This window comes from Acipenser ruthenus, chromosome 25 (assembly GCF_902713425.1).
Source record: "Acipenser ruthenus chromosome 25, fAciRut3.2 maternal haplotype, whole genome shotgun sequence".
NCBI classification, from domain to species: domain Eukaryota; kingdom Metazoa; phylum Chordata; class Actinopteri; order Acipenseriformes; family Acipenseridae; genus Acipenser; species Acipenser ruthenus.
The window spans coordinates 5,882,641-6,004,536 of record NC_081213.1 but is presented as its reverse complement, the minus strand read 5'-3'; the positions used below and the strand labels follow the sequence as shown (position 1 = coordinate 6,004,536).

At 39.7% G+C, this 121,896-nt stretch overlaps 8 protein-coding genes and 2 long non-coding RNA genes across 21 annotated transcripts; 7 read left to right on the top strand and 3 right to left on the bottom strand.

Moving 5' to 3' along the window:
• Positions 1-7,965: 7,965 nt before the first annotated feature.
• LOC117413918 (uncharacterized) lies at positions 7,966-18,368 on the top strand. Of its 4 annotated transcripts, XR_009308895.1 has the most exons (5): positions 7,976-8,666; positions 10,525-10,555; positions 11,523-11,642; positions 16,988-17,199; positions 18,182-18,368. It is a non-coding gene; the product is annotated as an uncharacterized LOC117413918 (long non-coding RNA). The 4 variants fall into 4 exon arrangements; XR_009308893.1 differs by lacking the exon at positions 10,525-10,555 and having other exon boundaries at positions 7,966-8,666; positions 11,523-13,076; positions 17,038-17,199; XR_009308894.1 differs by lacking the exon at positions 10,525-10,555 and having other exon boundaries at positions 7,981-8,666; positions 17,038-17,199.
• A 7-nt stretch (positions 18,369-18,375) lies between these two features.
• LOC131701582 (uncharacterized) lies at positions 18,376-20,789 on the top strand. Its single transcript, XR_009308896.1, has 2 exons — positions 18,376-19,085; positions 20,311-20,789. It is a non-coding gene; the product is annotated as an uncharacterized LOC131701582 (long non-coding RNA).
• Positions 20,790-21,382: 593 nt separating this feature from the next.
• LOC117413751 (serine/threonine-protein kinase Sgk1-like) lies at positions 21,383-34,434 on the top strand. 2 transcript variants are annotated; one of them, XM_034023058.3, is made up of 13 exons: positions 21,383-21,665; positions 25,999-26,074; positions 26,762-26,834; positions 26,974-27,017; positions 27,127-27,184; positions 28,836-28,919; positions 29,236-29,367; positions 29,760-29,872; positions 30,071-30,194; positions 30,623-30,718; positions 31,331-31,486; positions 32,381-32,470; positions 32,755-34,434. In XM_034023058.3, exons 1-13 carry the CDS (start codon positions 21,602-21,604, stop codon positions 32,920-32,922), a joined length of 1,278 nt encoding a protein of 425 aa, XP_033878949.3. In that variant the 5' UTR covers positions 21,383-21,601; the 3' UTR covers positions 32,923-34,434. The 2 variants fall into 2 exon arrangements, with proteins under 2 accessions (XP_033878949.3, XP_033878948.2); XM_034023057.3 differs by lacking the exon at positions 21,383-21,665 and adding an exon at positions 24,866-25,079.
• A 3,168-nt stretch (positions 34,435-37,602) lies between these two features.
• On the top strand, positions 37,603-60,878 carry LOC117414094 (eyes absent homolog 3-like). 3 transcript variants are annotated; one of them, XM_059000125.1, is made up of 19 exons: positions 37,603-37,723; positions 44,663-44,760; positions 46,093-46,142; positions 46,639-46,748; positions 47,267-47,335; positions 48,071-48,125; positions 48,651-48,796; positions 49,104-49,241; positions 49,803-49,870; positions 50,561-50,744; positions 51,017-51,150; positions 51,404-51,487; positions 52,131-52,220; positions 52,927-52,985; positions 53,783-53,943; positions 54,364-54,478; positions 54,646-54,767; positions 55,573-55,673; positions 55,981-60,878. In XM_059000125.1, the coding sequence occupies exons 2-19, from the start codon at positions 44,728-44,730 to the stop codon at positions 56,059-56,061; spliced, it is 1,800 nt and encodes a 599-aa protein (XP_058856108.1). In that variant the 5' UTR covers positions 37,603-37,723; positions 44,663-44,727; the 3' UTR covers positions 56,062-60,878. The 3 variants fall into 3 exon arrangements, with proteins under 3 accessions (XP_058856108.1, XP_058856107.1, XP_058856109.1); XM_059000124.1 differs by having other exon boundaries at positions 51,014-51,150; XM_059000126.1 differs by lacking the exon at positions 37,603-37,723 and adding an exon at positions 45,345-45,387 and having other exon boundaries at positions 51,014-51,150.
• Positions 60,879-61,724: 846 nt separating this feature from the next.
• On the bottom strand, positions 61,725-66,327 carry LOC117413664 (XK-related protein 8-like). The gene is made up of 3 exons (XM_059000491.1): positions 65,979-66,327; positions 63,440-63,621; positions 61,725-62,741 (listed from the first exon to the last, which is right to left on the bottom strand). Exons 1-3 carry the CDS (start codon positions 66,284-66,286, stop codon positions 61,963-61,965), a joined length of 1,269 nt encoding a protein of 422 aa, XP_058856474.1. The 5' UTR covers positions 66,287-66,327; the 3' UTR covers positions 61,725-61,962.
• Positions 66,328-68,159: 1,832 nt separating this feature from the next.
• On the bottom strand, positions 68,160-73,145 carry LOC117413861 (XK-related protein 8-like). 3 transcript variants are annotated; one of them, XM_034023247.3, is made up of 3 exons: positions 72,459-73,145; positions 70,225-70,412; positions 68,160-70,144 (listed from the first exon to the last, which is right to left on the bottom strand). In XM_034023247.3, exons 1-3 carry the CDS (start codon positions 72,788-72,790, stop codon positions 69,411-69,413), a joined length of 1,254 nt encoding a protein of 417 aa, XP_033879138.3. In that variant the 5' UTR covers positions 72,791-73,145; the 3' UTR covers positions 68,160-69,410. The 3 variants fall into 3 exon arrangements, with proteins under 3 accessions (XP_033879138.3, XP_033879139.3, XP_033879140.3); XM_034023248.3 differs by lacking the exon at positions 72,459-73,145 and adding an exon at positions 72,102-72,362; XM_034023249.3 differs by lacking the exon at positions 72,459-73,145 and adding an exon at positions 71,480-71,872.
• A 951-nt stretch (positions 73,146-74,096) lies between these two features.
• Positions 74,097-79,598, bottom strand: LOC117414231 (transmembrane protein 244-like). The gene is made up of 6 exons (XM_034024044.3): positions 79,449-79,598; positions 78,944-79,029; positions 77,185-77,258; positions 76,726-76,851; positions 76,437-76,481; positions 74,097-76,051 (listed from the first exon to the last, which is right to left on the bottom strand). Exons 1-6 carry the CDS (start codon positions 79,479-79,481, stop codon positions 75,957-75,959), a joined length of 459 nt encoding a protein of 152 aa, XP_033879935.1. The 5' UTR covers positions 79,482-79,598; the 3' UTR covers positions 74,097-75,956.
• A 499-nt stretch (positions 79,599-80,097) lies between these two features.
• Positions 80,098-84,944, top strand: LOC117413858 (serine/arginine-rich splicing factor 4-like). 2 transcript variants are annotated; one of them, XM_034023237.3, is made up of 6 exons: positions 80,098-80,258; positions 81,604-81,746; positions 82,778-82,890; positions 82,971-83,185; positions 83,613-83,699; positions 84,046-84,944. In XM_034023237.3, the coding sequence occupies exons 1-6, from the start codon at positions 80,152-80,154 to the stop codon at positions 84,581-84,583; spliced, it is 1,203 nt and encodes a 400-aa protein (XP_033879128.3). In that variant the 5' UTR covers positions 80,098-80,151; the 3' UTR covers positions 84,584-84,944. The 2 variants fall into 2 exon arrangements, with proteins under 2 accessions (XP_033879128.3, XP_033879127.3); XM_034023236.3 differs by having other exon boundaries at positions 80,099-80,258; positions 83,610-83,699.
• A 4,714-nt stretch (positions 84,945-89,658) lies between these two features.
• On the top strand, positions 89,659-108,538 carry LOC117413811 (lethal(3)malignant brain tumor-like protein 4). 2 transcript variants are annotated; one of them, XM_059000000.1, is made up of 22 exons: positions 89,659-89,732; positions 92,357-92,481; positions 95,192-95,357; positions 95,923-96,076; positions 96,577-96,736; positions 96,941-96,992; positions 97,178-97,272; positions 98,017-98,121; positions 98,223-98,358; positions 98,802-98,893; positions 99,185-99,336; positions 99,718-99,794; positions 99,910-99,995; positions 100,238-100,348; positions 101,038-101,152; positions 101,465-101,564; positions 101,883-102,068; positions 102,591-102,722; positions 103,093-103,157; positions 103,544-103,710; positions 104,152-104,214; positions 104,497-108,538. In XM_059000000.1, the coding sequence occupies exons 2-22, from the start codon at positions 92,371-92,373 to the stop codon at positions 104,623-104,625; spliced, it is 2,454 nt and encodes an 817-aa protein (XP_058855983.1). In that variant the 5' UTR covers positions 89,659-89,732; positions 92,357-92,370; the 3' UTR covers positions 104,626-108,538. The 2 variants fall into 2 exon arrangements, with proteins under 2 accessions (XP_058855983.1, XP_058855982.1); XM_058999999.1 differs by lacking the exon at positions 89,659-89,732 and adding an exon at positions 89,934-90,429.
• Positions 108,539-111,963: 3,425 nt separating this feature from the next.
• LOC131701584 (transmembrane protein 200A-like) lies at positions 111,964-119,157 on the top strand. Of its 2 annotated transcripts, none has more exons than XM_059000352.1 (2): positions 111,964-112,754; positions 116,827-119,157. In XM_059000352.1, the coding sequence occupies exon 2, from the start codon at positions 116,840-116,842 to the stop codon at positions 118,148-118,150; it is 1,311 nt and encodes a 436-aa protein (XP_058856335.1). In that variant the 5' UTR covers positions 111,964-112,754; positions 116,827-116,839; the 3' UTR covers positions 118,151-119,157. The 2 variants fall into 2 exon arrangements, with proteins under 2 accessions (XP_058856335.1, XP_058856336.1); XM_059000353.1 differs by having other exon boundaries at positions 116,824-119,157.
• The last annotated feature ends 2,739 nt before the right edge of the window (positions 119,158-121,896 follow it).

The window sequence follows — 121,896 nt, the reverse complement described above, 5'->3', positions numbered from 1 at the left end:
AAATATGCCGATCTCAAGAACCAACTTTTTTTTTTACTCTTTCTGTTTCTAGAAAATATTTTTCTCTGCCAAAGTATCCTTCTCCCGCAGTTTGATAGGCATGCATCAGAAAAGCCAGAGGTAGGATTCTCTCGCTGTCACAAACCCTTATAAACGTTGCCGAATCCAGGCTATGGATGCCTTCAAGATCCTGGAAAGCGCCCATTTGTATACTCTTGCGTACAAGTTTATTATATAGGAATCCTGAAGGATTTCACAAAGGAGCTACAATTTGTGTATCTGTGATGAACCGCTGCGAGTTCCAGTTTGAATCCCTCAATCTCACTCCCCTTTCTCTACAGTATTCCAGCTCATTAATGATCATTAGTAATGAGCAGTGAGCTGTTGTTTCTATGTAGCAATCCTGTGCACTCAGCAGGAAGACTGAAGCATTCATCTGGAGGAGAAGCAGCAGGAGACCTGCCACAGGCACCTCCAGCACACAGAGGTGTCTCACGAGGAGCAGCACGCTCTGAAGAGGAAAGACAAGTGCAGGAACATTATACACTGGATACAAGGCTGGGCTGTGTGTCTGCTGATACCAATGCCTCCTGCCATGGTTTTGAGAAACGTGGGACACAAGATAGAAACACTGTGACTTTAAACAGCCAGGATTAGGCAATAGTCTGCAAGGTGTTATAATGCGCAGTCAAAGAATAGGTAAGCAATGTAAAGTCCAGATTATAGTAAAGCATATTTAAAAACATGGCAAACCATGGTCAAACCATGGGAAAACTGCAAACATACCATGCCAATTTACTTTGGTATACTTTTATAAGGGATGGCACATATTTCTTAATGAAAACTGCCATCAAATGACGCATTACCATTACTGCTGAGACTGTACCTCCTGCAATATCAATATTTTGTGCAGGGAGGCACCTGCTAACTGAGAGACGAGCTCTGTCCATTTTTGTGTCTTGCAACAGAGAGACACATCTTTTATGTATAACACATGCAACACATAAGAAATGAATCACGTAAGGGGCCGTTGTGAACATGTCTCTTGTCTCAAATACAAAGATAGAATATTTTTTACACTTCAATCATGGGACCGCCACATTAAACAGTCCCTTTCAATACGGAAATCCCTCTATTACTGCTGCCAAAGCTCTGCATCCAAAACACTGCACAGCTGGTTCTGCAGCACTTTCTTAATTGTACTGTAAATCCATTCCTATGTGATTTCATTTGGCCAAGCTTACTGCTGTAAACAAGCATGCACAGTAAACTGCTCCCCTAGGATCAGGGTGCAGCTAGCTCTATCTCATACTCCGGAGTCTGTGCATCTGTGCAGAGCTCCCTGGCTGTCTCTCTGCAGCCCCACTCACTTTATATTTACTAATTAAATGGAACATGTAACAGGAACAGGCAATCTGCAGCGCAGGATTTACGATGGACTCCGGATATTGGACACCAGCCCACCTGACAATACATCATTTTATTTATTAATGAGTGATGGCACAAGGATTACCCAACATTGAATCCCACAGGGTTTCATTCTGCAACCTCAAAGAAATGAACTCCTCATGCTCACACAAAACCAATACAGTTGCGTCCATACAGCAGTAGAACTCAGTTTAGTAATGTGTATTGTTTACTCATACTGCTTTAGCAACATGCAATATAGATATACACCACATCTGTGATATTCATGGCTGACGGTACACACTCTAGCAGAAGAAAGGTGCACAATGTCGTGTGATGCAATCAAACTAGTAGTACAGCATTTACTCTCACAAGTCCAGCTCCAAATATTCTTATTAGTTCCCTCTGGCTTTGGTCCTGTATGCGCTTGATCTGTAAAGCCCGTGATCTCCATTTTAATGTCACTACACCGGGGTTATAAAGCTCATATAATGTGCTTTGAGGTTCTTTGAGTTTACAAACGATTGAAACGTCCCTTTTTCATTTCACGGAATAACGACCTCACAGCATTTTGAATCATGCCATGATCAGAGGGATCCTAACATTGATTGCAGATTGATTTTCATCCCTTCCGCTGGTGTTGTTTACAGTGATGTTGGCACTAACGTGACTGGCAGTAAGTGGGCACACGTGACAGATGCTACCTGACTTTTGCATCGCGAAGCTGCACTTCTTTCAATTAGGTTCGTCTCAAGGGCTGAATAGAACTCGTCAAATAAATGCACATCAGGGTCTCAGCTGAGCTAGTTATAATCCTGCTTCAAGGCAATGCATGCACGACTCCATTCGTGATGAAAACAGAAATTGTTGAGAAAGAGAGCTTAAACTCTGTAGTGCAAGTGCCTACAATGTATTCCAATAGGGGTCATGCTTAAGACACAATAGAACTCATTAACCTTCCACCTTTAGCTTAAGCCAACTGGTTCTAGCACTTGGTTATAAAGAGTTTAACTAAATATTTAGCAGCTGAAATCCTATCTACAAACAAGAAATCAACAGAAATGAAGTCCTGGGACCGATCCGGTTCTTACCCGGGATGACATCTCAACACAAGATGGGATACGACAAGTCTACAACAGTAATTGGTTTATGTCTCTTATCCGTGGCCTAAGAACAATGATCAGAAGACGTTTCAACTCAACGTTAAGAAAACCTCTTAGAAATGGAAAGTTGAACAAACAGTTACAAGCCATGGAAAGGATAGGGAAGGACATAGATTTTTGAACCTTACTTATAGACTCTTGAAGTGGTGCTATCCAATGCTTGAAAATGTATTTATGATCTCTTAGCAGCTTTATTAACATTATTACTGGTCTCCCTTTTTATTGTGCAGAGAATCTTTTGTGTTTTAATGCTAATTCAGGATATGCAATGAACTACTACAGAGGAGGTGATAGGTACCAGGACACAGCATCAACTTTTCATATAGAGCCGTGCTTCTGAATTTTTCTGTGTATTCCAAATCAAAGTACTGTATAAAAGCAAAGAACTGAACGATCTTCAGCAGAAGGGCAGAGGGACCAGTGATAATATTGTAAGCACGACTAGGAGGTAAGAAAATGGGTTTGGAATCATTTGTAAGCAGTTCAAAGGTACCTTTGTACTTTATAATTGGCTGGGAAATTGCTTTGGCTGGCATCCAGTTTGATTTTTTTAATTGAAAAACTTAATCCTTTCCTCCCACTTCCCCTCTCTCTTTCTCCAAAAAAAAAACAAACAAAAAACACATCTCTAGCTGAAAAGTTGAACTGAGGACAGCCACAAATGAATCTGAAATTAATTTAATGGAATGTATCCAGTTTAATAAAGATCAGCTTAACATGCTGACTTAGAGCACTGACAAAGGGACCCTGATCCTAAGGAAGACTCAGCACTCAGTGAAGCCATGTGACCCTTCAGCTGAGCACCAGCCTGTTCATTACAGACTCCATAGCTCTCCAAACCCAGAGATGCTACCTTGCAGCTTCACATGATCCCATACAGGACAAAAATATATTTTTAATATATAATAAGAAATGTATGATACTGATATTTTCCCAACATCATTTTAATTAATTAAATAGAAAAAATATATGCGATATATGGTAAATATATATATTGTATTTAAAATATATAAATATGTATATATGTTAAATATATCGTAACGCTTTTAAAATGTAAAGTTAATATATTGAGAAATATAAAATTCATATGAGAAAAATGCATTATCTATACATTTAATACACAGTATGATGTTGTGTATGGCACATAATACAAAACAAACAATATTATAGACAAGCACGGTACTTAAAATCGCTATAGAATAATACTGAGCTCTTTTTATAACACCGGAGTGTTGTTTGACAGAGACTGCCAACAGCAATAACTCACCTCTCACCGCTCACAAACACATGCGCAGGGGCACCTCCCCCACTCTTGAGGACGCACACACCTGTCAAGGTGATTTTCACCGATTAAGAACAAATCACAGAAATACTCACAAATTAACCATGAACATGTAAAACAATAACTTCAACAATTATCACAAAAACAGTAATGACATATTTACATATGTATATAGTTAATGTTTAATCAATGTCTAAGGTCAACATCACATATTAGCATCATTATACATTTCAGGGAAACTTATGAACACATTCGTAATGTATTTCTATTCAGTTACAAAATATTTATACCAATTTGTTGCTAAATATATATTTTTAATAAATAATGTTTTTAAAATGTATGACAAATTTAAGGCAAAAACATAATATATTTTAAATGTATGATAAGTCTTTTGCAAATATATATTGATAACAATATATTGTAAAAGAGATCTTTTATTCAGTTAAATAAAATGAATTAGTAATGTATAAAACATATCTGGTGCATTTGGAATATATTTTAAATATAATTTGATCTGTGAGCCATATTTTTATATGTTGAAAATATATGGTAAAGTTATAAATATATTATTCATATATTTAACAAGTTTCCCATTTATAAAAAAATATATTTAAAATATATTTTCTTTCCGTATGGGATTGCAGTGTTACACAAGATCTCACCGTATATCTAGTGAGTAACATTCCATCAAATACACATTCCAAACTGCAACATTAAACTAGTTATTTATATACAGTGGGAAAAGGAAGTTCTGATATTTATAAAGCTCTTATCTGATGACCTAGATTATCGATCTGTAATCTTTCCCTGGGGTTTAGTTTATGGCTTGTTTATGGCTCATACAATAGGAGTTGTGTAAGCACTGGATAACATTCCGATCCGAGAGTGTGCAATGTTTTGTTTTAATATAACAAAAGGTTATTTATATACAGTATATATATATGTATTGGGTTTATGACTTTAGCATTGAACATGTTGCTCAGTATGTTTTACAATGTGTTGTATATTTTCAGCAGAATGTTTTAGTCAATAAAACCATCTATCTCCAAACATTTGTCCCACTTTTGAATATTCACCACTGTTTTTATCTTAGATGCATTTAACTTTTCAATATTATTTGCTTGCGTAACCCTTACAAAAATATTCCATAGTAAAACCATAGCAAAATGTAATAAAGCTTAGTGAAAGCATGATAAAACACTAAAAGTAAATACAATAAAATTCAACATTCCCACTTTGAGGGACTGAAAAAATGTCAACAGGAATAAAATGGTGTGTATCATATTTAGGTAACCCAGCACTTACAGAAACATATTGTAACACTGTTCTGTAGTACTGATATATATATATATATACAGTGTATATCATATTGAAAAAAAACAGTATTTCTTTGCATTGATTCATTTATTAAACCCTCTATAAGATTAAATAAAATCTCCCGCTTTATTACCACAGGATGTAAGCTTATTCTGAAAAAGTAAAAGGCACTAGCATGGAAAAAAAGTAGCTGGCTATGGGGGATCCCTGTGCAGTAAGACACGCTATTTAAAACCTCGCCACCCCCTGACTTTCTGTACAATAAAACAGGTGTGCAGAGGTATCTCCACAGCAGGCTGGGAGGAAAACTGCAGTGTGGAGTAGTGGTTAGGGCTCTGGACTCTTGACCGGAGGGTCGTGGATTCAATCCCAGATGGGGGACACTGCTGCTGTACCCTTGAGCAAGGTACTTTACCTAGATTGCTCCAGTAAAAACCCAACTGTATAAATGGGTAATTGTATTAGCATCGCTGCCAGCAATGGCGATGCAATGGTTCTGATGGCACACTGGTACTCACGTGGCACCATAGTACTGGAATAGAGAACCACTCCCGTACCATTGGTATGTCAAAATATACAGCATTTACCATTCTACCACTGGAATTGTGCTAGCATTGCCTTTTAGTAGAGAACCGTTGTATTATCACCGTATTGCCATTGGCAATCATCTGATAAGGAAATGGCTGTGCAATATCCCCATAATGTCATGTGGTTGAATGCACACAATCACACATCTGTGGCATTCTTGACTTGCACTCAAATGTGAACATACTGAGTCTCTACATTCCCAGTACTTCACTAGGCCATGTGACCTTGCTGGACGCAGACTTTCCAATGCATGAGTGAGCATTTCACGCCCACATGACTAGTAAGAGCTCTTTATTCAAGAGTTTGTGTTTTACAAATACAGGAAGGATTTTATGCAGGGCGTCTTGATTGCAAAGCCTATTATACAGGATCGTGCAATCTTAGAATTACCTGAACTGAATCTGTAGTATCTATAGCGCAACAATTCAGTAGTTGTTTTCTTTTTTTCTTTACATGTACAGTTCAATTTAGAATAGTAATCTGTGGTGTACTGAGATAGTTTTTCATTAACATTTTGCACGTACAGTACAATTTGTTTGAACTTGTTTTTATAGGGAACTAATTATACATGTAGGTGATTTAAAACAATATCACACATCCCGACTTTCTATGGGACATGGGCAGCAGCGTGGAGTAGGGGTTAGGGCTCTGGACTCTTGACTGGAGGGTTGTGGGTTCAATCCCTGGTGGGGGACACTGCTACTGTGCCCTTGAGCAAGGTACTTTACCTAGACTGCTCCAGTAAAACAAACAAAAAAAAAACTGTGTAAATGGGTAATTGTATGTAAAAATAATGTGTAAAAAAAATAATGTAATTGTATGTAGAAATAATGTAATATATTGTAAGTTGCCCTGGATAAGGGTATCTGCTAAGAAATAAATAATAATAATACTAATATGAACTAATTAGAAGCTTACCGATGAGAGATGCCATTTTTTAAAGTCATATGAGTGAGCACCAGAAAAACGACATCAGGTCCCAGTCATAACCTCGTTCCACTACAACTGCACACAGTTTGTCTCGATTGGATGAAACCGGATTTCTTAATACTGCATGCAAGGGAACTCATGATACAATCGTACACAGGGGACTGTATTAGAAATGGAAGGATATTTTTTTGGTACTGCAATCGTGTGTTTTTTTTTAAAATCTATACTAATTCTCTAATTCTGTGACATCCAAGGAAGCAACACAGGGAGGGAATTAATGAGCTGTCAACCTGCATCAAAATACGCTTCAGAAAACTAGATGCGATTTGTCAATACATTTAAATGAAACGTGAGGCCTATCGACAAGATGGAAATAATAGCTCTGGTGGACATGAAATATGGATGAGTTTGTTTCTGGAAAATGCTAGGACATGTGTATCTCAACAGAGCACTGCAAGGCACTGTAAATATTTTACACTGACTGGATGGTTTTTAAAATGTGCTAGTTCATTTAATTGAAATATAATTTTGATTCATTCTATCGATATAATATGGCAATGCAATCTTTTGAAATAATATCTCAAATTCAGATGGTAGTCAGTCCTGGTTTGGGGTGCTGAATTATACTTATATTAAGAGTGAACTTTTGTCTGATTCAGTTAAGCATACAGTATACAGATACTACATTGTATTAAATATTATTTTATCAACCTGCCAGACTGTCTGCCAGCCCCCAACCCTGCACCTTCCTGCTTCCCACCAGCAACCACAGCCCTTCTGTCTGTTATGCAATTAACTCAGTAGCTATATAAAGTGGACCACTTATATATAACTCCTACTACAGTATACATCAAATATCGAAAAATCTGATTGTTTTCAGTCATAACTATATTTTTCTGTTTCTCCATGTCATTTGGTTTTCTTTCATTATTAAAGCTCTCTTCCCCTCCTTCAAAAGTGACCTTTATTTCTGTTCTGGGCTAAATCCTCTGCTGTGACCTTACTGTCCTCCCCCTCCCTCCCTCCGAACCCCTGTTTCTGTTTGCCCAGTACATGCCCTCCCTTCCCACTGCACCCCCACTGTCCTCTCTCCCTTCCCACTGCACTCCCCCTCCTCCTCTCTCCCTAACGACCAAGCTCTGTGTCCTCCGTCCTTCCTCCCCTCTCTCTCAGTGTGTCCCGGCTCCCCAGACGCTCTCTTAAGCCCTCTGATACTCTCTGATTTATCAGCAGACGATGTTCTCATTCACAAGTCACTTAACAGAGATGCTGAGAGGATTACTGGGGAGCGGATGACGCACACAGGCAGCCCACGAGTGTTCCCTGTGAAAGGGATTTATCCAGCGGCCGCTGCTCTCCAACAACATTGGTACTGTACAGTAACAATCTGCAACAAAACAATCAGATTGTTCAGTATCTGACACGCTCTTGTCAAAGCATGCTTTTCCTTTAGACCCTTCCCCGATTTGGGGCTATTTTGATGATCTTTAGCAGAGCAGAGGTGATTCATTGACACGTTTATTTAATACAGTACAAATATAAATTCACAAAAAATGTGGTTTATACATTTTTTGGGTGGCGGTACCAAGATCCACCACTGTTTAGATCATTACAATAGACCTCTGTGCGTCTGATGGGATTTCAGGAATATCTGAGAACTGAAAACTACAGCTCTGCGGATGTGGTCCAAGCTGCTCCAGTGTTGTTCCAATGAAGCGTGTAGCAGGTCTGCTCTGTGGTAAAGCTCTTTCAGTTCCACACAGCTACTCTGACAGACTGCAGTTCGTTAAGCTAATGATCCTGGAGGAGGCTCTATCACATTGATCGATTGGGGTAATGGAATGAAATCGTCATCACTGCTGACGTCCCTCCTGCTCAATGAACAAGTCCAGCTGGCACTCCGTGTGTAATTCAGGATCCCTGTAGATCTGTGGATCAAGACAAGAGGTGGGGCAGATCTCCAGCATTTACTCTCTCATGTATGAGATTCCCACTCACCACCGCTTCTGAGGTTGTATTATGTGCAGCATACAGCTATGGCCAAAAGTTTTGCATCACCCCACAGAATGAACTAATTTTGCTTCATAAAGTCGAATGAAACCTGCTGAATAATGTTACGTTACCATATTGAATTACAAAACCGCTTTGTAGTTTTCCATATACTTAATGAATAACTGATTTTGTTTTAAATGTGGCATTTCTAACCCTAACCCATACTGTACAATTGTGGCTTCTGGTAGACTTGCAATATAATTTTATAGTTTCTTTGATTACATGATGTTAAATAAAATATCTTAATTATGTTCATATAGTTTTTTTTTTTTTTTTTTAATTATGTCTCAATCCTACAATTCTAGGTGATGCAAAACTGTTGGCCATAGCTATAGACCTCTCCCAATGTACTCTTGCAAAATAATATCTTATAGGAAATTACTTCAGGACAGTCTGGATGGGTCCTCAATATATTAAACACACCAACGTAGTTGATCTTTTCTGTTTCCATGGACATGTCTTTATTAATCAGATGTATCATTCTCATATTTCATGTGTACCATGCCTTGATATGTTGTTACTATGCTTTACTTGGATTGCCTGTATCCTGGTGAAAAGTCCTACACAGTTTTATCCTGGTCACAGCTGGTAGTTTGCTGATTCTCAGTCGTTCTTGCTTGTTCAAGAGACTTATTGGTTGAAGAGCCTGTTAAGCTAGATTTAAGAAAACCATGGATTCGTTTGTCAGTCATCAATTCCACAATATTTAATTGCTTGGATTCCCCTGCCGACCGAAGCCCTCCCTACCCGGGCGGCTCTCGGACAATTGTGCACCGCCCCCTAGGAACCCCCGGTCACGGTCGGCAGTGACATAGACTAGATTCGAGGGCGCATCCTGTGGCATTTTGAATGAATAGCTGTTGAATTAGGAATGTTTAATGCACAAACAAACAAGTATTTGCTATTGCTTCATTTACAAACACATGATGACCACATGCAGGATGAAATATAGAGGGAAATCACGCTAAGATCAATTTTACCTGCTTTAAAAATAAAAATAAATAACTAATTTAAACTTCAAGCACTGAGGAGCTTGTCAGATGGATCAAATCAAGTTTTTTTCATCGTTTAATAGACACTAAAGTGGCTAAAGTTTCAGAGACTTCTCTCCTGTATGTCATCAATGGTTTAATTCACAAGTTATTCTGTTCTTTGATCAGTGTCCTTAGTTTGTGGACATGCTATAATGACTAGAAGCACAATAATTAGAGGATTTCAGTGTTTCTGTCACTGGTCCAGCTCCAATCTCTGTGGTTAGTCATGGGTAACCATGGGCAGAAAGGAAGACTGGCGAAGCATTGTCCAAAGACTAAGTATGACAATGGTTCATCTGTACTGTAAGATCAAAGTTTGTTGGAAAACTACTCAAACAGTGGACCGAAGGGTTTGGGAACTGCAATAAAGACGACCCATATTCACAAACTGTGCCAAGCAAATAGAACGATTGTGCTCCCGCTGTGCACCGTTATGTCTTGGAATACTGGAGCATCCAACTTTGTAAAGGGAAACTTCTTTGGTTGGTTTCACAGACCCTGATAAGCACTAATCTTGGCCCTACCTAATGTATCACTGGGTCAGGTAGTCCATGATGAGTACTAATAGGGGTCTGTGAAGCAAGCACCTATATTTTTCTTAATATTGAATTACTTTCCTGTTATAATCATGCGACTCGCAGGAGACACAGCGGTTGGAATGGCGCTGCAATGGCTTATGGGTACCCATGCGTTGAAAACAGTTAAAGTATGGTTTTACTATAGTAGTATAGCAACTGTTTGTCTGTTCTAGATGGACAAGAGCCAAGTCAACCTTGAATCAGGTATGTGTCATTTAGTGCATGCATATTAACGTTGAATGGATTATTTCTAAAATGTGCAATGCATGTAAATCATCTTACTGGAAAGTCAAGGTTAAATCTGAGATCGCAGTGTTTAGGTGGAGTACAGTACATCTGTGAGAGTGAAGTTTCTGTTTACGCTGAGCTAAAGCTAATGCGCTGACAGTCCACATTAATTCAGTTTCGTGATTGCATCACAATCATTCATGTTTAATGCAAAAATAGGTCCCTCCCTAGTTATGTTTGTGTGTGTGTAAAGTTCATACTAGAAGCGAACTAGCAATGACAGTATTCAGATTGTATTCAGCTAAATTGAAAAGGAAAGAAACTGTGAAACTGTTTCAAATGGACGAAAGAAAGTCCAGTTGTGGGAGCAACTCATTAACATATGAATGACATTTCAGATCATTAATAAAAAATCCAAACTAGTTGTACCTTTCGACTCTGTGATATTAACAGTCGTTCTACCCTTAGCATCCTGCATTTATTATTATCTATGTACTTATTTTATTCTAGATTGTAGTTAAGAAACAGTCTAGAATAATAATAACACCTAGGCATGCAACCCTTTGTATGAAAAACTGCCAAATGCCTGTGTGAGTGTGTTTGTGTCTGGAGCTTTTTCTCACGTTAGTGTGTCAAATTTCTTCTTAGTGTTGTTTATAGCAGCACTTATAAAAGATAAATGCAGCCCGTGGTTTGTACTTTCATCCCAAGTAAAACTTGCTGCCAGTCAGCCTGATCTTGTTGCAGATTTGCCAGAGCAGGGCAAGGCTGTGAAAACCATTGCTTCCCTTATATGTGCACGACAGCATTCTCTTTAGTCCCTTGTTGATTTTCATAGATTTCATTGATACTGCCATCTATTGCAGTGCCAGAGTGTTAGCGTATCAGAACCACTGTACAATAATTGTGTAAAAATCTGTTTTAATTTCCTTTTTATTCACAGAAGCCCTGCTACCTGAGAACAATTTTTGAGATTTTCTGGAGGGGCAATGCTTTTAGACCAAATGAAGGGCTGACCAGATAAGAAAAGGATCAGTAAACAGCTCTCCTGGAAATGCGTCAGGTGACTCAGTCTGAAGTACAGAAGGTCTTTGTAATTTTCAATGGGAGTATTGTGTTAACCCACATTCCCTGTCGCTCTTTGTGTGTGGTTATCAAATATGCTTATGCAACTATGGGGAGGCCATTTTACCTGGGGACCTGGGATAGTAAATTAAAACCATTTTCTTTATTTTCTTTGTGCGTATCTGTGTTCAATCTAGATTGAAAGAGATTCATAGATTTTAAATGCTGTACGCTACGTCCAGCTTTATATAAGACATGAGTAATCAGGAAAAAAAATGATGTCAATGAATTTGAGGGATTACTGCACAAAACGTGAATACTGGGCTTATGAGTCTAGTCTTAATCAAGACTATAATAATGCAGTCAGGACAGAAAAGCTTAGAGAACTAGCTGTATGTGCCTGACATCCATCCATATATACAGTGTTGAGAGTTTTAGTGTTCAACGCAAAAAAAAAAACATTTATCCACCTTGCATTGATTGAAATTCAAGGACAGCATTACTTGTCAAATCACAGTGTTAAAAATGACCCCACAGTGTTAAGCTGATGCACAGCTTGAACTGAGGAAAGTGTAAATCTCATAATTCTGCTTACTTTGGGGTTAAACATATATAAAGCTACCTTATGATCTGAATTATTTGATGAAGCCATTCACTCAAACCAGACCTAGGAGGACATGCTTTGAATATGCTATTTAAATAGCAAAAAAGTAATCTTTATCACACGCTGTTTGTATCGCATTAGTATATTTTTGGGGTCTATTCAAAATTCAAAACAGTTCTCAATACTAGGACCCTCTCTGGAGTTTTACATATTCTTACAGAGAGAAATGCTTTAAAGAGACATGGATGCACTGATATATGTTGGATTTTCATGATGTTACACACATTTAAATTTGACAGTGGCTGTATTGAGATCCCCCTGCTGTTTCGATCAATTGAATAGACCTCATGAATCAACCCCTAAAAAAAAAAAAACAATAACCTACTTTTACACAGTAGCATTTTCCAGGAGAATTTCTCTTATAAACACCATGGTGTATCATTCATGCTTCCTCCTGAAGCGTTGGTGCTATGACGGAAATTAATGGCGTATTGTGGGAACAGAAAACAAGCAACGTGGCAGGAGGGAGCATGATCTGGATACACTTGGATGCTTAAGAGAAATTCTAAATCTCCAGGCGAATTCTCTTGAGTAAAAGTTGAGACATGTGTTCCTGTCACAAAGACGGCCAGAGTGGGTGGCGTCAGACCAGAAAAGGAATACACAGGACGGTGATGGTGATGAGAAATGCTGAGTGCAATGGCTGCACTCAGCGTTTAATGACAAAATAAAAGGTTTAAACAGAAAACACGGGACACGGCACTTGCGCCAAAATAAATAGACAAACGAAACGAACTAAACAGTGCACAGACAGACGAACAAAACACGGTGAGCAGATACAACTAATTTACGTTCTTACTTTGTTTTATTTTCTCCTTCTCGCTCTCCCGTTCTCCACTCACCGAACACCAACCCCGACTGAATGAAAATGTGCATCTATATATACTGTTGTGCTGGGATTCAATTACTAATTAATTATTCACTTGAATCCCAGCACGTGAATTAATTACGTGAAACCCCGTGTTCACATATTATATTTTAAATGCACGTGCGTGATGTGCAATCCTCGTGCCTAAATATAATTATACACTTTAAACACACGTGAAACACAGACCCGTTTATATCCCGTGTACCAATCTATACACCAACATTAACATACGCACCCATACATACATACACAAGACACACAAATGCACACAGGGGCGGGGCACTTTGCCACAGTTCCCTACGGGGATTTATGACTCATGAGATGGAGGAATAAAAAAATCATTGATGCAATATGGGCAACACAGGATACAGGTCAGAACGTGTTAATGTAGGGTCATATTTGTTCAAATGTACTGGGGGTTCAATGTACTGTGGGTTCTATGAACCATACAGCCCCACGCTAACATGTCCTTGCCAGAAGACTGCTTTCATTACTTGTCAGCTAATCCCATTCTCAATCATTCAAACCGCTATGTATCATAGGACAGTGTTCTTCTATGTTGCATTTACCATATAACATTTCCAGGATAAAAGCTATGCAAGAAAGCCAGATCCACAAAAAATCGCACAAAAAACTCTAAATGTTTAATGTATATTGTTGGTCTTGTCTTACATCACACCAGTGAGAAATGTTTCCAGAATTTTGTAATGTCCCTGGAAATCTCTGTGGACCCAGGGTTGAGAACCACTGGTCTGCATGACTAATTTGTTATTTTATTGTTGAACTAATGAATGTTTCCACCACAGCTTGCTGATCTGCCATTTTCACTCACTTTTAAAATCCATGCCACATTTTTGAAGTTCCATGCGGCTATGTCAGTGCTGTGTATTGCTGGCTCCTCTGGTATCTGATACTGGCACAGTGGATCTTAATATGAAATAAATTCTTCTTTGCTCATATTTTGTAGTCAGTCTAAGCTTTTCATGTTACATAAATTGACAAAAGATCACATCATTCTTCTCAAGTCATGAGGGACACGTAGTTACATTAAAAAGAAATATCCTTTATATAATATCATATCCTTAGTATTATATTGGCTTATGACTGCATAAATACACTTTAAAGATGAAAGATTGGTGTTGAAGGATTATTATTTTGAGGGTTGAGAATGTAGGCGTCTTCCACTAACCACATTTGTTCTGGGGTTATATTAGTTTAGTAAACTAAGTGCATTTGAACACTGACTCATCATGACTCACTAAGGCCCTTATGATAGGATGTAAGTTATTTGTGAATCAGTTGACCTCACTTAAGAATGCCACAGAGCAGGGCCATTCTAGAATCAGAACGAACCTATCAGCAAGAGAATCTCTGCAGGGGGAACACGGGGGGCAGTGGCACTGGCTACAGTGAGACACGGTGGAGGTAGGACCCTTAGAGCTTCCACTACTACCAGCCCAGTCCTGACCTGAGCCTTTAATCCATAAGGCTGCCAATTGTTCTGCTTGGTTGATTCAGAACCAACCCTGTGACATACGAACATGCATACGGACACAGGTCACAAATATTTTAATATTTTAAGTATCTGGAGAACTTATCTACTTATCATGAAACTTGGTATTAACATTATTTAACTTACATTATTGAGAATATATGGGGGTGTCTGTCTGTCCATCCATCCGTCCATCTGCATGTCACACTTTGATTTTTGCATATAAACGCTTATTAAAGCATTAGATTGTAGAGGTGTCTGATTCTACATCCGTCCACCTGTATGTCACACTATGATATCAAGGTCTTAAATACCACATATGTTCATTAAACCATTCTTTCACAGTTCTTATTCTTTACTGTCCTGTATATACTGTTGATATATGGTTATCAACGTTTGTTCCTCACACTAAAACAGTTGCACACATGTTTTATTTACAGCCATGTTTGTGATTGACAGACATGTTTGATTGAATACTGCAAGAGTGGATGCCATGCTCGTCAACCTCTAATAAAAGTCTGATGATAAAGTTACCTTTAAAAAAATAGTAATTCACTGACAAGTGGTGCTTGGTTGCCATTTTGCACGATTTCGATGTACCTAAGCAAAATAGCAGCTCTGTCAGAACTAAGGGCCTTTTTTTGTGTGCATCTCAGCAACCCACAGTCCAGCACCTGGAAATCCAAGAAAGCCTTTAGAATAATGATAATGTTGCTGCTCGTGCAGGCTATCTAATGTCATGCAATGTTCTGCTCCAAATCCACACCAGATGGCTGCTTCGTTTTCAAAGAAAGTTGTATTTGTCTTTGTATACTTTTACTTTCGACTGCCCTGGAGAATAATCCCAAATCTGACCTCACTGCCAGTCTCCCATTACGGGAGTGAAGCTGACCTGCAGAACAGGAAGTGGTACAGCACCCGTGAGCAGCAGTTTACTCTCTCAATCTTTAGTGTTGTATTTGAAAAAGCTGCATGTTTCAAATTGCTGAATCACAGAAATGGGATCATGAGCTGTAGTTTAAAGATCAATTTATAAAACATCAAAAAATGACTTTAAGTTATAAACAATCATACTGTATAGGGTGTCTTCTAAATGCCATAATTACATATTTTATAACACTGTATGCTATTATTATATTCAGTAATAGTAGTACTAGTATTAGTAGTTGTGTTGTTGTTTATAATAATATCAGTCTACGGATAATAATGGGTTAACGTTTGTATATGAGAGAGAATCAGGACGAGTAGATGTAAATGAGAGATGATATTTAAATCCATATATATATATATATATTAATCATTACGACCTTTATTTAGTCCATTGTCACTTTCATTGAAAAGAGGGAAACGGTTGATGAAGAGAATACCGTTACTGGCTGAGGTATACGCGGCTGATTGTGATGTCATCGTTTTGAATTGACTTTGCAGTTGAATGGAATTCTGAGAGGTGCTTCAGGTATGGTTTTTTAAAGCAGGTGAAGCTACTCAATATGGTCTGGTAGAAGTCAAGAATTACTGCATTAATGATCGTTTATCACAGATCCGTAAACAGAATTATTACCTGTAGATCCAGGCTGCAGTTATTTCTAAAAAGCATGTATTTGCACTTGTGTTTATTCATTGATGCAGGTATGTCAATATGATGCATGCAATGCAGACCTTATCTGTGACACCTGCGTCCAGAGCAGATGCTCAGGGTGCGTCCTGAACCACACGCCTGTGCTGCTCTACTGAACCTTTAAGAATCAAACAGCAGCTTTCCAACCATCCCCCTGCAGGAACAGGACTTCACCGGAGTGCTCCCATGTGTTTGGAATACACAGGAAGATGCACTATATTGAAGCTCTGTTTACAGAAGTCATGTTCAAGGCCCTTTGCTTTCTGGGTATCTGGGCTCATTCCGAAAATTCAAAATCATGTGGAAATTGATGGAATTAATTCACGGTTTTCTTAGTAAATGTTGTGGTAATACTTGGGGACAGGGAAGAAAAGTACAAAACAGAGTAAGATAAGAGTAAAAGAGGCAGCTCAATGCTGTGGTGTATTGTGTGGCTGTGTGTGTTCTTCCAATACATTTTATTACCCAAAATATGGATGAATGAAATTAACACAATAGCCACAGTTCTAGGTACTGTCTACCTGAATAATTTAGCATTATCCTGAATAAACACAATTGACCTTCTAGTGACAGCTGTTAATGAGTTGGTAAAGTTTGGGTTTCAGTCTAAAAGATTAAAAATGACTGCTACTTTTATAATGTCTTATGCATAACAAAACGAATTACGCTGAATTACTAATTTATTTACTGCACTGTTTCAGTGTAATCGTTTGGACAACGCATGCAGTTGCAAGCTGTATTCTGTTACCAGGTGACAGGAGGGGCAGCCAGCTCAGAGAAGTCATGTCTGGGTTCGGGAGAGGAAGCAGGCAGCCGTGACTGGCCGCACCTCCAGGTGACAGTGACACATGGCAGCTGGTACAGGCCCTGTCTGTTTGAGACGTACCGCCTGTGTGACAGCAAGCTGTTCACGGTGAGTATAAACACCACTTTCTTCTGGACTGCTATTGTGCCAAGTTATTTCTGTCTCATACTCCTGAGAATAGGTTTTCAGAAACACTTTATAAAAACGGCTGCAAATTCATTATGAATTCCGATTGAATCCCACAGGAGTAATACATGAACATCTTCTGCACTTCCTCTGTGTTCTGAAGTAATCCATTTTGAATTCAGCCCTGTTCATTCATGTGGATTTAATTACCCGTATTCATTCTTTGTTTCTTTGTAACAAATGATGTTGATGACATGTATAAGACATGCATTCGTGTATGAATTAAAACTGCTCACAATCCCCTGGTGAGTAAGAGGGCATGAATGCATGCCTTAATACATGCGATCAACATCATCTGTCGAGCCACTTGATCCTGTGTTACCTCACAGCATGAAAAGCGTAGATACGCCACAACTGGGAATAGGCTGCATACAGTTTAACAGGATAAAGGATAAAAGATGCATCATTCAATTAAGGGATCAGGATGGATTATATAAATGAAGCATTTAAAAGCCACCGCCTAAACTATCTATTGATGCAAATGTGTGGGGCATTATACTGTGTGTTCAATTTCAATCAAAGTGCATGGACCTACAAAATAACCTCAGTAAATCTTCTCTGATGCATTGCCATCACACGCTGGAAGGCACTATGCAGTGTCCAGAGCTATTGTGTTAGGCACTTGAAGAGTTGAGTCTCATTATTTATTACTGGGACTTTGGTTCCGTTTAACAACGAATCAAAAAAATAAAACGTAATTAGTCCCTATCTTTAACATTGACAGTGACGTTAAAAAGAACGCCTTTTTTAATTCTGCCTTGATAGAAAATCATGACAGGGTGTCCTGCATATCCAAGCAGGGCTTTGATGGTACTGTACTTACAACATCCCAAAAAGAAATCTGTTTTTATACTTTCTTTCTCTCTTAACATCATTTTTAAACATTTGCAGTTTTTTTTACTAGATACTGTACAGGTTTCTCGTGTGTTTTTGGTCATTACACCTGGAGAGTGTCCCCTCTCATTCAACGCCTTCATTCCTGGCATTAACCAACCGGCTGCTTCTCCCACTGACTGACATGCTTTGCAGCCAGTAAACACGACTCACGTGAAAGGATCAAGGAAGTGGAACGGGGAACAGGCTTCCTGTAAGGCAAGCAAACTGAGAACTTTCTTCAACTAATTGCAGTACCAGAAACTAGGTTTTAAAATGGAAATACATGTTTGATATAATAGGTTTATCTTTCAAAACTACACATTTGACACATGATGTAAAGCAACAGGAAGTACACAACAGGGACCAAATACTGAGTTCTTTCTTACAGACAAAGCTAATAAAACTCTTTCGATTCAGCATACCTCTGCAAACCCCTCACCTCAGCTGTGTTTTAGCATACTGAAGATGTCTCAGTGCAGTAACTTTCCACCAGTTGTAATATTTCAGTGTAAATTCAAACAAATATAGTATATGCTGTACAAGGACATAATAGGGGAAGCTAAATTTATTGTAAATCATATCGTGTGACGGGCCTGTAAATTCACTGAAGAGTGATTTACAATAGCTTGAGTGCATGCGGCTAAACACAGGGACAGCAAGCCTGCGAGCCAGCCTCGATCCTGGGGAACGGTTTGTTTTCCTCTCTCCCCATGCACTTTGTGTTTCCCATATAGGGCTGCTGCTGCAGGCTGTTGTTTCCATTCTTTGCCGAGCCGAGCTGTCACATGCTCGCTATGTTTTTTGACCATAAATTCCGCTGTCTCGTTGTGTGAAGTCAGCATATTCCAAAGGAGATGTATTAAACGGATTCCTGTTGCCATTATTTTTAAGTCTGACAAAAAGGCAGTTGCTGACTAAGGTACCACCTGCGGGTATGCACAGGCTTTAAATCATTTTAACAGCAAAGTTTCAAAAAATAAGCAAATGGTTTGGTAATGCTGTATTTGAATTGGACCCTGTATAGCACTGATAATCCTTTATGAAGTCTACATTAGACTGTGTAGCTACGTGCATAATGCTTCATAATCACTTTGAAAACCAAGAAAGCATGCATAGAAATATTCATCTCAATGGTTGCTGAATATGGTCTTTTAAACTCTGTTGAAAATAAATTCTCTCCCTTCTTTCCTCTCCTCTGTCAAAATAAATTATTCAAAACATACTTAGTCCAAAAGAACATCCCTAATCTGCGGTATGTTTTAATTCACAATCTCTAAACTATATATCTCTTCTATCCTTCGTATTTTCCCAGCTTGTGTAACTATCCTTCATTCAACCAGTGATTTCACATTTTTCAGAACGACGTTTTAAATATGTCATATTTCAAAAGATGGCAGAAGGAAAGCATAAAGGTATAAATCCATCACAAAAAAATGATAATGTGATAGAGGACAACAATGTGCAGATAATATCTGATCAATGATGGGTTAGCTGAATGAAAATAAAACATTCTTCGCATTTTTTAGCATGGTAAATGTGCAGTTTTCTCATGCTTTTACTATGGTTGTGCTCTGTATTAATCATCATTTTTTATAGTTTGCCATATATTTAATATGCTTTACCAAAACCTCTCTGAGCTTTATAATGCTTACCTTTGCTGTGCCATGCTTTCACTGTACTGCGTTACACTTTGCTTTTACTGTGGGAAACTTTTTAAAGGGATGTTGACACTACTATTAGAAAAGAGGAGATTGTTAAAAAAAACCAAACATACGTTTTCATGTTGTCTTTTTGAACCCACACTTGCTGAGACCTATGAAACCTGTTTTTGAACCCTAACCTAAATTCATGTAAATCCAATTCAGCCTTACTATGGTGTGGCGTTCTTCCCATTCCTCTGCTCTGAAAGTCTGTCTGTCTCTGCAGACTGCAATGCAGGGCAAACAGATGTCATATAGGCTGCTTGTGTCAGGATGTCAGCTCAGCTCAGTGGAAAGTCGTGGATAAGGTGGGACTGTGCTCCTGTGTACAGCTCAGTCCACATCTTTCAATCAGTCTGCATTCAGCAGAGATGCTATGGGCAGTGTGCTGTGACCGTTATTTACCAGATATATATACATCCTTCAGGTTAACCCTGTGCACATGTTCTTTTATTAGGTAAAGCAACAGCATGAAGCCTCGGACGAAGCTCTTTGGACAAAGCTACACATCCGGTACAAAACCTGGATTAATGAAAAAGACAGGGGGAGGTTAGGACAGTGCCTGGCGAGTCACTGAAGAGGATAGCCCTTGACAAATGATCTGCAATTGCACTGCTGTGGGACTACAATGCAATAGCAACGGGTCTCTATATGTTCATTCCATGGTACAAAATAGCCATGGACTTGCACTGAATGGAATACCAGTGTGTATTAATTGATAGCACAGACTGTCACTGTAGTGCTGCAATCACCCCTCCATTGAGAGTCACTGCATTGCATGCAATATGAAACCCCACACAAACTGTATAACCCTATCTGAAACTTATCTTTGAAACTAGTCAGAATAATTGTACTACCATAGTACACATGTCACTGTAATCCTTATTTCTTTGTGTGAGTATGTATTTATTTCATTAATAAACTAATATTCTTTAACCACTCCCTCTGCTCAGTGGTATTTTTCCAAATTCGGGTTTCGTTGCAAGTTAAAAAGAAATAGACCTGTGTTCAGATATCACGAACCCCGAGGGGAGGGATCTCAGAATGGGACATTTGCAAAATGTACTGGACTTCTTGTGCCCTGTCTAATACACGACTGCAGTTGTAATGCAGAGTAAATAAGAATACATTTAGTCATATTGCTTCTGCTATAGCGGCAAGCCTTGACTTTAACTGCTAGTGGAATATTCCATCTTCAAGCAAATTCTTGTTCCCTTATCTCCCTTCTGACACATTAAAACTGAACACAGAATGCAATGAAACATCATCTAACTGCAAAGGTGAAAAAACGAGTAAAATGAAAACTAATTGCTCATTAAATATTTAGGCATCCAGCATTGAAGCACAAAGTTTTAGGGCGACGGTATTAGGTTCTGCCACTGCTTAGATCATTAAAATAGTTGTCTCCTGTTTGTTTTTATTCCAAGCAGTACGTGTTTTGAAAACTTTATAATAATTACCCAATCATCATCACCATAAAATCTTCCATTACCTGTGCAGTATGGGTTAAGAAATGTGCTGCGGTTTGCAGATTAATCATTTTCTAACTTTCGGAAGAAGTTTCTCAAACAGAACATTTTGCTTTGTGTTCCTTTGTAGGTATGTACCTCAGGGGAAGGGGATGAGCCTCCCACAGTGGCTGTGAATAAGTGAATAAGGAAGTGTTTGGGAAATCATTAACCAAGCTAGCAGTTAAAGGGCAAGGAGGGGGGGTTTAAAAGGCAAGGACTGGCAGAGAGTCGAATCAAATGACACGAGCAGCTCAGAGAGACGATGAAATGAAATCAAACACTGGGAGAAACTCTTTTAGAGGTAAGAGCTTTGAAAAACAGAATTGAAACTTCTTTTTGGTTGATAAGACTAGTCATTAATAGCTGTTTGAAGCTTGTCTCTGTGGAAGGGAGAGCAGCTAACTGACTGTGCTGTATGCAGGTTTGTTAATATTGACTGCAGCAAGCAACTAATCAGCTCTGGGTGTTATTTAATTGGATCGTATTTCACGTCAGGTTATGATTCCTGGGGGTTTTGAATGTGTATATAAATCTGTGTATGAAATGAAAAATGCTTTTCAGGTGCCAGCATGGTCTTGATAAAGATGGTTCCTTTTATTTTCCCTCATTCCTTCTTTTTATATTTAATTCTGACTGGTTTTCTCAGCCTCTGTAACCCTGCAGCTGTAATCTGAAGCGTTATATTTAGCCAGGGATACTTTGGGGCATTAAGGTGTACTGTGCAGTCGTCTCACTGAGAATAAATGATATTTTTATTCCTTGGCTTGTCGTGTGTGTATAATGTTACATTCCTCGGTTCTTCATGGGGGTTTTGTGTTCTGAGGAATTTGTATACTTCCTTGCAGGACAGGTTACTGAATCCTGAGCTTAGGTGTTTTATTACAGCTGCTGAACTGAAGTATCTATTGCAAACTGTTTGTAATAAAAGAGATCTGTTATGGTTTTAGAAGAATATTCAATTCTAACAAGATCTAGTGTTATGTTAGGTAGCTTTTTCTTATTCATCACTACAAAGCTGTTGTTTTTTTTAGAAACCTGCTTGCATTCAGTGAAATCCAACAGGCAGAATGACTAAGACGAATCATCCTGTTCCAAATTACAGCACGTTGCTAAGCAGCTGTTTTGGTTTAAACATTCATCCTTTTCCATGTATCATAACTGTTTCATCAACAGAGTACTGTAAGTGCTCCTGTGTTATCATTGTCCTGCCTGCTAAACGTTTTGGCTGGTTCTGCCGTGGATCATGACAAAAATAGCTTTGCATTGTGAAGCTATTACTGGCTGTGGCAAAAAGATCTGTTTTAGATATGAGGATACGATATAACAGTGACTCAGTATTCTTTTTCAACAAAGATTACCAGTGAATTCTAAATATGGACACCATTTCCTTTTGGCTAAATGAAGACTCCTGAGAAGATGATTTGGGGAAGTCACAATTAAATAGCAGAAAAAGTTGCACGTATGTCAGTAACATACTCCCTATACAACAGCTGTACATTCAAAATCAAAGCAACTGTATGACGAATAAATTAACACTATGTACAGAATAAGAATTAGGAGTGAAATGTTTATTCACAGTTAGACAGACGGATATATCCCTATAACCTCATATAACGTCTGCTAAATAATGTTAATGCCAGTGACTACTGGATACCTCCATTACAGCCCCTTTGCAGGGGATTATCCTGGTATCTGAATATTCAGCTGCACTTTTTGATTAGCTGTAAAACAGGATGGCAAGGTGAGTGCATGGGGCTCCAGACCAGGTAGAAAGGACTGTGAAATCCAGGTACACAGAGCAGGCTTCCTAGCGGTGGAGGAGTGACGCTGTTGTGTAGTTGAGAGTGAAAGAAGGATACATAGCAAATCAGACAGGTTCATTGCCCATGTGGCATTCGGGGAGTCATGAATTCCAATATCTGACCTTTCTGACAGCTTTTCCATAGAACACACTAAATAAAGACCATGCATTCTGCATTGCTATATAAAGTATGACTACTGTATGTACTGCAGCCTGTAAAGGGTTAATTGAAAGAACGATGTGAAATAAAGAAGTCATCACCTTTGCAGAAACTTAAAACTTAATAACAGGGCCGATACCGCAAACAGAAAAAACATATCTCATCGAGACATCTGCAGGGGCCGACAATAAAAGATGTCAACCACGACTATAAATGAGGTAACTTGAACATTTTCAATTTCCCCGAAGAGGTCCAGTTAAACTGAACGCAGGAAATGGGTACGAAACATCTTGAGTGACGGTAATGGAAAGCTAAGACACGCAACCTCACAGTAGGGACTAAGTAAACAAGACTGAAAACAGCAGAACGCTATATAAACAAACACAAAAAAAACAACTTTGTTGCTTTTGTCCTATCAAGTTTTTATGCGGTTATGCTTCGATGTACGTCTTTGACTTTCAGCTTCCGATCACAGGAAACTCTGATACCTTAACAGCTCTGACTTAAACACAAGGCCCAGTCCACACTACATAACCAATCTGTAGAAACGATTTAATGAATCCAGCGCAAAAGCGTCCCCCCTAAAGTACCGTTTCATGTTGGGCTTAATGCGTACACTATTAAATGATAATGTCTTGGTCACATAGAGTTTATAGTCTTAAATATTTGTAGCATCCTTTATATTCATTACATAACAAACGAGACGCTATGCCATCCTATCTGCATACATTATATCACTATCAGCATGTATTTATAATACAGTACATGTGTTGTAGTATATATAACACATATTTATTTTTCAAATGGTCTATTATTATTATTATTATTATTATTATTATTATTATTATTATTATTATTATTATTTCCTGGTAAATAGATTTTAGGAAATTCAAAACAATTTAAGACAGGATAGGTAATTCAAAAATACCCTACCGGTATGCGAAACAATTAAGTCGCATGTACGTATAAGCAACATCTTTGCTTTATGAACATATGCACCATGTAATGTATTCACGTTGCACGTGAGAAATAAAACTGCCCGTTTTTGTAAGGGTTCATGTAAGGTTTGTGGAAAATAATTACATTATTCACTTAACTAGCACTCGACTACAGCTATGGCCAAAGGTTTTACAGCACCTTGAATTTTAGGATTGAGGCATCATAAAATGTATATTAACATAATTTAGATACTGTCATGTATCATCATGTAATCAAGCAACTACACAAATATATTGCAAAAGCCTACCAGAAGCCACAGTAGTACAGTATTTCATGTTACAATTCCGAAATGCTACATTCATTCTAGGGAGATACAAAACTTTTTAGTTGTAGTGGTTCAAACTGCAGCCGTACAGATTACTAAGAGCGCTTTCCATTGATAAAAAATAAAAAAAAGAAAAGAAAGCAGACCTGAAAGTCAAGCCAGGAAGAGGCTGGTTTGAACGGAGTCCCGTGACATCACAGCACAGTTACATCTGTGATGTAACTGAGAACGCCTTCCCCATGTGACTCGTATATAAGTACTGTAATGAGATACTGGTGGCGTGTGTTGCATCAACTCTTTCTGAGTTACGCACGACAGAGCAGTTTGCAACAGGACTGAAGAAAACCAAACCTTGCGAATCTTCATTTAGAGAGGTCTGGCTCGTCGTCAACACCACTAGTTCGTTGGATTTAACAGTTCATGGCAGTTACAGACTCTACCTGCGATTTAACACAGTCCAAAATGAGGGGACTCGTAGCATTTCTCACGGGTATGCATTTATTTGCGTGTGTGCAAATTCTAGCTGGTACAAATTGCGCAATGTAAATGCAATAGCTGTTTTGTGACCTGTTTAATAATTATTCACATAGCTGAAATCGTTTCAGAAATAATTTGCATAGCCTAATTTATGATAACGGTGAAAGGAACTAACCATTGCGTGTTTGTATATATATATTATAGATGTATTTTTTATCTGTACATTAATAGAATGTCGATTGATGTTGTTTCATATCGATTTGTAGCCTGGTGCTGTAGTTTCTAGTGCTCCGGTCTAACGATTCGCGTTTTGAAGCGTGTACACCGTTTTACTGTATAAGGCTAATGATGTGTTAACCCCGCTTAACTGTATTTTGACAGGCTAACACTTAACTTACGTGTCAGTATTTGTGGTTTTAAAAACACAGCGGGTGTATAAACTATCTATGAAGTGTCATACATACAGCAAGCAATTTAAATATATTGCAGTATATGATTGAATGAAACATACGCCGCCAGTGTAGCGAGGTGCCGTAGATGTGACTGATAAACCGGCAGGCCGGCTGCTTGTGACCAAAAACGCAGCGTTCGCCTGACTGTTTATCACACCAGAGAGCCGCGTTATCCGTTCCTGTTACTAATCCTCAAGTCGTGACTTGCCTTTGACATTCGTCATTCGGGCATACCGAGTTTAACGATTAACTTAGTTAAATTTGTGTACCACTCGACATGGTAAAGGAATTACAGTATAGATGTTGCATTGTGACACTTATTTTTAAATGTATGCACTGTCATATCATGTACAGATTCCCCGGTGTATTGATACCGGCATGTATTATATTGCTGTTTCAATTGAACACTGTGAGACTGCATGCTGTACTGACGGTGTGTGCGCTGCTCGCTGACTCGGGTTCCCCCGCTTTGTGTTGCAGCATTCATCAAAGAAAGGAAAATGGGCTTGAACGACTTTATTCAGAGACTGGTATCGAGCCCGCACATGTGTCAACAGTGAGTACCTGTCTGCACCGGGATTATCTGACTGGAGCAGCGTGCTGCCGCACTGGCGAGTTTCCCACTTCTGAGCGCTGCAGCTCCGGTCTCGTACTGGTCCCGTTTTAGCATTAATGAGGGGTCAGCAGGCAGGGATCTGTGCTGCAAAAGGCTTGGCTGCAGAAATTAGCCCTCTAGTGATACATTTTTGTTAATTTACCTGTAAAAATCCTATGCTTCAGATGCTCCACAGCGGCTTTGGTCATGCGCTGTGAGTGAGAGAACAGGGCTTAGGTTCTTAAAGAATGTGTCCAGTACACAACCGGGTCTGGTCATGTAATCTGTTAATACCTGGGGACACCATAAATAGCACTGAGGTTTTAATGTGACGCTAAATCCGCATAGAAATAGTGCATTGACTGCCAGTGAGATGTAACGTCCTGAGCATCGAGGCAGGTATGATATGCTCTTAATACACATGAACAAATACAGGTTTGTTCATGTGTATTAACTATTAATAGCATATCATAAGCCGGTGCTGTGATAGAATACAGTGGTGCTGCACAAAAAGCATTCAAAGGGCGCCATCTAGTGTCGGCTGCTTTGCAATTACAAGTTGTTTTAAATAATAATTTGCTGTACAAATACTGTAAAGAATGTACATAGCTTTTAGATAATATGAAGTTTTTTTTTTATTCCTAATAGTTCTGATGTTCGAGTATTTTTGAAAATCGATGAAAACCAGAATGAGGAAGCAGAAGACCAGAGAAGTTCTCCTGTGAGTAATAATAATAATAATATTAATAATAATAATATTAATAATAATAATAATAATAATAATAATAATAATAATATCATATCATGTATGCTTATGCAGTGAGATTTAAGTCACTAATCTCTTTTCTCTCTTGTTTTAGGTATGTCTTGGTTCCCAGAGAAGCTCACTAGCTGAGGAGACCCAGTAAGTATTATTAAGCCTTTCTATTCTGTCCTCCTTTTTCATATAAACTGTTTTAATTCACTGAGCCTAATAAAGTGAAACTAACCAGCGTGCATCGCTTGGTTTTCAGAGTTAAGCCATCTGACTTTGACTACCTTAAAGTAATTGGAAAAGGCAGCTTTGGAAAGGTCAGTATTAATCCTTTATCTTTTTATTATCACGTACAGGGATTGGACTTTTCAAACTTCATTCATTTAACTAATCTGGCAATTTAGATAGCGATGGGCAAAGTCGTTGTATTTTCTTCCTGCTGACATTTCCGTTGACCTACAGTAACTATCGAATGTAAACACTCACAGAAGATCTCACGTTTTGCATATAAACAAAGTATCTCAGGTTTAAATATAGGCAAATGCAACCTGTCCACCTTGACAATGCAAAGGTAAGTGACTGATACCAAAGCTGAGTGTTACCTTTAATACTGAGAATATTTTGTCAGTGTTTCAGTATAAAAAAACACCAGTTATGCGCTATATCATGATTTCATTAATAACATTCTACTGCTGCAAGCAATAGCATCATCATGTCTATTTTGAATCAAGGTGTGGCATAGGGGTTAACAGGTTTGGGAGGAAGCCTGTGTCCCTACAGCTGAAACTAACTGAGAATGTAAAGTAGATGGGCTGTCGGCATTCTTTCCTCTAAATACTATAGTAAACACACACCAATGAGGTGGTATTACTGATCTGATATAAAGTTACATTTCAGTGTAAGATTAAACATTATTGTGGGAAGCTGCAACTTTACAACCTCCTCACTGCACAGATGATGAATCACGTCATACGTTTTCCAGAGCGTTGGGCTCGCATGAAAAGGGTTCCTATTGTTGCTGTTTGGAGTGCAGTGCGGTCCAGCGTTCTCAGTGCTCAGTCTGATCTCCAGTGTTCTCAGTGCTCAGTCTCATCCCCAGTGTCCTCAGTGCTCAGTGCTCAGTCTGCTCCCCTGTGTTCTCAGTGCTCAGTCTCATCCCCAGTGTTCTCAGTGCTCAGTCTGATCCCCAGCGTTCTCAGTGCTCAGTCTGATCCCCAGCGTTCTCAGTGCTCAGTCTGATCTCCAGTGTTCTCAGTGCTCAGTGCTCAGTCTGATCCCCAGTGTTCTCAGTGCTCAGTCTCATCCCCAGTGTTCTCAGTGCTCAGTCTCATCCCCAGTGTTCTCAGTGCTCAGTGCTCAGTGCTCAGTCTGCTCCCCAGTGTTCTCAGTGCTCAGTCTGCTCCCCAGTGTTCTCAGTGCTCAGTCTGCTCCCCAGTGTTCTCAGTGCTCAGTCTCATTCTCAGTGCTCAGTCTGCTCCCCAGTGTTCTCAGTGCTCAGTCTCATTCTCAGTGCTCAGTCTGCTCCCCAGTGTGCTCAGTGCTCAGTCTCATCCCCAGTGTTCTCAGTGCTCAGTGCTCAGTCTCATCCCCAGTGTTCTCAGTGCTCAGTGCTCAGTCTCATCCCCAGTGTTCTCAGTGCTCAGTCTCATCCCCAGTGTTCTCAGTGCTCAGTGCTCAGTCTCTTCCCCAGTGTTCTCAGTGCTCAGTCTCATCCCCAGTGTTCTCAGTGCTCAGTCTGATCCCCAGTGTTCTCAGTGCTCAGTGCTCAATCTCTTCCCCAGTGTTCTCAGTGCTCAGTCTCATCCCCAATGTTCTCAGTGCTCAGTCTCATCCCCAGTGTTCTCAGTGCTCAGTCTCATCCCCAGTGTTCTCAGTGCTCAGTCTCATCCCCAGTGTTCTCAGTGCTCAGTCTCATCCCCAGTGTTCTCAGTGCTCAGTCTGATTTGCCCTGTTGGTTCTGCTTCGCAGGTTCTGCTGGTCAGGCACAAGGAGAACTCAAAGTACTACGCGGTGAAGGTCCTGCAGAAGACAATGATCCTGAAAAAGAAAGAGGTGAGTGTGCTAGGCAGAGGCAGAGCCAAACCCCTCCGAGGTCTTAGAGTGCCATGTTGCAGGGCACATGTGTATATTTGCAATACATTGTGCCTTATAAGAACAGATACAAAAGAGCTGTCTTTCTTACTGCCGTGTAAGACCCATTTTAAATAAAAAATAACAGTTTGAAAAAACGTTATTTTAATAGAGTTTTAAACAGTTCCCCTATGTGAGCATTGCTGTGAATAGACGGGACACCCTTTTGTATGTGGCTTTATCACATATGCTTTTTCAGGGGCACTGCTAATGTGCGGGTTTGTGTTTCTCTGTCCAGCAAAAGCACATCATGGCCGAGCGGAGCGTCCTGCTCAAGAACCTGAAGCACCCCTTCCTGGTGGGGCTGCATTTCTCCTTCCAGACCACAGACAAGCTGTACTTCGTGCTGGACTACGTGAACGGAGGAGAGGTAGGTGCAGCACCACTCTGCATTGCAACCTGCCACACTTCCACATGCCCGGTGATCGTAGCCAACAAGCAAGACGCATTAACTGGACTTAATGATGGGTTCAGCTACCGTTAGCATTTGAATGAACACTGAAGGGCTAAGTGATATATTGGAAGTGTTTCAGACTGTTGGAAGGTTGTTTTAAGATTCAGGAATGCAAGCTTTTGGTGAAAAAAGAAAGCCATGTGCTCTATAATATACATTTTTTTTCAAACTACTGTACGTTATAGAAACGTACCTTGACAGCATGAAGAAACCAGGAATGCAGGTGGCAGCCTCTTTTAGTTGCTACTGTGCTGGTGTTGCGAGGCCTGTGGTTTTAAAATGTGCTCTTCCTCCCTGCCCGCTCCCAGCTCTTCTACCACCTGCAGCGGGATAGAGTGTTCCTGGAGCCCCGGGCCCGATTCTACGCAGCCGAGATCGCCAGCGCCTTGGGCTACCTGCATTCCCTGCACATCGTCTACAGGTAAACCTGCACAAAATCCACCCTGCCAGCGTCATAATAATAATGTGATCGTGAAACTGTTCTAGACTCTAAATAGAAAGCTGAGTAAATAGTTGCAAACAAATTAGATCCAACTGAGATAGATACTAGCCGATTGATTCTCTGTTCTCTCTATTGCGGTAGCAGTGAATGACAGTGGTGGGGCATTCTCTTTTTCAGAGATCTCAAGCCAGAAAACATCCTGCTGGACTCTCAAGGCCACATCGTGCTGACCGACTTTGGGCTGTGCAAAGAGGGGGTCGACCCCAACAGCACCACGTCCACGTTCTGTGGGACCCCCGAGGTGAGACAACCAGGCAGGGGAGTCTAATAATGGGGTTCACTGTTTAAAATAATAGCTGCAAAGCCATACGAATTCCAATGGTTTCGCTGTTTTTGTGTTCATTGTCAATCTGTGGAAGTTTTGTAAAGTTGTCTTCATAACTAGAAAATGAATTACATACCATATTATGTTAGAAGTTTTATTTATTTATTACACTGAGCAAATATCTTTTCCAGGTTCTGTTTCTTGACCTTTGTAATTGGTGAATGTGGTTCTAGAAGCTCAGTGTATAGAGTCTTGACTGTGGTTCTAGAAGCTCTGTGTATAGAATCTTTCCTGTGGTTCTAGAAGCTCTGTATATAGAGTCTGGGTTTGTCCTGTAGAAGGTTGGGTACTCAAGCATGAACACTAATAGCAGTTTTCTTTTGCTTCCTCCTCCTCCTCCACAGTATCTAGCCCCTGAAGTACTGCAGAAGCAAGCCTACGACCGGACAGTGGACTGGTGGTGCTTGGGCTCAGTGCTTTACGAGATGATGTATGGACTAGTAAGTGGCTTTTTATGAAGCTATATATTAGACCCTTGTTAAAGTTCTATAGCTCCAACCCTCCCCTATCAGTCACCAGCCACCCTATTACGCTTATTCATGAAATTATATGAACAACTTATAGCTAAGTGCTCTAGGGTGTATATAATACCCAATTGATCTTGTGTTTCTTCCCCTTTGTTACATTACTTTCTGATTACACTACTTTATTTCCCTATAAGTGGCCACATCCTGTATACAGTGAATTCAAAAACAGCAAACGGCTCATTATCCAAGGAAAATCGGGATCCAACAGGATACTAGAAATACTTCATGAAGGAGAAAAGTAATTGATAAACTGAAAACTCACTATGTTAATAATTCGCTACGACTTTTCGGCTTCCCCTTTCTTCAGATAGCATGGCAGGAATGCCTACAGTAGGTAGACTGATGTTCCTAGCTGTTTATGCCATGCAATCTGAAGAAGGCAGAAGCTGAAACATTGTAGCTAGTTATTAAAACGGTGAGTTTTCAGTTTCTCAATGGAACTGGTGTTAATGTAGCGAGCGCGTGTACTGTGTAGGTATATCTATGTGTGTGTGTAACTGACCGGCCTCTGTGTTCTCCCTCCAGCCTCCCTTCTACAGCCGGAACACAGCGGAGATGTACAATAACATCCTGCACAAGGCTCTGGTGCTCAAACCCAACGTGTCCAACGCCGGGTGCCAGCTGCTCCAGGGGCTGCTGCAGAAGGACCGCAAACACAGGCTGGGGGCCAAGGACGACTTCGTAAGTACTGCTTCCACCGAAGAAGAGCGCGCTGGCAGATACTAAGAGAAACGTTGTCATTTCAATAGCAAGCATTCAGTGACCGCTAGTCAGTGTTTTATAGTTCTGGAGGAAGTACAACACACGTCCAAGCTGCCCCAGATAGACTCTCCAAGCTTCAATATGAGCCGTAAGATTTGGGGGCTAGGATCTGGTCAACTCAAGCCCTAGAAGGTGGTATTCCATTGTATTGAGTTGGCTCTTGTTTTTGGGTATACTGTTTTGTGAGCTGAGACACAGCTAGATATGTACGGCGTCTTTGTAAAAGTTTACTGTGGCAAATCTTCTCATCCATAACCATTAAAACACCAAATATTGCTACATTTAGAAAGACTAGAAGAAAGTCAAATTCAGCGACAACTAGTCTTCCAATGTCCCGAAGTAACGCACAATAAAAGCATTGTAAATCGCAGCTTGGTATAGCATTGGAAAATAAAACTTTTAACTATGGGGCAGCAGTGTGGAGTAGTGGTTAGGGCTCTGGACTCTTGACCGGAGGGTCGTGGGTTCAATCCCCAATGGGGGGACACTGCTGCTGTACCCTTGAACAAGGTACTTTACCTAGATTGCTCCAGTAAAAACCCAACTGTATAAATGGGTAATTGTATGTAAAAAAAATAATGTGATATCTTGTAACAATTGTAAGTCGCCCTGGATAAGGGCATCTGCTAAGAAATATATAATAATAATAATAACTATAATACTGCAGCATTATGTGAGAGATTCCTATAGAGTGAGGAATGTAAGGTTGGGACAGGCCTGTTACAGTTGACGTAACTAAACTGAATCCAGGTCTTGCTGAAATGTGCATGCTTGACGGATTCATTCAAATGTTCCATTTTCTTTTCTTTGCAGCTGGAACTCAAGTCTCACGCCTTCTTTTCCCCGATAAACTGGGATGACCTCACAGCAAAGAAAATCATCCCTCCTTTTGTCCCCTCCTTGGTGAGTTCTGCCCTCTATGTCAATTGAAATTAAATTCATTAGGAACTGCAGGGCCAACAGCAGAGAGCAAATGCTGACACTGGAAGTTGTTCAAACTATTTTCTAATTCAAGCAGTGATTAATACACTGATTCTGTTTTAGCTGCCCAGAGCTAATGCATTTAAAGTTATGGATATTTACAAAGCAGAAGTAGTGCAATAATATGATACTGTAATTATACATATCTGTACATTGGAAGTAGTGGGAGGGGCTGTCTGATGTTCTGGTTTGCTGTTGGTTTGCAGGCAGGCCCCGTTGATCTCCAGTACTTTGACACCGAGTTCACCCAGCTACCCATCACCAACTCCCTGCAGAACTCGGACAGCGTCCTGGTGACCAGCAGTGTCAGAGAGGCGGCCGGAGCCTTCCCCGGCTTCTCCTACGGGCCACCCGCTGACAACGCCTTCCTGTAGGCTCGAAGTGAGCCTCTCTCTCGCCAGCCGACCTCCCTCCCTCACCGCACAAGAGCACTGACCACTGAACCCTAAGGGATGGTCGCGTGCATCCCAAACCAAAAGCACCGCTCCCGATCTGTGCAAGACGAAGGGTGAAACCTGCTGTCGGGACAACGTGGAGGGGCACGCTGCAAACAAGATCAGCTGAGAATCTACTAAAATAGGTTAGCAGGCGTTGTTTAGCCTGTATACCCTTCGGATATGTGAGTGTGCAGCGTGGTTACTGGTGCTGCCAGCGTCTCGTTAAAAAAAGCAGACATTTAAACCACCCAGCATCTTAGCTGCTTTTGGCCCCTGGAGGACAAATGATAGGAATGCCATCTCCCCCTGTCTTAGGGGTCGAAAGATGAGGGCATTAGCTATTGGGAGTAGTGGGGGTTATTTATGTAGATTTATATCTGTTAGAGCAATCATTTATATATAAAGATATATTTTTATACAATGTACTGTATCTCACATTTTGACTGACCGAAGTATTTCTGTATGGTGCACTGATCCCTTAGTGTCTAGAGGGGGTTGTGAACTATGATCCTAGCTCTATAGTATAGTACCCCTCCTTTTCTTCATAGGAACTTGTGTAACCAATACACTACATGTTTTAAAGGTATAGTCTGCATTGCTTGCATTTTACTGTAGGCTATGGGACACACCAGTTGTTTGGGACATATCGTAAACTAATTGCACAGAAACGGTACATGCTGGTTTGCTTTGTAGAGGCAAGATACATTATAATCACAAGGTTGATAACTAGGCTGTCACCTATCATTAATAGATATTGTGACCAGCTTTATCAATCGAGTGGTTTTAACTTTGGAGGAGGTCATTGATACAGGGGTCAGATCTGAGGGTCTTCATCATTCTCAGTAAAGCACAGTGGAGAAAATAACCTGAGCAGAGAGCTCGAAAAAATATCACATTTCTGAATAGGAAAGTTGTGGTATCTGTCCAGCAAGTGGCGACATAGGCCTTTTTAAAAAAATACAATACAACCAGGCTATGGCACTCTGCAAGTCCTGAATGGAATATTACATTCTGCATGGGCTGTATTGTTTACAGCTCAGCATTTATGACAAATGGTGGTCTTGACTAAAGAAGCTTGGAAGACAGTGATATAAATAGCAGGATTCAGTGATCATACTGTCCATCCATGTACCTTCCACCAGCACTTAGTTACAGACACAGTCCACTGCCTGATACTGTATAACACTATTTATTTATTGACTTGGATTTTCAAGCAGATGGGATTGACTCCAATCTGATTTTACATGAAGATCGCTTACTCTTGCTGTGGGGAATTCATGTAGAATTTATCAGGATACCCAACTGCAAGTGTTTTGAGATGGGTTGATTGAGTCATTGTATTTATATAGTTATGCATCATGTAAATATGAAAGATATATAATGTATGACGACGATCTCTTTTGTAAAAGATGTTAAAATCATGTGAAATGAAAAAGGTTCAGACCTGTTGATTGGTTTGATTTTCTTACTGTATGTTTTTTTTTTTTTTTTCTGGGGTCTGCATCACCGTTGGTTTTCGTTTTCCCTGCCACCTCCATGCATTCTTATCTTCTATAAAGAATGCTGCTTGACATTGCAGTCGCTGTCTATAGTTCATTGCAGACTAAGGGCCTGATTCAATTAACTTGACGACCTAAACAGAAAAATGATTGACACATACGATTTTAATCTTGGTGCATTATTCCACAACATTGCCAGCAATGGCAACCCTATGGATTTGGAACAATGCACAGTAGTCCTGATACATAAGCACATTACCTGCTGGTGATATGGTACCATGGTAGTGCAATACATTACCCCAAATCCAGATATTACAGTGATTTTAACGTGGACTATTCTACCTAGCCTCTTCCAGCCTCTATCTTGGGCTGTACATTTTAATTGAATAGTTCCTTCTGAAGAACTGCAGCCATAAACCCAGGCACTCTGGAACAAAATCCACAATAAACCCAGGCATTCTAGAACAAAATCCACACCAGCACTGAAGACCAGAATAGAACCACTGAGTTCCCAAATAAACCCCCTGTATACTTCCTATTTGTTTACTCTCTGCCTGTTTACCCAAATTATACATTATATTAACCAGGCAGTAGTCATTTTTTTATTGTAGATATAACCAACGCTTATTTCATTTCATTAACCTAAACTGGCCCCAACCCTGAATATAATCAATACTAATCACTCACTAAATCGTATTAATTACTGCCTGGTTAATATATACCGAATGTAACTGTTTTACTATAGAATCGGAAGATATATTTCCCCATTTTTAGGGGCATACATACATTCCATCTTAAACCCATAGATGTAGGGCTAGTATTTAGCCTCAGTAATTCATGGCTTTTGAATTCTGGCAATTGGTTAAAATGTATAAATATTTAAGACCTGAGCCTAGCCTTCAGGGTGGGTAAAGTCCAGCATACAAGTGGGAAGACGTGAAACGGAACGGTTCTGTAAACCCAGAAGGATGGAAATGTGCTTGTTATTGAAGCGTGCCCACTGTACCTGCTGAGACCGTTGCACAGCAATGCTGTCGTGCTGCGATCCCTCTGTGGGTACACGCTGACAAGAAGAAGAGCTTCACTGTTTTTACCTGAACTGAAACAACACGGTGCAGATCTCTTAAACTCTCCACAAGAGCAGCAGTGACCAGCATTCGTCATTTTCCACGGCAAAGCTTCCACTAGATATTGCAACAAGCGATACAGCTCAGGTGTGCTGTCATTTCTTCCATATGTGGAAGACCTTAACTGTTCATGTATATTTATTTACATTTGTTGTAAGCATAAGGTATTGTACTTTGAAACTCGTGGTTAGAGAAAGCCACAACTAGCAAAAAAATAAATAAATATTAAATCAGGATTAAAATGTTCTGTATCAAAACTAATAATAATAAATAATTACGACGGATTTCTGTGTGCGGGGTCATTTTTATCAACTCCTCTGGTTTTGTGTGCCAGTGGATGGACAAGACTTCACGTTTTGTTTGTGTACTTGTTTTTTTCAATACTTGTAAGGACCTGAAGTTGCCATTAGTATACAATAGTGTGACAAGACCAACTAGTTAACAAGTCCATTATTTTGTGACTTTTAATAAGTGTAACAAATCCCTTGCAGCACAAGTCAACTTTCAGGCATTTTTTTATTCTGAAAACGGTTTAAGCAACTTAGTTCAACTTGACATATTGAAGAAATAGTCCTGCTGTAGTTGCCTAAAAAGTTGCCTTAAAAAGTTTCTAGACTTTCCTGGTGCTTCCAGCCTGTGTTGTAATATAATACATGTATATTAGTATCATCGCAGGCTAGTTATTTTTAAGTAAAGGAATGTGAGCCCCAAAGGTAAGTATCCTTTCCCGGTTTTTATCTTTGCACATGTGCAGTTCCATGCCATCTAGTAGATAAATACAGCCACAGTACTACAGCCAGTAAGAAGGGCTCATGAGGTCAACTTTTGCAGCCTGATAAAATAAACCAAGATACAAAAAGTTGCTAACCAATACTTTAAAAATCAATTACCTTGCCTAGTATTAGCAAGAGCAATACATCCCTGGTCCCCAGTTTCTAATATTGAAGATCTTTTGGTTCTTTGTTTGTTATCTTATGCTTCAGTTTGGAACATTCAGATTTCTAAGAGGAGTCTAAAGTTTTGTTTTAATCCAACGTTCCAGCTCCAAGCAGATCATTTCACTTGCCACTCAATGTGTAGAGACATGGAGGTGACAAAAAGAAACTGGTCTGCATTTGAAAAACCAGTGTATTCTAATTTAAAGTATAAGAAAGAAAGCAAAGTACGAAAGGATCATAATGCATTCATTAAACCCCTGGTAAGCGCGCCTTCAAATTAGTCATATCTGTAAAAAAAAAAAAAAAAAAAAGATTATTAGGTTTTTCATAGATGTCGCTGTTTGAATGCAAAGTAAAACCAGCAAGAAACTACTCAAAAACAAAACATTGTTTTATTATTTTCTGAAAATGTACCATTGTGAAACCGGGCCCAGTTTACTTCTAGTCTACCTTGCTGAACAAAATACTTACCAATAGTTGTTTCAGGTAAAGCATCAGTCAAAGCAAACTTTACAGCACGTATGCCACACAGAGTACTGGGTGTAATCACATCATTTTTTTTAGGAATAATTGCTATTTTGTCAATGTTATAAATTGCCTGGACAACACGAGTGCTGTGATTGGCTGAAAAGGATTCCAACTATTTTCTCTTCTAGGTTCAGGTGAGAGGGGGTTGAACTACTTCTAAAATATTATAAATGGGAGAAAGGCATAATGTCCTCATTGGTAGAACAACAGGAAATCGACACGCTAGACAGACACACAATACACACAAGGAAATCTGTTTTTTTGGCACCCTTCCCACAATCCACTTTGTCACTGATTTTTTCTAAACATCATTTAAGTATCTTATTCAAGGTACATTGTTATTTTCCTATTAACACAACCTTCAACCCACTACAATTAAAAGCCACCTACAAAAAAAAGATAAAACCGCGAAGGCATACAGATCCTCTCGAAACTAGATTGCCCTCCACCAGCAGCGCCGTCTTCTGCCAAATAGTGATCTTTCGTTTCACTTGTATGAGCCAGGTGAGGGTGACGCGTGCGCACTAAGGCTTGGTGGCACTTCCTGCTAAATAGTGTTACTTGGCAACCAGTGGGGAAGAGCGACCAGGCTGCATTTTGGGGTATGCGTTGTTGGGACTCGGAAGAAAATTAGTAAATCGTAATGGTAAGGTTATTTTGAAACTATTGCCATGCATTCTGCTTTAGCAGTCTTAAACGAGGATTTTGGTGTTGCAGCTTCACTTTCAATAAGAGAGATCAACTTTGAAGTGTGTTTTATTTTCTTTTCTCTTTTTACGTTTTCTTTTGTTGTAACGTGCACCAGTGTGAAAAAAAATACAGTATTGTGGCGTTTTTGCTGAACCAGGAAAAAGCGCAAAAAACCCCCAAACTAATACCGACCCGTAACGTAAGCACGTTGTAGTTGTTTGTTATTGTTATCGGAGATGGGGGGGGGAAGTGGGTGTAGGGCTTAGTCACGTCTGCTTGTTGATCGGATTTACCTTCTCAATCCAAGGTCCTTGCAAGTTTTTTGTTTGGTTTTACTAACCACTGTACTAGTACCAATACAAAGCATTGCACTGGGGCCCTTGTAAGCGTGCATCTTATCCCCGCTCATTTTGGTATTTTGCACATATCTCTAGCTAGACGAACTGCATGCCCATTTGTTACAAATGACATCCTTTTTGCACCGGTTATTGAGCGCAGTGTAATGTGGGTATAGTAAGACAGAAGGTCTATCCAACCACGTCTCTGGGTGCCATCTAGAGAACTGATTGTCCGATTAGGATGAACCCCTTAGCACAGGTTGTAAAGTATCCGAATCTGGGAGGCACTTTGTTCGTCTCTGTCTGTCCGATTTCAGATAGCAAAAGAAGAATTGATTTCATTGTGATGAAAATGGTTCTGGACATACTCTAGGAGCACAAGCTGCTGAGTTCATAATTTAGAGATTTATATGAAGAAATCTGTCTAGGTCAAACTTAGATTTTTTCATGTGCACAAAGTGTATATCGGCCATCTAGAGCCTACCCTTCATGTTACTGTGATAGCTCTAATTTTGAATTTACTGCCCTGGATTGGGGTGTGTGTCACTGGCATGCTTGTGTGTTCACCATACAGGGTGATCAACGCCCCATATCATTGATGTGGTTAAACTTACTTTTTAATCACACTCTACTTAAACAGTACATTACTATAAGTAAGATGCATGCATCCTCCTAAGGTAAAATATACAGTATCATTTGTCAAAGGTCACAATACAGTACGGTGACAGTAGAATTATTCTGACACTTCTGCCAACAATGTGTGGTCAAAGCTGCTCTTTCTCACAGATTTCCCCCCCCCCAAAAAAAATCTTTTACACATTTTAAAGTGACATTGGCTGTTTTTTGAGATTACTAGAAGAAAAATTGTCAATTCTTTGTATTTTATGAGGTCATGAAAATCTTTTTAGGCTGCAAGCCAAGTAAAAAGGATGGCGATGATAAGGCTTTGCTTTGGCCCACGGCAAGCTTGGAAAATGAAATTTCTGGAACACTCTAAATATCAATATTGATAGTTGACAGTATGCCCTTGGTTGAAGATAATCATTAGATTTATGTCTGCAGCTGTTTTCTGTATCCTTGTACTTAAAACTGGGCTTAGAAATGGATAGACAAACCGTTGGAGCAAACGCTGCTCAGCTTTAAAGTGCATTTGAAGCTGTGTGACTTGCAAACACTGCAGTTTGGAACACATTAGGAATCCACACTTTAAAGATATCAATTAGTTCAGTACACACACCTGTTTGCTGTCCTTGGCACTAGAAACATTGGGATAGAGTTCATCTAGCATCTGCATACTGTATTTTCAGGAGCAGTCTTTTAAATAGCTGTCGACTCACTGCATTTGTGTTTTGGCATGCAAGTCAAGATTCTAGTTCTGTGTTTGATTGGGCGATCGCTGAAAACAGATCCATAGATTTGGAATATTCTAAACCATAAACTATAGTTTTAGGGCGTAATTACATTTAATGTTTTACACATAGCTTCTATAGGCCTCTGTAAGGTATAAATATGCCATTTCAGATGCATCCTCTTTGTCTGAATTGGCTTTTAACATCAAGACTTAAATTTCACAATACGTAATTTGACCAAAGTGGTTATAAATAACGTACAGCAGAGCTGGCCAATCTTTTTGTCTATAAGATCGATTTACTGTGAATTTTTAAAAGAGCTGTACAGAAACATGTATGTACTAATATCACTGAAACAAAAAAGCTTGTAACCTAAAATAAGTTTAGTTACAGCTGGTAGTAGCAAAGCAATTGGAACTACACTTCACCTGGACATACTGTTTGTGAGCTCGTTAGCATGCTCAACAGTTGTGTTGCATTTTGACTGTACTTACCTGTACTTGCTACCAAAGGTGTGCATTCCTTTCCAACCCATGTGCCCTATTTGAACCATATCGTGGAGCTCAACAAGCCTATACTGTGTGGCTGAAGAGCCATGTGTAGGATAGCTGTGACCCATACTATCATACTGACAATGAAGTCATTGTACAGTAAGTGACTGGCAGGGCACAGCTGCCATTTGACCTCCAGAGGGTGGTTGCTTGCTGACCTCCACTGTAGAGATCCTGGGTATAAAGAGGCGGTTGGTTACTGATCAGAGGATGCTTCCTGACCTACAGTTCTACAGCTACAATATGGCCAGATGTTTTGCAGCAAGTCGAATGAAACCTGCTGAATAATGTTACGTTAACATATTGAATTGCATACCTCTTTGTAGTTTTCCCATATACTTAACGAAAAACTGACCAAAATTTTTAAATGTGACATTTTGAAATCTAACATGAAATACTGTACTACTATTATGGCTTCTGATAGACATTTTGCGATAACATTTTGTAGTTTCTTTGATTATATTGTTACATAAAATATCTAAATTATGTTCGTATAGTTTTAAATATTTTTTATTGTCTCAATCCTAAAATTGTAGGTGATGCTAAACTTTTGGCCAGAGCTGTAAGCTGTAGTGGGGATTACTGCGGTGAGGGAACCATTTGACATTCTAAATGGGGAGAAAAACAGGGATAATGTAAATCAGCACTAATAAACACAACTTTGAATCTAGCTTACTGTGCCTGCAATTACATTTATTTCTGCTGTGGCTGTGGTTTATTGTAATATTCAATTACTGTATATACTACAAGCAGTTTTCACAATTCCTGCAAGCTTTCTATGCATTATACTGTATGCCCGACATGCCAAAGTGAACAAACCAAGAAATAATTAATGTGAAACTTTTAGTTAAAAAAAAAAAAATCTAATTATAGAATGAATCCTCCAAACATCAATCACTTAAGTTTGTTGACAGGTGTGCTTACCTGAACTCAGTTTATTTTAGTATTTTCATAAGTAATTATGAAGTGTGTGTGGGGTATCTAAATAAAAATCTCATAAAGCTACCATGAAACTAGCGTTGTAGTAAACCTTTCAATTATCAGGCAGAAAATATGTTATTGTTTCAAAATTAAAACAGATGTTTATTTTAAAAAGACGTGTTTTTAAAATGTGATTTAATAGAAGCCACCAGTCTTCAGTACAGAATTGGCAAAGTCTTGTGAGTCTCTGTTGGTTGAAAAAATTGAGTTGAATTTGTCAAGATTAGTACGGTACCTAATCCAAGCCTGTTCTTTTTTTTTTAATTACGATTACCCACTGTCAGAAACTTCACAGAGCATGTCAAGCACTGTACTCTCACTGATCTGATGGTTTCAGTTAATACCGAGTTAGTGAGTGAGAGAGAGAGAAAGAACATATTTACCTACTTCATTGCTCTTTCTGCATGACTGGAGGGAGACCGGAGGTTACAGCTACGCCAGCGCCTTTCACGGAGTTACTCTGTCTGGCACATTTCTGATAAACACATTTGCTTAATTCTTCAGTGTTGTACAGCATGTCCCAGAATTACTTTTGTCCAGTCGAACTGCTAGAAACTCAGTGACGTGCCACGCTTTCCATTTCAGTAGAACTGGATTAGAGTTTGTCTTCTCTGCAGCAACAGCACAATCCACCAGCCGTCTCACACGGAAACGCCGGCTTAGCTCCAGGGAGCTTGGGTTACCTGCAAGTCTCGGACCAAACACCTTTGTTTTATTAGTTCACACAAACAAACATTGGATTTAAAAAGTCAGAAATCTATTAATTGCACTGTTCTGATGGTGTATGTGTAAGAACATTCAATACTGTATGTCCTGAAACATCAACTTATCCCAACACTTCAACTGCCCATATCTCAAAGTGTTTGAGATGGCAAAATGTAGCAGTCCCCTTCATTAACCTGTGCCCTAATAATATAGTTGCCATATTGTGGTCATGTGACTTTTTGGACAACAAATATTGCCTTCTTATTAGTGCTGGGACGAACATGGGATTTTCATATAATAATTGACTATTAGCATTATATTTGCAAAACATTATCAAAGCTATTATATCGAACACTGCATTAGAGTTGAAAAATATCCCATAAGTTAATAGGTAATGAAGGCCTTTTTTTCCCCCAAGTGAATTAACTGCAAAGAGGATGTCATACAGTAGTAAAAACAGTACATAAAGTAGACAAGACATTTGAATAATTTCACTCAGTCGTGTCTTTGCAAAAAACAAAGTGGGCATAGACACAGTTTCCATAAAATATTAACTTTTAACTTGGATTAACACTTCAAATAAAATAAATGTTTTATTGCATTCCACATAACAAAAACTAGGATCGCAGCATAAAAGAAAAACAAAACGTTGATCACTATGAGAGACATTTATTTTGCAAGTTTGGCCAGTGTTGGGAAACGTGAGGCGTTTTTGCGAGTGATGTATCTGATCTGTATCATGTGGGAGACAGACGCGGACTCTGCTTGACCTGATTCCCAAATCTGAGGAAGCCCTGGCACTTGCGTTGTGAAACGCGTTTCTCTTTTCTATCAATTGTGCCATTTCTGGCGGACATGGTTTTTCAGATATTTGTCCCTGCTTTGTCATGATTCACATGGTCAGGTTTGATCGTGGGTATTGCATTGCTCATTTTCTGGAGGCAATTTGAAGTAGTCATTTCATACTTGCAGGGTTATATAAACTGTGTCCTAAAATATGTTGATCATGTGACTTTCTAGTTTCATGTGACTTATTTAGTTCATATTAATGAATGTACTCTATCCATCTCTGTTCCTCTTGTTAAGAATATATCTTGTTGTGACGAGTACCTTCGTAGATTTCTCTTTCCCTGTCTCCCTCGTGGTCTGTGTGTTTACCAGTGTGGGCGTTTTCAGATATTCAAGAACAGCCTTGTGGAGAACCTCTGATATCGTGTGATAGCCAAAAAAATAAACCAGTGCTGTGACTGGAAACTGGTCAGCAAAACAGGGAAACTTTAAATTAATAATATTAATTATTCATTTAAAGTGTCCCTGTTTTGCTGACCAGTTTATTTTTCACAGTGACTGCTGGAAGCACAGCAAAATAATCATACTCTGTAACAATTCACACTGCATCAAATAACTTGAGGAACATCGAAAAGAAGTGTCAAGCATGAAACGGAAATATTACTAGCATGGGGTCTCTGTAACCTGAACAGAGATGTCTGTTACCTGGTCCTTATGTTATTTAAGTGCAGTTTCCAATTGATCTCAATTTCCAATCAAAATGAAGTATATCTGAAATGGATGATTAAAAAAAACAAAAAAAAAAAAAACAGGTAGTTTGTACATCACTAAAATGCAGAATTAGAGGTCATTAGTGTTTGTTTTATTTTTGTAAGACCTCAAATGTAACGAAAACCATTTGCCATTGCCCCTATTTGTTTAAAGCACAAACACATCCTGTTCAGAACTCACATTTCTGTAAGTAAACTTGACTTTGTGTTTTGTTTATTTTTTAAACGGCCCTAATAAATGTTATTGCAGATTTGTATTAGTTTTACTATAAAGGTGCAGAAAAGAGACTATACTTGTTTTAAAGGTCAATCCAAAATGAGCTTTTGGATGACAGTGCAACTATGGGAGACTGGGTCAGTACTTTAGTACTAATGTGAAGTGAAATTAGGTGCAATGCTCGTCACATTTAGCAGGAAACAGAGAAATGTAAATACATATAAGCAACCGGATAAACAAATTCTAGCATGATAATATTTGTTTATCCGGTTGCTTCGGTGTACGGTCTCTGTTCTGCGCCTTTATTTCCAATTTGTTTAATTGGGACAGCCACTTATTCAGGATATTTTTACTTCTCGTGATAAAGCAGCGGTGACTGTAATGAGTGGAATATGTAACAGTAAGACCCGACAGCGAGGACGGTATTGGGCAATAGCGGACAGCCTGAGGGTGTAATAAGGTTCGACATCGCAGGCAGAGGGCCTTATAGCCCTTGGAAGGTCCAGTATTTCCCAGTACCACTCACCCTGGAGGGTCTTATTGCACTTAGAAAATGGGGAATTGTTACGATAAAAAGACAAAAACAAGTTTTGTTGTTTTAAATTAGGTCGCTCAAGGATATCTGTCCACGTGAAAAAGCACTTATGCTAGTACTTTTTATTTCCTGGTCGTCTATTGAAAGTTTAATGTACCCCCCACCCCCTTCCAAGGATACTAGCCAATGAGATGCCAGGAAATAAAGAGCCAATTTTCTAAGGGTTGTTAGAATTCCAGTCTGGCTTACCTGTATATGACCCTTCCTAATTTTATGCCACTTGCATAAGTGCTCTATATTAAAAATTAAAAAAAAAACAGGTTAGATCCTATCACCTTGTCATATTGACAAGACAGCTTGAACTTGATCACTTGAATGCAGCTCTAGTAATCCTTCAGTAGGTACAGATAGTATTCATAAAATCTCAGTTAACAGTGATGGCCTCATTAACTACATTTGGTTATATAAGGGGCATATTGATGCACAGGTCATACACGTGTGCATGTGTTGGGTCTATTTCAGCTGAATACTTTGTGTGAAAAACGTGTCATGTGTAAACCCTGTGCATGTGCCTTGTGTGGTTCATTGTTCAACTTGTACCTCCCCCACTTTAACCAATAGTATAAAAAGGACTGCAAAGTGTTTGCTTTCTTTAAACAGGGTTTTGGAGAGTAGAAATCCCCTGTAGAATCAGCTGAAAAGACTCCTGATATTCCCAGACCGTGATGGACGAAGCCCTAGAATTGACAGAGCTTCCGGTAAGTGCAGGAAAAAATGTAATCCATCAGAAACATTTATAATCGGGGGGGGGGGGGGAAGTCTGCTTTAGAAAAGAATGTTCATTTTACACAAATTCATTCATTTTAACAAAAAGGCAGCATTCCATGTGAAAGCAATAGTTTTAATGTAATTGTCTCAGCCTATGCAAACACTAGGTGCAATTGTTTAGATCATCATTTGTGAAACCTGAACGGTTCTTCAGTGGTTTATTCAGATTAAAACAGCAGTTTTAATTTGCTTTTGATTTGAAGTCTAGCCCTTCCTGGCTGTACCCAAACGACACTCTTTTACTCTTCATTATAGTTACACAAAGGCACCTATTCTTTGAATGCATGATATGAGCCTTTGATCAATTTTGCACCCTTTGTGTGTTGTTAATAATGTTTCATCATTATTTTATAACCTGCAGTAAATCAGGAAGTGCATTTCATGTGTCATAAGTGCATCTGCAGCATTAGCAAGTTTCACAATTATTGCTATAGCACTTAATTGCAAGTTCCAAAAGCAGAAATCTGTATTGATGAGTTAATGAGCATATATCATTGTTGGTTTTCTTTTGAAGCTTGTTATGAACAAAAGTACGTCCTATTAATAGCTACCAAGAAGTAAGTATGTTATAAAGGATACCTGTCATTTTACTGTTTGACATATCTGCTTTAATAAACCGACATTTAAAAAAAAAAAAAAAAAAAAAAAAAAAAAGGGGAAGCCATGCACTTTTATCCAAATAATCAATTATTCGATTTATAAATTTCTAGAATATTCAATTACAAAAATAATCATTTGGCACAGCCATACATATTTTAAAATGCAAAAGTCTGGTAATCTGGTTTGCTTTTCTAACAGCTGGATAGGTATATACTTTAATGGAGACAACAAAATCACCAATGTTTCACTCAAGTCTTTCTCATTGTCTTCCAGTTTTTTAATCATTGGGGGGTGTATTTACTGTATATTTCAGCCGGGTCACCCAGAGCATCTTTGACTGGGTTTTTCACTTCACGTAGACCTAAATTACTTTTAAAAATGTATATTGCAAAACAGTGGAACTTTTAGTTGTATAAAGACTTATTTTGTATAAATTGTAACATTTATTTTATTAAGCTTTTTCTGCTCAAATGTAAAAACCCAATTGAAAATAATTATGACATCTAAAAAATATTATAAAGGGGACTTATTTCTGTTCAAACGAGCCAGTAATGGATTGGTAATGCATTTAGTCTTAGAATACTAGTTTTACCTTACTTGTTACTCCTTTAAACTAAACAGACACAAGATTGTTTTTCACAACCAATGTTTTTATTTTACAGGCAAAGAAAGCTCGACACGAGTTGCTGGATTCTGAAGAGCTTTCACCAAGGTTTCTCATTTGAATATCCTAGTGACTTAATACCTATTAAAAAATAGGACTAGTTTGTAATGGCATAGACTAGTAAAATGCATGTGCAGCTAAAGACCACCTTGAGGGTGTTTAAGCAGCACCTTGTTTTGTCATTATTTCTATCAGAAATGATCTGATTTCAGATTTTCATTTTTTGTTTTTTCAAGTTTGTTTTTGGTGTAAAATTTTAGTTTTCTTCCTGATTTTTCTGTCCTGCTTTCAATAGATTCCCTTATAAAAGTTCACCATATTAAAAGTGTAATAAAGCATAGGTAAACATTATAAAGAATAAGCAAGGTGTGATAAAGCCTAGTAATAAACATGGTAAACCAGGGTGAGTTAATGAAGATGCAATGTAAATCAATGTCATGGTAAAACTGTGGTAAACCAAATTAATTCTGTCTTCTTTCTTTCTTGCTTGCTTTGCCATCTCTCATTATTATTTATCTGTGAATCGCAACTCTTCCTCTCGTAGGACAGAGGGGATGCCAGATACTCGCAGCCAGGTGGGTGGCGTGGAATCTGCTGCTCACAAACCTGAACCTGCTAGCTTCCTGGACTCCAGCATGACCCTTCTCAATGAAGGCAAGTCAGGGCGATAATCTGGGTATAATTAGCAGCATGCAGCAATGCAGCATCACGTCAGCTTGGTTAATGCAGATTTTTCTTGTAGTGCTGAAACAAGTGTTTAAGCAAATACTTTTAAGCAATTGTTTAATATGTTTAAGCAATTTTTTTTAGCAAGTACTGTGTGGTAATTTGATTAGATGCGTATCTTAAATTATCCTCATCCAATGACTGGCCAAAGAAGTATTGCATTGTTTGAGTGGAAGCAGATGTGTCTTGTCACATGTGGAAGCTTTCTGTGATGAGAGCCACTGTAGGAAGTCGATTTCCTTCTTGCTGTGCCTTTAGTTGTCATAAAAGTAATAACCATCTGATTTCATACTTTATTTCTGTTTACCTCCAGCACTCAGCTGCTTTTTTCCTGACCTAAAACACATCAGCTGCAACCTGCAGTAGATGAATATTTTGCATAGGTTGTTTCATGATGTTTGGAGCCTTGCATATCCAAAACTATCAGGCTGTTGTTTTGTTTGCAGTTAAAAGAGAAGAGCCTGATCCAGTGAGTCAATCTGGGAGAGACTCGGCAGACCCATACACAGAGGCGGGTATGTTTTCAATGCTTTTGTTTCATTCATTTTTTCAAGAAAGCAATGTTCTTTCTGCACCCATTATTAAAAACAATAAATAAGCTGGTCATTCTCAATATTAATTTATACAAAAAGCTTACTGTTTAGTTTGTTGGAAAGGTGTGGTAACTATTCATCTTCCAATGGTTGAATGACATTGACCAGAGCTTGTCATTTTTTTCTTTAACCCATTAAGTGCCATTGTTCTGATTTGAGGAGAGGTTACTTAGGAATTTTTTGAACATTTTTAACTGGCATCTACCTGTTTTTTTTTAATTCTCTTCATACTGTATTGATAACTTAATTTTGTTAACTGCAAAGTTAAATCGAAATGTATCTTAATTCTGCAAATATAGCCCTTCAGATGCTTACGACACCTCAATCTGAAATAAGAAACTGAAGCCTGAAAATTATCCATTTTTGGTGTTTTCCTCCCCACAGTGATGATAAAGCTCCAGTCAGTATGTGTTGAGCTTCATAGCTAATGTGAAATTTCACTGGTCTGATTACAAGTGAGACATGCCGGACCTCGGAATAGGAAGCCAAAACGGAGGATTTAATTTTTTTTCTTTTAAAGAAATACTGATTTAGAATGTATCGCATGACATAAATGCAGCTTGTGTTCTAATTGTTTTCAGTGAAAAATGTATTTGGTACTTAATGGGTTAAACCATTCTGTGACGCATAACTGTGTTTGTCTTTAAACCTGCACAGGCTTTAACACAAAGACATCGCATGAATATACCTCACAACTGTACCAGACAAGCAAGTACGTTTTCTATTATGTTTACAAAGGGGTTGTTTATGTAGGGCAGTGCTTACCACGTATGTATATTTTTGAATAGGAATGAACTCCCAGAGCACGATAGTGTCCTAAGTCAGCACATTCTTTTCAAGCGTACTGTATACTGTACTTCTTGGTAGCTAAATGCTTCTTGTCCACAAGGACAAACACTTTTTAGTGCACACGTTCTAACCGCAGAAGGGTGTGATCAGATGCCTGGAGTAGCTATCTCCTCTATAACTGCAAAGCACTCAGTTGTAGAATATGTACTAAAACTAAAGTTTTTCAAGTCTTTCTGAATGTTTTCAATGGAGAAATGAGTTTTCGTTCACATTCTTATAACACAGGGTTTGATGTACATATCTATAACTACACTTAACTTCTGCAGCCCCTGAGTCCCCACTTCTATATTGCACCCCCCCCCCCCCCAGGACCTGACTGTATACTACGTGTAGCCGCAGCCTCTCTCCGGCAAGGGGATGATTGTTTTTATTGACTGTTCATTTTCAGGTCATACACGCACATCCTTTCCCCATCTGTAGCAGCACCGGCCATCACAACGTACTCTGGACAGCCGCAGTACCCCGTCTCATCTCAATCTACCACTTACAATGCCTACCCACAAGCCAGCCAGAACTACGGCCTACCTCCGTTCGGTAAGAGCTGTTTACAGAGTCAGGGCCATCTCCGATCTGACCTTCAGAAACAACACTGGCGTGCTAATTGAGGTGTACTTTCTCAGTACCATCCATTAACTTACCGCAGCTAAGTGAACACTAACAAAGTGTCATTTCTAAACATGGCTCTTAATGTGGTTTTTTGTTTTTTATATATGTGAAATCGGAAGACGAGTATATTTCAGGGTCTTTTAAAATATGTTGAGAAGACAGTGTTGCATATTTATTTCTGTTCATATAACGCCAGCTGGGTTTGTTTGTTTATGTTTGAATGTTGCTGTTCTAGGTGCCATGTGGCCAGGTATCAAGTCTGAGAGCGGCTTGTCTGAGGCTCCGTCTGTTGCACAGCCTGGTTTCCTCAGTTTCAGCACAGCGTTTACCTCAACCCAGCCTGCTCAAGCACAGTATTCATATCCTGCCCAAGGTAATCATTAAGAATCCCAGCTTCGTATTTTCAACTCTTCCTAGTCAACTTAACTACATAGGAGGCCGTGTGGTCCAGTGGTTAAAGAAAAGTGCTTCTAACCAGGAGGTTCCCCGGTTCAAATCCCGGCTCACTCACTGACTCACTGTGTGACATTGAGCAAGTCACTTAACCTCCTTGTGTTCCGTCTTTCGGGTGAGACGTTGTTGTAAGTGACTCCGCAACTGATGCATAGTTCACACACCCTAGTCTCTGTAAGTCGGCTTGGTTAAAGGCATCTGCTAAAAAAATAATCAAATAATGCGTCATGTTGACCTGTGACCTTAGATGTCTGACATGTTGTGGTCATGTGACTTTGTTGTAATGTGTGATATACAATTGTATTCAATTAATTTTTGTATTAAGTTTGGTGTTGTCCACTTAAAATAGAAATTCTGTGTTAATTTCACCTTCTTTCAATCAACCAGCTGCTTGCCCCAATAACTTATTTAACCTAGTATGGTACCAGATGCCCTAAAAAGCTAAGTTAGTTTTAAAAGACCATGTATTTTTTGTTTGCAGGTACCAGTTTCACAAGCGTTTATTCCAGTATCCCTGCTGGTACAGCAACGGCGACTGTGGGACAACAGGTTCGGTTTTCTAGATTTTATTATCATATGGCATCTTGCTGTGTAGATTTTCAGTTTGCTCATTTCTAAAGAAGGCTATACATTTAAGTAACTATATTGCTGCTGTTTCTGATGTGCTTATGCATTGTCCCTGTTCTGTGAACTGTAATGTATACTCTTCTGAGCAAGAAAACCCTTTGATGTATACACCTTTACAGGTAGCGTTCATTTAGCTCCAGTCCAAACTTTGTAGTTAGAGCTACTCTTAAATGCAAATGAATCAACAACTCCTGGAAGTAAAGTAAAACCAGTCGAGTACAGCCTCTGATGAGCCCATGTTGGAGAGTATGCCAGTGTCAATCTCTTTGTGTTTAGCATTGCACTCATTTTATTGCCACATTGAGCAGATTAATTATAATAAGTTAACGTATACCGTTGACCCTGTCTTGTCTGTTCTGTGTACTTCTGGTTGCATATTGTAAGCTGAGCTCTGCTGTCATCTAATGTACATTTACAGATTAAGTTTTCCTGTTACTGTAAGGAGAGGAGTCATAACAAAAATATGTTGCAAGGGTTGAAATAAACCATTAGGAATTGATTGATTGTGTGTTTTTTCTTTCTTTTTTTTTGTACAATACTGTTTTCTTTTGAGATTATTTTCCATGTGATGATTTTCATATGGTTTTCCTTATATACCTCATTCTTTTTTAGGAATACCCTAATTACACCACCCTGGGCACAAACCAGTTCCCCCAGTATTACGCAGCTCCAAGCTTTGTGCCAGGGGGTGTTGCAGACAGCAGTGCTGTCAGCGGTCTTGTCAATACTGTAGCCTACCAGAGTGTGAAGGCAGAGATTCCTGCTCCTGCTCCTGCTGGGCAGCCTCCAGCAACAGGTATTGGGTTCATCATTGTCTTTGTTTTCTGTTTTTCAGATGGTTAACTTTGCCTCAATGGCTCTTTTGAATGTAGTTTTTCAGACTGGTTGAAATTTAAACAGGTTATTGTTGTCATGGCAGTCAAAGGTGTTTACATTCAGGCAAATATTTTCCTTCTCTATTTCAAACTATATATATTTAAATGCTAAATCCTTCTTGAGAACTTTTATAATCAATATATATATATAACAAACAGAGGGGGAGAGGTAATTGTTTTGGTTTTCCAGCAGACTCCTCAGCAGGGTCGCCTCTGTCTGCGGCTGGCAGAGACCCAGAGGAGACGGGCCACCGGAACAGCAGCGGGAAATCAAAAGGGAAAGGGAAGAGATCAGATGCATCCCAAACAGCCGAGAGTGACCTGGAGGTAAGCACTGAGGGAACTCCTGTTCAATTGCTCAGCTTCAGGGGGAAATGCCGTTAGCTGTCTCTTTTCTCAGATCTTTAACAGCATAAGGAAGTTGCATTTCCCCATCTGGACAGAGCGTTTGAGTTCACTGTTTGATTGGCTTGGCTGTCCTATATGTTTGTACAGTAAAAAAAAAAAAAAATCTTTTTTGGTTTCTCTTGTGCTGTTTCAACTAAACCGAGTCTATAAGCAGGCTTGTTTTATTTTCCAGAGAGTGTTTCTGTGGGATCTGGATGAAACTATTATTGTTTTCCATTCACTGCTCACCGGTTCCTTTGCACAAAAGTTTGGAAAGGTGGGTACTGCAAATCCGCGTTAAACATTTGAGTGTTGTAGAGTCCCCAAACTTTACGCTTCGCTGCTTGTGTTTCTGCTACTGCGCAGCAATACAGTTAAATAGTTAAATTGATGCCGTGGCATTTTCATCCTTAACCCTGAATCACAAACCCAAGAAAAACAAAGAAAATATATCTACTTTAAGTAGAAGTAGCTTCATGCTACATTTGTTTTACCTATCCTATTACCTTTACATGAGGCTTGTAATCCTTCAGAGTGGTTCTAATTACAATTACTTACATTTTGTTTGATTTCTCTGTTGAGGTACTTTGAGTTCAGGCCATGCACTTCAGCTCTAGTTGCCTGCCATAGACAAATGCAATGTAGGCTAGATCCGCCATCTTGTACACAGCAGTGCATTGCCAGTAATACAAATATAAACGTAATCTAAAGTGGCAGATTCTTCGGCTGATTGTGTCTGTTACATATATCCATGACAAGCAACTAGAACTGAAGAAAAAAAAAATTAGAAACACTCAGAGTGGTTGAAATGTCATCAAGGTAAGGGAGCAGTAAAAGCACAAAACAGTTAGAAAATGAAATGAGACGCTAATACTCTTCAGCTGCCTCTGGGTAAGTGTGTTGTTTCTGTTTTTGACCAGGACCCAGCCACAGCTCTTACACTCGGTCTGCAGATGGAGGAGCTGATCTTTGAGGTGGCAGACACACATTTATTCTTCAATGACCTGGAGGTATCCATTCCTGGTAGACAGACGATGCTTTAAAACAGATGCTCTAACACCGTTCTCCTTCCATGTACAGTAAAAGATAACTACAGTGCGGGGTCCCAGAGTGGTAAAAGCACAGCCCTGTGGTGTGCAAGGCGAGTCCTGTAGCGCAGGTTCACAGCCTGGCTGGTATCTCAGAGGGAGTTGTTATACTGCATTGTAGTGGCTTTATTAATGTTGGGTATTATACATTGGCAATGTCAGTACAGTACTGCAGTACTATACAAAGAAAATCTGCAACTGACTTCCTGTCCTGCTAAGCGCTGAATTCACTATTCTAGACCCATAATCAAATGTGCATTGATTGGTTACCATCGGTACCTTTCAGTTGGTAGCAGCATGTGTAAATGATACATGCTAGAGGTCCATCGGTTAAGAGAGGGGATCGTATCTTACAGCATCAGATATGGCAGGTCCTACTGTATATTTAAAGTATGTTTATTAATTGGATAGCCCTTAACAATAAGTGCCACTTTATGTGAATAAGGGTTGAAATTAGGCGTTTTTATAAGAGGTCATATTTAAGATAGTATGCAATTGCATTTGGATTCCTGGCATTTATTGTTTTTTTGAATGCCGTAACTTCCTGATACAGAAAGAGAAGGAAGGAATTGTCAATCAGTCATGAGGGGTCTGCATCTTCATTTTGTTTCTCTTGTTATACCTTTAGGAGTGTGATCAGGTTCATGTGGAGGATGTTGCCTCTGATGACAATGGTCAGGATCTAAGGTAGTATAATTTGTCAGTTTTTCATGACACCATAGATTCATTTTTCACTACTCAAAATCTAGTTCTGGAAACAGTTCTCAGTTTATGCACTGTTCTGATATTCAGTTTATATTGTTTTCTGTTTCACTCCTCACATCCCAACCTTTTTTAAAACTCAGAAGTTTAAAGCACCCTGCTGTGGCCTAAATATGAGGTCTCAGTATTTCATGCACACCAGAGAACCATTAACGTGTCCCCTGTAACACAAGACAGATCAGTTATCTTAGTTAATATGTCATAGCTATACTAAATTGCTTTTTCAGTACTTTAGTCTCTCGCTAATCCCAACCCTGCTAGTCTGAACTGAACTACAATCCAAACCGTGCTATTATAATGAAATGAATGCCGATATCGACTGTACAGCTGTGGCCAAAAGTTTTGCATCACCTAGAAGTTTAGGATTGAGATGTCACGTAATCAAAGAAACTACTAAAACGATATTGTAAAAGTCTTGCCGAAAGCCGTAATAGTAGTACAGTATTTCATGTTGGATTTTGAAATGTCACATTTTTCAATTTGTCAGTTTTTCATTAAGTATATGGAAAACTACAAAGCGGTATGTAATGCAATATGTTAACGTAACATTATTCAGCAGATTTTAGTTCATTCTATAGGTTGATGCAAAATGTGTGTCCATACCTATAGACACAACACTTCAATATTATAATTCTGTGAGCGTGTTAAAGTGCTTTGAAACTGTATAATCGTTAAGATCTTGACAATGGGACTAACTGTGGTCTGTTCTGCTTTCTTTAAAGCAACTATAATTTCACTACGGATGGCTTTAGCAGTTCTGGCAGTGGCGCGGGCCCCTGCTCGGGAGCGGGCGTGCAGGGAGGGGCGGAGTGGATGAGGAAGCTGGCTTTCCGATACCGCCGCCTGAAGCAGATCTACAACACCTACAAAGGCAACATTGGGGGTAAGCCCCTCATTATGTACCCTCCATAGACTTGCATGTGCTCAGCTGCAATAGTGGGGTTTTTCTCAACAACTATTGCATGATTTGAATGTTTGCAAACTTGAGTTGATTTAAAAAAAAAAAAAAGAAAAAGATATACCTCTTTAGTGTCGATTTCTGTCAATTAAAACGTGAGGGGATTCAGACTGTTCCTCATTATGTGTCACACTTCTATATATTTGTACATGTGCACAGGTCAGGGGATCTGCTTTTTCATGATACTTTATAGCCTTTGTGAGGGCTGACTGTTACATAAATACCTATTGTATAACCAACTGTTAAATAAGCCGTGCATGTGGCAGGGTTTACAAATCTATACAGGTGTGCCTTTTATTACACAATACTCCCGAGTTTAATTATATATTTTTCTTATTTTCACAGGACTCCTCAGTCCGATGAAAGGGGATTTACTGGGTCGGCTTCAAGGGGATGTTGAAGCTGTGACCGACTCTTGGTTAGGGACTGCATTAAAATCTTTGCTACTGATTCAATCCAGGTATCCATTCTGTGTTTGGTAACTCACAAGCTGCGATTGTAACACTTAATCTCCGAGTTCATGGTTCCTTTTCATCTTGCATGGATGCTCGGTTCCTCGGTTTTAATATTACATTTTATTATGAATTATACCAGAAACCTGGTGAAATGTTTTTTTCCCCCTTTTAGAGGGAAGTGTGTAAATGTTTTGGTCACAACAACTCAGCTGGTGCCTGCCTTGGCCAAGGTGCTCCTGTACGGACTTGGAGAAGTGTTCCCCATCGAAAACATTTACAGCGCCACAAAAATAGGTAACAGACTTTACATCTACAACACTGCTGCAATGTCCTTGGCCCTTAGTGAAGCTAGTAATAACGAACATTCTGTTAAAAAAATGTATCTTTATTTAAATGTGTGTGTATAGGTGTCACATTTTTTGCTAACCAGTATATAGTTATCTCCACACACTGCTATCTTGTGACAGGCTTGAAATAAATTGTTATGCCACTTATTATCTGTGCTTTTTTTAAGTGCCGTAGCCTTCATTTGATGTATCCGGTACCCCTTTCTTTTTTATTTATTTATTTATTTTTTAAAATTTTAGTCGTTGCCAATTATTTTTTATTATTTTCTCCCCAATTTGAAATGCCCAATTATTTTTTGGCTCAGCTCACCGCTACCACCTCTGCGCTGACTCGGGAGGGGAGAAGATGAACACACGCTATCCTCCGAAGCGTGTGCCGTCAGCCGCCCGCTTCTTTACACTCTGCAGACTCACCGTGCAGCTGCCTCAGAGCTACAGGGTCGGAGGACAACGCAGCTCTGGGCAGCTTACAGGCAAGCCCGCAAGCGCCCGGCCAGACTACAGGGGTCGCTGGTGCGCGGTGAGCAGAGGACACCCTGGCCGACCTAACCCTCCCCCCCCCCCCGGGCGACGCGCAGCCAATTTAGCACCGCCCCCTGGACTCCCGTCCACGGTCGGCTGTGGAATAGCCTGGATTCGAACTCGCGACATCCAGGCTATAGAGCGCATCCTGCACTCTAGCGAGTGCTTTTACTGGATCCGCCACTCGGGAGCCCCACACTCCTTTATTTTTAACTGGCGTTTCATTGCAGGGAAGGAGAGCTGCTTTGAGCGAATTGTGTCTCGCTTTGGGAAGAAGGTGACCTATGTGGTGATCGGAGACGGCCGTGATGAGGAGTTTGCAGCTAAACAGGTATTTCCTCCTCTGTTTTCAACAAAACTTTATTTTAAACTCAATTGTCTATTTCGATGCCTTACAAGGGAAATGGGGACAGAATTCTTCTGCAAACTGCACATTGTACAGTTTTGTGAAAATAATCCATTAAACTGTATTCTCAATAAATGGGAATTTGTTTTTAAATAATTTTCAAACATCAACTTTAGCAGTTTTACTGGACATCGCAATAATCCTTTGAAAAAGTAACATACATTTAAAAATACCATTTATTTATTTAAATATAAGAAACCTATGCATCACTCTTTTTTGTTTTTTGTTTTAGCACAACATGCCCTTTTGGAGGATAACGAATCACAGTGATCTCCTATCACTATACCAGGCCCTGGAGCTGGACTTTTTATAAGGAGAGAAAGGCGGGGTCCAGAACCGAGGTATAACTAGAGGACTGTAGGTCTGGACTCGTATAGAGGACTGTAAGTCTGGACTCCTAGACTGTAAAAGGACTGTCAAACCTGATCCACAGAACAAGGACTATTGGCCAGGATTCACACACTGTCTCTAAGGAAAGCTAATCCTGTGCTGATCTGGTTGAATAGACTGAATCCTGAGGTATGCAATTGTCACGCCTACAGAGTGCTGGCTGTGAGAATTACAGCTGTGAGTGTGCAGTCTGGTCCTAACACGGGACACAGCTGTATGAGTTACAAGCTGGGTCCAGGGACCAGTGATCCTGGTGGCGCACATACATTCATTTGTACAAAAGGGAATGCAGATTCACACTCCTAGCTGGTCCAACCTATGGACCCAATCCAATACTTGACAGACTCACCCAAAGCATTGCCATCATGTCATAGATGGTGACTCATGAAGCATTGTTTCTCATGTCATAGATGGTGACTCTCTAACTGTGTGTTCTACACATGCAAACAATACTATACATGCTCTTTGGAGTGGACAGTTCGGACATCAGGCTTGTAGGGTTTTAGTATAGACTAACATTCAGATCTCCAAAGGGAATGTTCTGGTCCATCTTAATTACCTTATTTTTTTTTTTTTGTTTAATTACAGTATAGTTGTATCTAATCATGTAAGATAGGAGTGGCCTCATTTAACTGTTACATTTATAAAACAGACATGCTGATTTTTATTTCAAAGTTAGATGCAGGTGTTGAAATATTTCTTTTGCATATGGATTTTGAGTCATTGGGGGTTTAATCACATTAAACTATCATCAATTAGTTTCAGTTCAGTTTTGTCAAAATGAAGCTTGTAGTATTTCTTGGAATGACTCAAACTGCTATGCGACGGGAGTCTTATTTCCATCCCCAATGAGCGATACAGGCAGGACATCCTGCTGGGTACCTCACTGTTTCTGGTCTTTATTGCATTTACTTTTTTTTTTTTTTTTTTTTTTACTTTTCAACATCTGTTACTAAAAAAGATGAAAGTGATCATTGGCAATAGACCTTTTTTTGTATGGATTTTCTAATTCAACTTAAGCACAGGTCCAAGCCTTGTTCCTCAATTTCCAGTCTGTGTTTTAGACCAGGTGTTATACAGTTTCAGTAATTTGCAGTGAGCACAGTCCAGGTACTTTTTCCTGTGTCTGGTTTATATGAAAATGTAGAGTTCAGTTTGCAGGTGAATTTGAGGAATACTGTTAATCAACAGTTCCTTACCACAGCTGGTCATTTTGAGCAGTTTTCATCTTGCTCAGATCACCAGCTTTTTAAATGAAGGTTGTTATACTTGGTAAAATCTTAAGACATTTAGCAAAAAACAAAAAAACTTTCTGTGTTAACATAGCAACGTTGTGGCTGCCACCGAGTAAGTAGACCAGCTATAACAATACCCCCATGACTCAAGCTGCCAACCAGAACGTCCTTATCCACATGGTCAACTGTTACCACTGAGTTTCAGTCGTTTACTCCCAGCAAATTCAGCTCTGGCCTGACTTTTAAACAGTGTACATATTGTCCATGTCTTTTGAATACATCTATTTTGAAATAAGAAATATTATAAAAAACTATAGGGTTGAAGCATAAACTTGTACTAGGCCTGAAATGTGTTACTCCTGTCCTAACCGGGACAAACAGGAACAAGGTCTGCAGCCTCCCACACTTCCTGGCTAGATTATTTACCACTACAGTATGTTTTGATGCAAACCTCTCTTCCAGGAAATGGGCTGAGATCTCCCAAACTCATTTTAATCAAGTCAGGGATCCATTTTTTGAGGCCATTATAACCCACAATACTGCGCTATCTTTGCAAACTCGGAATGCCTTGGAATGGTATGTAAGATCACAGTGAGCTCAGACACAGTCCTGAATGTGTGTTTGAGGATATGACGGCTACGTATAAAAGCTTCTCATTAACACTTTATGAGAATCCCGTCTATAGGATCGGCACATTTTATTTTGTTAGGGTTTTTCTTTTGTTTTTTTTTACTTGTAAAGTCAGTAATGGGTCAGTATCTCGGACCTTGCCGTGGTCACTATAGGATTGTTGACCTTTTGAGTAGTTGTGTATTAGTTGTCAAATGTGAAAAAATTGAGCCTGAGCAAATTGCATTTTCTTACAGCAGCTTGACATAAAGAATGTGTATACAACATGTTTTGTTTGTGTGTGTGTATATATATTTATATAGTGCCTTTTAACCTATGGTAACAATAAATCCTGTACATGGAAACTAAAACTGGGACAGGTTCTTTAGTTTGGTTGCGTTATTTAGTTTAGTTCAGTTCAAGTTGACTTTCGGTAAACCACACAGACTTTAAAGCTGTAGTAACATCAGTTTAATAGTGAGACTGAAAGAATACAGAGCACTGAAATGACGCCAGGTTTTTTAGTTTATTGTCAGAAAAGCCCTGGTATCAAAAGTTTTCATTTAAAGTAAAAAAAAACAAAAAAATGGAATAAGTTGAATGCCTGCTGTATGCATGCAGTTTGGACGTTAACTGGAGAACTTTCCAAAATCCATGCCAGGCAAAATTGCATCATGTTACTATGGTACTTTTTTAATGTATATTTTACTATGTTTGTTTTTTTCTACTTTTGTTACAATACCTTTTAAATTCAGAGACACAATATACATTAGTCTCTTAATGCTGGCAAAGACAATCAGGTGTTTTCCTGTAGGTAGGTAAATACCATAGAGTTTGAGCATGTGGGCGATTAACAGGGGAAATTCTTCTTTGTTGCTTGTGTCCAGTACATGCATAGCATCACAATACAAGGTATAAGGCTATTAAGTGAATGTTGTTAAGTAATTATTTGTAACATTTTGTTATCACTGTCTAGCTAAAAAGTGAATTAAACTGTGTCCATCTAAGTTCTCTGATTTGCTTGTTTCTCTGTCAAAATACTAGTGTCTCAATGATCTGCATGCTATAGACAATCATATAGAAAAGGATTAGTGTCTCAGTGGTCTGCATGCTATAGACGAATCATATAGAAAAGGATTAGTGTCTCAGTGATCTGCATGCTATAGACAATCATATAGAAAAGGATGTTCCCCTTATTTAGGGACATGCACATTTAAAGATGAACAATAACAGTAAAGCATTGCATAGCCGTCACAGCGCCCCTTTTTAGATGTACTGTCCTCTGTCAAAAGGGAATGGCCAAAATTTTTACAGGCAAAAATAGTTTTGTGACAAATTCTTAAAAATAATTGAAATGATGTTGTGTACCAAGGCATTCAAACCACCTTGAGGAAAATGGATGTGTGTATTGTTTGACACCTGTCTTTTTAAACTTTAACTTGTTTAAAGTACATCTTGGGGCTATACTGGCAAGGTTGTATTGTGTAGAGACAGATATCAAGACAAAAGTATATATATATATTTTTTATTGTTCCTGTTGTCAATCGCCTACCCTGTATCAATGTGTGTATCTTGTGTGTGTTTTTTTTATATAGTTTTCTCAAGCAAATAAAATAACATTAGGTCTTGATCAATGCACACTGAAAGGAAATGATAACTTCCATTGCAGTGTTTGTATTCCTTAGATACAGTACTTTGTGTTGCTAAGTGTCCTGTCTTTCCAGATTCTAACTGTGCTAGAACTTGAGTGCATATGCTCCATCTAGTGTCCTACATGTTTAAAGACTTGAACATCAAGCAATTGTAAATGGAGTAATAGAAAGGTTGACTAATATTCCAGCTGTCTGCCATCTTTAATGTATGCTGAATGTTAAGCCAATTTCCCTCCAGTGTGCAACCTGTATTTGAACCTCGTTTAGTTTGAGAGGGCTTTAACACTTCACTCTGGATACCAGCATGAATACCTTATTGACACTAAAGATTTATTTTTGGAAACCTCACTGCTGCACAGTGCTGTACATTCTCTAATATACATTGTGTCTTCTCGACAATGAATATGGCCTTAATATATTAAGAATATAACACTGCACACATTTGCAGCAGTTCATTCTCAGAATTGAGAATTAACACATCAATGGAAGGCAGGTAGCATTGATTCAAAAGACAACGCACCATTCTGCTGCACACAATTATAAAAATACACAGTTTCTCCTGTGCATCAATCCTGTGACTTTGTGTCTTACATTTTTAGCACATGTGTTTATTTCCCTCCCATGGTCTACCAATATACAACTAAATCAAACAAAACATAATGGTAAGCTGTAATACATTTTGATGAATAGGATTCACCTTGAACCGATAAATAATGACACACTCAATGGCCTCCAAGTGGATCATTATTATTGGTTATAAAAGTAGAATGTATTGCATTTAATGTGTGTGTGTTTTTTAGCTGTTGCTACACATATAGGAAGACTGTGTTGATGCTTCATCTCATTTCTTTTAGCAAGGACTGAAATTAACAGAAGCCTTATAGCCAGTGTACTGATCTTGCTATGGGAAGTCCACTCTGTCTAAGTATGCTTTTAAAAGACAATGTGCTGATTTCATTATTTTATACGAATGCACACATGGCTATAATGTCCCCAGTTTAAGGAAACTCTGATGCAACCCCAGGCTGTTAAACACATTTCCCCTAAATAATAAAACCTGACATTCAAATGGTGTGTAAGATTTCAGCAGTCTAATCTGGGCTAGTAATCAAACCTTTGTTTCTTTCTACCCTTACTTCAGAAAACTCCTGTATTGTACAGTTTTTATTTATTTTTACTACTTTTTAAAAATGTGTTTTGTCTCTTCATTTTTGTAACGTTTACAGTAAAATCTAAATATGATATCTTGCTCTTCATTTTATTTTTTGGTATGTGTAAAATATAAATATATATATATATATATATATATATATATATATATATATATATATATATATATATAATCTATCTATCTTTCCTCCCTGTCTGCCATCCTGGTTTAAGCAGTTCGATTCCTTCAGCGTAACCTCTAGTGCTCTACAATGTAAATGAGCCGTTCAGTCTTCACATGGGACCCTGGGAAGAACTGCAAGCAAAAACTGCAGTTTTTTTTGCTTCCCTTTTAATCCAGTTAACTGTCAGCAAAAAGACACACTGCCCTTCTGTACATTTAAAACAGTAATTTAAAAAAAAAATACAGGAAACTCCTTCAGTGCGGTTATCTTCAATGTGAATGCTTAACTTGAATAACAATGTGATAGATATGGGGCACTACATTAGATCAGCATGAGGCCAGGTTGTGAAGTTTATTGGATGGGTTAATGCACTAGCCTTTCAGTTTTGAGAGACTGGACTAGAATCTGTTTGGAGGTCTCAACTTGTTCCTCGGTTGCAGCAGGAAATGGAGACCAAACTCTTCCCTGGCACCCTATGACAGTGGTTTTCAAGCCGGTCCTCAGGAACCTCTGTGTCTTCTGGTTTTCATTCCAACTGAGCGCTCAATTACTTAACTAAACCTTTAATTGAACTAATAATTAGCTTAATTGGGCCTTTTTAATTGTTCTCAGATCCTAAAAAGTTGCAGATTTCAAGTTATTTATAACATTTTATAGTTAAGTTGAAATCTCAAATTGTTTAGGAGTGGAGAACAATTAAAAAAGGCCTAATTAACCTATTATTTCAATTAAGGGTTTAGTTAAGTAATTGAGAGCTCAGTTGGAATGCAAACCAGAAGACATGGGTCCCCCGGGGACCGGGGTTGAAAACCACTGCCCTATGAGGGCGGGGGAACCTACTGTTTACGTATCTCTGCTTTGTGGATAAGTAGAGAGGACTTCAAACTCCACTGCTGCCAATACACATAATACACTTTTCATGAGCACTAAAATTCGTCACATAGGATAACCCTTGATGCGATCAAAACCAGATCATAAAGTACCTGGCATAGTGTTAAACAAGGCTGTCCATTTCAATCCCATTCATGGTTAAATTACAGGGTGTAGATGCAGAAGAGTAAAAGTTATTGGCGAGGGTCCTCATCCGCTTGTTGACCACAACTGTAGAGGGATAAACAGTCGGTCCGGACCGAAAATTGACAGCTATATTAAGACTATTGCTCGATTCTGAGATGGAAAGACAACGCATCTGTAAGTTACTTTCCTCTGATTCTGGCAGTGGCTGCCAGATTTTAGGATGGAAGAGCTTGTAGTATATGGTTTTGAGCAGTAACCCCAACAGGTAGGAGGCGAGCAGAGCTAGCAGCAGAGGCAGCACGTAGTGGTCTGTCACAAGGGGATCCCTGTACCAATACCACGTCCCCAGGAGAATGCTGCTGTCTACTGCCATGAAGGTGTGGTAGATGAGGCTCCTCCCCATTGTCCCACCCTCTGCCACGTTGAACCAGCTGAAGTACCAGATGAGGGCCACCATGGCACGATAGAGCCACTCTCCCGGCCCGCTATCCATGAAGTCAGTGTGCTGGGCCCAGGCCCAGAGGAGCAGGGCTGTCCACAGCAGCAGGAAGTGCAGTGCGATGTAAGGGGGGAAGACGGAGGTGAAGAGGGCCACAGCGCCCACACGCGGAGCGATCAGCAGCAGGTTCCACAGGAAGTAGACTATGGAGGAGCTGCAGCGCAGTTTGCTTTTCTCTGGCAGGAAGGAGCGCAGCGAGCGGTGGTAGTCGACAACCGATCCAGTGATGGCAAAGAGACAGAGAGCGATCTTGACACCTGAAACAGAAAATGGTCTCGTGGGTCTCAAGCTGAAAAGTGATCACTGGGCGCACAAGTTCATTAGGTGGGCCACGTTCATTGTGACATACAAACAGTTGAAATAAAACACAGTACTGTTTTTTTTTTTTTTTAACTATTAAAAGCTTATATCTATTGTTAAATGTTTTGTGACACTTGTAATCAGTGGGTCTGACTGTGAACATGTTACTGTCAAGCAAGTTTCGTTGAGCAGTCGTACGGTCACTGGTACTGTTTGAAAAACCCTGCATATTTTTCCAATAAATTGGTATTTTTAAACTAAACTTTTACAAATGTATAGTACATGAAAGAAGAAATCTGAATCTCATCCCTCCATTATCTGTAACTGCTTAATCTTATAGAGGGTTGCGGTGAGCCAGACCCTAACCCGGCAGACTAGGGTTGCAAGGCGGGACTACACCCTGGACGGGACGCCAGTGCATCGCAAGGCAACTAAGGGGCAATTTAGAGAGGCCAATCCACCTAGCCAGCAGACAGACCCCTGAGGCCGGAATCGAACCCAGGACCCTGGAGCTGTGAAGCAGCAGCACTAACCACCACGCCACTGTGCCGCCCTTCTGAAACTTACGAATAGTATATTACCCAATGTTTCTATGTAGTTTTAGCTGCTACTGACGTGAGATGTCTACAGTCTGTTTCTGAGTACAAGTACTTACAAAGGAAGATTTCTGCCTTGTTGTTCTGGATGACGATATAGACCATGAGGGTGAGCTGAGGAGTGCTTTCAGAGAAAGTCTCAAACAGTCGCAGCATGCTCAGGTCACATGTCCGGTAAATGGCGTGTCCTGATTGGCCACCCTTGAGAGCCATGCGCCCCAGCTCTATGGCAACCATGTACCTGTACAAGCACAAGCAATATTAAAGATTGATATTAAGTTATTGATGTTTGCAGTCCCACTGAGTGCACTTGGCCAGGACATTCTTTATCTATAACTTTAAACACGCAATCATATTTTCTATGGGGTGGGCAGTTTGCCTCCGGTTTTCATTCAGTCTGAAAATAGGCCCTTATGTATTTTACTGTGTATAATCCATGTTAAAAAATTGCTAACTTGCAACATAGGCAGCTGCCTGTAACGCCAGACCTGAATTCCAGTAATTTGAAACCTTAGTCATTAGTGATGGCTTCTGCAAAATGACTCAATAAATTAGTTGCATGAGAGGCAAGATCAATCTATTTACAGAAGGCAGAAGTATCCATTTATTTGAATACAATTCAAGGAGAACCTGAACACAGAGCAATCCAGAAATCCACCTGAAAGTTCCTCTGCCTGTCCTGCGCATGTAATTAAATACAGTGAACCAGGCTCAGTCTGTGTGTTTACTGTATTTAATTGCAGGCTTCATCACGTACATATTGTCTCTCATACAACTCATTTATTTATTCTCAGGCTGCAGCAGCCTGTTTGGAAGTCAGCAGCTCTCTAAAGCGTGAAGTCATTGTGAAAGGACTTGCGGTGTATTCCCCCTCCAGAACAGCTTGTCATGTAGAAACAGTCGCTTCCTGAACAGGTCATTAACACAGCCATCTAATATTTACTATGATACTTTAGCATTTCCTTGACTCGTATATTTTCAAATGAACTAATCTCACAATTAATCCTGGATGTGACTTTATAGCATCTGAAATACAGGACTATTTGGGCTCCCACGGCAGGGTTGTAAGCTACGTTAAAGATACAACATATTTTCTGAAAAGGATTAATAATATATATTATTGCATGGATGTAAAATCCCTGTACCCCAGTGTTCCTAGACATGACACTTTAGAAGCATGTAAAGAGACACTGGAACATAGAGCAGATAAGATCATGATACCTACGAAAGAAATATTAAATATGATCAAGATAGTTTTAGAAAATAGTTATTTTACATTTGAAAATGGAAGTTACTAACAGAATGATGGCACAGCAATAGGCTCAAAACTATGTATATGGACAAATGGGAGGAAATGTTATTGAGTAAACTAGAAACCATTTGAATACATATTTGGAATATGGACACATGGAGAAGGATCACTTGTACAGTTTCATAAATTATTATTTATTTCTTAGCTGACGCCCTTATCCAGGGTGACTTACAATTGTTACAAGATAACATGTTATTTTTACATACAATTTCCCATTTATACAGTTGGGTTTTTACTGGAGCAATCTAGGTAAAGTACCTTGCTCAAGGGTACAGCAGCAGTGTCCCCCACCAGGGACTGAACCTACAACCCTCCGGTCAGGAGTCCAGAGCCCTAACCACTACTCCACACTATAAATTAGCAAATTATATCCACCTTAACATTTCCATGGATTTAAGGAAGAGAAAATCTGAAATTGAATTCTTAGACACCTTGGTTAAACTTGATCAAGGATCTATTAAAACAAATCTTTACTTGAAACCTACTGATATGCATCAGTACCTACATATGTCATCTGCACATCCTATCTATACTAAAGAGAGTAATTCCTAAAGGACTGGGTATAAGGATAAAAAGAATCTGTTCTGATGAAAGTGACTACAACAAACAGAAAGGAATTAAAAATAAATTTAGATAATGTACAGTATAGAAGAATACAAGAAAATAAATGGATAAATAGACTAGATACCACGATGCCTGAAGATTTACATAGAAAGGAACAATAGTTTTTTTGTTTTTTTTTAAGCAGACGCCTTTATCCAAGGTGACTTACAGAGACTAGGGTGTGTGAACTATGCATCAGCTGCAGAGTCACTTACAATTACGTCTCACCCGAAAGACGGAGCACAAGGAGGTTAAGTGACTTGCTCAGGGGCACACAGTGAGTCAGTGGCTAAGGTGGGATTTGAACCGGGGACCTCCTGGTTATAAGCCCTTTTCTTTAACCACTGGACCACACAGCCTCCCATAGATTGTTATATGTTAGCTATATAGTGAATGACATCACAAAGACATTAGATTGAAAGGGAAATTAATGTGTGGTTACCATGGCATCAAAAGCCTACCTCCAATGTTTGTTTTCAAACACACTTCCCCTTGATAAAGGCACTTAAACATACTGAAACGTTGGGAAGTTGGCTCTTTGAGCGACCGTGTTCGGCAGTGTTATGGCAGGGGTTTATTAATTCTTAAATTAAGATAATAATAAATATAATTTATTACATTATAAATTAATAAAACCTCAGGGTTAGTCATTACAGTTGAGAACTCAAATGAATCATACACACCTCAGTGGAAGACCCAGCTGGAATATGTGAAAAACTAATCCGTATTTTACCATCCACCCTTCAGTCCTTGTCTCAGATTTGAAGCCTGGCTCCAGCGTGTCGTTGCTAAACCAGATCCAGCTGAAAATATGCACCAAAACAGAGGAGAGAAAAAACAGGAATAGCTGCACCCCGAGCCAGTGATAGTCTCCTTCCAAATAAAACTCGACTGCAGTCCAGATATCTGCTCCCAGGTCGAAGAAGAAACTGACGACTCCAAAAAGAGTCATGAACAAATCCAGACAGGAATATTTAAAATGGTCTTCCATGGTGCCGGTATCCTTTTGTCTCCTAATTCCGGTCTCTTCTGACCCGGGTTATCAAACAGTGTTAAAAGCACCAGTTGTTAAAACGTCCTCGGCTTGTAACTCCCTTTATATACTGGCCCCGCTTGTTCATAATCATTTTGTACTTTGTACTTCTGAAATTAAAAGTGAAAGTGCAATGGCTATATACAGTATGTATTTGTCTTAAAGTGTTGGACTTTCCAGTGCTTTTTCAGATAACAAGAGGGTTAAAAGACTCTTTTAATTTATCAACAGTGGTCAGACAGACAGAAATCACATAGTTTTACATATCTCAAAAACTTGTCCTGTTGCGACTAGATAAATGATATAATGCATCGTAATCATACGAGTATATGTAGGCTGTTTGATACATTTTTGCTGTACTTAGTAATGAGTTTCAGGTTTTTTTTTTTGTATTTTTGGTATAATTGAATGTGTTTAGTGTATTTAATTTTACATGCTGTCCTTTTTGCCAGGTATTTCTGTATGTGGTGTTTATGCTAACTACTTCCAGGCACATGCCATGAGAGCATCTCAATCCTGACCTCCTGGGTCACTCTCAAACTGAGACTGACAAAATGTGTGGTGGTTTTCAGATCACTTACTAGGCACTGACCAGCCTAAACAGGCAATATCTACATCAAGCTATGCTGTTTGGTTCAGTGGCTGACAGTTTCAAGAGCTGCGGTCTGCTGCGGAGAATAGACTTAACTTAATATACCCTTAACAAGCTCTCAAAAAGAATCTACATATTTAATGTTGCTGTGTCTAGTAATCTTTGCAAAGAATATTATATTATTGAATTATTTTAATGCCACAACCTGCTTTTTTAGAAATACTAAAAGAAACCTTATAAACTACCTGACAAAGGTCAGGTAAAGTACACTTGCATGAGGAAGTGTTTTTTTTTAATTCCGCAATAATATGCTTTTTGTGGTGTGGTAAAATGAAGAAATACTGGTATATCATTCTGTATTTCGGTACTGCATTTTGTTTAAGGCCTGTGTTGTTAGCACTCTTGAAATCCTTCATCTTTTCCTTGCTGATCCCCTTCGGTCACTGCAGGTATGACTGTACCATGTAAGGATTCCTACCCATGCTATAATTTTACAATGTGTTTGATTTTTTGGGAAGGGTTTTAACATTTTCTAAAAATGTAAATGATGTATAAGCTATTGGATAAAGAACAACTTATTATTTTTTTTATTTATTTATTTATTTTATTTATTTATTTCTTAGCAGAAGCCCTTATCCAGGGCGACTTCTCTGAATACGGCCAGCGGGCCACCTGCAATCTTCAAGCAGCTCCCACCCCAGTCCTCCCTAGGGCACTGAATAATATTTGTGTATAAAGCAGTTGACACAAACTCACCTGCACAGGTGAGCATGTTAGAGCAGTGACTCGGGTACAAACTCACCTGCACAGGTGAGCATGTTAGAGCAGTGACTTCGGTACAAACTCACCTGCACAGGTGAGCATGTTAGAGCAGTGACTCAGGTACAAACTCACCTGCACAGGTGAGCATGTTAGAGCAGTGACTCGGGTACAAACTCACCTGCACAGCTGAGCATGTTAGAGCAGTGACTCGGGTACAAACTCACCTGCACAGGTGAGCATGTTAGAGCAGTGACTCAGGTACAAACTCACCTGCACAGGTGAGCATGTTAGAGCAGTGACTCAGGTACAAACTCACCTGCACAGGTGAGCATGTTAGAGCAGTGATCCAGGTGCACTATCAGCATACTTTATAATTCAGAAAGGGAGATGCAGTAAAATACCTCAGCATTACATGAGTCTCATCCAATGAAGAAATAAAAAAGATGCATTTATTTTCCCAAAGAAATAGCAAGGAAATGCAAAGTAAAAAGTGCTTGTTTTATTAACACTGCATTGTGGCGCATCAAGTACAAAAGCTACATAGGCCATTTACGTTACATTCAAGAAAAGGTCCATAAAAAATAATACTGCGTGTGTGTGTATTACACTGTGTGTGTTACAACATTAAACTTTTTGAAAAGTTGAGATTTTGATAATTTTTATCAGGAAGCTTCACAGAACTCCAATTATTAATTTGTTGACATTTTTCAGTAAGACACTATGTGAATATTGTCTTCTTCCTTCCTGTTAAATATGTGAATGTAAAGAAACATATTTCTAACCGTGTAACAAGTACAAACAAGCATTTCTTTTAACTGTTCAATTCATTTATGTATTCATGAAACCTTCAAGTATTTGTCATAACACACTCTAGTGTTTGATAACCATGAAAGATCTTCGTTCAAAATGCTTTCACAACTGTTCTAGCGAAACAAGCTTAGCAGGCAACTTCAAATCCGAAACATCTGTTCAACTATACAGCAAAACACACGCTGTTTAAGGCATGGCCACCGTTCTGAAGGGCACTGAGGCAATCTTTCCTTTGTTTAAACTTTCTGGTTCCCTAACCCTTATTTCCCAGCATGCACCTCCTGCTTCCTGTACTTCCTGTTGTGATTTATCCACCAGCACTCCCTTCCCCTATATCGATTTTTCCTGTTGTTTTTTTTTGCCAGGAGACTAGTAATGGATCAGGACCGAATTTTTTTCTTCTTCTTTTTTTTAAATTAATAATTCTCTATAAAAATAGCCAGACCATCACATTGTTGTATATTATAATTTATACCCAACAATAAATATTTTCTGAAAAATTGTTTTAGACCGTCTGGGGCATTTTAAAACTGTGCCCCTAAAATCCAAACAGTACTATGAACTATGGTGTAACACAATAAACCTGTGGAAATAAAAACATGTGATTAACTTTAAGATCAGCAGTAGTTTTCATAACAGTAACAGCAGCTACAAAAGTCATGAGCTTCTTCTGAACAAAGGCACAATATCATGGCACTAAGTCTTTGGCTCTTTTTCCATGGCTAAATGTAGTTAAATACAGCTAAAACTGCTGTTAATAGATAATAGAAACCTACAGTGTCTCATCGTGATAGTGTGGTTTTATAAACCTGTCCAGGTACAATAAGCCTACTCTTAAGCCACACAAATCCAATCCAGATTCACTTATGTTGTGATCACTACACCATTAGTGTAACGCTGTAACAGCCCAACCTGCCATTACATGATGGCATTTATTTCAATCCCATTAGTTTTACCACCAGTCTGCATTGAGGATGAAAAATAAAAGCTATTGGCAAGAGCCCCCATTCTCTTGTTTATCACACTGGGCAGGGCATCCGTTGGAGAGAGAGACCTGTAAACTAGATTATCAGGTACATCCTCCCCGGCCTGAAAGAGGGGCTGCCAGATTTTAGGATGGAAGAGCTTGTAGTATATTGTTTTGAGCAGTAACCCCAACAGGTAGGAGACGAGCAGAGCTAGCAGCAGAGGCAGCACGTAGTGGTCTGTCACAATGGGGTCCCTGTACCAATACCACGTCCCCAGGAGAATGCTGCTGTCCATTGCCATGAAGGTGTGGTAGATGAGGCTCCTCCCCATTGTCCCACCCTCCGCCACGTTGAACCAGCTGAAGTACCAGATGAGGGCCACCATGGCACGATAGAGCCACTCTCCCGGCCCGCTATCCATGAAGTCAGTGTGCTGGGCCCAGGCCCAGAGGAGCAGGGCTGCCCACAGCAGCAGGAAGTGCAGTCCGATGTAAGGGGGGAAGACGGAGGTGAAGAGGGCCACAGCGCCCACACGCGGAGCGATCAGCAGCAGGTTCCACAGGAAGTAGACGATGGAGGAGCTGCAGCCCAGTTTGCTTTTCTCTGGCAGGAAGAAGCGCAGCGAGCGGTGGTACTCCAGGACCATCCAGGCAATGGAAATAAAGCAGGCAGTAATGCTGACCCCTGCAGAAGGAGATGGGTACATTTTCATTCAAATGTATGAGTTTCTGCAAGTGATTTTTCAAAAGAGTTTGGATACTTACACTGGAAGGTCTCTGCCTTGTTGTTGTGGATGATGATGTAGATCATGAGGGTGAGCTGAGGAGTGCTTTCAGAGAAAGTCTCAAAGAGTCGCAGCATGCTCAGGTCGTGGGTCAGGTAAATGACATGTCCAGGTTCGTTTCTCTTCTTCCACCAAACATGGAACCCCTGCTCTACGGCGGTAACATACCTGCACACAAGTAGAAACTGAATTTAAGAGAGGGTTCATTTAAACGGCTTGTTTTGCTGAGAAATGGATCTCCAAACACTACAGCTGGATTCTTTAACAAGTAAAGGCACTTGAGATGGAAATCCTGTAAGAGCAACAGACACTCGTCACAGACATTGAAAGCTGCACAGAGACACATCTTAATCCATGCACAAAGAGATTTGGATCAAGATTGCCAAGTATGTACCCTCAACATGAATACATAATCATTGATTTCAGTCAGTAGACTTGAATAAGACATAGATCTGGTTTACTTATGCATTGTTTTGATAAAAATGGGGTTCTCCAAATGTTCAGTCGTGTTTCAAACATGTCCAAGCTTGTTGATTTCAAAGAGCAACATCTCAACAATTCCCAAAAAGAAAGGTCTCAGAATAAAACAGCTGCTGTGTAATTGCAACAAGTTCATCCCAAACACATCGCTTGGCAGCCAGCAACCTCAACACCGGAAAGGAAACAAAACAGCCGTGGAAATTGGTCACTGATGAAACCTCCAGTTCGGACATCTCTGTTATATAAAAATACACAATCAAAACTGATTGCAAATATTTTACAGGGAAAAAAAAAACTAAAAAACAAATATTATTTTTCCTGAGGGCTGAGTGTACTGGACACATCTAAATATCTTTAAACTATAATTAATTTTCCCTCCAGGGTATAGGTTGCACAATTCATCCCCTTATTCAATTGGAGAAATGTTTAATCTAATGACTAATGATTTAAACAGTACTGTAATTTGCCACGTTAACGTCTATTATTCTACCGACATTACAGTGTGACCTTTGCAAAAGTGGACTGGGCTGTCACAAACTGTGTACAGTACATAGCTGAGTATGACGGAATAAAACTGTCGGTATTTAAAGAATGTAATTACTCTAGATAATGTTAATAGGGCATCCCCAGCGTAAAGTGGTCGGCTTTTTTTGTGCTTTTTTCAGCTATGTGGCAACTTGCATGCCGTAACAATGAATCGCAATCTCACTGTTTGTAAAATGAAGTTAGATTAACAATTGTAAACTGATACTCACATCGTGTTGGTTTAGGTGGGTTTACAAAAAGCAAACATGACATTGAAGGTGCTGTGTCTTTGTGGTTTCCTGTAAAATGTTACCAGCATAACAAAAACACAACGGGTCGTTATATCCGAGTTTAAAGATACATTGCTTATAGGACACTACGAGGCGTCTATTTGTCCTTTTTAAGACTTGGTAGGGGTCCTTGAGGAGGGATACTAGGAATAACAGCTGCTCTAACTATTTAGAATTGCACAACAGATATAGTTGTTCTGCAACAGTCACCAAGGGTATTCCCCAGGGCTGCGACTGGGTAGTTGTGAAAAGCAGGAGGTACAACTTGGCAGACAGTGAATGAACAACTGGAAGTCGTGTCCGTCAAAAACGAGTTTATTTAAAGGCATTCAGACTGTCCCGTGGTCTGCCTTTTACAAGATGACTGAGTGTACTGTACGGAATAAAAAATATAACAAATGATTCGCATGCGCTGTCGGTGTTACCGGATAACAGTCATCATACTGTACATACAAATATATATATATATATATATATATATATATATATATATATATATATATATATATATATATATAAGAAACAGAAGAAAAAAAAACTTTAGTACTTTTTCAATACTTACAAATGTTTCATATGGGAATAATGTATCCGCTGTCAAAATGTACCATCTTGGACAACTGGGTCTGTTGTGTCGGGGCGGGTAATGCGTCTTATTTAACCGCTTCCTGATCCGTACACTGAAGACGGTACCACCCAAAACTTTGTCTGCTTCCGTTTCTCCTACTTTTAACTAATTTAACTGCTCCAGTGAGACATTCTAAAATAAATTACGATCACCAGTATCCATTTTAATATACATAGCCGTCTACATTATATTCATCACCGCCTCTTTCATATAAAGAATGCATTTTTAGAATGCGCTTTGTAATAATAATAATAATAATAATAATAATAATAATAATAATAATAATATACAAACCTAAGAAAAAATCCCAGCTGGAAGATGTGCAGCAGCTTCAGTCTATCACAGCGCCCGCCGTTAGCCAGCAGTAAAGTTTCTGTTGTTGTCCGGGGTTTAAAGTTTTCCAGCTCTGTGTCGTATTTAAACCAGAACCAGCTAAACATCTGCAGCAGAGCAGAGGATACAAATACAAAGGAGAGGACGATGCCGAACCAGTGATAGTCTCCCTGCAAATAAAACTCCGCAGCTACCCAGAAATCTGCTCCCAGGTCGAACAAAAAGGTGCCGATACCAAGAACCGTGAACACGAAGTCCACCCACGAGTAGTTACAGCAATGTCCACATTCCATTTTCAGTTTCAAGTCAAATGTACAAACCTCAGCTGACGGTTTCTCCGTTACGTTGTCATTATTACCAATACATTTTTCTTAAAGACAGTCTCGTCCGTGTGTTTTCATTCTGCAACTGAGACACTCAACATTTTCTGAATGTTATTCCCTTTGACACGCAAAAGGGAAGGGGATAATTATATCGCAAAGACCACTAGTAGTTTCTTAAGCACTTCTTGTCTTTTTGGTTGATTTATTTTACCGTTTACGGTATTGCATTTCCGCAAGCACATTCACAACCAAAGTTGCTAATAACAAGCAGACAAGAGATAAACTACTTATAGTGCTATGTTAGGCTGCTCCCCGTGTGGGCGGATGTGACTGTGCTGTACCGCTAGAGTGGCTATGTGGGGCGTGTCATACGCAAAATCACTGTATCATATAATAATAGACGTAGCCCCTCAACTCAATACCGCACGACCACCATGACAGTACACATAGACACAATGAAGCGTTCTTCCCTTTGTATAACGCTAAGTTACTGATCAGCAGATGTCTCAGCCGCACGAAGAGCACAGCCTGTGGTTTTCACTAACTCTACTGTGCAGAATAAATATTTTTTTTTCTATGTGTAAATATCAGTACTTTCTTCCTATACATCGGGACGCGGGACATTTGCTAGGAAATCGGGACTGTCCCAACCATATAGGGACTGTTGGCATGTATGTGTATAATATGAAACTTGTTTCCCTTATGTTCTATAATAAAACGTGTTTCATACGCTATAACGCGTTATAAAAGGTTTACTATGGTACATTTAGTGGTATTTGAAGGCTCAAGTCCCAAGCCGTGGTCTCCTGTGGCTGCAGGACACGGGACTCTGTTAATTCCCACACCAATGCTGTCATATGTAACAGATCATGGGATAGCCATGAGGTTTTTCAGGTCTTACAAACTGAGCAAACAAATAAATATTATACTGTATCTGTGATGAAAACAAATGAAGCAATATAAGTCTCATTAAAATATTGAATAACAATAATCCAGTCAAATGCACCCACCAGCTTCTTCAAGGGTGTGTAATTACACCTGCAGTGTTTCAAGTTTGTGAAACATAAACTTTGAGAGGTAGAAGTCTTTAATTGGACGGCAGCAGACATTGAAATACTAGTGATTTATAGATGTACCCCACATGATGTATAGATGTACCCCACATGATGTATAGATGTACCCCACATGATGTATAGATGTACCACACATGATGTATAGATGTACCCCACATGATGTATAGATGTACCACACATGCTCAAACTTGACCTGAATCATAAAGCTGTGAGCACCCAATATGAAGGCAGTATCTCAAAGCTTTAAATATATTTATCATCCAGAAACCAAAAAGTTACATGACCTTCATATCACAGCCAGATTAGGTCAGAGGTCAAAGTTAAGATTACCGTTTTGACCGGAGAGTCCCATAATATTGAAAATAAGAAGTCTCAAATAGTTATTAGTTGTCAAAATGGGGCAGATTTAAAAAAATAAATAAATAAATAAAAAATGAAACTCACTTTGTACGGATGCTTATGGAAGAAGTTAACAGGGATTAAAAACCACGTCATGAAAAAACTGAACCAAAATGTTTCAGAATTAACACAGCAGTCTTGTTTTATAATTACATACAATATGCATACATACATACATAAATACATACATACATACATACATAAATAAATAAATAAACACTTGATAACTGACATAATACAAACATAAACATTAGTTCTTCTCATAAACCAAACGCAGAAAAAAATATTATACAAATCACTTCATAAATTTCCATAACCATACAATAATCTTATTGTAAACTACACTAGAGTTTCACAGATTCTGTAGGTGGATTATAAGCATCCTGAACTAACTTCTCACCAAGTTAAATTAAGACCAGTTCAAAAGAAGCTTTTCATTACATTTTAAAGATACGGATTAAGCAACAGTACAATCAGAATCATGATTTCAATGTATATTTAATACACAAACAACTGCCTTTCTCAACGTTGTTGACGTGTTGTACATGAATTCTGTACAGGGTGTTCTTGTTCGACCTGTGTTACAAGAAATATTCCATCAATAGAGCTGAATAACTCTTATTATACCCTGTTTACACAGGCTTAATAATTATGCCATTCACCTCATTCACAACCTGCTGTTTCATGCTGTGGTAAGTGTGACTGGAGTTCATTTAGCAAGGGCCTGATTGCCCAAGTTCCTGGTGATGTGAGTTTATAACATGGTTTACTTGGGAAGTAACTTTAAAATGACCTTTGTACGTGTGACATGCATTACAAGGAGTTGCAGAAACTGTTGTGAAATATTAAAATGTAACAGTGTATTTTCATTTTTATTAACAACACATTTTCTACAGGTCTATATGTAACTGATTTTGATGACGCAGACCACAAACAACAACAAAAAAGGTGAAATGATTAAACCACACACTCATCAGAAGACTTTTTTGGCACTATTTGAAATAAATTAAGTAAAGTTCAATTGACAGGCGCTGTCTGTGACCCCAGGATGCCTGACCAGAAGGTGTCATGTGAAGCACTGTGAGGTAAACTATGTCCAGGCGATTTGCAAAAGGTCAACTAAGTGTTCCTTGTGAGCCCCCATCTATGATCGGCAACTCAACACAACCAGGATTCGAACCAGCAAGCTCCTGAAGGTATGACTTACCGTTTGTAGCGGCTTTAACAAGCTACTGTGATAAAGAGCTGGATTACAACCTGCATTCAGTGTCTTGGTCTAGCGAGATTGTGTTTCAGATGCCACACTTCTCTGCAGCTTTCACCTTCCCCATATTATCTACCAGTCGCTTAAGACCTCATGTACACCAATTATTACTATGTGTTAGGATTGCCAATTTTCTGGATGTAGTTGAAGTGACCTCTTAAACTCCAATGAATTTTACTAAAACAACAAACCGTTCTTGGCCTTATAAAGGGCGCATAATGTACAATGTTCTCATCCTGTATTTTGAATAACACAAACACGGCTTTTTTGACATCGACATTACGGTATTATTAGTCCAGGAGTAAAGCTGTTGTAAAGTCTGTGGCATGTATTTGACCCCCCAACAACCCCAAGGATGTGACAGAGTGGAGCTCCGTGATGACTGCTACAGAGTGGTCAGTCAGTAGCTGTCGAGCGTGGGATAGCTGTGGTCATTCTCGCAGGCAAAGTACGCAATCAGCTGACCATTGCAGATCATCAGGAACAAGCCGCTGCCTGGAGGAAGGAGGACTGAACATGTGATAAAGAACAATACTGTACAGCAGGTGTAAGATTTCAACAGCAACACATTCCCCACTGCACCTTATCCTGTGTGCAAACGTGATCCTCTGCATAGAACACTACTGAACAATTTTGAAGCTGGCAAAAACTTTAAAGTTAAATAAACATTTCTGAGTCCGATCTTTGTTTTCATGATTTATATTGAGGCAAATTTGCAACGTAAGGACGAGTCTTGATGGGCTGAACGGCTTCTTTTCATTCCCCAAACTTTTCTTATGTTCTACATATTAGATGCTGTGGTTTTAAGATGCGCCACTGTGTAGGACACTAAGATAAGACACCAAAGTCTGAGTAAATGACTGAAACAAAGTGGACTTACCCAGAGCCAGCCACCACTGCCACACAAGAGGGAACTCCAGCATTACTGGAAGACAAACAACACTCAGCTATTTCACTACACAGTGCTATTAAACACTCCATAGCACTACACCTAGAAATACCAAACATAAGATGTTCAGTTACTGCTACAGACAAGACATTGAACAGACTGGCACTGAGCTTCAAGTGATTCTATGGAAATGCATCAGAATCTGTAGCTTACATGCTGTTTTCCATAGACACTGCGACAATGATAAACCAAATGCATGCTGCCTGTCTGAGCACCTCACCTGCGGAGGTCAGTCCAACATGCACCAGGGTGACAGTGATGGCATAATCCCACACCCAGCGCTTCACCACCGCGGCAAACAGGAGCCCGCTGCTGAAATAGGTGAGCTGCATCGACAGCAAGTTCACTGAAACAACAAGCACACAATCAAGACTGCTGTACACCCAGCTGTACTGCTAGCCAATCAAAATGAAGCAATTGATCGCGCTTTACTTTCTCACATACACACTGAGAAGCTTCACTTTGGAATTACACTTCCTTATAACACAGAAGATCTCATCCTATCACAGTACCTGAGGGTAAATTGACAAACTGGAAGCTAATTCAAAGGAACTGAGGTTATTCAAAGGATTGACTGATTCTATTCTGCTGTCTGATATTAAACTGTTCTCCACAAACCAACATGACCCGCACTTTCACACACTGTCTGCACTGTTCCCTGCCTGGACTTTACACCTACCAAGGTATTTTGAGTTGGATTCGGAGGGTTCTGTCTTAAAGTCAAATGGTATGAGCCCATCGAAATGATCAAGCCTGCAACGCAATTACACCAGGATTAAAAACAAAATACTGCCATTCTAAAATCATAACAAAACTACAGCTATGGACAAATGTTTTGGGGGCACACAGGGTCTGAAGCAAGGGCTTTGTGCTACCTTGGACATTTCAAATTGGAGGGGAAATAGGGAAGAAAAAAAATCTAGATTGGACAAATGACAAATAAATAAAGAAATAAAATGTGGTAACCAAATGCTATCACAATTTGAAAAGTGTTTCTATAGATGTAAGTGTGACTTAGACATTGTGTTGTTACATTTCAGCAGTGATTGATTAATTATATCCTCATAAACATGCCTTGAGAACAGATGCAACTAGAATGGTGTTAGGATATTTGTTGATATTCTGTGTATGGTGTTGCAGCAAACTGACAGCATGGGTGCTTCTGCCTTAATATGAGTTACTGAATATACAGAGCACAGCGTGGTATGCCAGGGAGCCCCACTGGATTGCCCTGTCTACGGCCTTTTAAATGTATTTATTTATACAGAAGATTTACCCATTGAGACCGAGGCCTCTTTTACAAGGGGTCCTGTTAGACAATAAAACAATTACAATACAAGCAACACGTGGGCTAAAGGAAAAACAATGGCAAGAGGCTCTAAGCAATTCCATAATACGAATTCTCTCAAAACTTTTGGGACTGCCAAACAAACAGAATCCTGAGAGTGTAAACTATTGCCAGTGTTAATCCTCTCCACCACAACATTCAGATAAGGAGCTACCAAACCTTTAAGAACCTGAAAAACAAAACAGTACCAAGGAAAAAGCCTTGAATGAGAGCCAGACGGGTTTTATATACATGTGACAACGGTAGGTCAAAGAGGGACAATCTAGAACAAATCAAATCAAACAATCTAGATGCTCACCAGTCCACGTGCCTAAGTTTTTATAAGAAGAAACTTTCTTAAGTATCTCTCCATGCAATGTAACAATAACGCAGGACAGATTTCTAATCTTCCTCCTATCAGAACAGAACAGCACTGTTTGTGTCTTAGATACATTTAGTAATAATCTATCCAGAAATAGTTTTTGCTGTACAGTATCAAATGAAGTCTGCAGATCGCTCTGTACTGCCTGCATAGAATATCCTACTGTGTACAAAATAGTGTCATCAGCACATGGATATTTGTGTTAGTGTTCCCCAAATCAGATCCTAGCTCATTAATTGAAAGGGTAAAGAGGATTGGTCCAAGGACTGAACCCTGAGGTACCTCTTTACATAGAGGTAAAAAGGTTGAAATAATGCCATCAGCTCTTATTGCTTGTGTATGATTTGTTAGATAATCCTTGAACCAATCCACAGCCCTCTCACTAAATCCTAAACAGCATTTTTTTAAACACAGGACTATATGATCTACTGAGTCAAAAGCTTTAGATAAGTCTAGTAATAAAGCACCAGCAAATTTGCCAGCATCTAAAGCTAGCCATATATCATGAATCACTTTAAGCACAGCCGCTTGTGTGTTATGTTTTGATCAAAATCCAGATTGATGACCTACTAGGATATTGTTCTGTTCTGAGAAAGTGTTTAATTGCTCACTTACTAAACTCTCAAATATTTAGCAATAACTGGTAAAACAGATATAGGTCTATAATTATTAAGGTCTGAATGATCGCCTCCCTTAAATCCCCCCTCACCACAAACATGGTTTTCTTACTTGAAAGCACCAAAGCAGACGCTGCCGATCATGTAGTAGAGGGTGTAGAAAATAGCCAAGCACAGCAACAAATGCAGAATTACCGTCTGAAATAATAATAATAATAATAATAATAATAATAATAATAATAATAATAATAAATAATTGATACAACTACAGAATGCAATAGTAAATATTTCGATGTTTTTTTTAAATAAATATACATGTGGCTACAGATAGCATAGCATCAATCTATATACAGTACACATCAGATCATCCATTTCATGTTTTCTTATGATGCTACTTGAGTGTTACTATATTTGTAAAGATCGTCGGTAAACACTGTTGTCTCTTTCATGATTTAGAAATGACTTAATTCGCAACGCAAAGAACATAAAGAAAAAGGCCTTGCTCTGTACCGCTTTGCAACCTGCGCGTTGTGTCATGTTACAAAATGGACAGGTGTGTAAATAATGACGTAATTCAATAGAAGTAAACAAACACAGAAACGGTAAAAGCATGGTACCTTTGTGTCTGCTACTTTGCTTCTGAAAGCCATGGGTGCAGTTCTCGCTGTTTGTTTTATATCACACCGATCTACATTTCTTGGAAATCATTCTAAATCCAAATAATATTTCTCTGGACACCAGCGCCCACTAGAGGTAAAATTGGAAACTGTTTGAGCGTATTTAAAGTCACTTTTTTTTGTTTGTTTTACCTCGGTGTAGTCCACAAAATTGCGCGCTCTGGTACATTACTAAAAATGAAATGGTCTGGGCCCAATCACAAAACGTTAAGGACGGGTTTAAGGAATGTTTTTAAGCCCATTTCGGTTAATTAAATCAGGTTTGCAGTTCATAAAACCAATTCAACTGCATTATCGAGTTTCCTAAGAACTGTTTAACATAATATAATGTTTATAAACACTCTTTAAATGTAAACCGTCTAAGGAATTAGTGAATATGGACTATATATCGGATTAAGGGGATACAGTTTATTTCTTGTGGTCCAGCACAGAATATTCTAGAACATCTTTAGCTGAATCTTGCCACCTGTTCGCGAGCTTGCAGAACAAAACCACGCCTCTACGAAGGAATACCCTCTTCTCATTGGTGCGTTTGAGGGCATGTGTCACTGTATACGTCACGCAACCGAGTCTGTGCTGAGGGGGGTGTGTTTGTGTGTTTCAGAGAGTGGCCTGGGAGGCGCAGAAGCCGAGGGGACGGGACATGTCGAGGGTTTATATTGGGAGGCTCAGTTACCAAGCCCGGGAGAGGGACGTCGAGAGGTTCTTCAGGGGCTACGGGAAGATACTCGAGGTCGACCTCAAAAACGGGTAAAAAAAAATATATACAAAAATGAAAGACAAGCGATATCCATGGCAACCCCCCCCCCCCTTTTCACCCGCTGTGCAACTAGACATGGCTACCCTGCCTCACCTTCATCCCCGGCGCTGTCCTAACAAACCTGCTTGTGTGAATTTGTATTACTTTTAAATCCAATTGTTACATATCGTCAACGCATAACAGTTATATAAGAATGCAACAGTGCTGTCAGAATCATTCATCTGGGTCGGTTTTTGTATCGGCGCTGTACAGTTTTCCAGAGCGCATGCGTAGTTAAAATATAATAACAACAGTATCTGCCGACTAAATTACTTTATTTTAATTTAAAGACATGGCAATTTAATTTAGGGCCATAACAAGCTGAGCACAGACATAAACCTGAAAAAAGCACGATGAAAGAACTTGTCCTTTTGAAAGACATCTTGTTATACTCGAGCGTTTTCAACCGCCTTTTTTGTATTGGCATCTGTTTTTCACCAAGTGAACAGTAAACCGTTTCAGTTCACCTGTAAAACACAGCAGCAGACCATGTTAAGTGTTTTTGAATACATACATGACTGTTGGGTTATGTTTAGGGATAGCTAGCAGTTGGTCATATTAAATATATTTTCTAAGAAACGGTGCAAGGCATCAACTGATCTTACTAACACTGACATATATATAATATAATATGTGTGTGTGTGTGTTTATTGTATTGCCTTTTGAAATTAATAAAAACACTTCAAAAAATGTTTTTGCTTTACCTCTTATGCTTACACTCGCCCCCTTTTTTCTTGCGTTGATGTTTTTTCTTACAATACGGGATATGCGGATATGTCAAATACAACACTATAGAATTAAAATATGCAGTTGCATCCTGTAACCCAATAACTACACGAAAATACATGCAGTGTGAGTTACGGGATATGAAACATCACAGAGCTTGCACCATTTTTATTTTTTTTTTTTGGAAAAGGAAAAACAAGCTTATAATCTTGCTGAGCTACATTTTGTCAACCCTCAAATATGCCGGTGTTAAGGTGACTTGACTGTGAATTCAGGAACTGTTCTTCAGTTCCAGTTGCCTATCGGACAGGTATCTGACAGGCAGCCACAACTGAAGACAACTCCTGAGCTCCGCTGCTTCAAATAGTAGCAAAAGAACAGCATTCCTGCTTGACTCACAGACTGAAGTAATTTCAAGAGTGTCCATAAAGCTACCCATGGGGTGTGCAAACATTCTATTTGTTCAAAGTGTAATATTTTTATGTCTTGTTTTTTTCCTTTTGCACCTGAGCTGTGCTTAGTGAAACTGGCCCATAACCTGGCTCAGTTTGTTTGTCTCTTTCTCTGAAGGTATGGGTTTGTTGAGTTTGATGACCCGCGGGATGCAGACGATGCTGTCTATGAACTGAATGGCAAAGACCTGTGTGGGGAGAGGGTCATTGTGGAACATGCAAGAGGTCCTCGTCGCGATGGAAGCTACAGCTCCGGACGCAGTAAGTGTATTACCTCTTCCCCTGCTGTTTTATTTAAGCAAAGTTTTCTATTTCAGTAAAAAAGTAATTGAAAAATTTTAAAATGTCTAGATTGGAAATTACTTTTTTTTTCTTTTTTAAAAGCCTAGTAATAATTTGCAGAAATGTGTTTTAAAACAAACAAAAAAAAGAAATAAAAATAATGATCATTTGGATATTTGCAAAAAATATATAAATATCAACATTGATTCGCAACAACAACAAAATTGTGTTTAAGTATTGAAATACTGCTGTTTATTGATAATTGGTGAATTTACTAAAAATCTGTATTATAATTAATCTGAACAATTTGAATGTTTTTTTTTTTTTGTAATGTGATTGTTTAACAATAGATTTAACAAAGACCTCAATGTTTTAATTAAAAGAGTCCTTTGAGGCTAAGATGACTGACTGCCTGTCCCATTTGCTGGCCTTGGGTTACCTTTCCATGAGGGGCTCTTTGACCTTTGTGGCTCTTGGCTGACCAAAAAAGGAAGCCATGTGATGACCGCTACCTATTCCCATTAGGCCTGGGTGGTGAGGATGCCAAGGGGTTAGAGCCAGATGTGATTAAACTGAAATAGGTGCTTGGAAATATTTTTTTCATATCAGATATAATTACGAAAAACATAATTCACCGTAAGTATAGTAGAAAGACATGTTGGTAAATGGTTTAGTGGTTTGGTTGCCTTTTTCAGATTTATTTTATATATTAATACATTTATGTATAATGATCTACATATATATTTAATAATTAGTGTGCATGTATAATGTGTTTAGTGTTTTTTTTGTGTAAATTCAAGTTATGATCATTCTGTAAAAGTAGCTTTTAAAAAAAAAAAAAAAATGAAGCAAGGTAGATGGCTAGTTGTAGAAGATGACGACAGTCTAGTAATTCGTGACTTTTTCTGAATTTGGGACAGAGTAGTTTTTTTAAACGGGGGTTTACTTAAGCAGCTAATGCCTTGCTTTCTCTGTCTAAACTATACCTGTTTGTGCTTGTCACCTTGAAGGTGGATATGGTTATAGACGAAGTGGGAGAGACAAGTATGGGCCTCCAACTCGTACAGAATACAGGCTGGTTGTAGAGAATCTGTCCAGCCGTTGCAGTTGGCAGGATCTAAAGGTATGTCTTTGTGGTTATTTTCATGAGGTCAAATGTTTTGACTGACTTATTACTTAAATCTCACTCTTCATTTGTTTTAGGATTATATGCGTCAAGCAGGGGAGGTGACGTATGCCGATGCACACAAAGGAAGAAAGAACGAAGGTGTCATTGAGTTCAAGTCTTACTCTGACATGAAGCGCGCCCTGGAGAAGCTGGACGGCACAGAGGTGAACGGCAGGAAGATCCGCCTGGTTGAAGACAGGCCTGGCTCACGACGCCGTCGCTCCTACTCCAGGAGTCGCAGCCGCTCCAGGTAACACAGCCTCACCACTGCTGTACAACTAGTACAGTATCATTCAGACTTGTATAGATTGTGTTACACTCCTTGCGCTCCATGCAACATGATGGAGATGTGTGACCATCAAGTGATGGAAATGTGCTGCAAAATACATTCACTAGAATGGCCCATAGAGTCATCACACAAGATTTATGGATACAGAAGCAACTACCAACCGAGCAGCGGTTATCAATCCGCTATCAGAGTGATAGATATGCAGTCTTGCCCATGTTTGAAACTGACTAGCAGTAGAGAGATGCAACCTTCACCTCTTGCAGGGTCATCCACTTTACATAATGTGTATGCTACAAGTTACCTAAATCACTAATAAATAAGGCTTTTGAATGAAGAGCATTTCTGAATGGTCGCTGTGCTTCCGTCTCTTCACGTCTTACTCCAGAAGCAGGCGTTCACGCAAGAGCCGCAGCCACAGCACCAGCAGCCAGAGCAGTCGCTCAAAGAGCAGGTCCAAGAACCGCTCTCATTCCAGGTAAGTAAGTTTTTTTATGGGGTGTTTTTGTTGTGCTTTTGGTCTTGTATCGCGTTACAAATGATACATACCTGTACTTCTGTTACGATACAATATGTCATGTAAGGAAAGTATCATGATTCATCGATACACACATTGTTACATCCTAATTTGCGGGTCCTTAATGAAATACAAACAATTAGAACCACATTTCTTGGGTGTTTTTAGTATCTCACCAAACCGGTAGGGCCATATTTCTAATGATGCTGTTAATGCATATTGGCTTTGGTCATTCTGAATTTACAAATGGATTTATAAATGTTAGTATGTCTTGCGTATTTTTATTTTTTGGTTTTTTTCTCTAAAGGTCCGCTTCCCATTCGGCGAGCAGGAGCAAGAGCCGCAGCCCGAGCAAAGAGAAAGAGAAAAGCCGGAGCCACAGCAGGAGCAGGGGAGGCAACAACAACAAAGACAGTACATACGAGAGGGGGAGAAGCAGAAGCAAAGACCGGAACGGAGGCCAGAGGACCAGCAGGAGTCAGAGCAAAGAGCAGAGGAGCAGCAGGAAGAGGAGCCGCAGCAGGAGGGAAGGCAAGAGCAGCAGCAAGCACAAAAAGAAGGGAGACAAAGACTATTCCAGGTCCAGGTCCAGGTCTGAGTCTGAAGACAAAGAGCGCTGCAGGAAGTCTGAGTCACAGAATGAGTCCAAGAATGGTGAGGTGGGAGCTGGTGACAGCCACAGGTCTCGCTCCAGCTCAAAGTCAAGGTCCAAGCCCAAGGGCAAAACCACACCCCGATCTAGATCGAAGTCTGCTTCTAAAGCCAGATCTAAATCCAGGTCTCGTTCTAGGTCAGCTGCTAGATCTGCCTCACGTTCCAGGTCAAGGTCTCTTTCCCCATCTTAATTATTATTATTTTATTTTTTTTACCTTGCCTTTATCGCTGTGAAAACATTTTAATTACTGTTTTGGTAGAAGTAGCACAAATGGATTAGTGTGTTACACACAGATCTGCACACAAAGTCACACACTTTTTTTTTTTTTTTTTTGTCAGCTGTTTGATAATTAATGGAGTGATGTGCATTAACAAATCATTGATGAAGACAATACCTTATGAAGGTAGTTTGGGTGTATCTTTTTTTCATGCTTTTTGTTTGTTTTTTAAAGAAATGTCTACCATGTAGTGAAATGAGGATGTAGTCTTAAGTTGTAATTTCATACTTGTGTAGATTTGTGTTTTCAGTTCTGAAATAAATCTAAAAAGAAATGTTGAGCAAAGTTGCATCACAACACATAAGATTGTTGCTGTATAAGCAGTTTGCAGTTTCTTTAAAAATAGGGCTCTGTAGGGCAGTGATTTAACCTGCATCTTGGGCCCATTCAAAATGTAAATATAGTTTTATTTTTGCTCGTTCTTTATGACACATCGGACCCTTTAAAAAATATATACAGACGTGCTCAAATTTGTTGGTACCCTTACAGCTCATTGAAATAATGCTTCATTCCTCCTGAAAAGTGATGAAATTAAAAGCTATTTTATCATGTATACTTGCATGCCTTTGGTATGTCATAGAATAAAGCACAGAAGCTGTGAAAAGAGATGAATTATTGCTTATTCTACAAAGATATTCTAAAATGGCTTGGACACATTTGTTGGTACCCCTTAGAAAAGATAATAAATAATTGGATTATAGTGATATTTCAAACTAATTAGTTTTTTTAATTAGTATCACACATGTCTCCAATCTTGTTATCTGTCATTCAGCCTATTTAAATGGAGAAAAGTAGTCACTGTGCTGTTTGGTATCATTGTGTGCACCACACTGAACATGGACCAGAGAAAGCAAAGTTGTCTGAAGAGATCAGAAAGAAAATAATAGACAAGCATGGTAAAGGTAAAGGCTACAAAACCATCTCCAAGCAGCTTGATGTTCCTGTGACAACAGTTGCAAATATTAAGAAGTTTAAGGTCCATGGAACTGTAGCCAACCTCCCTGGGCGCGGCCGCAAGAGGAAAATCGACCCCAGATTGAACAGAAGGATAGTACGAATGGTAGAAAAAGAACCAAGGATAACTGCCAAAGAGATACAAGCTGAACTCCAAGGTGAAGGTACGTCAGTTTCTGATCGCACCATCCGTCACTTTTTGAGCGAAAGTGGGCTCCATGGAAGAAGACCCAGGAGGACTCCACTTTTGAAAGAAAAACAAAGCCAGACTGGAATTTGCTAAAATGCATATTGACAAGCCACAATCCTTCTGGGAGAATGTCCTTTGGACAGATGAGTCAAAACTGGAGCTTTTTGGCAAGTCACATCAGCTCTATGTTCACAGACGAAAAAATGAAGCTTTCAAAGAAAAGAACACCATACCTACAGTGAAACATGGAGGAGGCTCGGTTATGTTTTGGGGCTGCTTTGCTGTGCCTGGCACAGGGTGCCTTGAATCTGTGCAGGGCACAATGAAATCTCAAGACTATCAAGGCATTCTGGAGCGAAACGTACTGCCCAGTGTCAAAACTCTGTCTCAGTCGCAGGTCATGGGTCCTCCAACAGGATAATGACCCAAAACACACAGCTAAAAGCACCCAAGAATGGATAACAACAAAACATTGGACTATTCTGAAGTGGCCTTCTATGAGTCCTGATCTGAATCCTATCAAACATCTATGGAAAGAGCTGAAACTTGCAGTCTGGAGAAGGCACCCATCAAACCTGAGACAGCTGGAGCAGTTTGCTCAGGAAGAGTGGGCCAAACTACCTGTTAACAGGTGCAGAAGTCTCATTGAGAGCTACAGAAAACGTTTGATTGCAGTGATTGCCTCTAAAGGTTGTGCAACAAAATATTAGGTTAGCGGTCCCATCATTTTTGTCCATGCCATTTTCATTTGTTTTCTTATTTACAATATTATGTTGAATAAAAAATCAAAAGCAAAGTCTGATTTCTATTAAATATGGAATAAACAATGGTGGATGCCAATTACTTTTGTCAGTTTCAAGTTATTTCAGAGAAAATTGTGCATTCTTCGTTTTTTGTGGAGGGGTACCAACAAATTTGAGCACGTCTGTATATATATATATATATATATATATACATATATATATATATATATATATATATATATATATATATATATATAAAATTTGTTTTCTTTGCATGCTAATCGCTCCACCTTATTTTACCTATGTTTTTTTTCAGAAATGGGGCAAAAAAAAATATGGCTGTATTTGAAAATGAACTTTTTGATGTATATTTATTTATTTTCCTTTGTTGACAGTGTATTTGCATGCTTACAGAGATTGAGTTGAGGCGTCTGTACTCACTTTTTATAAGTCTAAGACCTGCTTTTTCATTTGTGTAAACTTTGCTAAGAGAATTCTGTTGCACATGTCACTGAAATTGTTAGAGATTTAAGGAATCATTTTATGTAATCTACATTTCTTCAAAAAAAGTTATGCCATGAAAAAGAAACAAATCCCATACCATTTTAAAAATGAGATTATATATATATATATATATATATATATATATATTTATCATAAGGGGTTACCTTGCCATACACTGAGCCAGTAATGAAAATATTATCAGCATAAGAAGAACATATTGTGAAAAGGACACCCCACTTAATAGCAATTCAAGCATAAGATTAGAAAGTTTCCATGAATGTGAGTTGCTGACAGTACAGTACTGAAATATTATATATAGTATTGCATACAGAATTACATGTGTATACAGCTTTCTTAAATTTGTATTATTACAATGTGTTATACATAGTAGACTGTATATTGAAAATACAGTTTATTAATTAACATTATTGTAATCAATGCAATATCTAGTAGATCTGCTTTATATTACATTCAAAAGCATTTCATTTGTGTTTTAATGCTTTGCGTTTATTTTATTTTTTTTGAGGTTAACTCCTGATAAAAGTCAACTCGGCTTGTCCCAGTATTTGCTCTGTACCTTTGAGGTGATGTTGAAAGGGTTTCACTGTTGAAGTAAAACATCTATGTGCTTGCAAACTGCCTGTGCCAACACTCATTAATGCTTTAAAAACCCAACAAGGGAAGGTTTTAAGATCTTTGTCTATGCATTGTGTCCTGTTGGGGACTTTAAGAATATAAAATACCATTCCTTCACTCAAGTTCATACCAATTAGTTACAATTACAGATGTTTTTCTTTTCTTACACTCTAAACCTTATGTAAGTTTACCGTTATCGGCTGGTTTCACTGACCCCTATCGACCCTAATTTTGGACAACCTAATGTTACCTTATAATTTATTTATTTCTTAGCAGACGCCCTTATCCAGGGCGACTTACAAGATATCACATTATTTTTACATACAATTACCCATTTATACAGTTGGGTTTTTACTGGAGCAATCTAGGTAAAGTACCTTGCTCAAGGATACAGCAGCAGTGTCCCCACCGGGGATTGAACCCATGACCCTCCGGTCAAGAGTCCAGATCCCTAACCACTACTCCACACTGCTGCCCTTGGGTAAGGTAGCCCAAGATTAGTGCTAATCAGTGTCTGAAACCGGCAGTATGTGTACTATACAAGAATATGAAGTGGATACAACAATGTTAGGGGTCCCAGAGGACTTGAGTTTAATTGACGGTGCACTGGAATACTGGAGCAATTCAATTTGCTGCACATGAAGGCAATGTAAAGTAATCTTCAATATTAAGGCAGCTCCTCTATTCAGTATTAAAGTCAACGTGTGCTGTTCCAATTATATCAAAGTGTGTTTCCAACCCTTTAAAAACTGCCCATGTGATTTAAAAGAAAAAAGAAACTAATACTATAAAACTCCCTGAGTGCAATTGATGAGCTGTTGTTGGTTTCTCATGAGTTCAAGCTTTGGATTATTCCAAACCCAATGGACTAAAGGTCCCACTTTCACCGTCATTTGATTTTGCATTGGGAAGTGCCTGGAAGTGTTTCAGTGGAGCCATGGTACATTTGCCAACCTCTATGGTCTCCAAACCAGTAGGTCAAATATTGGAACATTCTTAAACTAGAAGAGATATCTTGCATATTTTGAAAGTTACAAACCCATATTAAAAAAAAAATATATAATAATCATTATTTGAGAGCTAATTCTTTGGGGATTCTTCCTAAAGCTATCTTAGATGATGGGACGGGGGGCAATCCAAAAATATGGTCCACTCTCATTATCCTGTGCTAAAGAAGATCCTTGGCAGGTTTCATCACTACTGGGCTAGCAATTCTCCATATTGTGTGGCAGACAGTTTGACAGACTCAGACCCAATTTTCTGACACATGACTGAGCTGTAATGAAGAGCATCCTTTGCAAATGTATTCACTATTATAAAAATGTAAGGAAGACATACACAGAGATACACCCAAAAGGATGTGATACATTTCCAAAGCAAGTTTCAGCATGATATGACAAATGGGTCTCTAAATGCAAAACTCAATATCATGCATCCCAAACAGTTGATAATAATATAATAATGTAACTAAGTATTAAACTAATCCAATGTCGCCTTGGTTTCTAATTTCTTTTGTTCAGATTTCCCAGTGAGATATTCAGAAATGTAGCAGTTTTTTGTTCCGTTTTGTAACATTAAGGTGGAATCGACTCGTTTAAAAAAAACGAGTTAATAATTACTGTAGACCGGAGTTCACGCTTTGTACATATAATTCACAAAATATTTATCCACTTAGATCACATATTTGTAATTAAAAAAAAAAAAAAAAAAAAACCTTAAACAAGTTTGTGCGAACTCTATGGAGTTCGAGAAGTTGCCCTGCCATAACTTTGAAAAAAACAAACAAACAAACAAAAACATATATGATTTATAAAATAGATACATCGGAAACTTTACATGGTACAATTGTACAAACAGTGACTAAAGGGGACATACTTCAGTTAATGATTGGTACTGTGATTCCTACGAACAATTCACAGCCTTGTTTAAGTATCACTGCGTTTTGGGGGCCAAAAATCGAACTGTATCTCAGAAAAGCCAACGCCTCGCCTGTCTGCGTATGTACACGTCTGAGACGAAACTGAGAACATTTAAAGTAAGTAGGGTTTGTTTACAATTAGCGCAATGACAGAAAATGCAGACCGTTTTATATCAAATAAAATAAAATAAATTCAACGGTTAAAAAAAAGTTTATGGTGACGCAAGAGTATTGCACGCAGATACATGTCATCATTTGTTTCCTACAAATTTCCGGCTTTGAAATAGCATGCATAGCTCATTGCCTTGTTCTAAATCGATCCGATTTTTTTTTTTTTTACCCATTAGACCGATGTTGTTTAACCCATTGTAGTTCGGACCGTATGCAGGTGTTTTTGACTCGGTTTCGTAAGCGGGGGTACCTTAGTTTGCTGACTGTACAGTGCAGTCTACGTTGTCTGGTGTCTGACCACTTTTGTCCGGCTTACCAAATCCCAATTCAAATGTACAAACGTGAAAGCACAATTCATAGTTATTATTAATGGTGGGCTGGTGGGCTGTAACACACGTTTTCCCCTGAGCTCTACACGATTTCAGCTTTGCGTGTAGATTATACTTGCAGAAATACGGTTCAGAGCGGGTTTCTGATTGATTTCTAGATCGCCTTTGCTATATGGAATAATACTCTCTGTTTATACCTTGCACGAATAGTTCTGCTAAAGTTTGTCCTGAAAGTTGGCAGGAGAGCGTATACGCTCGACGCATGCGCGCTGACCGCACTCTCCAGCACCAAATGAGAGTTGCAGAGAAACGAGGTGAGTTCCATAAAATCCAAATAATTTCTTCGTTTTAAAATCTTAGACACTAACAACCACCGCTTGCAAAAGGACATGCCTTGTTTTACAGTTTGCATGGAGTTTGGTTTATGGCTTCGCCTTTTAAAGATGGGAATCTTTGTAATAATGGCAAGTTTTCCCAGAAGAAATTAAAAGCAAAAGCATTTTAGTGTCAATTGCAAAAAAAAAACAACAACAACAATACATAACACGAGCGTGCTCATTCTGTTGCCAAGTGGGTTCTTCGGCACATTTTCAAAAATATTTTTCTGATTTAAAATGCAATATTGATAAACTTTCTTAGGGCAAAATGTGATTATGTCTACCGAATTGTAATTACGTGACAAGGAAAAAGTAAAGGATAAACTTCACAAAAATTGCGGTAAAATTGGGATACTGTCTGTTATCTATAATAGTAATTGTACTAGTGTGTTGTGTATTTATTTTATTTGAATAATAAAGATTATTTACATAGTTTAAGCGTGTTTGGGGGGCCTCTTCCCCGTTCCTCCGCCATTTTGTATCAGAGTCTAATCATGGGCGCTTACACATTACGCTTTATTATTACAGGAATGTATTGAACAGAAAAAACTTGAATATACAAATAAACTTCAAGCCTGTCTCTTGTATTTATGTGTACATGATTCATCCTACATATTGTAAATAAAGAAAACCCTCTTTTAAAAGCGTCAGGCCGAGAGCGATGTGTTTGTGGTGTTATTTAAAAAATAAAACTTTCATTTCACCTTATTAACAAAACAACGCGTAAGGAATCAAATCATTTTTGATTATTTGTGTTTTTTCATTTCACCGACCCAAACCTAATAATGCAATTAGTCAAATATTGTTAAAACAGGTGAAAACTGAACTTGTCCGTTTTATTTAAGTTTGTGTCGTCTTTTTTTACCGGTAAAAGTTGAACGTTTTAATTTGAAACACTGTCGTGATTCTAATTGCATTATTCCGTAATTTGACTGTTTAGATATGTAAATATATATAATTGTTTTCTGGTTATTATTGCATCTTAATTTGAAAATAAAGCTAGTCGCCCCCTAGTGGGACCTTCGTTTATTAACGGGGCGGATTTTTCTCGTAACGTCTTGTCTACCTCCCCAAAGTATTTCACAGGTACCCAGCTGCAGATTTTTAAAAAAAGCAAAATAGATTTTTGTGGGTTAATACGGGTTTTTACTACAGTGACTGGATGTGATTGGGTAAAACCAATTCTTGCGGTTACCCATTACACACTGTACAATGTATATTTACGAGTGATTATGTTTTCAGAATGTTTTTCAAAGTAAAAGATTTGTACGTAGCCCACGTTACCCATTACCCATTCAGTTTATTTGCCAAATTCATTGAATGAGGTAATCAAACAGCAGTATAAACACAGGACCACTACAGTACTAGAACATTTTCTTTTAACACGGGTCTGTGTTATTCAGGTTGAGCAATATAACGTGCTTCCTTCAATTTTTATTTTATTTGATTAATTTGGAATAAAATATATATGTATCTAAAATCTGTATTTATTTGAATGTGTGAATTTCAATAGAGATTTCTATGGAAAATACAAGTTCTATAACCCTATGCTTGAGAATGTCTGTCTGCTACACACAAAAGATGCGAACTAACTTTCCCATTTGGCTTTTATATTGGGGTGGCAATTGCTTGCCACTGCTCCAGCCCTCTAACAATGAAATAAACTGGTATTGCATGGCAGCTGCAGCCATTGTGGGTCTCACTATTAAGCTGATAAAGCCGAGGTGTGACTAAAGAGGTCACACAAGAAAAACGGTTAGAGAATAACAGTGTTCCTGCCTACTCTGTTCGTTTCAGTGTCAGTGACTATGCACTTCTTTCTTTATCTGCAATAACATGGCCCTGTTTCCATTGGTGTTTGAAGACGTTCCCTGAAAGATGGCAGAAAAGCCCCCAGCAGATACCTCAAGCTCGGAGACGGACTTCGACATGATGAGCGCCTTGGACTGGCAGAACGGCATTGCCACCCTTCCTGGCAGTGACATACGGGTGAGAACAGGGCTCTTGCCAGCTCTGCATGCTGCAAGTGGGGTCATTATTACCAGCAAGGATAGTGGAAAGCTTTCCTTGAATTGTAGGTAGTCTTGGGATGATAATGGAGTATCCTGATATTGTATTGATTTACAGTTTACAGTTTTTTGTATTGGTTGGGAGACTTGGGGGTAGTCGTTTTTTTCAGTAGTCCTTGTTTGCTTGATGTTGCTGATGATATCTCTTTGAGTGAGTTGGGGAGACTGGGTTCTACCAGCCTGCAGTCCTAACTGGGGCTGACAGAGTCCCAGTTTAAACCAGTTAGATTTCGGTCTGCTGTCGATTAGAAGTGAACAGGATTTTTGAAGCGCTAACTGTGTTAGACAGTAATGCTGACATAACAGCACTATGAGGATCTATAACAGTTTCCCATAGTAAAAACAAAGCAAAATAGAATACATTTAAGTGAAAGCAAGGTAAAGCTGAGAGGGGTATGGTAAAACACATCCGGGCAAAAATGGTGAACTCTGCATACAGTAACTGTGGGATAAGCATGGGGAAAACTGCAAAATTACTGAGCACGTTTTCAGCGATACTCTTTTCTCAGGTGGAACACACCACTCGTAGTGGGTCAGCAGCTCCACTAGGCCAGTCTGTAGATATCTGTGTTCACCAAACTAAGAAAAACTAAGAAAACAGGATTGCTAGGCTCATTTCACTACTGTCAACTGAAGCCGTGTGTCAATGGTCGTACGTTTTTTTTTTTTGTTTTGTTTGTTTGCGAGACCTGGGTGTAGACTGGAATTCTACAAGTCCAGACTTTAAAATCCAGATGCGGAGTGGCACAGCCTTGCCTTGCCTGATAGCCATCACTTTAGGAGAGGCCTGGGGTAAAATCTGACTGACAAGGGAAGTGAGTTTGGTGCTGTCCAGACCTGAGACACACACGTGTGTGAAAGAAAGTAGTAACATCCAAAACACTGGGATCATTAAAATAGAAAAAATATAAAACAAACAACAACCAAGTATAATTCCCAATTGGTGTGCTAGCATGGGAGGAGCTTCTATAGAACATCCTCTTCTCATTCCCAGCATTCTGAATGCTCTTATGCCTGGTTTAAATTTCAATGATCTCAACCAAAGAATTCTTCTTACTGTAGAAAAAATGTTGGTCTGTGGATGTCAGCGTGGTACAGCAGCAAACAACACAGTTGAATGGATAACAAAAAAACATTTTAAAAAGAAATGCTCATTTTAAACTGACTGACTGACACAACCAGGGTGTGATTTGTCAAGTTTCCAGTGGGGAGGATAAATACATGAACTACAAAACAGCAGGCAAGCCGATAGTAAAGATCATTCATGCGCCAACATCGACCACCATACAAACTCACTTATTGTCATTTTGTTATTATTCTCTAACTAAAAGGCAATAACAGTATATCCTTATAATCCACCCCCCCCCCCCCCCCCCCAAAAAAAAAAAAAAAAAAAGTTAAAAAACACTCAGGACAAGTAATTACACATAACCTCCTTGACAACTTGCTGTGCTCCTGTAGGAAGTGTATTTTTACCTCAAGATTAACTGAGCATGGAATGTACATATTTGAAACTGCCCTGACTTGCAGTACAAGACAGTTCAACCCGCTCTGTGATATTTCACGTTCCGTTAAACTTACCCAATCCCAGCAGAAACAAAGGGTAGCTGTTCTTCTGAGAACTAATTCCTTTGGCTTTGTGTAAGGCTTGTGTTTGAATCAAAACAATAAGGAGGTTTAAAAGGCTTTATTGGGAGAGTACACGGTGCGAGGATGTTAACAGCGAAAGGGATAGTGCAGCTGTTTAGTCTTCTCACTTCCTGTAACCCCTACAGAAAGGTCAACCCCCAATCAATATAACTGTTGAAATGCAAACGTACCTGAAATCAAACCTGTAATTAAGGTGTAGACACACATTTCAAACATAGTGTAACCCATACATTTATTTTCTGCCCTACAATTGTTTAAATACATCTGCTATCGATTTCTGGTTGCTTCTCTTCATTTTTCTAACTTGACTATTTTTTAAAAGGTTCAATACTTTTCAGCAGGCCCTTTCAACTCAAAGACAGCATAGCAGTGACAACGATGTGAACGCACTGACGTTTTAAATGTGTGTTCTGATGAGTCTTATTGGCTGACTCCTGTTGAAAACAGTGACGTCAGTGTATTCGCTGGTTCACAGCGTCTGCATGATGCAAAGAGGCAAAAGCACTGCACGAGATGCAGCATACATGTATTTGGGCATGACATCTGTATAAATGAACATTTCCAGCAGAAAGACATTGTAAGTGCGAAATCTATTCCTCCTGCCGGGGATGAGCCAGGGAACCCCCACCGCCGTCAAATCGCACCCTGGACAAAACTATTCTTAGTTTTTTTTTTTAAGAAAGCAGGCATGCATTTTTATCCCAGCCTGTGCTCTGTGAGGGTAGGTGGAAGTCTGGATCACTCACAGGGCTTATTGAAAATGCACACTGTTTCTGAAGGGCATTGTGTGACATCAATGCTAAGTGATGATCTGGCTGAAAAGAAGAAAGCACAGCAGTTTTTATTCTAGGAGTACTGCTTTCCTCTTGGAATGCACTGGCCATCCCGTTGCAGGCTCTGATAGCGGGGACACTGAGAATGGATTCGGATTGCTTCTGTGTCTGAAGGAGATCTGTAACAGTGTTATTTCTTGCTCCCAGTTTCGTATGAATGAATTTGGAGCTCTCGAGATCGTTACAGATGGGGAGATGGAAGCTGTGCAGGCAGCTGCCATGGCAACAGAGTCTTCAGACCCCTCTCCTGCAGACAAGCCCACCCTGCCTGTGGAGGGCGCTGCAGGCGGCACAGCTGTCGTGGAGTCTGCAGGTAAGCTGGTCTTGTATTGCTGCTTCTGTTCATTCAACACCCCTCAAGTAGTTTCTTGATTTCATTTTCATTGATCTTTTAATTATTTTTTAGTGTCAAGCCTCCTCTATGTACAGTAAATGCAATGATTGTCTACTGAAACTTATAGCTATACCTGGAAAAGATGTAAGGAATGAGTTGATACCTCAATAAATGTTATGGAAGACAGTAAAAAAAAAGTTTATTTATTTTTTCATAATACTGTACATACCAGAAATGAGAAATATAATAACGCAATACTTTGAATTTCTTGTTGTTTTATCCAGTTATGATTACAGTTGGCATGGGTGTTCTATAGCCTTAGCAATGTTGTATGTTGATCTTTGGCGAGGGATATGTTTGGACATGCCTCGTCCCAGTATTGATTTTGCTCATATTTGCTGTAATTTATTTTTAACTTTCTTACACAAGGCACTTGAGATTTAAATCTATTTTACAAGAGTCCTGGTCAAAGCCACAGATACTCACAATCAAATACAAACAATTCAAAGCCAAGTGAAATAACACATCTCTCCTGGCCCCCCAGAGCCCGTGCTCCTGGCCCCCAGCATCGTCACCCCAGAGGAGGCTCCCAGTGTGGAGGTGGTGTCCTGTGGGGCCTGCGGGGCCTCTGGCACCTTCGAGAACTTCATCGAGGGCAAGTTCTGCAGCAAGGCCTGCATTCAGTCACACAACAACAGGTACGCGATTTATTATTATTATTATTATTATTATTATTATTATTATTATTATTGTCTTTAACATTTTTGGAGTTCAGTGCTCAGGAGATGTGCCAGTCAGGCACAGTGGTGGCAGGCACCATGAAAGTCCTTGGCTTCTTTTAACCAAAGACCGCTGAATTGCTGAGACCATCAAACCTATTTTATTTATTACCTGAGAGGAATGGGAACCTACGCTGGCCCCAAGTAACCTAAAAAAAACATCACCTTAAACTTCAGCAGTTCAGGAACAATTAAAACTTCATACAAAGTTGCTGCATGGGGTAACTGGACAACTTCAAACTGCTGCACAATTAACAGATTTTAACAACCTCACTTAAAATAAACATGTTGCTCACATAACAGTGAATTTCATTAAGCAGTGTTTTGTACGTCCTTAAGAAAAAGAAGAAAAAGGGCCCTAGGTATGTAGTGAGTGCCAGAACGTTGAACCTGTCAGGCCTTGTTCCCTAACCGAGCAGCAGCAGCAGCAGCAGAGCCAGCCCGGTGGAGCAGAAGAATGGAGAGACGGCCAGCAATCCCAGCAACGAGAGCGCGCAGCCCCTGAAACGCATCCGCAGGAAGAGGAAGCTCCTCACGGAGTCGGACGATGAGGAGGTGGAGAATCCAGAGGAGGAGGAGGTCAGGAGCTGCTTTTAACCTTTCGATAACTGTGTCGAGGAGGCTACGTGTTTTACATTTTAGTCACTCAACCACCCCCCACCCCCCCCTTGTTTATTGAAATGCATCTTGTCCACCCCACCCCCCTATGCACCACCAAGTATAATGGCTGTCTTTGTCTTGGTAGATGTCTACTCCCTTTGTAATGTGGTTTTGGTTTTACAGGAAAAGTCCAAAGTTGGAAAAGGACGCAGAGCAGCCAAGCAGACAAAGCCAGGTGAGGGGGATTATAATAATTTGAATCTTCTATATAATAGAGACGCCTATGGCATGTTAAGCATGTAAAGTATGTTTAGCGCTGTGCATTGAAACCCATAGATGCAGCATTGCACACTGAAGCATGTTCTGTCTCTTTGTTAATATTGGGGTACCCCTGACATTGTTCTGTTTCCCCCTTGGCAGTGGCCACGGCCCCTGGGAAGAAGAAGGTGTGGAGCTGGCCAGCTTACCTGGAGGAGGAGAAGATGATCGCTGTGCCACTGAAACTCTTCAAGGAGGTCAGTGACACTTCACTGGAATACTGACAGTGGCTGTCAGGGTATTCTTATTAAGTGCGCGTCAGGCACGTCAGGTCTAATTAATTTTCACACGTGCAGTTAATTTTAGACGCACTGTTTAAAAGTATTTTTTTCCAGTCAAACGGGTTTAAATGGCCCTGCATATCAACAAAGCACTCACTAGGCATCTCCAGCCCCGCACCACCCTTTCGTTCGCTATCACTTTCACCTATGTAAGAAATAAATAATAATAAAAATAATAGTCGTACATACCGATCAATCATCTCCGGATCACTCGTTTTATCACCAAACTCCTCAATAATGCGATCAAAGTCATTATTTTATTACTATAACATCTCAAAAAAGCTCTGCAAATGTCTGTGATAGTCTCTGTGCGCTGACGCACTCAGCCAACTTGTTTACTATGCCGCCCCGTTATCTGATACCAGGGCCATATGTATGACTAATCATGAGAGAGGCTTTTATTTATTTATTTTTTTTCGACTTGTCTCGGCTCCTGTCGCTCCCACTCGGCAATTGAATGGTTTTTTCGGCTTTTTCCGGCGAAAAAACGACTAGAAACCCGTTTTTTGCGTTGCTATAATGATGTCGGACCCAGTCCGACAAAGGACCTGAGAGAAATAATTGCAATGTCGGACCCAGTCCGACAATGGACCGCAAAGGGTTAAACAAGTCTGAAGTGTTGTTTAATATGGAGGCTTTGTCTGTTTTTTCTATCTCCAGCACCAGTCGTTCCCTCAGAGCCGCAATGGGTTTAAAGTGGGTATGAAGATGGAAGGGCTCGACCCTCTTCACCCTTCCATGTTCTGCGTGCTGACTGTGGCTGAGGTCAGTCTCTTAACGGTGGACCTGAAATGTGAAAGATCCATAGAAAGTGACTTGCTTACAACAGGTTACTGTTCAATGTTTTCATTTCCGTTTTTTCCCAGGTGCAAGGCTACAGGATCCGGCTGCATTTTGACGGATACCCGGAATGCTATGACTTCTGGTTGAACGCAGACTCCTGGGATGTGAAGCCAGCAGGCTGGTGTGAGAAAACCGGGAACAAGCTGCTTCTTCCAAAGGGTAGGGATTCGCTGTCTCCTCCGGCTCACTACTATACTGACCTGACCTTAGAAGATAACCTTTATTTATGAAGCATGTTAATAACCAAGAGACAAAATCATCTTGTGGAACTCCAGTTACTTGAACACGTCAAATTACGAAGCTTTAGATTGAATGAAAGTGCGTTCTCTAGGAAAAAACATCATCGGAGCACAGAGGCCAATACAGGCCACTGGGAGCCCCAGCCAAGATCTCTGCGTGACCCGGATTTGAACCCGGCACGCTCCTTATCCTATAACTCACCCTGCATTGCGCTTTGGTAGTGCCTTTTCTGTGTGAGACACTGGGAACCCTCAGTCTGTTTATTTATTTATTTATGATGGTGAAACAGTGTTTTAATAGCAAGGTGATGCATGGTATAAATCTCAGTGGACGTGTTATTGAAATACAGAAATTGTCTGCAGGTTGCAAGGATGGCGAGTTTAACTGGAGCACCTATGTGAAGAACTGCCGGGGTCAGACAGCCCCTAAGCACCTCTTCAAGAGCCTCAACACAGTGAGTACAGCTGGGAGGACAGGCCTGGCCATAGGGGCACTTTACAGGAGCTCCGTATATCTGGGTGAGAAATGAGACCCCCGGCGCATCACTTACATTTAGCACGGGTATTTCTGAAGAGGCACATTGATTGCATTTTTATGTGGAATGATAGCTACTGGGATTCCTTTACTTGTAAACTTTACATTACAAGTGATAATTGTTTGCCGTTCCTTTAGCCCTTCATTCATTACTTGCGTAACTCTCCCTTTTTCCCGTCAGTAATTGTTTGATGCTGTCTTTGCTTCTCAGTCCGTGACGCCCTCGGGGTTTCGGCCGGGGATGAAGCTGGAGGCAGTTGATAAGAAGAACCCATCTCTGATCTGCGTAGCCAGCATCGCCGCCCTGGTGGACAACCGGCTGCTCATCCACTTCGACAACTGGGACGAGAGCTACGACTACTGGTAACTGACTGCTAGGGTATCAGTGAGAGAGACGGGGCAGCTTACTGAGCTGCTTCAAAATTTGCAAAGGAAAAACTAACTTACTAGACCCACAGGGACAGGTTTATGAAGGTCTTTACATACTCAATAATATATGCCTACGTGTTAAATATTATCAGTTTTATTTTCTTGACAATAAAATGAAGGGAATTGCATTTTGGTGCAAAGACTTTCTGTCCCAATTCAGGTTGATATGGCAACAGGGAGATGGTGGTGGCATTATGAATTCATTTTTAGATACAGTGAGTTTCAAGGTTCTCGGAGGGACTAATGACCGCTCTGCTTGACTTAATTGCCTGAGATGATCGGTTTTATTTCTTTTCTTCTTGTTTTGTGCTCCAGGTGTGAAGCCAGCAGTCCCTACATTCACCCTGTGGGCTTCTGTCAGGAAATGGGGTTAACCCTTACCGCGCCAGCAGGTGAGTCTGCAATGCTGCTGCCGCCCCATGAACTGATAAAATGGGCAACTGTCTCCAAGCACCACGTATCAGAAGGGCTGGTTGAAAACTGAAGCACTGTTTTGCTCTCTTTCAGAATACAAGCACCCGAAAAGCTTCTCCTGGGAGAAATACTTAGAGGAGACCGGATCCCAGGCAGCCCCGGCAAGAGCCTTCAAACAGGTAGGGGCTGAAAACAGAGGAGAGCCAGCAAATTATAATATGTTTTATGTATTTAAAAAGTTTTTGGCTTATGTTAAATATACGTGCTCTTGGGGGAAGTTATCTTGTCTCCCTTTAGCTAAAACTATATGTAAGATTAAATAGGACACCTGTGCTAGAAATTGCTGAACTGTGGAACGTGGTCAGGTTGGAGGGTGTGGTGCTTCAGTGTCCTCAATGTGTCCCACCCTGTCCCCTCTCAGAGACCCCCCCATGGCTTCCAAGAGAACATGAAGCTGGAGGCCGTGGACAAGAGGAACCCCATGCTGATCCGCGTCTCCACCATCGCTGCCACAGAGGAACATCGCCTCAAGGTAACCACTAGGGGCAGCGCACCCCCCACTCCAGGGGCGTCAATCTGAACTGGACCAAAACCAAAAGACCCCTGTGATCAAATTGCATTTCATAAATGGATTAAATTAAAAATACAATGTCCACTTCTATAGAATGCAATATTGGAGCTTTCACCAATGGCGATGTGCATTGCAAAAGCACGCTAAAACTATTAATGTCGTTAATAAAGATTTAAAACCAGCCAAAGATTGACTGGTAGTGTAAGTAAGGTACTCCCTAGCTGAAAGCCTTGCTGCCACCTATAGACCCCTTGACCGGTCAGGGGACCCAAGCCAACACCAGATGGGTGAATTAGGAACATCTTTCTTTGTGCAGATCTGTTAGTAACTAGACCAGACTAACTTGGGTTAGAATGAGGGGATCTTACCATCATAATCTGTCAAATTTAAAAGAAGTGCTAGCAATCTGGATCTGTAACCTACAATTAAAAAAAAAAAAAAAAAAAATGTAAATTAAAAACTGCACTGCAAGAATTCACCATTGTCAATAAATCTGTAGACCAAGTATACAAATGCAATAAGCTAAATATTTAATAAAGTAACTAATGACTTTACAGGTTTTTTGCAGTGCAATTTAGTATAATTTTATAATGTAACATTTCCTTGTTTTAAACTTTTGTCCATTAAAACCTCCTCTGTCTGTACGACAGATCCACTTTGATGGCTGGAGCCAGGAGTATGATTACTGGGTGGATGCAGACTCCCCCGACATCCACCCTGTCGGCTGGTGTGCCAAGACTGGGCACCCCCTGCAGAACCCACTGGGTAAGAGGCTAAGGGGACACGCAAAAACAATGGCCTTTCTCTGTCACAGTTGGTTTTACCTGTGGATGCCTGAGTTCAGATCTGATGTTTTTGATAAATCTTTACATTATTCATAAGCATATGACTATATAGTGTGATTATTGCACTGTCAAGGTCTAATAAGTTTGTTGATCCTCAGTGAAAGTAGTTGACACAACAAAGCCAGCTCAGATACAGCCCTGCTTGACACAGTGGGTGGTCGTTGCTGGAGAGCTGGAGGGAGGCTGAGGATCCAGCAGCTGATGCTTGTCTTTGTGTGCCCTGCTGTTGTAGGACCGGTAGACTCCACCGCTCCCCCGGGACAGGGCTGCCCCACGCAGGGGTGTCACGGAATCGGGCACATCAAGGGACCCCGCTACGGAACACACTACACGTAAATAACACGTCCCCCCGTGTGCTCCTAATCTCGTTTATAAAGAACTAGATAAGGAAAAACAAACTGATAATAATGTTACAAATCCAGCAAGAAACAACAGTGAATGTTCATCCATGTTCTTGTACTCAAACAGGGATGTCCATGTTTAGCTGTCGTGTTCTGTGTCTGTTTGTTCTGCCTGATGCTTATGGACATGAGAATGACCAAAATCCACATGAAATAAAGCGGACAAAAAAAAAGTTTGCATTAATGATCTGTGCCTTTTCAGTGGTGGTCTTTGTGATTTATAGTTTTGTGTGGGGGTTTGGTTCACAGAGCGGTAAGCTGCCCGTACTCTGATGTCAACCTGAACAAGGAGGGGCTGCTTCAGGACCGTCTGATTGGAGAGAAGCCGCCCGCACTGGCAGGGCCACAGAAAGCAAAAAGAGTGGAAGTGCCGACGCCAGTGAGCGTGCCAGCACCCACCGTGCCAGAGCCCTCGGACGACTCGCCACAGTCCAGGTCAGCACCCAGGGAGGCATGTACCAGGCAGCAGGGCGGTAGTGGAGGAGCTTGCACATGGGTTTGAGATATATCTAGAGGACTGAAGTATCTTGCTCTTAATTGTACTGTAATTCTTGGTATGTATTTTATTGTATACAACTGTAAGTCACCCTGGGTAAGGACGTCTGCTAAGAAATAATAATAAAATAAATAATAAGTGCTTGTCCAATTGTGATGAAACTTGGTAGAGCTATTCTTAAGTTATTGAGAGAACCTCTATCTTAGGATATAAGGATTCAACCTGCCCTAGATGACTACCCTTGTTCCTAGGTGAAGGTCAATTCTTTTCACTTTTTAAGTTTAAAGGAAAATCTCCTAGAATAGGTGCATTATAACTAGGATAAAGGAACACTAGATGGTGCTGTTGTTCAGCAGGAATTGCTTATTACTAGTTTTTCACAAGAAATCAAATGATGCATGTTAGTCTGGAGGTTCTGCAGACCGCTCTCACTCCCTGCCTGCCCTCTTCTTTATCTTCAGGAAGTCGTGGAGCACAGAGAGCGAGCGGTCAGGCCGCAGCAGTGTCCAGAGCCTCCCTGAGCAGACGCAGAGCTCCGAGGAGAGGACAGAGGGCACCAGAGAGCCCAGCGAGAACAGCATCAAGGCCAAAAAGTAAGCAGGCACAACTACTGTTAACATGGTGCAGTGCAGCTGAACGCAGTAGATATGCAACTCTCTAAACACAGGAGAGCCCATCACAAAAGCAGGTTCACAATGAAGAATACCACGTTCCGATATCTATTGCGGACGTCCTGTTTTGAGAAACAGTGCGATGTCATTGTGATAGTCATCCATGCTGATTGCAAACATGCTGTATTGGTAAACTGCACATTAGCAGGACAGAAGGCTGAATAGAACACATTGTATTTATAAATGCATTGTTGAAAGGGCTTTATGTATGAGGCATGTGATAAGGGAATCGGTTTGTAGCATTACTGCTAGTCTTGTAATAAGGGTTGCATTTTTTTTTTTCCCCTCCAAGGAACGGTCCTATTCCCAAATGTTTGAAGCTGCACCTGGTAAAACAAGAGCTGGGAGATGGAAAAGGTACCTTGAGCCGTCTCTGCCCTTTTCTGTCCTATTTTTTTCTTCCTTTATTTAGAGTATGTTTCGCTGTATTTATTAAAACATTTGTTACATTTTTTCTGTTTTATGATATCAATTTATCCAAATGCATGCACATTAAGATTTATTTTGTGCCAAGGTCTTTACACAAAATGCAATTTGCACCATTTTTAAAAGGAAAATAAACAAAGTGTTAATGTTACATAACTAGTAACAAACTTCTTAAGCCTCCATTGGATGTAGGAAATACCACATTCAGACTTTCTTACATCCACAAGAGGCAGCTTTAGAAAAAAAAAAAACGTTTTTAGTGTATGTGGTGTTTATGGAAGGGGAATGACAGTCCTTTCTGTTTGTTGCACCTGCAGAGACATCGCTGAGTCTGCAGGAGGCGCTCCACGAATCAGTGTTCATACCTCCTTTCTCCTCGAACCCTGCTCACCGCATCCAGTTGTGCTGGGAGCAGCACTGCAAGTTGCTGCCTGAGGTGCTGGGGCTCACCGCCAAGGGAGTGGCAAAGTGGACCACCGAGGAGGTAACCACCAGTGTGGCGCCTATAGGGATGGAAATAAGTTTGATTAGCCGCAGTTTATAGGTAACAAGCCCAGGTTTGTCTTATTAAACTCCTAGTAAAACCAGGAATGGGTCAAACTGCTATGCAATATGAGTCTTATTTCCATCCCTGGTTATCTATTTTACATGGATGATTCTGCTTCAACAAGCTGTCATTGATAATGTTAAACAAGACATTGTTTCCAAATGTAATGTGATTTCAGCTGACAAAAAAAGGCTGACTAATTCTTTGTTTCTTTTCATGTGGAGATTTTTGCATTCGTGTAAATGGTAAGAGCTGCATCTCCCTACTGCAAGTCATAGTGGGCAAGACGCTAAGCCTGACACAGATAACTGATGTTAGATCACCTGGGATATGGAAATGGAAGCATTAATGTAATATTTCTTTTCCTGTGTTTATTAGGTGGCCAGCTTTGTTCAGGGATTGCCTGGATGTAGAGAACATGCTCCCGTTTTCAGGAATGAAGTAAGAATTTTATTATTATGATGCTTTCATTGTCAGTGGCTCGTTGATTGCTGTGACTCATGCCCCATATGGTGGGAGAGTGTCTGAAGTTTGCAAAAAGCAACAGTCTTGCTGACCTTTGACCTATTATATACAATTCACGTTGGTGCCACTTTTAAGCTCGTTTCATGGGCTTTCCAACATAAAATATTAAACGGAGAAAGGGATAGAGCAGCCCCTCCTAGTCATGAACGAATGCGCGAGGCTGCTCGGGTTAACCTGGCCCTTCCTTTCTCCCCCCAGCAGATAGACGGGGAGGCTTTCCTCCTGCTGACCCAGGCGGATATCGTGAAGATCCTGGGCATCAAGCTGGGGCCGGCGCTCAAGATCTACAACTCCATTCTCATGTGCAAGAGCGCTGACGAGGAGTGAGGCGGGCAGGTTAATGAACTCTGAGCGAGCAAACACAACTGGAGCTGCTAGAACACTGCATCCCTAGAGAAAAGAACAAAACACCCAGACCCCACTTACACTGACTTCTCATACAAGGCCCTCCCTAAGAGAAACTCAGACGCCATGTAAACTGTCCAATACAGCCCATCACTTAAACAGGAGGATGAAAAGCACACAGGCAATACTGTTACAGGTGAAGTCCCTGTGTGTCTGCACTGATGGCTTTGTTCTGTACCTCTTTTAAACACCAGAGGGTGGTGGAGGGCTGTTTTGAAGTAAACGCAAGTGCAAAGACACATTTTCAAAGAGGAACAAAACCAGTGAGACACAAATCAGAACAATAACTTACTTGCTTCTTCCTCATACAAAGAGCTTTCTTGCTTGTTTTAAACTATTGCAATTGCCTTTGCACTTGATTCCAATTGGGGAGGTATGAATCAAACCTGCTATCAATTCTGGATTTTGAGTCATCATTTGTCATCTTATTGACAGCATCCACTGTTATCATTCATCGGAGACCGTGTGGAATAGTTCACTTCTCTGAAACTGTCAATGTGCAAAGAGTATTCAGCATATGAGAGGGATAACCTTATGCACACAAAATGAACTTACGTTTATTTCATTTTAAATAGTAAGTCAGATGTCATTGTACTTGCTTTTTTACATTTCCCTTACTGTTTGGTATTTGCAATCATTACCCCTCTACCAGACCCCTGCCCCATCGACTCTACAAGTACATAGACAGAGACTAGGTGGGCTACTAGAGTTGAAAGGTCATATTGTCACATGATGTGAATGGATGAGGAAGTCTGCTCAGTCCTGGCACATAGGATTCTCCATACAAGCTCAAAGCCAGGTACAGGCAGATTTAGAGTGAAAAAAATAGAGAACTCAATATTGTAGCAACAGACTCCAGAACTACGCAGAACGATTGCAACATCATCAAATAGTTAAGAATGTAAAAAAAATCAATTTAAATGACGTTTGACAAACGGTAGGCAAGCGTTTCGTGAATTGAATCAAACAGAAAGAGCGTTACAGAAGTAAGGTGGGCGTTTGAAAGTTTTTCTTAAAGGGATCACTGTTTTCACTCTGTATAAAGTTTGACTGGCTGCTCAGAGCCCTAGGGGCCTGTTTTCCCAAACTTTGTGTCAGTTATACGGTTCTACAATTCACTTTGGAATTCATATAGCGCCTTCCACGACAATTTCTTCCCAAGGCACTTTGCAAGAGTCATAATTCAATCTTTTGAACGCAATTAAAAACATATTTAACTATTATTTTTAAATCTCCCATACATCCCAACTCATAAATAACTAACAAGTCACAAACTTAATTAATTAGGAAAATGTCTTTTCTGAAGAAATGCCATTTGAACACCGTCATAGACTATGAATCTCACAGGAAGCGTCAGGGGATTTCAGGGATTCTGGGTAAAAATAAACCCTTAAAGAGTAAATAACTTCAGATGTCATTTGAGTGTCTGTAGCTCTGTTACTCCAGGTTTAACTTGTATTTATTTAAGTTGTCTGGCTTTCAGAAAACTTTCCTTCCTTCTAAATGATGCTATAATTTCATCATTGAATTCAATATGAAACACCACAGGCATAGCAGCAGGTAATACATTGGGTTTCCTTGGAATTTGCAGCCATTATTTTATAGTGTAAAAGATACAACTATAGCAACTCTGAATCTCTCTGAATGATTGCAAAGATCGTAAAATGGTAAGGGAACAATTTAAGAGAGAAATTCAAACTAAATGAATGTAGTTTGGAAACCCAAGGCAGGGTGCCAGGCCCCTGCAAGTTTTCTTATTTTGGACATAGGGGACCACATCTTAGCCAGACATACTGGAGCAAGCAAAGCCGAATGCTAAAATACATTCTAAATGTATTCCCAGGAGCCTGTTCTGTGAAACCACAACGCAGTGGTTTGCAACAATGAAAAGGCAGATTTAGTGTCTTGCTGAATATAATTATTATTATTATTATTATTATTATTATTATTATTATTATTATTGCGATTGAAAAGCAAGCTTTTTAGTTTGTTCATAATAAATATATATATATATATATATATATTACACACACGTTTCAGTGTGTAGAGGATTTTGAACGAGCAACTGGAAAGTTGTCTTTATTATATACATATATATATTTATTAAAAGTAATAACTATGGTAATTAACTTTTGAATGGCAGAAATCATTTTCCAGGGTAATAACAGGCAATGCTGACTCTACAGTTGAGTTTCTGATCCCACAACATGCAAGCCTCTTAAAAGAGTGATTACCAGGCATTTAAAGAAAATCGATTTTCTCTTCTTTTACTGGCGTCAGCAACATTTAATTTCATCAGCTTTGCAACCAAGCTCATTTTTGTCTTGGATAAGTGGACTATTTGCTTCAAAATATCATCCAAAATTTGCTTTCAAAATATCACACTTCTCGCCACTTGTCAGACCTCCCCCCACCTTACCCAAGCTGTGGCACTGACTGCTGCTCTATTGCTTTGTGATGCCTGTGTATGAACCATGAGTTCACTTCCTGTGCAGCAGGTATTAGAACCGCACCTGAGCCCTGTGTTCTAGTGGTGTTCTAATACCTGCTGCACAGGAAGTGGACTCGATGTTGTAGCAGGTTAAAGAGCCTCACAAGGTTCAAAGTAGAAATAAAATCATTTGGTTGTTATTTCTTTAAGTAGAGTTTATTATAAACATCACACCTTATTCTGGATCACTTCAAGCTGCACTGTCCAGACAATCATGCACCATTTTAAACTGATCCCTTAGTGTTCTATAGTTCATTCTTAGGTAACAATTCTTGACTAACGCTATTACATGACATTTGCATGTTCTTTTTTTCTTTAGGTGTTATGTAAGGGACAACTTTGTGAAACATTTAAAAACCGAGTGAGACACTGCACCTTTTTAAAACATTTTTTGTTGTTGTTTTTCATCTGTGAAAGTCTTTTGAACATCTTTGCCGAGAGGATTTGCACACAAATTCACCGTTCAAATCCTAATCCTCCTAACAAAGCCTTCGTGAAGAGGCCCTTCTTTTAAAAGTGTCACCACAAGCACTTTGAGATTTAGTAATGGAGTTTAGCTGGGGATGCTCAGTGAGCTGCAATTTTGTTCGTGTCCAGTAGACAGCGCTGTTGTACAGTTCCACATAAACCATTTGTTAAATGCTTGTATATGCTGTTGTATTGTATTTTTGTTGTTGTTTATGAAATGTGTATTTAAAAACAACAATACTTCCGCAAATTGAATGTTTAAAAAAGCCTTCCATATTCAGAATCTGCCTCACACAAAACCTGTGAATTAGTTTAGAGAGAAGGAAGGCAGGACTTTTATACTTTGTTTTTATATTTAATGTACTTAAATAAGACACAGACATAGGAATGACAATGTAAGTAAAACACATGCTCTAAGCAGCTATACCTCGTCATATTATAGTTTCAGAGCAAGGATATTTTATTTACACATCGTTATTCTAAATGAGATGTTCTGTATACAATGGATTGCTGGGTATATTCTGTATGAAATGTTTTTTGTTTGGGGGGGTATTTACTATTATTAATAATTTGTCCACAGGACTATAACTGTTTTTGTGTAAATGCTAATGCAAAGATCTACAATGTATTGAACCAGCAGCTTTAGAGAGGGGTTTGAAAGGGGAATCTAAGCATCTGCTCCTGGTATTTCCTGCATACATTTTGCAGAACACAGAGATGTACTAAACAGTATAGCAAGCTCTGATTTCTCCTTTCCAAGAAATACTGCAGTTCTCTTTAAAATAAATAAATGAAAGCGCAGTTACATGATTTTTCCACAAGGTGGTACTGTGATAAAAGAAAAATCCTTTACAAATAAAGGTACATTAAAAACAATGTGGATGTTGAAATAATAATTATGTTTACAGTGCACACTCCTCTCTGTCCTCACGGTGTTCTTGTAAAGATATCAAGACTGACCAGTAGTTGTCATCTATTCTTTAATTTTCTGCTTAGGACGGAGACAGACTAAAGGTTTGTTTTCACAATTTAAAAAATTGATCCAATTTCATTGAAGCAACGTGACTGTGAAATGCAGGGCCTATGGAGAACAACAAAAGGACCAGCAGTGAATTAGGTTGCCCTATGTATAGCGGATGCTACCCAAAAAATAAGTATTCATTTTATTCTGTCGTCTGCAATCTGATTTTGGGTACTTTTACACATTTAGTAATCTCATTTTAGTCCTCAGTTTAGTTGGGCCGGGGCGAGTTTTTTTATTTCTGGATATTATTTCAAAATGCAAACAAATATTCAAATGTTCTTTTCAAGCTGAATTACCTGAACAAATGTTACTTTGTACCATATTGCATTAAAGATGGCTGAGCGCCCACTATCCATATCTAACCCCCGCGGCTGTAATAAACTGTTCGTGATCATCCGTTGAAAAATAAAAAATAAAAAAAAATGTCAAGCTGGATTCTGCCATGCAAGTTATCAAGCATAAAGCATTACAATCCAGACCTTAACCACTTGAAGCATCAGAAATCCTGAATTCCTCAGCACTTTACTACAATTGATGATGTGTGCACTGGCCTCACTCAGCATCTCTAACTGCATGCAAATCTCTTTTGTGCTGTACATCTGCAGGGATGGGAATAAGACTCCCCATTGTATTGCAAGCTAATCTAATCCTAGTTTTATTATGAGTTTAATAAGACACACCTGAGCTTGTTATCTATACACTGGGGCTAATCAAACACATATTAAAACTGGGACAGGGTGGCACTGCTGTGCAGGAGGAATCTCATTTCCATCCCTGTAGCTGTGCTTTATACAGAGAATAGATTAACAGTTATTTACATTTTAAACTACTATATTCTACATACCTGGCAAGGGTTACAATACAGTGGCGTGCCATTTATTTAGGAATAGTTTCCATACTTTATACCCGATTGTACTGTATTAAGAATCTTGTTTCATCTTGTTTAAAAAATATTCTGAAGCTGCATAATATAATTTCATTCATTGTTTATTAGCCCATGTTATTACGGTTTCTACACTGAGTGTTTGGCATGCTTTATGAAGTTATGAAATTATTGCAGAGTGATTTCCATCGGTCCTGTGCTGCCATCTTCGGATCCTACAGTAGCTGTTATGTTGTCACGGTGACTCAAGCACTGAAATGCTGACTGTCGGTGGTCGCATCAGACAGATGTTATATAATGTTTGCACGTGGAAAAAGCTCCTGGCGACCGTGAGTCGCACTTAATCTGAGTGGAACTCTCCAATTTCACTGCACATGGTGGTGGGTAGGTTCACACTAATCCCTAGATCTATAGAGTAGTAAACTCCACCAGGACAGGGCCCTATTTATCCCTTAAACAGGCTGCTTTTAGCTCTGCCACAGTCCAAACCGTTACCACAGTCCAAAGAGACACTAATGAAATCCTTTTCCAGTCCCAGACGACTGGAGCTAGACCAGGAGTTTGTTTATTTGTAACCGTGGGCTCATCGTGTCTGTCTGAACACACAGAGTCTGATTTTTATGGCAAAGAGGCAGCGACTCTCAGCCAGCGTGTTCGTGAACCGGGGCTCGTGAAAAACATCCAGGAGACAAACCAGCGTCCACTTCATGTTGATGTTCTTGTTTGCGCAACAAATTTGGTTGTCAGGTTTCTGCTGCTCGGTTTTGTTGCAGGGAAGTTTACATTACATTAAATGGCAATCCTCGCAGCTAGAGTGAGCAGAAAGATGAACTGTCAGCAAACAGGAGATGGAAGGTTAGGAAGAGGCTGAGTAAGGGGAACTAACAGGAGGGAAGATTAAATAAAGAAGACAGACTGGAGTGTTAGTAATGCGCGTCTTGAGAGACACAATTCTTTGCCATGGCAGCCTGAAAATGATTGTCCTCACAGCAGATTAGTAACTTCAGTGTCTTGCTATCTTTTGCCGCAGATGTCTAGGAATCTTGGGAGACGGTTGAGGGGTTAATTAGAAGTTTGGGGTTAGATTCTTAAAGCTGTTTATTCCAAAGGCTGCTATCACCTGATACATAAACATGTTTGTTTTGCAGGGTGGCAGCAGGGGCTTCCACTTTAATACAAAATATACATTTTGGAGTCTAAGATAAAAGATAAATATATTTTAAAGTATTTTTAATGCTGATGGCAAGCCTGAAAATGTCTGGTCCTCAACCATTTAAAATCCCAATATACAGTATTAAACACAGAAGCATCTGTTTACTGTACATGTCTGCAATATTGATAAAGGGTGAAAGAGTTAGTGATTTCTGTAAAGATTCAATGGCAGTTGCATATATCCCTCCTAAACATTTTCAACACTTGTATCTATAGTTCTGTGTGCAGCCCCTGTTTGTGCCCTATTTCATAGAAAAGCGCTGTGCTGTTCAGCAGTTGTTTAGCTGTGTTTCTTTGTCCTGGCAGTAGTAAGTGCAGTCGCCTGCGCTTATTCCTTGCTGCCCTCCCACTCTCCTGCGTTGGCAGTAAGGGACTGCTTTTATTCCCAGCAGGCCCCTGTTTCCCACGACCCCCGATTCAGAGCAGTCTGGCTGTTTCCACAGTACAGGCCAGAAACAGCAGAGGCTCCAGCCCAGCCCTGTCAACACAAACCCCAGCTTGAGAACTCACTCCCAGTCATGGGAGCGTCGTACTGCCTGGACACGTTAATCCCAGGTCCTGTCTACCCTGTGGCCAGGAAGGGCCCCAGGGCATCATCAGACTCCCCAGGCTAAATCCCTATAAAGTCAACATTAGCACTGGTCTGGCTGAATTACCCCTGCTGCCTAGGTGACTCAAAGAAGTGTCTTTAGCTCTCCCAAACTCTGGAATGAACAGCAGCAGAACATCCTTTAAAGTAAAAATAAATAAAGAATTAATAAATAAATAAAACAAGACTAAATAAATACGTGAATAAAACATACAAAACGTAAGCAACATGCATATCACTCCGTGTTAGGAAAATGATGAGTGACCTAGAAATTGCATCTAGTTGGAATATATGTTCAATAGATTTTACAAATGCCCACGGAAAGCCAAAATAGCAAAGTTAAAAATGCAGGAGACGGGCTGCCAAGATTCGTTAGCCTAATCTCTCACTGGAGGCAGATATCAAGCCACTGTGGCGACACAATTGGATGAGCAGTTCTGAAGATAGCTAAAATATATTCTAAATTTATAGGATGTGCAAACAGGCATCCAGCAGGACGGATGGACCATGACCGATACTGCCTTTACCAGCCCAACCAATCACAAGCCAGAACTCGTGAATAAATAGTTTACTTTGCTGACCGAGGTTATGAATACTCTCAAGCTAAGGCTGTCCAGCTATGTTTCATCGCAAGGTTCTCTAGTCTAAATGTGATACTCCACCATGGATTCATACTATAGTACGCAACAGCAAGAAGAGATCAAAAAAAGACAGATTTTTGAATCTGCATACATCACACGTAAAAACGGACGTCAAGTCTTAAAAGCAATGTAGTCAAAACCGGCAGTTTTATAGTCCGTGAAGTGAAGTCGTACTGTGGGTTTGAGTGTTACTGCAAAATAAGGACCACAGCCAATGAAAATTAACTACACACAGAACGCATTTAGATGTTTGCTATTATTTTGTACATGCACTTAGATCAAACTACTATGGTCGTTGAAATATTATCAGTTTAAAAGATATTCATAATTATATCACTAACTTTCCAGTATACGTATCACTGTAGAAAAGTGCAGCTACAAAATAACGTGTTCTTAAAAATGCTCGTCTCACGGCCCCCCTCCCTCACTGACAGGCAGCCCGAGTGGAGGCTTTTTTTACGTGGTACTGAATTCCTTATTCTTTCCACATAGAAGTTAGGGAGAGAAGGAGAGAGACGGGAGCGGGATACGCTGAAAATTCACCAAATGTCCATTCAATTTTTTTTTTCACTGAGTAGTCTGGATTTATTGCCAAAATGACAGAAGGGAAAACTGTTTCGTAGAAGGAAGAAGCTTTTTGCCAGCTCGAAAATCGGAGAAAGAGAATCGAAGGAGACGCAACCGAGATTCTCGCAACATGAACAACAATTCTTATCCGAAAAACAGCAGCTGTCATCGTTAAGGCAAGTATAAACAGATTTTTACTATGTATCTAATATTTATATTTTCACAAACAACCATTTGCATTTTTGCGGTGTTTTCCAACCCATTGACACCACGATGCAACACGGCGAGAGTCAAACAGAAATCCGGTCTACTGCATTTGCTGTTTAAAAAAAAAAAAAAAAAAAAAACGTTTTAAATGAAAAAAAATTGTGTAGGCTATGTACATTTTAGTTGCTTTCCTGCAGCAGTCTCAAAAGAGGATGAACATGTAGGCATATAGGAGTTTCAATAAAAAAAAGAATAAAGATTATACATGCCAAAGACTGTAATGCACGCCGCAATTCGAGGTTTGATGTGAAAGTCTGATTCCTTTTTATGTACACCTTGCTAAACGAACCCGGAGACTACTTTTCTTTCTCACTTTTCCCAATAGTTTTACGGCTCCAAATATTAGTTTTAAAGTACCGGGGTACCTTTATAAACAGTGTTCTGTACTGTAGGCTATCACTCTCATAATACAAAAAAAAAACAAACATCTTATTGTTAACGTGAAATCACCCCTGTAATAACAGACCATCAATTATATAACCAGGTGTTGGGATATTTGCTCGAATATATAAAATAAGGGTAAAAATACAATCTCCAAGAAAAAACGGGGGGGGGGGGGGGGGGGGGCATGTATGCGATATCCTCTCCAATATGTTTTCAATTTTCAGGAATCATCTTTAATTGCAGCTGCGAGGATGTACTTTTTTGGGGGGGAAAAAGAGTTGAGGCGACCCACCCGAGTTATTCATTGAAGTGTCAGTCTCTATTTGCATTGTGTCCAGGATATGTTCCACTTTAATGCAGAAAATTACACACAGAAGAAAAACAGACCCGCCAAGTCGCCCAGGTTCTCTAGGGGGTTCTCTCTTTCTGGTTATGTGACCTGTTTCTACCTGAATCTATGTCATTCTTAAACATGGTTTTAGCACTGACTACATCTCCAGCGGGACTGGATATATATTCTTACCAAAACGTTAATTGTTGCGTTCTCATCTGTGCCAAACAAACGCTTATTATTATTATTCTTAGCAGACGTCCTTATCCAGGGCGACTTACAATTGTTACAAGATATCACATTATTTTTTACATACAATTACCCATTTATACAGTTGGGTTTTTACTGGATCAATCTAGGTAAAGTACCTTGCTCAAGGGTACAGTAGCAGTGACCCCCACCTGGATTTAACCCACAACCCTCTGGTCAGGAGTCCAGAGCCCTAACCAGTACTCCACACTGCTGCCCTGTTTATACATGTCTATGCGTTTTAACTTTTAACTCTGCCGTCATTTTAGTAACATTATTTTTTATAAAGAAACAGTGTTTTCACAGGTTTCTGTTTCTGTGTGTTTGAGCAGTGATAGTGACTGACATCGCTGACCTTTTCGTGTTGAACAATCGGACAGGATTACTGATACCGCTTCTCTATTAAAATGAAGGTCCCGGGCCAAATATCTCTTCTCAGCTCCATCTGTCAGAACGGGACAGGGGCGTCACTAGACACTGGAAGTGCGACGTTGAGACCGTTTAAAAAACGTGATAGCGTTGCGGATATACGAAAATAACAATAACAAGGGATTCAGCACAGTGATGAGGGGGAATCAACTTTAAAAACAATACTGGGAGAGCTGCTTTATTGACACATTGCTTAGTTATAACACTGTATGTCGTCTATTACGCAACGCAATCCCCCGAGGACTTTTTATTTTATTTTATTTTACATCTGTTAAGCCACTTTTATTAAAACTGCTGGCTAGCCTAGCAACAGCAGTCCCAAAATGACATTGCATTGTATTTTAAAGGCAACATTCAAGAAATAACTATTATAAGAAAAAATATTGCTTTTGCTTGACTTATTTCTTTGAAAGTGACGGGACGTTTGCCAGGGAAAAAAACAACTTTCAATAAACTAGGAAGGATGTCATGAAGTATTCTTGTAAAAATTCTAAACACGGGTATAGACTGTATAGTGATTGAAAAGGGGTTTGGGGTTTGGGGGAATGCAAGCTAACAATTTAAAGGCGATTCCGTAGCAACACAAAGCCCTGTAGATCGGTTGAAGCGAACTGTACCTCGTTCCCTGTAAATTAAAGTTATTAAGAGGGAATTTGAATTCGATTGATATTACCTTAAGGCCACTCTGCAGTCCCAAACACGTCACACCGCTTTATTACCCCTCTAATATGACAAACACGCCGTGCTCTTGTTTAGACAACTAAACAAGCTCTAAACTCTAAACACTAAAACTGACCAAAACTAATAACCTAGAACCGTTTATATAATTCAAAACTATAATAAATAATACAGCCAAATTCACTTCATATAACTCCTGTGAATATCACACACAGATTTGACAAATAAAAGCTTCAGCAAGTTGCTGAACAGTATTCAAAGTGGTCTGACCTATGAAGTTGCAGATTACAGAACACAACGTTGTGCACAGTTTTCATATGCATTCAATCGTTACAATGTGTTGCACTGCACATGTGCAGCACAGTAGACCTTGTATTAGTGGACAGTACTGCAATGCAATGTTTAATTGTGCTTTTGACAGGTTCTTAGTGAATTACTGATAGTCAGCTGAGCTTATTGTCACTGTCTGTGCTCAGTCACTTTGAAATTGTACTGAAATGATTTATTGAAAAATGGGTCGATACATGAATATCCACTTAAATAAAGTGGCAAATAATAGATTCTTCCTGTACTGCTTATGAATGTATTACTGTATTTCAAACACATTCTGAAGGCAAAGGCATATCTTAAAGAAATAGAACTACCGTGTCAGTATACACAGTTAAATGATTGGTTGGCATACTTTCTTCAGAACATTATTTGTTATGTTAATGTTTTTGTATTCATCACTGACAATTTGCTGTGGCATTTGCTTCAACATAGAGCTGCTTCCTGGTACCTTGGCACTTCCTACAGTACAGGAAGTGATTAGGTAGCAGGAAGCAGCATTGTCTTTAAATGTATGGGGTAACACTGCATTTGAAAACACCTGAAGAAAGTGAGGCCAGTGCTGATGCTGCTGGTGCTAAATAAGGTAGGTTAATAGATTTGAAAGCAGAGCTTCTCATCCTCAAGTGTCACAGTACGTTTATTTTAAGCATCCTTAACTATTTTAATAAGCTCAGTTAAAGCATTCCACAGAACCGATGTAAACACATTTACCCTGTGATGACTCACAGCTTTAGCTTAGAGCTAAAACATGCTACACAAGGAGAGACTGATTTAAAACCACATAGCGTTGCAACTGGAACTTGTATTACCGTTCTTGAACTTTGTTTTACGTCTTTAATTTCTATATGTGATCTGCTAAATATGGCCCATGTGCAATGGAAGGGTGTCACCCTGACGTACTGAATTGTGGAGTGATGTTTGTATGTACTAAATAAAATAAAACCAAAAAACAAGTCTCCATGAATTAACACACCAGCTGCCTCATCGCACAGGACTTCCATTTTAATAGGGTACCTGACAAAGGACCGGAGCAATTTGCTTTCTTAACCTCAGCCTTTTCTAGTATTACTCATAGAAAGAAAGAGACCAGAACTCTGAGGCAGCTCTGTTTTTGTTCAACTTCAGGCCAGTAAACCAATCAGGTTGCTTTTTCAATGCCATGCTCTTTCAGTAAATTATACTAGACATCCAAACTGTATTATTATTATTATTATTATTATTATTATTATTATTATTATTATTATTATTATTTATTTCTTAGCAGACGCCCTTATCCAGGGCGACTTACAGTCGTAAACAAAAATACATGTATGCATATGAAGTACAGGAACTGGACAAAAAACACAGGCCTGTCATTTTTAGTACAACAATGTTGTGTCAATGGGCTAGCCTTTGGCTGATAACATGCCTGATTAATTTATTATGCAGATCACCATGTACTCTGTACTATAGAAAAGCTACATCTGTATCCAAGACTGCACAGATGATGGAGGAACAGTCTCATTGTGAAGACTCTATCTGCTTAATAAAAAAATCCTGTTTCTGAAAAAAACTAATTTTTTTCTGTTTTATTTTAGCAGAACGGGTTCAGAAATGACAGCTGCCAGGGGCACCGGAGCGGACCATGCCATGAGAAGCCAAGAACCGTGGCGTCTGGCCCAACCCTCTCCAACCCACCAGCGACTGCTCAGGTTTGGCTGCCGGTCCAAGCGAGAACCGTCCATCAAGGGGAAGCTGAGGATCAAGTCCCCCCCCGGAGCCTTCCTGATCCTGGGGGTGTTTGTGGTGCTGGTGGGCACGGCGGTCGCAGTGGCAGGCTACTGGCCACACAGGGGACAGAGGGGGGGCTCCGTGAGCCATGCTGGAGGCGGCTTAAATGATTCCCGGCCTTCCAGGAGAGTCGTGGGTGGTAGGACAATCCTATCCACCCCACACCTGCTTCACCACGACAGGATGAAGCTGCTGGGTCCAGTCATCATGGGAGTGGGACTGTTCATCGTTATCTGTGCCAACACCATGCTGTACGAGAACCGAGACAAGGAGACCCAGCTCCTCCTAACGCAGGAGATGATCTGCTCCATTAAGGCCACAGGTCTCTTTGACAACCAGGACAACACAGGCTCCAGGCACTACCAGTGGATGACCAACCTGTCCTCTGCTGATCTGAACATCCGTTGCTTGGAGGAGCTGGTGGGATCCGATTGTCTCTGTCTGCAGACGCAGCCCAACCACGGAGGCAAGTGGGTGGATTGCTACCAACCTGACTGTCTCCAGACCAAAGTCCAGCTGCTGCACCACAAGGAACCTTCTCCGACCCTGTCCCTCTGCAGCGTCCACTCCGATTCCTGCAACTCCAGCAAGGGGAACATCAACGTCCTCTCCTGCCAGACTGTGGAGACTGCAGGGTTTAGCTCCAGCACCAATACCCCCTCCCTGCCTGTTATCAAACTCAACAACCGGCTGATCGAAACAGGTCTCTCAGTCAGTGCTGCTGCAGAGCAATGTGCCTCTCCAGAGGAACCAACTGGAAGTACCTTCAGCAGTGGTAGAACTTCCGATAGAGGTGGCCTGGCAGGAGGTCACTCAATGGCGGCTGGGCCAAATGTGGACCCTTTTTCCAGGGGAGAGATCATTGTCCAAGACTCTTGCAGAAAAGAGTTCAGCTCTGATGTTTGCCTGAACTTGGCCGGCCATTCCAATTCCTTAGATCTGGGCCGGGGAGGAGTGCAGTTAGGGGCTCCGTTGGAGGAGCGCAAGAACCGGAGCTGGCCAAGGCTGGACCTTTGCAACATGAAGCGGTACATCAAACTGGAGAGCCACGAGGACTCTCTGGAAAAGCTATTGGACCAGCTAGAACATCAGTATTCTCAATGGGAGAAAAACTATACAGGGCCCTATCAGTGAGGGGACTTAGTCAGACGGCATGTCTGTAGGTAGAGGAGGACCTCTCAGTTTTACTATTAGTAAGAAATGATAGAATAGAACTGCTGCGATCCATAGAAACCTGCCTGATTTATAAGTAAAGCATACCTTTCCAGGCAAACTGAACCCTATCCTGGCTAATTCCTTATTTAAGGGACGGATAACCATTGTGGGGTACAGTTCCTTGATGGGTTTATAATTTCCAGAGGGCTGTCAAGGGCTGTATTTTCTTACTACTGATGCTTTTTATTTTAATGACAGAAAAACCATGTACCCGCTGGGCTGCTGGTTCTAGAACCCAGGGCTTTTAGTATTAATATTAGTTAGACTGCTGGTCTTCAGGGAAGAATGCAGTGGGTTCACAGAGTTTGGTGTATTAGCTACTGCTGTTAGAAAACAATGTAAAAAATCAGTGTCAGAAAACTCTAGGCACCTATAGCATCAATACATTTGAGATTTGAGCAGTCTTTGATATACAAGCACCTGCCCACCAAGGGCCTAAAATCAGCCCGGCTAGCTGTATATGAGTTAGTGCTGCACTGTGGAGAACAGCGATCCACACAAATCCAAGCAGCTGTTTCTTCACTTGTTTCACTCTGAATGGTTAATTAGCCCAATCTACCCCAAAGCCCCTCCCCTGATTGTCAGAGCCTATGATTTCTGTGGAGAGCTCGATCCTAATAGTCGAGTAATCGGTTCGTGCAGCTCTAATGTGAGCCCTTGTATGGTGGAGCCGGAGTGGTGCATTGGTAGGGGAGCAGCTACATGAAAGAGTTGAGAAAGAACACTTGTGACGACAATGACATTGAGATCATATCCAGATTGCCTGTTTATCTTTAAATTGATTTTTAAACTACAAGCAGGACTTCTTTGCTGTCAGTAATGGATGTTGAGTGAACTGATGGGAATACAGTGATGTAATACAATTCTCCGTTGTATAAGGTCAATTGTAAGGAGATCCACAAATTAAATGGGCAGATTGCTACAAATCTTTTGATTGAAGTTGTGTTTTTCCTTTATTGTCTTCAAGTGAGAGCTGGGACCGATCCTTCCTTTCTAGTCTCAGCTTCAAATCCAGTTCAGAAAACGACTTTCCCAACATCTACTCCAAATTTCTTGGTGATACAAAACAAATGGTGTATAACTAGGAGGAAACAACACAAATCCAGCCACGGTTTAAAATGTAGGTAAGGGAGCCCAAGATTAGTGTTAACCTGTGTCTGTGCAGTGGAATCTCCCGGCCATTCTCTCTCACTGGAATTCTCAGTCCTGTCACCCTGTAACCTGCAATGACGCAACATGTGTTGAGAAACAAATGTCACAAAGGCTCCCATTCTCAGAACAGCACAGCAGTCTACTGCTGATTTTTTTTAATAATTCAAAACCAGGAACTTAAAAAAAAGAAAGACCAAAGCACATCACAAAAATGAACTGTAATTAGTGTTTGGTGTACTGTGCTCTCGTTGTACACTAATCACGCACTCTAGTTATAGTACTTAGAGTAAACATTTCTTTCAGTCGTTTTGTCTTGGCCCTGCCCATGCAGTATGTTCCCCCAGGGAAACACACTTGAAAAGGACATGTATCCAGGGCTGGCAGATAAACTTGATATTTCCACTGTTACCACACTGGTGGTTGCCTTTGTTTTGTCTGTGACTGCAGTATTTAATGCTGCATTCTCCTGTCGAGTCAGCATGCGTCTGTGAGGTGGATATGAAAGCCCTGTGTTTTCTTTGAAGAAGGCTTTCCTGTAACAGCCAGCGCACAGATTTGTTACATAAACGCTGCTGAATTGTTTGGCAAATGTATCTTATCTCATGTAACTATTAGGTAGTTACAGCATGTTAGCGTAATCACTTTAAAATTGGTAATGACCTGATGATTATTTAGGCAATAAGTGCAGTGTGTAGGAGCTAGTCTCCTGAGTGGATGCAAATAATATACTATGAAGGGAGAGTGTTGTGTGTGCCCCATCGTTATTGCTATTATATGACAAGAGTTTGGTATTTCCTTTATTAAGGTCTTTAAATAAAGAAGTGTGAGTCTGTAGACTTGATGACAAGCTGCTGTTGCCATGGACTCTTTGCTGTGTGTGTTTATCCAAACTACACTATGTCTTGTTATCAGGAACCCAATGAAAGTCAATGGCAGGGAGATTACACTTGTCACATATATATATATATATATATATATATATATATATATATATATATATATATATATATATATATATATATATATATATATATACAGATGTGCTCAAATTTGTTGGTACCCTTACAGCTCATTGAAATAATGCTTCATTCCTCCTGAAAAGTGATGAAATTAAAAGCTGTTTTATCATGAATACTTGCATGCCTTTGGTATGTCATAGAATAAAGCAAAGAAGCTGTGAAAAGAGATGAATTATTGCTTATTCTACAAAGATATTCTAAAATGGCCTGGACACATTTGTTGGTACCCCTTAGAAAAGATAATAAATTATTGTATTATAGTGATATTTCAAACTAATTAGTTTCTTTAATTAGTATCACACATGTCTCCGATCTTGAAATCAGTCATTCAGCCTATTTAAATGGAGAAAAGTAGTCACTGTGCTGTTTGGTATCATTGTGTGCACCACACTGAACATGGACCAGAGAAAGCAAAGGAGAGAGTTGTCTGAGGAGATCAGAAAGAAAATAATAGACAAGCATGGTAAAGGTAAAGGCTACAAGACCATCTCCAAGCAGCTTGATGTTCCTGTGACAACAGTTTAAGGTCCATGGAACTGTAGCCAACCTCCCTGGGCGCGGCCGCAAGAGGAAAATCGACCCCAGATTGAACAGAAGGATAGTGCGAATGGTAGAAAAAGAACCAAGGATAACTGCCAAAGAGATACAAGTTGAACTCCAAGGTGAAGGTACGTCAGTTTCTGATCACACCATCCATCGCTTTTTGAGCGAAAGTGGGCTCCATGGAAGAAGACCCAGGAGGACTCCACTTTTGAAAGAAAAACATAAAAAAGCCAGACTGGAATTTGCTAAAATGCATATTGACAAGCCACAATCCTTCTGGGAGAATGTCCTTTGGACAGATGAGTCAAAACTGGAGCTTTCTGGCAAGTCACATCAGCTCTATGTTCACAGACGGAAAAATGAAGCTTTCAAAGAAAAGAACACCATACCTACAGTGAAACATGGAGGAGGCTCGGTTATGTTTTGGGGCTGCTTTGCTGTGCCTGGCACAGGGTGCCTTGAATCTGTGCAGGGCACAATGAAATCTCAAGACTATCAAGGCATTCTGGAGCGAAACGTACTGCCCAGTGTCAGAAAGCGCTGTCTCAGTCGCAGGTCATGGGTCCTCCAACAGGATAATGACCCAAAACACACAGCTAAAAGCACCCAAGAATGGATAAGAACAAAACATTGGACTATTCTGAAGTGGCCTTCTATGAGTCCTGATCTGAATCCTATCGAACATCTATGGAAAGAGCTGAAACTTGCAGTCTGGAGAAGGCACCCATCAAACCTGAGACAGCTGGAGCAGTTTGGTCAGGAAGAGTGGGCCAAACTACCTGTTAACAGGTGCAGAAGTCTCATTGAGAGCTACAGAAAACGTTTGATTGCAGTGATTGCCTCTAAAGGTTGTGCAACAAAATATTAGGTTAGCGGTCCCATCATTTTTGTCCATGCCATTTTCATTTGTTTTCTTATTTACAATATTATGTTGAATAAAAAATCAAAAGC

Excerpts from the sequence above, each read along its gene's own strand:
- LOC117414094 (XM_059000124.1), top strand. The coding sequence starts at position 44,728 with ATGGACGAAGCCCTAGAATTGACAGAGCTTCCG. Across the intron at positions 44,761-46,092 it reads TAGAATTGACAGAGCTTCCG|GCAAAGAAAGCTCGACACGA; the intron begins GTAAGTGCAGGA and ends TTTATTTTACAG. Across the intron at positions 54,479-54,645 it reads TTGCTACTGATTCAATCCAG|AGGGAAGTGTGTAAATGTTT; the intron begins GTATCCATTCTG and ends TCCCCCTTTTAG.
- LOC117413664 (XM_059000491.1), bottom strand. The coding sequence starts at position 66,286 with ATGGAAGACCATTTTAAATATTCCTGTCTGGATTTGTTCATGACTCTT. Across the intron at positions 63,622-65,978 it reads CAGCTGGGTCTTCCACTGAG|GTACATGGTTGCCATAGAGC; the intron begins GTGTGTATGATT and ends GTGCTTGTACAG. Across the intron at positions 62,742-63,439 it reads CAAGGCAGAAATCTTCCTTT|GTGTCAAGATCGCTCTCTGT; the intron begins GTAAGTACTTGT and ends TTTCTGTTTCAG.
- LOC131701584 (XM_059000352.1), top strand. The coding sequence starts at position 116,840 with ATGACAGCTGCCAGGGGCACCGGAGCGGACCATGCCATGAGAAGCCAA.
- LOC117413811 (XM_059000000.1), top strand. The coding sequence starts at position 92,371 with ATGGCAGAAAAGCCCCCAGCAGATACCTCAAGCTCGGAGACGGACTTC. Across the intron at positions 99,337-99,717 it reads GACGAGAGCTACGACTACTG|GTGTGAAGCCAGCAGTCCCT; the intron begins GTAACTGACTGC and ends TTTGTGCTCCAG. Across the intron at positions 102,069-102,590 it reads GACGACTCGCCACAGTCCAG|GAAGTCGTGGAGCACAGAGA; the intron begins GTCAGCACCCAG and ends CTTTATCTTCAG.
- LOC117414231 (XM_034024044.3), bottom strand. The coding sequence starts at position 79,481 with ATGGCTTTCAGAAGCAAAGTAGCAGACACAAAG. Across the intron at positions 77,259-78,943 it reads GTCTGCTTTGGTGCTTTCAA|GCTTGATCATTTCGATGGGC; the intron begins GTAAGAAAACCA and ends ATTGCGTTGCAG. Across the intron at positions 76,482-76,725 it reads TGTTGGACTGACCTCCGCAG|TAATGCTGGAGTTCCCTCTT; the intron begins GTGAGGTGCTCA and ends TTTGTCTTCCAG.
- LOC117413861 (XM_034023247.3), bottom strand. The coding sequence starts at position 72,790 with ATGGAATGTGGACATTGCTGTAACTACTCGTGGGTGGACTTCGTGTTC. Across the intron at positions 70,413-72,458 it reads CAGCTGGGATTTTTTCTTAG|GTATGTTACCGCCGTAGAGC; the intron begins GTTTGTATATTA and ends ACTTGTGTGCAG. Across the intron at positions 70,145-70,224 it reads CAAGGCAGAGACCTTCCAGT|GGGTCAGCATTACTGCCTGC; the intron begins GTAAGTATCCAA and ends CTCCTTCTGCAG.
- LOC117413858 (XM_034023236.3), top strand. The coding sequence starts at position 80,152 with ATGTCGAGGGTTTATATTGGGAGGCTCAGTTACCAAGCCCGGGAGAGG. Across the intron at positions 80,259-81,603 it reads GAGGTCGACCTCAAAAACGG|GTATGGGTTTGTTGAGTTTG; the intron begins GTAAAAAAAAAT and ends CTTTCTCTGAAG. Across the intron at positions 83,186-83,609 it reads AGGAGTCGCAGCCGCTCCAG|AAGCAGGCGTTCACGCAAGA; the intron begins GTAACACAGCCT and ends GTCTTACTCCAG.
- LOC117413751 (XM_034023057.3), top strand. The coding sequence starts at position 25,010 with ATGGCAGTTACAGACTCTACCTGCGATTTAACACAGTCCAAAATGAGG. Across the intron at positions 27,018-27,126 it reads TCACTAGCTGAGGAGACCCA|AGTTAAGCCATCTGACTTTG; the intron begins GTAAGTATTATT and ends CTTGGTTTTCAG. Across the intron at positions 27,185-28,835 it reads GAAAAGGCAGCTTTGGAAAG|GTTCTGCTGGTCAGGCACAA; the intron begins GTCAGTATTAAT and ends TCTGCTTCGCAG.